This window comes from Ascidia mentula, chromosome 4, assembly GCF_947561715.1.
Source record: "Ascidia mentula chromosome 4, kaAscMent1.1, whole genome shotgun sequence".
Classification (NCBI taxonomy): domain Eukaryota; kingdom Metazoa; phylum Chordata; class Ascidiacea; order Phlebobranchia; family Ascidiidae; genus Ascidia; species Ascidia mentula.
In genome coordinates, this window is record NC_138569.1 from 7,051,411 (window position 1) to 7,194,018 (window position 142,608).

General features: G+C 37.8%; 14 protein-coding genes and 1 pseudogene across 15 annotated transcripts; 7 read left to right on the top strand and 8 right to left on the bottom strand.

Moving 5' to 3' along the window:
* The first annotated feature begins 520 nt into the window (after positions 1-520).
* Positions 521-6,893, top strand: LOC145897075 (sodium- and chloride-dependent GABA transporter 3-like). 2 transcript variants are annotated; one of them, XM_082985242.1, is made up of 14 exons: positions 521-601; positions 873-979; positions 1,194-1,324; positions 1,802-1,928; positions 2,151-2,262; positions 2,718-2,853; positions 3,417-3,551; positions 3,804-3,907; positions 4,062-4,186; positions 4,648-4,760; positions 4,911-5,048; positions 5,180-5,383; positions 5,443-5,610; positions 5,748-6,893. In XM_082985242.1, the coding sequence occupies exons 1-14, from the start codon at positions 579-581 to the stop codon at positions 5,844-5,846; spliced, it is 1,722 nt and encodes a 573-aa protein (XP_082841368.1). In that variant the 5' UTR covers positions 521-578; the 3' UTR covers positions 5,847-6,893. The 2 variants fall into 2 exon arrangements, with proteins under 2 accessions (XP_082841368.1, XP_082841369.1); XM_082985243.1 differs by having other exon boundaries at positions 570-601; positions 873-934.
* A 3,385-nt stretch (positions 6,894-10,278) lies between these two features.
* On the top strand, positions 10,279-16,453 carry LOC145897074 (sodium- and chloride-dependent creatine transporter 1-like). The gene is made up of 14 exons (XM_082985240.1): positions 10,279-10,404; positions 10,488-10,591; positions 11,008-11,138; positions 11,316-11,442; positions 11,716-11,863; positions 13,400-13,535; positions 13,592-13,726; positions 13,957-14,060; positions 14,202-14,326; positions 14,476-14,588; positions 14,655-14,792; positions 15,042-15,245; positions 15,305-15,472; positions 15,770-16,453. The coding sequence occupies exons 1-14, from the start codon at positions 10,373-10,375 to the stop codon at positions 15,881-15,883; spliced, it is 1,779 nt and encodes a 592-aa protein (XP_082841366.1). The 5' UTR covers positions 10,279-10,372; the 3' UTR covers positions 15,884-16,453.
* A 1,197-nt stretch (positions 16,454-17,650) lies between these two features.
* Positions 17,651-21,485, top strand: LOC145897256 (tyrosine-protein kinase receptor TYRO3-like). Its single transcript, XM_082985457.1, has one exon. The coding sequence runs from the start codon at positions 17,656-17,658 to the stop codon at positions 20,851-20,853; it is 3,198 nt and encodes a 1,065-aa protein (XP_082841583.1). The 5' UTR covers positions 17,651-17,655; the 3' UTR covers positions 20,854-21,485.
* A 419-nt stretch (positions 21,486-21,904) lies between these two features.
* Positions 21,905-31,845, bottom strand: LOC145897948 (MAM and LDL-receptor class A domain-containing protein 2-like). Its single transcript, XM_082986400.1, has 23 exons — positions 31,763-31,845; positions 31,324-31,485; positions 30,469-30,734; positions 30,171-30,261; positions 29,367-29,609; positions 28,773-28,979; positions 28,210-28,380; positions 27,804-27,915; positions 27,403-27,562; positions 27,189-27,276; positions 26,815-26,937; positions 26,515-26,694; positions 26,060-26,255; positions 25,502-25,639; positions 25,165-25,286; positions 25,022-25,094; positions 24,707-24,864; positions 24,167-24,391; positions 23,608-23,751; positions 23,252-23,425; positions 22,908-23,090; positions 22,476-22,685; positions 21,905-22,083 (listed from the first exon to the last, which is right to left on the bottom strand). Exons 1-23 carry the CDS (start codon positions 31,824-31,826, stop codon positions 21,905-21,907), a joined length of 3,669 nt encoding a protein of 1,222 aa, XP_082842526.1. The 5' UTR covers positions 31,827-31,845.
* Positions 31,846-32,311: 466 nt separating this feature from the next.
* Positions 32,312-35,825, bottom strand: LOC145897679 (ras suppressor protein 1-like). The gene is made up of 7 exons (XM_082986066.1): positions 35,639-35,825; positions 35,082-35,253; positions 34,764-34,882; positions 34,534-34,616; positions 34,020-34,134; positions 33,565-33,697; positions 32,312-33,441 (listed from the first exon to the last, which is right to left on the bottom strand). Exons 1-7 carry the CDS (start codon positions 35,742-35,744, stop codon positions 33,342-33,344), a joined length of 828 nt encoding a protein of 275 aa, XP_082842192.1. The 5' UTR covers positions 35,745-35,825; the 3' UTR covers positions 32,312-33,341.
* A 774-nt stretch (positions 35,826-36,599) lies between these two features.
* LOC145897736 (serine/arginine-rich splicing factor 4 pseudogene) lies at positions 36,600-37,664 on the top strand (annotated as a pseudogene).
* Positions 37,665-38,527: 863 nt separating this feature from the next.
* LOC145899097 (uncharacterized) lies at positions 38,528-40,174 on the bottom strand. Its single transcript, XM_082987814.1, has 4 exons — positions 40,003-40,174; positions 39,746-39,935; positions 39,491-39,633; positions 38,528-39,237 (listed from the first exon to the last, which is right to left on the bottom strand). Exons 1-4 carry the CDS (start codon positions 40,085-40,087, stop codon positions 39,002-39,004), a joined length of 654 nt encoding a protein of 217 aa, XP_082843940.1. The 5' UTR covers positions 40,088-40,174; the 3' UTR covers positions 38,528-39,001.
* Positions 40,175-40,973: 799 nt separating this feature from the next.
* Positions 40,974-44,200, top strand: LOC145897422 (inositol oxygenase-like). The gene is made up of 10 exons (XM_082985711.1): positions 40,974-41,028; positions 41,263-41,327; positions 41,394-41,483; positions 41,543-41,623; positions 41,685-41,777; positions 41,863-41,932; positions 41,992-42,169; positions 42,301-42,368; positions 42,619-42,781; positions 43,044-44,200. Exons 2-10 carry the CDS (start codon positions 41,322-41,324, stop codon positions 43,150-43,152), a joined length of 858 nt encoding a protein of 285 aa, XP_082841837.1. The 5' UTR covers positions 40,974-41,028; positions 41,263-41,321; the 3' UTR covers positions 43,153-44,200.
* Positions 44,201-46,061: 1,861 nt separating this feature from the next.
* Positions 46,062-47,138, bottom strand: LOC145897949 (choline/ethanolamine transporter FLVCR2-like). The gene has a single exon (XM_082986401.1). It carries the CDS (start codon positions 47,136-47,138, stop codon positions 46,062-46,064), a length of 1,077 nt encoding a protein of 358 aa, XP_082842527.1.
* A 1,688-nt stretch (positions 47,139-48,826) lies between these two features.
* LOC145897950 (choline/ethanolamine transporter FLVCR2-like) lies at positions 48,827-50,218 on the bottom strand. The gene has a single exon (XM_082986402.1). It carries the CDS (start codon positions 50,216-50,218, stop codon positions 48,827-48,829), a length of 1,392 nt encoding a protein of 463 aa, XP_082842528.1.
* A 4,345-nt stretch (positions 50,219-54,563) lies between these two features.
* LOC145897952 (uncharacterized) lies at positions 54,564-55,709 on the top strand. Its single transcript, XM_082986404.1, has 4 exons — positions 54,564-54,815; positions 55,087-55,231; positions 55,292-55,383; positions 55,464-55,709. The coding sequence occupies exons 1-4, from the start codon at positions 54,564-54,566 to the stop codon at positions 55,707-55,709; spliced, it is 735 nt and encodes a 244-aa protein (XP_082842530.1).
* Positions 55,710-56,504: 795 nt separating this feature from the next.
* On the top strand, positions 56,505-57,893 carry LOC145897953 (choline/ethanolamine transporter flvcr2b-like). Its single transcript, XM_082986405.1, has one exon. It carries the CDS (start codon positions 56,505-56,507, stop codon positions 57,891-57,893), a length of 1,389 nt encoding a protein of 462 aa, XP_082842531.1.
* A 544-nt stretch (positions 57,894-58,437) lies between these two features.
* Positions 58,438-60,159, bottom strand: LOC145898369 (uncharacterized). Its single transcript, XM_082986803.1, has 4 exons — positions 59,325-60,159; positions 59,091-59,235; positions 58,928-59,034; positions 58,438-58,864 (listed from the first exon to the last, which is right to left on the bottom strand). The coding sequence occupies exons 1-4, from the start codon at positions 59,574-59,576 to the stop codon at positions 58,631-58,633; spliced, it is 738 nt and encodes a 245-aa protein (XP_082842929.1). The 5' UTR covers positions 59,577-60,159; the 3' UTR covers positions 58,438-58,630.
* Positions 60,160-62,199: 2,040 nt separating this feature from the next.
* Positions 62,200-64,213, bottom strand: LOC145897954 (uncharacterized). The gene is made up of 4 exons (XM_082986406.1): positions 63,962-64,213; positions 63,197-63,341; positions 62,613-62,722; positions 62,200-62,454 (listed from the first exon to the last, which is right to left on the bottom strand). The coding sequence occupies exons 1-4, from the start codon at positions 64,211-64,213 to the stop codon at positions 62,200-62,202; spliced, it is 762 nt and encodes a 253-aa protein (XP_082842532.1).
* A 5,653-nt stretch (positions 64,214-69,866) lies between these two features.
* Positions 69,867-71,107, bottom strand: LOC145897955 (uncharacterized). Its single transcript, XM_082986408.1, has 5 exons — positions 70,847-71,107; positions 70,523-70,667; positions 70,317-70,423; positions 70,027-70,221; positions 69,867-69,926 (listed from the first exon to the last, which is right to left on the bottom strand). The coding sequence occupies exons 1-5, from the start codon at positions 71,105-71,107 to the stop codon at positions 69,867-69,869; spliced, it is 768 nt and encodes a 255-aa protein (XP_082842534.1).
* Positions 71,108-142,608: the final 71,501 nt, after the last annotated feature.

Below are 142,608 nucleotides of genomic sequence, written 5' to 3' on the forward strand. Positions count from 1 at the left end.
TCTGTTGTTTACCTGGAGTCTCGATGCAAAAAGATATGATTTATAAGACCTGAAGAAATATTTGGAATAAACGACTGAGAATATTATATTACAGTGGAAGGTATAAAAGGAAGCAGGATATTTGGCCCAGGGAAATGTTTAAACCCTAAAACAGACAATGAATTCTAGAGTGAGGTTCACGGGCAAACTCTACGACTAATAACTATCACATATAGTTACAATGTAGCGCCACCAACAGTGCTTTTCGTTGCAACATAGTTAGCTTATTTGACTTTTAGAAACCGACGACCTGGCAGAGGAACTTGGTTTTACCTGATTCTAGTTTTGTTTCGTTTTGTACTTCACTGCACATGGAATATAATTTATTTTATTTGATTGAATCTTGTACAAGCAGTAAAACAGGAGATGGATATGTTTATGTTTAACTTGCGATGCTAGGTTCCGCATGATCTGCCGCATCGCACGAATTAACAACCATGAAATTATAAGTTCTAAAAGCAATTGTGCTGTGCTTCACTATACCACGTTCATCTGTTCGCAGATATAGGTTCGTGATAATTACATAAGTTTGACCAGCAATGAAAATGGTAGAGGATAAAAGGTGGGGAATCTAATTGATATTGTGAAGTTGGTTTTCAATTGTTAAACTATTGCTCCATAAACTTAAAAAAATTGGGAAATATGCAATGATTTGCGACAAGAAAAAAAGAGGAAAAAAGTTTTATCATTTTAATGATATTGCTGTCTGCTAACTTGTTTTGTATTGTTTTCTATCTTCTCTGAACAAAAATATTACCATTACTTTCAAGTCATTATAAATAGCTGGTCGGGTGAAATTCCTTCTAACCAGTAAATTATTATTTTTGCCGCAGAGACAAATGGGATCGTCCGATTGAATCTGTTTTCGCGCAAATCGGTTACTGTGTTGGACTTGGTAACCTTTGGCGATTTCCATATCTGTGCCAAAAGAATGGAGGAGGCATAAGATTTGAAATTTCTTTCATAGTGACAATGTTGTTATGCCTAGCGATTTTTTTTGTTTAATTGCAGTAATGATAGTTTTTCAACTTAATTTTCATTACGCAGTTGTAATTAGTTTTTAATTTACAATGTTACGAAAAAAATTCTACGTTAGGCATTCACGTTTTTGCCATTATGATCTCCAGTGGTTAAAACGTAGGTCATTTTTTAAGGAGTATTCTTGATTCCTTACGCTCTCTCCGTCATCGTGATGTCAATTCCTTTGTACATTTTCGAGGTTGGACTTGGACAGGTTACTAGTAGAGGAAGGGTAGCTGCTTGGAACAGAATACCGCTAATGAAGGTTATTTTGTAAGAATAAATATAAGGCAAATTGGTAATTGCTTTCATTGCTACCATCGTAAAAAATACCTCTGTAAATTAATTCATATGGTACATAGGCAAACTCTACAGCACAATGCCGTGACTAAAAGATCATCCAAGAATGTCCAAACTCGCAACGGAATTCGGAACTTTAGCCGTTAATCCCCAGCGCTCTGTGCGCGATAAGGTTCATGGCGCGGAATGAGCTTATTTGTTGTGCGTTTAGACTGTAAAAAAAACGAAAAAAACAAAAAACCTCCTTGTAAAGTAGCCTAGTTATGACTGTGTTATCTTTGAACCCAAATTCAGCGGTTGTCACTAAAAGACAGATGGTCCAAATAAAAAACTGTTGTCAGTCAAACGAAAATGGTGCATCTACGCTCATTGCCCACTGTAACCAGCGAGGCGCACAAAAAACTTGATCCTGTGGTTTGTAAAAGTAATTTGTTTCAATCAGGGTGTTGGATACGCTTCGGTGGTTCTAGTTGTACTGGCTATGCTTCCCTACATGATGGTAATGGCTTGGGGAATTTTGTATTTTGGGCACTCCATTACAACTGGATCTCTGCCGTGGACAACGTGCGGTAAGATGTGGTGGTCTTTTACCAAAAATAGCAAGTTGTCAAAATAGCTTAAAACAAATCTATTCACATGGTACAGAAATCCTCATTTTGTTTTAGGTCAGATTTGTAGCAAAATTTTGCCGCATGGTGATGCTCTTGAGTGTTCCAAAAAAGTATTTTTTACAATACAAAACCTACGTCGCAAATTGGAAACATCTTATTTTACGTGAAATTTATTTGCAGATAACCCCTGGAACACTAATTCGTGCGTCACTTTCCAGACGGCTACAAACCGGTCGTCGAACGGTTCTGTCCTATACAATAAAGAGTCCTTGCCGGAAGTCCAGTTTTGGAGGTAAAAATCACGAGGGAATTCTTCCATCAGTAGAACTGACTGATTTTTTTCTTTTTATGATTTGAATACTTTACTTGTATTGTTTATTGCTATTATGTTCCAAGCGCTTTAAAACAACATGGAAGGGTTTGTGCCAATATTATACGCTTAGGATATTTGTTTCTGGACAATATTTGAACACAATTTTCCACGAACTCGTCTAACGTGATATGTTTTTGTTTCTTTTTTGCTACTGTTGGTTTTAGCGTTATTCATCAACACTTCGAACGACCAGACGACATGTGACGGCTCTGCAGCATGCAACCCAGCAAATGCCGTAATTTAAATCGCTGGCTCTATTTTGCGTAGGTTTAAATCTAGGCTATGCTGTCTTGCTAAGAACAGGGCAACAAGAGTTTAACCCTAAATGTTGTCAAAGCTATGCGATAAGATGCTGATTTTAGTGTTGTGAACAGGAATTACGTGTTGAGAATTCCCAACCCAGCAAGCGGTATAGATGGGGAGTTTAATTGGCCGATTCTTTGTTCCCTCATCGCAGCTTTTGTCACTGTGTTCTTTGTAACCGTCGGGGGAATCAAGACCAGTGGAAAGGTGATGACAAATAGTACTTTAATAACAACGCAAGGAATGTTTATTTGGAAAAACCATGAGTTTGTTGTGTTGTTTTCAAACCTTATGTGGTCACGTACCATCTGGAGGTAACTGCTCCACTCCATGTTCGGATCAATGTCAAATTAACCCAGTGTTTCCCAACATTTTGGTGGTCAAGCACCACGTTCCATTAAACGTAATTTAGGTTGGTGAAGCTGAAGAATATGCATCAAGCTACACGTAATCATGCGGATATTTTATGAGCACTATTTAGTTTTATGATGAAACACCGACCAAACCTACAATAACACCTAAAATGCAATGGTACGAGTACCATTGGTTGGGAAACATTGGATTTTCATATGTTATTCATTCATGAATGAAGGATGCAACCTGTGCAACATACGTATTTTACGTCACTTTTCATGCCTAAGGTTATATCCTCAAAATAAAACCAGTGGCATGTACATGTTACGAAAAAAAAGCAAATTTTTTGTTACTTTACGAAGATACGTCATAGAAGTTAAATTAAACAATAAGAAAGTGAAATATTTAAATTTCAGGTTGTGTACTTTACCGCAAGCTTCCCCTACGTAATTCTGGTCGCTTTGCTAGTGCGTGGCGCTACACTTGAGGGCGCAAGCAAGGGATTAAGAGCTTACCTTGTTCCTGACTTGTCCCGTCTCGCCAAAGCACAGGTAATAAGCTCCCAGTCAGTAATTCACCATAGTCTAGACCAGTGCTATGTGCAAAACTGTTGAACTCTTTGCCACCGAAAAAATCTACCATGTGACCCCACAGTGTCTCAACCACCAGATTAACAAGCACTGTAATACACCAGTAAACTGTTTGTTTGTCCCGAGGCCTGGTGTGGGCCAAAAGCAATTATAGATCTGGCGGCCAAGACCTAAATCGGATATAACTACTCTGAAGATAACTGTATGTTTTAGGTTTGGGTTGACGCAATCTCCCAAGCTATCTATACATTTGGCATCGGGTATGCTGCTTTGACCGCGTTTGGCGGTTACAATAAATACAAGAACAACTTCTACAGGTAAACCACTTTACAATGGGGAGTATGATTGCAGTCCTATCTAATTGTGCTTGGCAAGGTTAATTTAATACGGTCGTATTAGCAATTCATCCTTCTGACCTGTTTTTATTTTGTCGTTTTGTATGAAGTGAAAACATGCACTCACTTTATTTAGATCGTCTCTCATCGTGATTTGCCTTGGTTGCCTTACGTCGTTCACTATGGGTTTGGCAACGTTCAGTGTCCTCGGCCATCTTGCCCACGTCATGGATGTGAACATATCTGATGTGGTGCAGTCCGGTAAATTGCCATTACAATAGACTCCAGGAGTAAAAATTATGAACATAATATACGTATTTTTTGGCAAAAGTAACAAGACCATCACATAAAAATTGATTTTAAATTTATAAATTCATAATTCATTGGGCATTTTGAACTGTCCGAACTTTTTCAAAGAAGACAATGACACATATGAAAACCTTTCCAACTATATTCACGGATGAGTGCACATGTATTCATTGTTTTGACGTCTTGACATGACTCAAAAATCAAAAAGCTGAATTTAATGAAAAAAAATTAACTAAGATCTTTACTCACATAAATTACATTGTTTAAATCACATAATATAATTTTTTTAAATATTTTTCATTTATTACGGTTGGTTCTCCTGTATTAGACGGGTGATTTGAAAGATCATGGAAACTTTTGAGTGTGTATACAAGCACTTGGAAAAGATTTAAATGATCTATTCACTGTTCCAGGTCCAGGGCTTGTGTTTCAAGTGTTTCCCGTGGCTGTTTCTCTTATGCCCGCATCTCAATTCTGGTCCGTCATGTTCTTTCTGATGATCTACTTTGTGGCCGTCGATACTTCGGTAAAATATCTGCAATTCGCAGCAGTCAACGTATAATCTAGAACCTGACTAACGTGTTCTAAAAAGCAGATTTACATTTGCATCCAACTGTTTGGAGTTATTATTAGAAGAGATTTTAGAGTTTTTTATGTGTGGTAATACTGCTTCCAGTTTTCTGAATTCGAGGGCATGATGACTATAATTGGCGACGCTTTTCCGAAGCTTATTTCTACACCACGCAAACGAGCTTGCACGAACAGCGCTCTTGGATTAACTTTCTTCATTTTATGCCTCTCACAAGTGCCGGCCGTAAGTGTTGCTTTGCACCATGTGATAAATAGTACCATGTGACTTCTATTTCCATATAAACCGCAGACAGGTTAATAAATACGAAAAACCTACAGTTTAAGGTTTAGGAAAGAATTGGGTTTGTATTTCAGAATGGAATTTACGTGTTTGAATTGATCAACATCTACGGTTCTTCTGGCATTTCTATGATTCTACTTGGTTTGGCGGAGGCGGTCACAGCTGGATGGCTATGGGACGTAGAACGATTTGGGCGTGACGTTAAGGAAATGACCGGCAGTAACCTCGCTGGGTTCATCAAAATATGTTACAAGTTTCTGACACCACTAGTGTCGCTGGTATGACAGTTTAAAACCACAACTAAAGCTAATTAATGGTTTGTTGCTTCACTTTGCAGTTCGTCCTGTTTTTCTTCATCGTTAAATGGGAACCTTTGACGGTCGGTGACTTTATTTACCCGACGTGGGCGAACGTGATTGGTTGGGGCATGGCACTGGCTTCGATACTCTGCATTCCTGTTACAGCTGCCTATGTTATATGGAAAGGAAAGGGGAGTTTGATGAAGGTATAAACATAAACCGTTGGTAGATTGGTTTATTGCTTAGGCTTCACCAAACATCCAACACGTATTATGTTTGTGATCTGTAAGGAAAAGCTGACTAAATTAAACTCAACATATGGTTGATATTTTGTTGTTTCCAGAAATTTCAACAAAGCTTGCGCCAATCGGTGGAAACGAAGCGATCAGAGGTGGGCGACACTGTGGAAGAGAAAATGATTGAAGCAGACACCTTGATTTAAAACGACGGATGTTTTTGAACTGAATATGTAGATAAGAGCCCAGACCATACCAAGCATGAAACAATTCGGTTTACGTATTCGCCAGATTGAATGTGTACAGCTTACTCGTATTACTTGGCACCAGTAAAATAACACAGCTTTAAAACGGGAAAGGCTTTGCAATTGGTGCGATTTTACAGTTTTGTTTTGTAAATCTTCGGTGCATTCATAGCGTTGTCCCGTGTGTAACCTAATGCAACTGAACAAAAAAGTTCAAACTTGCTGTGGACAAGTCAGAAGCCCTGGACCTTTACATACGCATAAATTCAAAAGTTAAGATCCTAATATTTCAATATTTAAGGTCATTTAGTTATAAGATCTGTCCATCGCAGGATATTTGAACGTGACGATGATTTTTCACGATAGCCTAAAAGGTTAGAAGGCAAATGCATTACTTCCCCCAAAAAAGTTGTCAGACCGGGTATTGCATTATCACAGTGGAAAGATGTTGACCCCAACACAAATATCCGTACTCCGCACAAAAGGGACGATCGCTGAATGTGGGTGACATGCTTTCCAATACTCCTTCAAGCTCAAAGAAAAAGAAAGAAAACTTTTGCATTGTGCATTGATTACCCATAAAAGAATGACAGCGTGGAAAAGTTTTGTCATAGATAAAGGGGACGATCACAAAACGTCACTCAACCACACCATGTGACGCTGTTCTTCACCTGCTCGAGTGATTTCGATGTAACAGTGTTTGTAGAAACCTCAAGAAAACCGCTAGTACGTGTTGTACACCAATACGCACAGCTGGACTTGTACATATTACCCCCCGTTTCGTACAAGCTTGAATGTTGTTTCCTGATTTAGAACTTTGAACCTCACCGGAGTCACACAAACCGAATATACACCGAATGACGCGAATCCTGTTCAGGTTTTCTTCGGCGTTTGACTGATGTTACCAATCTCTCGCCCAAGGTGCTGTTACGTTGCATTGCCAGAAACGCTATTAGAATTGCTAGCCTGCCACGCAGCGAACATTTCCTGAAAATGTGAGGATAACCTTTGAACATTATCAGTATCTATTTGGCCTCTGCGTTATTTTTGTGATGAATAAAACTGGCCCGTTGCGCCATGAAATATACTGTACGTTTCAGGAGAGGTCAGTTTTGCGAGGCATTAGTTTACCAGTTGATATTAAGAGATTGAATTATTTGATTGTGTCACCATCCGCGTTGAAAGGTTTACACCAAACCATGCATATCCGTTGCTTCTTACAACTGCACATTTATTATTTTTTTTGAATTGTTTTTGTTGTGCCTTTTATTGTATGAGACAACCAGAGGCCATTTACGGTAAGTAATTGCACGTATGTGTAGTGCACAAGTCTCAAATAATACCCGAATACATTCCTATAAAATTATTATTTATGACGTACGATCTGCGATGTTGGAGCAGATGTGCGCTTGTGTTGTGTTTAGTATGTTGTAACTTGCAGTTGACTCAATTGGTTAAAAGCGATCAATGGTTTTTCGAGCGAGGGAAAATAAACATAACTTTGCTAACGTTAATTATAACGATGCTTGTTTCTAGGCCTGCTTCATACGTATAGTAGCGCACATCTGCTCAACATCGCAGGCCTGCTTCATACGTAAGTATTCAGTGCCGTTCCAAATTGCACCTCATTGCCGAAGATGGGTATCGGACAATAAAAAGATATGCTCACCAAAACAGCCAAGTTAATTATAAGTGTTGAAATTTCATTAGACTATGCAATATATATTGGCACCGCATTGGATCTCGATGCGGAATTTGTATTTGCAGCATTTCGTTGCAAGTGATGTTGTTCATAGTTTTCTTCCATGAATGTACTCAGGTATAGCCAGAATTGTGATGGCGCACGATCAGATATAACAACTTTTAGATTTGCGAAAATATCAGGGTTGGCCAAGTGCAGTTCTTTGGTAAAACTACTGTATACAATCTATCTTAACTCTTTCCTGGGCTTTAATTTTGAAACCCATCTTAAACCAGACTTGCGGACCTACACGAATGCTAAAGTGGAGAAACTTTCTTCGTGGCATACTTACGAAACAGGGCGACTCGAAACGCTGAAGCGTTGTTTTGGGGTTACTGGGTGTGGAAACGCCAAAGATAAAGGCGGCAAAGTACGTTTTTACACGGTGATGTGTTAGAAGCACGTGGGAGCCAAATTTAAACTATAGATTTACACCATACAGTGATTGGTGATAAGATATAGCAAAAGAAATGCTGCAAAAGAATTTGTAAGGGACCACACAGTACCTTTGTAGTTCGTATAAAAGTCAGAAGAGCGTTTGAATTGACTGAAGAACGTATACGAACTACAAACTGACTGAGCAATAATCCTGGCAGTCAGCAAACAGTTGCATAATTATCTTATTTCAAAGATTAATCACATTTACAAACCAAATTATAGTGTCTCATTCAGAGGAACACAAACTGTTTCCTCTACCACAATGATGACAGGTTTATATCCTTCCTGAGTTTTCAATAATCATCAGCTACATTGTGGAGTCGCTGGATAATTCGTGATTTTATTTGGCACATAGTGTTTGGTTTAGTTGGCTTAAACCAAACCAGTCTGATGTTTCGAGCAACTCACCTATACCCCGATTATGAGGAGCCAGTTCGATAAACAAACTACGTCTACGCGATTTGTAATCCTATTGGATGAGAATTTGTGGGTGTGGTATCAATGCAGGGGCGTGGGAAGTGTTTTTCAGCATTGGGTTTCAATCTGATTATTCACTCAAATTGTTGACGCGTTAGGCTGTCAGAGGATGGCCACCCTACATCGCAACCCGTTATCTAAAATATGTGCCCGAAACATGTAACTATCATTTTTGCTGCACCATGTGACAGAAGTAATTTAAGCCGAGAGATTTATCAATGTTAATGATGCTAGTATAGTTTTTACTGTTTTGCAATGAGCAGCCAAATTTGCCTGGAGAATATTTGTACATTGAAGGCAAAGAGCAGTTCTCACCTATAGAGTTGTAAACTAGTTTATTATGAGTCGAGACAACGCGCAGAACTATTGTTTTCTTTGCGTTGCTTTTGTTTCAGTGGCTTTGTTTGTTTACCTTTGATCAAAGTGCGGCATTAAGTGAATCTGTGTATCTCATTACATGTGATATGCAACATAACAAATGAAAAAAATCCACAAGATTCTTTTCTATCCACTCCATCACCTCTTGGTAAATTACAAAATTTAATTTCCTCCATCGCACACAAATACATTTGTTTTCATTCCAACCTTTCATCCGTATCACCTGGGTTAGCAAAATCTTCGGTTCATAACCTATTGGTCAGAGCAATTGTGACCCCTATCCCCAGTTGTTTTAGCACTTGAAGTTTTGCGTTTTTATCGAGGGTTTTGTGCCGCGGTTGCTGCGTCATCTGTAGCGCTTGATTCGTATTCCAAAACACGAAGCTTCAAAAACATTATATTGTGGCGTTATTTTGTTGGGGTAAGGGGAAAATCTGAACGGAAGATAATACATGTTAGGGCAGAGAAGCAGCATTTTCCAATGCGATAATATGTTTGAAAAGTCAATTTTTACAAATAATGGTTGAGTGCAGTTACAATGCTGTAATTTAAAGTAAATCGTTGCACCAAGAACACACGTCGTATACGTTGCATGGATGTAATGCATTTAAGAAGTGGGCGTTATGTACAACACTTTTAATGGTATTTTATTTGATTTTATTTAATATTTAACTGCTGCGGGTAGTATGAAATTGTTGTACATCTATATGGACAAGTTGGGCTCCGGTGTGCTGTAGACCGTGGTGAAGTCGACAGTGCTAGTGCTGAGTAAGCGAAAAAAGTAACACGCAAGAACGGCTCGACGGTATGTTTTCAGCTGAGTCACCAACAAATTTTTCGTCAATTTGTGCTGCGTTTGCATTTGCAAATCTTTCCCTTTGTCGCGGAGGTAGTGGAAAACTACCAGTAGGTAGACGACCGAAAATGCGGCGAAAAAAATGTTGCGCACTGACAAACGAGGCACGAAACAAGTCGCTTGCATTCCGTATCCATGCATCCAGAGTAAAAGTGGCATAGATTGATAGCTTGTTTTCTTTTGTCGGTAACAACGCAGAACAGATAAAAACCCAAAATTTGTAATTCGTTTTACAGAAATTTACTCGCAGAAAAATGATCTGTCAGACTCGTATACGAGACTTCATGGTTCAATGTTGTATTAGTGTGTAGTGAAGCATTTATGAAATCTCGAGTAGAAGGTTGTAAGCGAGTCCGCAAGACCCACACATTTTAACTTAACTTTGTCTGTCGTTGCGCTTTTGACGCACTGTCCTTTTACGCAACATTATAAGTTAAAATTGTGATAAGTTCCATACGATCTTTTTTCGCTTGATGTCAAACTTAAAAATAGTCGTAAATTGTAGAATGATTGCTATTCTAGACATTACAAAATTCCAATTCCGAAAATACTAAGTTGTGAAAATTGTTCATTTGGTTCAGCTGTATACATTTGATCATGGGGAAGGAAAAAGAAGAAGAAACTGACAGGTTCGTAGGTGATATAACATAGCTTTAAACTATACATTTGCATTGGCATTATTTTCAACAATTTGAACACCTATTAATTCCAGGACATGGGACAAGCCCATTGAGTCGATGTTTACTCAAGTTGGTTACCTGGTGGGACTCGGAAACCTGTGGAGATTTCCCTACTTGTGCCAGAAGAATGGAGGAGGTAGGCGATGCTTCCGGTTCAGTATTAACCACAAAACGTTGCAGTTCCATAGCCTTTTGTACAAAACGCAATCGTTTTTATGGACTACTCATTCCACTACAAATGCATTGTTTTTTGGCTCTTCAAGCGATATTCATCGATTTCACTTAAAATTTGGTGCTAAATTTAGGAAATTGCACTCAATGAACAACTGCTTGCAGTCCATGCGCTTTGGTACATAATATACGAACCACTCACATACGTATTTTATTTTGTCATGAAAAGACGGTTTTAAATCACCTCAAAACCTTTATGTTCGTTGACATTTCTAATCTAGAATGTAACTTAAATAATAAGTTATTTTAAAAGATATATAACTGCCCTTGCGCTATGCATTTTTTTGCTCACTTAGTTACTGTGTATGACGATCGTTACAGGCGTATTTCTTATTCCCTACGCCTTATCTTTGGCCGTCATTTCACTCCCTCTCTACACTTTCGAGATTGGATTGGGTCAATTTACGAGAAAGGGGCGCCTTGGCGCTTGGAACCGCGTTCCAATCATGAAGGTGGGATTTTTCAATTTACTCAACCCAATATCCAATATCCGTGAAACTTTGCAGTAAAAAAATTCTAGGACTAACCTTAGTGCAAGCAAAAACGTTTTGGCAAAAACCACATACAGTTGTCAGTGCGAGATCCATACATTTTATAAAGCTGAACTTCATGCGTTTACGCTTGCGCAGGGCATCGGCTACGCGTCAATGTTCGTCACCATATTCAGCATGATTCCCTACATGTTGATAATGGCTTGGGGAATTCTCTTCTTGGGGCATTCGTTTACATTGGGGCCTCTTCCTTGGACCACATGTGGTAAGAGTTTTAAACCATATTTATTCTAATAAACCATAATATAATAACCAATATTGGTGATTTAAATTGTGAAGTGATTCAAAAACACTCCCGCCTTAAAGCAAATGAACAAAGTATAAAGTATACATTTTACATCAGGATAACAAAAAACATAATTCCTTTAAATCAGTGAATATAGTTTTTGGCACGCCAAATCCTGTACTTTCATACTTTTGGTCAAAATATCTTGCGGATTTTAAAACCATTGGATTAATATGCCGTATGGCCACTCAGACAACCCGTGGAATACCAATTCGTGTATAACAATGGAAATGGCAACCAACCAATCAGTTTTCAAACTATCCTCGGAGGGAAGCAACACATCTTCAGACGGTCTCCTCGTCTACACCAAGGAGTCCTTACCTCAGGTTCAATTCTGGAGGTAGGAATTTGTACAGAAAAAGCGCAATGCACGAATCTTTCTCCATTGACATGTAGGGCGCCAAAGCAATAGAATTTATACGTTGATTTTGGTGAAGGTGACAATATTCTGTTGGCGGTCGCTCACAGAATATTAGTTTCGTTGCATCAAAACCGACAAATTATAATTATGCAACATTTAACGATTTATAACTTATTATACAACATAATTATGCAACATTTGACGAATTATATTATGCAACATAATTTTGCAACATTTGACGAATAATTGACGAATTATAATTATGCAACTCATGCCCGCTTTACCCAAGTTCTTTTACTGATTAGCTTTCGACACCAAACGAATAGATTTGCACGCATGGGTGATTGTAACATTACCTGAGTGCTCCTCTCCCTCTTCACTAACGTTCAACACATGCCGGATTTTGCCTTAAAAGATTCCACGAGACTGCACATAGAATGAGGAATTAGCCACACGAAAAGTTGAAAGAGATGTAAATTTTTCTCTTCAAATGTTGAAAGCACCGCTCTTTGTAAGGTGTCCTTACCTAATTTGGCCATTAGTGCTGTGATGACGTATTTCGATCGTTCGTAGCATTAATCCCTAATGTAGACGGCTTTAGATTTAATACACATCTCCGAAACAAGCATTATAGGCGACCCATTTCTGTTCACCAAACAGAAGACTTAGGTTTAGGACAAAATCATTTTCCAACAAACTTATTTCGCAGATATTTTACCTAAAACCAATGTTGACTATATTGTCTTTATTTCCACCGTAAATAACCTTAATGTGTATACGATGTTTCCCAGTCATGTTACTGGTAAATTCCCCTGCCTTTTTGCAGCCATATAACTCTGTGTGTTTCCCTCATATTTGTTGTAGTTTGAAGCCGATGCTGTGCCGCTCCGGGCCTATAGTGTGTCGCCAACACGACGACCAGCCACTGGAACGTGTGTAACATGGTTTAAGCAAGATGTTTTGGCTTAACTTCAGATATAGCTTGTAACCTTTTGTGTGTTGCCTTGCGAATAATCCACTGTGGGCAAGAATGCAAGATTTTGGTAAAAACAGATATTGGTTGGCAAAAAAGGGGTTTTGCAGATAATATATGTGCCCACACTGGCTTTTCGTTTAAATCCCTGCTTCTGTTTTGAATGGCAGCGTGGTGGAAATAACTTACTGACAAACATGCATTTACCTTTCATTGGTACAGACAAAATATAGTTTCTTACTTGATGCAAAGTAATGCAATGAAAAAGTATGTGCTTTCCACTATGGCGATCGTTTGCAATTTATGACATCGCCACTTGTCGAGCAAACAACTTGAATGATTCCGTCATATTGCCAAATGTTATGAGAAATAGCTGATGCATTTGGTAAACTTTTGCTTGGAATCAACAGCTTCGCCAATCATCTTCGTGTGCTTGTTTATTTGTTTGTTACAAGAAGTCGTGGTGGCAGTGCAACCATAGCATAATATAACATACTGTTCCTTTCGGATGCTCGAAATTACGTAGCATTTCTATTGTACAGGAATTACGTTTTGAGAATTCCCAACCCAGCAAGCGGTATAGATGGGGAGTTTAATTGGCCGATTCTATGTTCCCTCATCGGAGCTTTTGTCACTGTGTTCTTTGTGACCATAAGAGGAATCAAATCAAGTGGAAAGGTAAACATACGTTATGGTGCAACCGCAGGAATGACTACAACAAGCATCCATTTAAGGTCGTTTATTTTACCGCCACATTCCCTTACGTCATGCTCATCGCTCTATTGATTCGTGGAGTGACACTGGAGGGCGCTATGAACGGAATTAGAGCTTACCTCATTCCAGACTTCAGTCAACTTGTCAAACCACAGGTAAGGCCTGTATTCATTTACGTCATATAACGAGGGAAAACGTGCTAATTCCTGACATATGTGGTGCGCACATCTTCATATGATACTTGTAGCACAGATTTGCTCTGAAGTTTGGTTAAACCTGACTCATATAGAAATATATTTATAATATTTTTGGCGCTTTTATGATTAAGTAGACGGATAGCAAAAAGGATAGGATTACGGTATGCATAATTTTCAACTATCTTCAGGTATGGATTGAAGCTGCTTCCCAAACAGTATATTCTTTCGGGATATGCTTTTCAGCGGTTACGGCCATTGGACGATACAATCGCTACAACCAGAACTTTTACAGGTAGAGTTTGTCATTTTACATTCTTTGAATTATCAGTGCCGCACGGTAATCGTATTGGAAAAACGCTCTTTAGTTTTGCTAAATTGTGTTTGTTGGTCATAAAATTTTGTCGCTAGTAACCGACATTCTTTTTTCCTGAAGATCGTCGTTGTGGATTGTGCCGGCGGGGGCGTTCAGTTCTCTCACAATGGGTTTCGTTACGTTTAGTGTTCTTGGGCACTTGGCTCACGTACAAAACGTGAATATTTCAGAAGTCATACAGTCAGGTAATGGATCCCTTTCTCAATAAACTGAACTCAATGCATATAAACGAAAAGGGGTTAATTGGTCATGTAACTGCAGCAAGGACATTGAAAAATAAAACCAAGCAATGGATGTTTCACTGCCTTGCTACTTTAAAACTTTACGGTTGCAGGACCAGGCCTCGTATTTCAAGTTTTTCCAGTAGGTGTCTCTCTGATGCCGGCACCTCAGATTTGGTCAATCTTGTTTTTCATCATGATATATTTCGTTGCTGTCGATACCTCGGTAAGTCGCCTTTGTTAATATATTATTCTCAGAAACTGCGCAACAAAAATTTCAACTTTTTTACAGTTCACCGAATTCGAGGGACTCATGACTATGATTGGTGACGCTTTTCCAAAGCTGGTTTCCACTCCCCGCTGGCGCGCATGGTCCAACACTGCGCTAGGTGCATCCTTTTTCGTGCTCAGTCTCATGCAACTTTCGGGCGTAAGTATCAGAACCTGAAACTGCTTTCACAATCCCTTCGTTATTGTCAGATCAAATAAATTGTTTTCGTTCGTCTCCGGTTTAGGTTTACTCCCAAACAATTGCATTAAAATTGTCGGGCTTGTAGTCTCACACCAAAAAAATTATAGTTGCAAACAATGTTACCGAACTTTAAGCAAATGTTCTGTTCCACTCAATTTGGTGTGAATGCACAATCGATTTTTTTAATCAAAGTTATCGTTCTTACAGTACGGAATATATATATTTGAATTGATGAATTACTACGGAGCGTCTGGCATCTGTCTTCTGTGGGCAGCACTTTGTGAGTCTTTCACGGTCGGGTGGCTTTGGGACGCCGAACAGTTCAAGCGTGACGTGAAGGATATGACCGGCAGTAACATGGCCCTTTACTTTAAATATTGCTACAGGTTTTTCATTCCCATTGTGTCATCGGTATGTCCTAAAGCTGTGTCATTTCTATATTGTAAAATAAAACAATTGCTTTTTTTTAGTCTGTGCTACTTTTCTTCATTATCAAATGGGAACCGTTGACGGTTGGAAATTTCGAGTATCCGACATGGGCAAACCTTATTGGCTGGTGTATGTCAATGTGCTCGATTCTGTGTATTCCTATAGTCATTATCTACGTCATGTGGAATGGTCAAGGGTCAATGAGAGAGGTGAGACTTTCGATTAAGTTTTTAGTTAAATCTGTAAAAGCGAAGGTAGTAAATCCAATGATAATTCGGACTTGTATGTACTGAACTTGCAATGAACGTGTAATGTGTTTCAATGAAAATCTGAATTGTTTGCTTTTTTAATTGTATGCTTAAGCAGCAATGGTTTAGTAAACTCTTGTCAAGTAAATATCCAATCCAAACTTTGCTACACTGCTCATGTGTCTAGGTGGTACCACCAGCACCTGTGCAACGAAGGTAGACGCAATATTTCTTATGCTCGTGTGTTAATTTCCACAGAGATTTACTGACGGGTTGGCCAGCGAACTTAATACGAAGTACGTTTCGGGAATGAACGGACAATTGTCAGAGGGCGAAAAGAGAATCTTAGAGCGGGAAGACTCGTCTGTTTGATGCTAATTAATTATTATGTATTTCATGGTACCCGCAATTACCAAACCTAACATTTCCTTGTGATTCGACCGGTTGCATACCATCTGGTGACCATTTGGTTAGTTGCAGTTTCAATCACAAGTCATCATTGTTCACATACACACTGAAGACCCACCCAGGAAACCAAGGGTGGCAAAACATTCTTGGCGAATAATGTTATTCTTGGTTTCGCTGCTAACTGTTAATTAGGACAAATAAAAAAAAACTCCTTATCCTTGTTAAAGAAAAAAAAGTCACAAACAATACAGTAATACATTGTGCTTGGGTGCTACGCCGGGAAGAATGAAATGTACATTTTTCTTTAGTTTTACTTTTTTTGTGTGATATTTCTGATAAAGTGTCATGGAATTTAATGTACAATTGCCTAATCTTACAATTATCTGTGTGTTGTAAACGCTATATGTAGCCACAACAGGAAATTTTACAGCGTGAATACGTGGTCACATAGTTGCATGACAGCAAAAAAATTGGCCGTTTAATATCACAAATGAATGAAATGTTTGCGTAGCCTGGTTAATTCTGTATAGCCATCTATTATTTCACGTAGCTCAATCGTTTGAACAGTAGGCCTGATTTGCAAGTTCAAACCTCACCGGGAGCTTGACTTTTGAAATCTCTATTCGACTTGCCAGGAAAAATGACTTCGTTTCAGCTTGGCTGCGATGCCAGTGAACCGAATGGTCTTGCAGCGTACCAAATTGATTCCTGTCGGCTGTTTTGCTGTGCTAAGTCTGCTTGCGTGTTCTTGCTGTAGACTACTGAATTTAAAACTCCGTGAACAGACTTATTTATTTAATGGACACACACGTTTGCAATGCCAGGCGGCGTAAAGTTAAATTTGTTCCAAGCGCGTTTAACTAGAGTTTATCACGTGACTGAATTGCAGCGAATTACTATCAAAAGCACGTGTGAACATCACAGCGCGATGACGAGAAAATAGTAGGCTCGAGAGAGACTCTGAGAAAGAGACTGTTTTTAAGGGTTACGAAAATATAGGCTTTTTATAACGAAGTGTCAGTGGTTGTCCAGGAGAGGATCAGCAGCTTGTTTTTAGCTCTGCAGGAAGTGTTAACTCCGCCTCTGTTCTTTCCGTGTGGTGTTCCAACATGCGTGTTGCCACAGTCTAAATACGATAGCTGAGAAGCGAAAGGTTTCGCAGAAATGCGATCCTGTACAGTCATTGCAATTTTATTAAAATTTGGGATTTGACACATGTATACAAAAGGTCGATGAACCATACATTGGCATATAAGAATGCCCACCGCATTTTTCACGCTTGACCTGCAAGGCAAGCAACCGTAGAGAAGGTAGGGGAAGTACCTCACCTCGGGCAAAACCGCGAAAAAGTTGTGAGGCGTAACCTACGTCAAAAAAATTACATTCCGCGTCACTGGATTTCTCAGTTTGGTGTAGTATTAAAAGAAGAGCCTCAACACAGAAACTAGAAACGTTTAGTTTACCGTTGATCTTGGTTTGTGATTATTTGATTGGAAACATATATGTTTAGTTATTGTCATCAGTGATAGGAGTAGGACTAAACTTTTTATTATATTAAATTACTACATTATAAAAAAATGACTCGCTTGTAAAATATATATATACTGTGAGGTGTATTATGAGCAATTATTTTACATATGCAAGTTGTAAAAAACAAAAAAGGGCATTATTTTACAATTATATAGGATGTATAAATATTAAGATTAAAAAATGTTTTCATTGTTTAGCGGGTAGAAATGCATATGTATGTTTGTTTGTACATAGTTTGTTTTTATTTAATATCACCTTCACTTGGCGACCTTCAGGTCATTACTCACCCAATGAGTCAAGTGTTGAATTCTACCAAAACTGATGCCATTCTAAATTGCTCCTTTTCTGGGAGCACCAGAATTCAGATTATGTGGCTAAAGAATGGCCTAATAATTCGAAACCAAAGAAACATACGCACGTATATTAACAGAGATGGCAATGTGGAAAGTGTGTTTCAATTAAACAGACTGACCAATTTAAGCAATGGAATGTATAGCTGTGAGGCAAGATCATCATCATCAGGAAAATCGTTGAAATCTAACACAGCATCTATACAAGTCATGGAGGCACCTGTATTAGTAAAAGGTCCCAGGAATATAACCACAACCTTGTTTAACACTTCTCTGAACATCCCATGCAAGGTAAATTCATTCCCATCACCTAAAATGATCAGTTGGAAGTATACTATATATTCAAATAATACACCAAGAATCAGAGGACAATTGGATGGACATTATAATGCTGCTTTAACACAGCTACCGGAAACTAGTGTTGCTATATTGCAAAATGCTACTAAATATGTTATATCATGTGAGGTGAAGTACATTGTGGGATCAACTACATCACTAAATGCTACTATAACATTAAACAGGAAACCTCCAAAACCATTGATTTCTGGTATCTTAACGGGCATGACAATTGCTCAAATAAAATTTTCCCCTAACTTCACAGATTTAACCCATTGTCTTGTAAGTGTAAGAAACAAGACAAGGCAAAACAGGCAGCAGCAGACTGTTACATTCCATAAAGGGGAAAGAATTGATGTTATGTTTGAAAATTTGAAGCCAAATGCCGACTATTTGGCTAGGGTGAAGTGCTGTAACAACCTTCTATCGTCCAATTGGAGCAATTGGGTGCGGTTCAGAACTGCAGCAAAAAAACTTCTGGGCACTCCAGAAAATGTGAAACTTTTTTTCAACCAACAAGATGTAACTGTAACATGGTCTCCTACCATGCCAGGTCAAGGTGTTGTGGGTTACTGGGTAGATTTATTTAGTGAAGAAGGTCTAAATACTGGACCACTTGTTGCCAAAGAGGTAGTTGGGACCTCTGCAACTTTTTCAAACCTTTCTCCTAATAAGCCTTACATCCTTCATGTTTGTGCATTTACCACAAAAAACTTAGGAATGTACTCCAAAAAACGTTTCCGATTGGCATTCAAACAAGCTCCTACCCAGCCAGTGATCACGGCCAGAAGCACCACAAATGGCATAAATGTTTCCTTCAGAGTTGAAAATGGAAGCCATCCCATAAAAAGCTGCTCAACTCAAGTTAGCGAAATCAATAAAAATCAAACAATAACATACAACTGCACAATAGGGGTGTGCTGGAACAAATTCAAATTCAATGAATTTTTTGTCCCTAAAAAGAAGATGCCGCTGAGTCTGTCCGTGTTCTGCACCAATGAAATTGGAGATTCTCCGTTAAGTGCACCTCTGAACTTTACTAAAATGAACTTGGATGAAAAAACAGTTAAACAACCCACAAACGTGTCGGCTGTTCAAGTCAGCAACACTACTATTAATGTTACTTGGCACTATGATAATCCACAAAGTGTCAGGAATTTCAATATCTGCCTCACAGCTGCCGACAATGGTAAGTCGAAATGTTACAACTCCACATTTCAACTGTACATAATCATTCATGATTTTCGTGGAGGCACCAAATACAGTATAACAGTAGCAGCTCAAAATGAAAAACATGCTATTTTTTCTGAATCTGCAAGAATCATTACAGGTGGAAAGAAGGAATATCCTACCACAGCAGAAACTCCAACAGAGAATTCCAAAGCATTGGCTATTGGAATAGCTGTAACGATGGCTTTGTTAGTTATATGTGTTGTAATGGCAGTAGTGATTTTGTGCTTAAAACACCATCAGCAACTTAAACACCAACAGCAAACATTGACACCTAGGCTTAGAAACTCTATTGAAATGGATGGTGGAACATCCACTCTCAATGACTATTATACACCAATGTCTTCCCAGGTATCTCCAGTTGACACTGGGGAGCTTCAGGAAAAACTGAAGGATGTTTACATTAAACCAGAGAAAATTAAGCAAACTAAAGTGCTTGGGGAGGGAGAATTTGGATTTGTCTTCAAGGGGGAAGTGACAATTTTGGATGAAAACAATGTTGAGACCAAGATGGAAGCAGCTGTAAAGTCCATCAAGTTTGAAGATTGTTCCCGACAAGAGAAGCTGCAGTTTATTGATGAGGGTTTAAGAATGAAAGGACTTAAGCATCCGAATGTGATGCATCTAATTGGTATCTCCCTGAGCAATCCTAATCAAACTTCTGCCAGCAGCTCAAATTTTTCTCCTCTGGTAGTGCTTCCATTTATGACCAATGGTGACCTTAAAAACTATCTTTTTGCTGTCAGAAGTTCAGGAAGGACAAACCAATTCCAACTTGTGGACTTGCTCCGATTTGGGTTGGACATTGCAAAAGGAATGGAGTATTTAGCATCCAATAACTTTATCCACCGAGATTTGGCTGCCAGGAACTGTATGTTGGATAAAAATTTTAATGTGGTTGTATCTGATTTTGGTTTATCCAGGCAGATGTATGCTGAAACTTATTATCGACAAACTCACATTTCCAAAATGCCTGTCAAATGGATGGCCATTGAAAGTCTGGGAGACAACATTTTCACTTCCATGTCAGATGTGTGGTCGTTTGGCGTGACAATGTGGGAGATTCTAACCTTTTGTCAGGCACCTTACCCAGGCGTCGCCAACAATGAAATGTTCCAAATGCTAAGATATGGAACCCGACTAAATAAACCGGCAACATGTGGTCAGGATGTGTGGTGTAAGGTAGTTTGTCCTTGCTGGATAGCACAGACATCTTCCCGGATAACCTTTCCTCAGCTTGTACAACAACTTCAACTGCTCATAGAGGACCCTCCAGAAGAAGCCTTGGAGCCAATAGAAGTTAAACTGCCAGTGAAAGAGTGTTCTGGGTATGAAGAAGTGGGAAGTTTTGGCTCCAGTGGTTATGATATGGCTGTGGACAATATCAGACCTAACGTAAAAGTGACGACCCCACTTTTGCATGAAAACGACAATGGCACTCCATCAACATCTAAATCCATTTCTGCAAATGATTCTGTGTACTTGTAAATACAGAGACCCCTAGTTTGGTCTTTGGTTGCTTTTGCTTTGGTTGCTAGCATCTTAAATAAATAACATGGCATATATACACAGTTCTTGTTTCCAGTTCATTGTACCTTTCTCATACATCAACATATTTTTTTCTACCTACATTGCAGTTATTTTGTTTGTTTGCTGTTTTTTCCTTTGTGTTGGTAATGAAATTCTTGTACACATTCATATAATGCATCATAACTCATGTCTGCAACTAACTGAAAGTTAACCCTGTTAAATCATTGTTTTCTGATATTCTTTCTAATCATTGTTCCCACATTTTTTACTTGCCAGTATTATGCATTGCATCACTTTTCTGTTGTTAAATTTCATTCAAGTACGTATAGTAACTATATTGCAGTTTTGAAATTCATATGCAGTTATATGGTACAAAAGTTAGCGAACATAATTGTTACCAAATGATATTTATATGCAGTGTTGCTGGTCACAACCTAAGTGCTTTGTGATGAACAATACATGTGGTGTTTTGTTTATTTGAGGTTTATTTGTTTTATACTCTGCGATTTTAAAAATAACTTGTTAAATTTAAAGCTTTCTTTTGAACGATACAGTAAACAGGTTACAAAATAAACAATATTGTCAGTATAGCCGTTGATGCTGGTCTTATCAACATCTTATACACCCCGGTATGTGATTAAGCCAACCCGTAAACGTCAAGTCGCAAAAATGTTATGTTACTATCTGGCGATACATCTGTGGTATTTCAAATGAGGTAAATTCGGTGAAAGATTATGACGGTTTACAATGTACATTAATGTACAGAGGTTCGTGGTTGCCGCTGTACTGATTATCAGCGTAGATTCTTTTCAAATCTATTTTCAATCCGCATAAAATACAAATCACCAAAAAAATGTATGCTCAAAAGTTAAATCGTAATTTTAGCCTACCCAAAATTAAACATTAATTTAGCGAAAAAACAACACTGGTTTTGGCGATGTAAGTTGCGTTACGTAACAAAACAGCGCATATCGCGATAACAACGGCTTTGTTGGACAGATGGAGTAGATCATAAGTCACTATCTGCCGCGGGGTTGGAAAATACGGTAGGCAAAAGTTTACTGGTCTCTTCTTGCTTTCTGTACACCGTCAGGTACAAGATGCCCACGATTATAAGCGCAGCGGCTGCAAGGGACCCGAAAATTGCTCCCACAATAACTCCTACGTTTGAATTATTCCCTGAAGGTACTGCAAACAACATTGTAAAGTTTCACAATCGTAAAACTCAAAAAGCAATTCGTATCACACAGAAGTTTCTCCCAGTAGTACAACGAGGTATATGAGTCATAGGTAGGACTGTATTCTCGCTACAGAACTGTAATCCGAATCTAAACCACTTGTATTTGGAATGCTTACATCATATCATTCTAAACGCAATTACTCGCGCTTATAGCACCTGTTACACCTATCACTTTACCCGTTTAACCTACACGAGGGTGTGAAATTCACGCAGCATTTTCGGCAAATTACCTGTTATAGTCCGGAATGTATTTTCCACGGTAAGAGGTTTAAAAGTTGCGTAAAAAATGTAAAAAAAGCTCAATATGTCTCTTGTTATCAAACATATTGCAGACACTTACCGTCTCCAAGCGTGGTTGAGGTTTCTTGCACGGTTGTCGCTAACGGCGTTGTGGATTTCGTCGTAGTTGTGGTGACTGTCGTAGTGGTGGGAGGTGTTGTGGATTGGACAGTGGTGGTGGTGACGTCAATCGAAGTCGTACTTTGTGGATTTGAAGTCTGTTGTTGAGTTGTCGTCGGGTTTGTTGAAGTTGTACTCTCCACTGGCGTTGCTTCATGAAGAATAATGTATAATTCGGTTAGCATGTATGCTCATGCTGGTTATGTTATGTTATGGTTGGTTTGTTTGTTTATTTGGTAGATTTTAGAATAACTGAGTTTTTTAACGAGGCAACACAGACTGGCGCAATTGCCTGTCTTTTAAGACAGCGGTGCGTAAATTCCCAACAAGCGAAAATACCAAAAAATTCAGCCGATAGCTTTTTTGTAAATACCTTCTCTGGTTATCTTAATGTCGTCGATTGCAATGTCTCCGAGATTAAGAGCAGTGCTGATGGTCCGGTGTTCGATGATCAGCCACCAATCTTTGCTTGCGATCACGTGCTTCTCGAAGTATGTCCATTCGTTTCCGTTGGCTTCTTTTATTACAGATAAAACTGACTCCGGTTCTCCTTGTTCTAATCAACAGAAAAAGGGTAAGTAAAGAAAGACGATTGTCAAAAACCAGACACCGAACGTAATTCCCAAACCGTTTTCATAAGTTGCCTTATTTGTGATATTTATAAAGTCTTTTGTATAGACTTTTTTTAACATAGAAAAAGGCAGAGAGAATGCGTACCTTGAATGTAAACAGTGAATTCGCCTATTCCCGAGCCCACCATGTGGTAATAGAATTCGAGGTGAAACTTATGTCCAAAATCGCTCACAGTAAAATTGTCAGATCGGATCCGATACAAAGTTCCGTCTTCAGGCCAGTCCATCGACACAGGTGTGAGTATATAGGAACCAGAAGCTGCAAAATAAATTTCCATTGCCTGATCATGGTATCACCATGCGACGAAAAAGCTTCTTTCAGGGAACTTGCCAGGAACAAGGTTTAACAATATATGTATAGTGCCAAGTTGTCGCTTTAACTAATAAGTTATCATAAAAAATGTTGTCCAACATCAAGTCGTCATATTGTTAACACGTCACATGTTTGTAGTGTGTGATCGGTTCTCGGTCCAGATAGAGGGTAAAGAGGTCCAAGGCCAGTGTAAATCATCCAATTCATCTCTGACTTCTGGTCGATCGTCCAACCACAAAACGAATTTCCCTCGAAATCGCAGCTGGATGGCACTGTATGAAACCATAAATTTTTAAATGTTGCCGGTTTATATCGGACAAAAAAGTTATAATTTAAATAGCCTACACTTCTTAAGGTAATACTACCTGATGGTATTTTAAATAGGTTTTGACATGTTGAATAAAGAATGATATCACGTTGAAAATCACACAATTTGTGGTTCCTCGGTTACTCATTAATATTTGAATCAAAAGACGGGAAGATCACAAACCGGGATAATTTTCGCGCGATATTTTATCAGTTTTTTTTGCACGGCGTGCGTGGTTCGAGTGCCGTGGTCAGTGTTGTCATCGCCTTTCAAAATCACCAGTATCTCCACAGTGCCACCAAGCGGAATAAAGTCGTATTTTGATAAACCAAAGCTCATGTCTTTTTTTTACTGAAACACGGTTCACACTTTGGACTTACTAAGCTCACATTTGTCTCCGTAATATGGTTCGGCACAATTACAATCGTATCCGGCAACCCGGTCAGTGCAACTGGCTCCATTCAGACATGGTGTAGAGGCGCAATCGTCCGAATTGACGTCACATTGCTGCCCTTCATAACCTTCCACACACTGACACAGATACTGATCATTGACAGTGGCACAGGTCGCACCGTTGGCGCAAGGTTGAGGGCTGCAGCGATCCACTGTCGGATAATTGAGTCAAATAAAAAGAATTAATATAAGTGCGTAAAACATGATGTTTGTATTTTGTAAAAGATATGGTTACAATTAGTAGGAACAAATTACGAGTTATTAGTTAGGATAGTTTTAATTTTATATTTACTAGATACACTGAAAAATTTTTCACAACTGTTCAAAGCATAATCATTTTTTAAAGCAGAGCTTATATCCTATAGGCTATAATGTTTTTTTTAACCTGGTGTTATCTGAACTTAAATATTTGAACAAGCTACAAGAAAACATTTTTTCATAAAACCCTACCCTATTAATAACTCTACCTATATCGCAATACGTGCCAACCCAGCCTTGCTGACACAAACATTCAAAATGTCCGTCTCCGGCAATTGTGCATTGGCCCTGGTTCTTGCACGGGTTAGGTTCGCATTGGTTGTAAATCTCACAAGTTGTTCCAGAATAGTCGTTGTGGCAAATACACCTGCACACAGGAATTTTGCTCAAAACACTTAATCAACTGCCAGGGTAGCTTTACCCCTTCGAAAACAGAACTTAAAAATGAAATTCATTGCGCTGCTGTTTAACAAGAATAACTATTTGATGATTTTATCAACTATAGAAAAGCAACGAGAGCTTACTTGAAAGCAAATCCCCCTTCTGCGACGCATGTTCCTCCGTTTAGACAAGGCTGAACAAAACAAGCATCGTATTCTGGAAACAATTGTCATTTGTCATACACGTGATATTCCAAACGTTGAAAAGCTAATTTTAAAAATCTTACGGCATATGCCGTTTGGTCGCACAACAATATCGTCAATGGCGATATCACCCCGGTTATCGAAGTCGATTAGCGATTGTGATTCCATGATTACCTCGAAAGCAAGTCGAAAGTTCTGCGGTACACTGGAAACCAAAGTCTGCGTATTACAACTCTTTGCATTTAATATACACATTTTAAATGGACTAAAAATCATTCGCAAAAATTTCTGAAGCCATTTTTGCACAAAAAATATAAACAAGATATGAGTACTCGTAAACGAAAATACTCGTATACGTAAATACGAAAAGGTGTTATGAAAAGAAGAAGTGTATAGCACTGATTTACAATACTTGTGAACCTTATTTCAAGCACAACGTTTATCCACTCTCGCTTGCTTCCCGTTTCTGCACTCCACAGTGGTGTAGTCGTTAAGTCACCGTTGTTGAAATCAAGATATAGATCAAGTTGTCCCACAGACGCGCCATATTTGTAATACCTGGAACAGTATGTCCGTGAAAGCAAGCATGTTTATTGCCGACCTAGCAATTTCAGTTTCGGGTTGGGTAAAATATTTTTAAAAGTGCCGTATTTTAAACCTGCTGTTGTCAACATGCAGTACCTTGGCATAACTCATGTAATCCGCGAAATATTTAATTCAATTTAAATTTTTGGTAATTTAGGCTTGTTGAACCACAACTGCAAAACTTACATTTCGGCATGAAGCTTGCTTTAAATCTTAGCTCACTGTTCATTAATTATAAACGTATGAACAGTATCCAACACCTTATCGCATATTAAAGTACCAATTAAAATCAACATTCATTGGTTTTCAGCTAATGCAATGTAACATAAACGCAAATGTTTTGTGCGTGAAATAGGCAGCTGAAGCGCTAATCAAAGTGACCAAAGAGTATACCAAAAGCTTAATTCTGAGCATGTGTTTCCGCTTCCAGGAACTTCGGGACTGATAATTCTTCCCCGATCTCCGGCTACTCTCTCTGTAGCTTCAGCATACACATAATAACCCGAGCCATCACTCATGCTGTGGTCCCCACTGGGCCCGGTGGACGGGGAAGGCGTTGATCCCGTAAATCTTAGCCATGTAAAGTCTCCTGGATATATTTTTGACAATATTGTTTGTACGACATATATTTAATCAATTTAAAGCATGCTGGGTCGGCTACCGCAGCAAACCTCGACAAGCCAAACACAGTTTTAACCATTTATGCGTTAAAAAATTACTACTGTTTTGGAGTTTGAATTTGCGAGTTGAACACTAAAAAAGTTTACCTACTTATAATTCATAGGGAACGTGGTTTCACATCTGCACTGCTTACAAAATTTTAAACATAAGAAGAGCTAGTTGCTGACCTGTTAGGTCGTTCGTGTAAGAGCAAATCTCATCATCAACATCCTCGAAGTCGCAAGACCCTTTATAGTACTCACAAAATCGCCCGACAAAGTCGCCAGGACAACTGCAAGTGAACGACTGATGGCCGTCGGTACATTTACCACCGTTCTGACAGGGGTTGCTCAGACACTGGTCTATGTCTTTCAAAATAAAGACAAATTTATGGCTGGTTGCTCTATCAAAAATATAATTTTGGTTTGCAAAATTAACAATGTATGTAACTAAAGGCATAAAAGTCATCACAGAAGGCAATGGCGTACCTTGCTCACACGTGGGTCCGTCCCATTGGTCGGTACATAAACATGTAAAATCGAGACCGGCGATCGGTTCATCCAAACACGTACCACCGTTTAGACAAGGATTAACAAAGCAATGTTTGTAATCTGTTAAAATGTTATGAATCATCGGTAGAAATTAAAGAGGCTAAAAAGTGACTATGTAGAAGCGCTGCACCCGGTACAATGTACTGTTTTTGGTCTGCATTATAGCAGATAAAGGTGATTTTTGTTAGTTTTCTTGGCGTGTGTCTACATGAACACTCTCTTTATAACTAATACTTGGCGTATAACTAATTCTTAGCGTGTGTCTATATGAACACTTTTTATAACTCGTTATGTTTGCATAATATACTGACCACAAGCATTCGGTGATACGCTAACGTCATCAATAGCGATGTCACCGCGATAGGCCGCGTATGGTTCCACCAAAGCCTCAAAGATAATCTGCAAGTCAATATATTTCTTGCGTGTTAAACTTTTTAAGGTAAAACAATCTACTCCATATAGTGTTCCTCTAAAGAATGTATCTTTTTTTTATTTTCATGATTTTTGTCATTTTCAACTGCTTACCGAATATGGGGCTGGAGAGCTGACGTTGACACTGGCCTCAAACCAACTGTTGCCTTGCTCGTCGGACAAGGTCCATATGGGATTTCCATCCAGTGTTGGGACACCGGTTCCAGAGGCAAATACGTTCAGAGTGCCCACTGTGTTTCCATACATATAATACCTACAGGACCAACAATTTTAAACTAACAATCAGATCAACACTTGTTATAACACCAGCTATGTATACAAATTGTCACATACAAAGGAAAAGGTTTTCTACATGATTTCAATCTCTTTGTTTGTCTGGGACCGAAGGATGTTTATATATTTCTATGAGGTAAACGTTGTCTTATTTCGGTCTAAATCAAAGCTTTTGGCCCCGTTCGCCTACAACTAAATAAAACATACCAAATGTAACATACCAAAAATGCAAAATAGAGCAAGTTCCGACTGAAGATGTTGGCAGTTTCGGACTGTACAGAAGGCCCACCGAACCGGGGTCCGCACCAATCGCGTCAGCAAGCATGTATGTGCCTGCGCAAACGACTTTCATTCAGTATTAATTGCACGGGTCAGAAATAGACATGTCTAATTTCTACGTTTTTAATTCAAATGCAACTAGCATGTTTCGGTTTTCTGAAATCATGCAAAATATTTAAAACCCCTTTGACAGTAGAGGGAATTGTGATGCTGTGGCATATATACGGGATTGCTACGACTTATATACCTAATCGCCAGGTTCTAGCGTATTAATAATGCTATACAGGGTCCGATGTTGAACGTATTTACCTTTGAATATGATAAAACGAGACAAATCTAAAAAGTTACCTTCTCCAGATGTGTGATCACCACTTGGTCCGGTTCCAAAATTCGGTGAACTTCCTATAACTTCATTCCACGTAAATTGGCCGGGAGGTGTGATGGTGTAGTTGCATTCCTCCATTCCTGTGTCAAAGTTGCATCCCCCTGACGCCAGTTCACAGCTGTGTCCTACCCAGTCTGTTTAAATGGTATCGGATGAAAATGTGGTTTACAATGCATTTATCCTTTTGGTATAAACCGTAAAGTTTCTTCTTCGAAGCCTGTAATCGCACAGAAAAACGGATCATCGAAATATAAATAATTCAAAGCGAAAAATGTCATTTGGACAACTGGAATCATCCTGTTTGCAAGGTGTTACCGTCGGATCTGTCCTACTTTATCAGGTATCCAAAATAACACAAATTAATATTTTCGTAAAATTTATAAATGATCGCATTGACGCTGATCGTCCATCACTCTTTGTGAGTCATTTTAGATAGCTCTACAGATCGTAATTATTGGGATTGTGGTACCAAGGGTAAAGCCACCATGCGCTGGCTGTAGAACTTCAATAAATTCGCAACACAAACCTCCAGCGCACTGACAGGAATAACCGTTGAGGCGATCCGAACAAAGGCCACCATGCAAACAAGGGGCGACGGCACAGTCGTCGATGTCAGTTTCACAATTTTTTCCTGAATATCCAGCTGTGCACGTGCAGTTAAAATCTTCTCCCCACGGCACACATATTCCTTCGTGCTCGCACCGATGAACCTCCTCACTTATGCACACATCCACTAAGAACAAATTGTGTGTGAATAAAATCGCTTCAATTCAACAAGATGGTTTATAACACACTGAATACATTTTATACAAAAAATATTTCTATCACAAGTTGAGCAAATACAACAATTTTAACCATCACTATATTAATACTCTTTATAGTGGGATTTTTTCTCTGCAAACGAAAATGTTGAAAGCAGATATTTGCAGAATTTTGTGCGTTGTGTAATTTTTTCAAATATAATATAGGGCGCTGCTTTTTATTTTATTAAAAACGTTTCCTCAACAAATTTCTCCTCGCCGAATTGTCTTCTGTGAGTTGAAGACAGAAGAATTCATATTATTGGCTCCACTTTGTTCATATATATGCATATATTTCCCTTGAAAAGCACCCAACTTACGGAATTCACAACTGTCGCCATGGTAACCGAGGTCGCACACGCATAAGAATGAGTCTACTCCGTGGGAGCAGTTGCCATGGAGACAAGGGTTGCTGGCGCACTCGTCGACATCCAAATCGCAATGCTGTCCATGCCAACCTGGTGCGCATTCGCACAAGTAGCTCGACGTTGGGTCCGACCCGTTCTTGATACAAGTGCCTCCATTGAGACACCAAGTGGCAGCGTCGTCGCATGTTTGGTATGCTGAAGAGTAGAAATGTTTTTGATGCCAATGAGGGTCATGTTATTGTGGCGTTTATTTAACTGAGTTATTACATTAATTATTTTTGGAATGTTACATTGTACGTGTTTAGTTTAAAGCACGTCGCTTTTGTTTAAATTTTGCTAATGTTTGAGGTTTGGATTCACTGCGATCTTAAAGTAACAAAAATGTCTTCCACGAAGCGTTTGGTTGGGTCTTCCAAGCATCATTACAATATGCTTAACAGGTTAACAGCAGATAAACTAATTGTTAAACTAACATTAAAAATTTGCTTGAGGGTTTTATGCGAAAGAATTTGTTTTGACTCGATTACAATAATGATTAAAAAATTAGCCAACAACCGGGGCGATTTAAAATTTAAAACAAAGAAAAAATTCCTTGCAGCAACCACACAAAATAGGGTCACCAATAGGACAATGTTGAGAGATGTACCTCGCTGAAGGCTTTGGTGTGGAGCAATTAAAGCATAAACACTACACACTACACATGCAAAATGAATCATTTACCAGCAAGTCGTAAATAATAATAACTGTCACTCATACCACAAAGCCCTGTAACGATCGTAATATCATCCAACGCTATGTCGCCGTTGTTGTCAACTATTCCTCTTTTAGCAATGCCCTCGAACGCAACCTGCAAATGCCAAAGGTTGTCCAAACAGTTTTACTTGCAAAGAGAGTAAACAACTTTGCACACTTTGCTGATGATATCATTTGGTTTTATTTTCCCCTTTTTCTCCAATGTTGACAGATTGTTTTTTGTCTGATATTTTTTTAAACGTTTTTTCTTATCGCAGGTAAATTAAAATATATTAAACCATCTAGTTAGCTTTATTCCCACCTTAAAATTGACCGGATAACTGACGTTAAATTGACCCAGTCTCCACTGGTCTCCCTGGTCTCCTTCCATGCTCCACAACGGCTTGTCATACGAGTAGGGACTTGTGCTGATGACGTAAACGCTGAGGGCACCGATATCCGCTCCGTACATGTGGTAATAGAAGCTTACTGTGGAGCAGGTTTGTTCGGTACCAACAGCGGTTGCGGAATATGTAATCGCCTTTTCTCCGTTGTTAGCCCCAGTCGCATCCGAAAACCAATAAAAACCTGCAGAGCGATTATTTGATAGGAAATTAATTGCAAGAAATTTAACAAAATGATGAAATTTTACTGCAACAAAGTGAATAAAGCAGATGATTTTTTTAATAAACATAACATAACGTGGTTTTATATTTTGTTGCACTGCCACTAACAAAAACAAAAAAATACTCACGACCCCATTTTACCCATTCCATTTACACGTTATTTTTTCATTAGATTCGAATATCAGTGAAGTAAAATAGAAAAAAAGCGAATGGGATACATAATTTCCCCAGCAGCTGTATATGTTGCGATTCTTGGCATGTCGCATGCGTCAGTAACTCACCACTGACGTCTGTGTAATTAGCAAACAATCTGTCTCTGTGCATTTTTATAAATCGCGTGCCTCGATGTCGCCAACATCATACAAAATACGAGATTGTAGATGGTCCCACCTTCCGAGTGCGCAGAAAATTGGATTACGACGAACACATTATTTAACCCGTGGGCAATGAAAAGAAAAATTTACGTAAAAAAAACTTATTTTGTCAAATTGCTTTGATCTATGTAGAAAATATTAAGAATATAAAACTTAGTACAGAAATAAAATTACAACCTGAACCATCAGAAGTGGTGTGATCTCCTTGTGGGCCAGTGTCGCCAACGCTAGTGCGACCCTGGCCTCGTTCCCACCGCCTGGCACCGGCGTCCATGTCGTTACTTAAATAGCAACCATCTTCAAAATCGCAGTGGAATACCTCGGTGGAATTTGATCCCACTGAAGAAAAATTGTGATGAATTTTACGTGGAATTAAGATTCGTTTATTTTTTTCGTCATCATAGCACAGACCAACTTAAAACATGCAACTGCCGTATAAATTCCATTAACGGTGTTCAAGAAGATCATTAAATTGGTTCGTTTTCCCAAGTAATATACTGTAACATAAAAAAGCCTCTTTCGACTGGTTCCTTTAGCAATCTTTTCATATTGTATCAGGCCATTTAACAATTTAGAGTAGTAAATCTTGCATATTTATATTACATACTTTACTCACCAAACCCAACCGAACCCACACAAATGACCAAAAGCAATCGAAATAGTTCGGGGCCGACTTGCATTCTCACAAATTCTTTTGGAACAAACTGGAACGACTTGCTTACTGGCATGCGGTAGACCGAGAAAAGAGGTTCGTTGAAGTTGTGCAACTCACAATATGTGCATGCATTATGTACATATTGCGACACTGTAAATTTGCAGTGCGCTGCACAGACAAACACACAAACGGTTTATTTGCCCTTTGAATTTTCGGGAAATGGCCTGCGAACGAATGAACACCTTTGATTTTGAAATGCTTCTCGTAAACGGTCAAGGATGATCCATGATCTTAGCGACCAACAGCTATGCAGTGGATTTATTCATAAGGAAAGAAAATACCTTTTGTGGGCCTCCGACTTGATGAAGTGTCTTTATTAATATTGTTTCAACTCGGTAGATTTAAAAAATATCATAGCTTAGCAGCCTGGTGGTCTTTGACGAATTTGGAGTTGTTACATCAAGATTGAACATATGGAGTGTTTAAAGGTGCTTACAAAAAGAAAGCGGGTTGCAATATACAGTTTATTGCGATGGTTTGTGATATGCAGCGTTGTATATTTGCTAAACACGATGTCAAGAAACAGTTAAATACGCTTGTTTCAATGTCACTTTCGTTCATTCAGCAGAAGTCTAAAGAAAAATGAAAACAAAGTTGTTACACGAGACGCAATAATGACAACAGCAACAACGACATAAATTGTATATAACAAGGGGTATAGAAAATGTCGCATGTATATTTATTGCTGAAACTAATGGGTGGGACACGAATAAGGCTCAGCATACGTGTTTTCCATGGTTTTATACATCAGATGTGAGAGTCGGATACAAAGGAGAACGCAACAAGCCATCATTTGTAATACGGTGGAAGGATATTGAGTACTCGCACTATTGAACACGAACACAAACTTACATTCCTTGCAATAAACACATGAAAACCTTTAAACCTATTTCAAAGCGTTTGTAGTGGGCTAAGGCAAATTTGTGCGTACAGAATACAACACGGATTTGAGGGCAACTCATAATACTGCTAGCAACTCGGTAATGACGTAGATATTAATGACGACGGTTATTTTTAGGGGGTTAGCTACAGGGCGAAACAAAGTCGGGACGATTGTTAATACATATTTAATGGACATGGCGAGTCAAACCAAAGGGACATATTTTGAAATGTGCCTTTAACACACAGAATAGCAGCAAAGGCAATGCGACGAATGTAAATTTGTTACTTGCACTACCTATTTGCTTGCTTTAAAGGCGACATATTTACCCTTACGACAATGTAAAGTAAAAAATACATTTTGTACAGAAAAACAGCCAACATTGGGTGAGTTATGTAAGCTAAATACACAAAAAAGTGTGACCTGTAGCTATAGGTGTCGGGCGGCACGAAGAAGTGAATTTTTATTATCTGTACAAAGTAACCAAAAAATCGAGCCAGGAACTGCTAAAATGGAGAGTAAAACTTCCTAAACAAGAGTGAAAAATTCAAGCCATTGCCATGCAGCCCAATGCTGTAAGTATGTGGTTAATCGAAAACCTTATTTCTTGGAGTGCAGAGGCTTCCTGCATATTTTCTTTGCTTTGTCTGTGCTTTTGAGTGGCGGTGTTGGATCGGCATTGACATGGCGCCCATACAAACTGTGTGACAAAAAAAACATAAGTTTAAAATTTTTAGAGGGTTGTATGCTATGTTTGTGCTTAAACTAAAGTTTAAACCAACTCAAAGTAAACTGTGAACTCGTGTTAAGCTGAACAACTCACTACTTGTATGTATCCGATCTTATGTAGTCAAACACATGCGTGTTGCCAAGGATGAACTGTTCCTGGATTGGATGAACCCACGGGTTGCGGTCAGCCTTAAAGACACTCTTGGGGCCGGACAGTTCAATGTTTCCTACATTGAATTTGTATAAATTAACGAATTTTGTGAAATTAAACCCTTAAGGATGAAACACCACACTGTATTTTTATGCTACATTTACATTTAGGAAACCATTAGGTTTACAGGCTTCCCAGCACAGGCATTACAGCCTTGCTGGTTCAGTGACATTTTTCTAAAAATTCAGAGCGACATTTTGGAAACCAAAAATTTGTTTGAAAAACTGAAAAAGGTTTTCGCTAATCATGTTAGTTTTTGTTTAGCTTTGTAAAAAATAAAGAGAAATTGAACATTAAACCCAAATAACTCTAGAACGACAGCTTGTTAAATGCCTTACCTAACTCTGGGGGCAGGACTGTCAGTCTGTTTCCTTGTATGTGAAGTTCTTTTAGTTTGTGGAGCTCACCAATTTCCTTTGGCAGGGAAATGAGGTCATTATCTCGGAAAGAAAGCTAAAACGGACACAAATATTTTTTTCATTGTTAATGAAATGACCTGACTTGGCTGTATGTAGCACTGCAAGCATAACAAGGTATTGAGCATTAACCTCTATGGAGATATTTTGATTCAAATGATATGAACAAGTCAACCATTACTTTCTTTGGAGCAAAACAATTTTTCACGTTCTTAAAATTCTTGCATAATATTTAAGTCAAGTTTGTATGGAAATTCCTCGTATAAATTTATGACAAAAGAAATGTTACATTCAATGTAACAGTCAGACACTAATGAATGTCGCAATCAAATTCTAGCATGCACATTTTAGAGCAGTTTGTAAATTCATACAGAAACTTTAAAAGCATGCATTGTGCAACACCTTGATTTTTTGGGTTCTAATAAAAGAAACATACCACTTGTAATTCTTTAAGCTTTGAAATATCTGATGGAAATGTCTCAAAGTCATTGTCAGACAGGTACAAAGTACGGATAGTGTCTAAGAAAATTATTTTGTTGTGTTAGTTGAGAAAAAATTTGCAATTTATGCAAAAAAAATATTGCAGGTTAAAGATGTGCAGGTTTTGTCCACATTTAAAAAAAACTTCTTGCTTTTTTCTTTACACCAAACATAAAAATAACGTACTGACAAAAAAGAAGTTAGATGGCAGTGATTGTTCACTCAAGTTGTTATATGATAAATCCAACATTTCCAATGCTGGGAAAGAACCAAACCCCCTGGGAAGGTGGCTAAGGCGGTTCATCCTGTTGCAAAATAACAAAAAGGTACGTTATTTTGTTGCTCTCTATGCACTACATGTAGAACACACAGAAAAATTGCTTACAAAGTGATGATAATTTTGCAAAATGTTCATTTATGCTCAATTTTATTTTTATCAAACAGCTTAAATACCAAATTATCTTTTATACCTGTTCTACTGTAACTTGTTGTTTATATTCTTACCCTAGATTAAGAATCTTCAGCTTTTGCATGCCACTTAGTGAAGTTGGGAGCTCTTCGATGATGTTGTTGAAAAGATTTAATAGCTGTAAGTTGACTAACTCACCAATACTTGGTGGAACAGCAGCTAGTTTGTTGTGGCTCATGGTAAGGTGAGTTAGATGTTCCAACATTGCTAAAATAATAACTGCCACTGCAAATCTTATTCAATTTCACAGAAACATTTTATGACAGACCAGATTGGAAAGTTTGTTTTCTGCGCGGAGGATTTCGTTTCGGCGATCGTTAATTGCGCGGACGATCGCAACGTTTTTTGTATGGTAATGCATTAGCTAATTAATGTTGCGCGGATTATCGCGAGTTTTCGCACGACATTTTTTCCAGTCTGGATGACAGATTATTGTTTTCACACATGATAAATTGTTACAAATTGTTTTCAATTGACGTTTTAATGTTTTTATTTTTAAAATGATGTTTAATCTACTGCAGGGGAAATCATACTAAGTTATCTTCATTGGCTAAAAACAACCATAATGTTGGAAAAAAAACAAAATACATACTGAGTCCTGGAACTTCGTTAATGTTTTGTATCCCTCGGTCGCTCAGGTCAATTTCCTTTGTTTTACGTTCGCGGGATTCATCTACGATTTTCTTCAACTTAGACATATTTTGCAGTACGATTTGTATCTGAATTTGCCAAACAAACAAAAGCAAACTTTTCTTTGGAGCAAAAACAAGCAATTTACTATTTATGGGTAACTCCCTGAACTTCTGTCAAAGGTCACGGAAATGAATTTATAATTTTTATGTTTTCCTTAATTTAAAAAATTACACCCATCATAAACCTTTTTATTTTAATATGCCTCTTACGTTTAATTAAATTTAGTCCTATTTTGAAACTTAGTTTTAAAAAAATAAAATGGTTAATGTACATACCTAAAAATTTTTTGGAACAATATTTTTTTAGCTTTTACAATAATGCTTTCTATTTACTGTTCGGAAGCATGTTAGTCAGTACTGTTTATTGCTTTTGTGCATATTTATCAAATCCACCGTTTGAAAAGATTCTTTTATAATTAAAATGCATATTTTCCCGCCTTTGGCTGCAACGAGACTAATCAAGAAAAACAAGTAGGGGAAGCCACGCACGTTAGTTTCGGTTTGTGTGGGGGGAAAAGGAACTAACGGCTAACGAGGAAGTACTGAAATAAACCTTCTATGCTAACTGCTTTGTGCATAATTAATGACATATTATATTAGTTAATGCGTTTTGAAATGTTGACGCACTTTACTGAAAACTGTTGAGGTTGATACGGGATTCATTTTTGTTGTTGATTAACAACCATCATTATCATATAACATAGTTTTAACTGTTGCTCACTCACATATATAGCTGTCAGACTTACTCAACCCAGAAAAGGCTGTGCATCATCACTGGGTTTTAAAACAATCAACAACAAGTTTCTGATCTGTTACACCACTCCTATAGTTCTTGGGGCAATTTCAAGATCAGGAATCTATTTTAAGGTAATTATGTCATATGGTCCCCGTGTTTATGTTGGCCGTCTTAGTCACCGGGCTAGAGAGAATGATGTTGAAAAGTTTTTTCGTGGATATGGCAAAGTAAGGGACATAATGTTGAAGAATGGCTTTGGTTTTGTTGAATTTGATGAATTGCGAGATGCTGAAGATGCCATACATGATCTCAATGGAAGAGACTTATGCGGGGAAAGAGTCTTGCTAGAAATTGCTAAAGGAATACCAAGAGGTGCTGGCGGGGCTTTTGTGTCGGACTATGTTCCTCCAAATTCAGGTCGTGGCCGCAGAAGCTCATATCAGTCAAGTAACAGAGATGAGGGTCGCGGTTATGGACGACGAAGTGAGCGTGGCTTTCGTCTAATTGTTGAAAACCTATCAACCAGAGTTTCTTGGCAAGATCTTAAAGATCTGTTTCGCCCTTGTGGTGAAGTTATGTTTGCTGATGCTCACCATTACAGGAAAAATGAAGGCGTCGTCGAGTTCAGTTCCAAAAAAGATGTAAAGCGTGCTGTGGAAAAGTTGGAAGGTAAAGAAATCAATGGAAGGAAAATTCACCTGGTTCCTGATTTCCCGAAGTCTCGTTCCCCGAGTCGAAGTGTAAGCCCTCGTTACAGCAGAAGCAAGTCTCGTTCACAAAGCGTTAGTCCCAACAGAAATGTGAAGCGGTCAAGAAGTCGCTCAATTACTCCTGACCAAAATGGAAGATATGATTCAAGTCCTTCAAGAAAGAGGCCCTCCATGTCAGCTGAAGACAAAGAACATTCTCCTACTCCAAACAGTGGCTCAGAATCTCCTGCTTAAAAACTTGACTGTCTACGTATACATTTTTAAATCACACTTTTTTCAAGCGTGAAGTTGTATGAACAAAATATATGCCAAAAACTTAACCTAAAGTTGTGCTTGTTAAATGGAAAGTTTCAAGATTTTGTGCACACTGCATTAAATGAAGTTGTGCATCTATTTTTTAACAACTGTATATGTGTAAAGCATTTGATGTTTATTCTAGTTCTAAAATACCCTGTCCTTGTTTTTACATAAATAGAACTACACCTGCTTGTGTGTCTGGCATCCCCAACAAGCCAATCAATCAATCAATCAATGAATCAATCAATCAATCAATGATCAAATATGGACCCACATTTCCATAACAACCAATGAATGATGTCTCAATCGACAGCATGACATCTCACAACCAGGCCATTTACTTCTCAATAATATCAAATGCCTGATGTAGGCATTGCATTTGCCACAAAAGGAAAGCAACTTCCCTTTTTTGTTTTTACATCCTAATGGCAAGACTTAAGTGAATCAAGATTTCTGCACGTCATCTTTACCGTGTAGGTATTTCTTTCATGTGCCTGGCTAATGTTTATCATTTATTTCAAATGTTGTTGTTTCTGTAAATAAACTTTGGTTTTGTTCTGTAAATTTGCTTTTGCTTCTTGGAACACGTTTTTATGAATGGAAGGTATACTATGGAAATGCTCCCAAGTCTATAGCAGAAACAACTGTGTCCCAATACAAACCAAAAGCAATGACAGGAAAACGTTGATAGATAACAAGTTTGATGTACTTTATGCAGCAACAAATCTATCTGACAAAATAAAGTGGAGCATATGCTGTTGCACAATGATTGATAAATAATAGGATAATATTATTGAAGAATAACAGAAACACCAGAAATAATATTGCTGTTTGGAAACTCACAAGACTATTGAATAATTTTTGCTCCACTTTTTATTGTCTTTGGATAGACTTGCGGCTATTTAATTTTTTAATCTTTACTCTTTCACAGATGTAGGTTGCTCCAGTCACACTGGGTTGCACATTGCTCATTTGAAACGTATTTAGCTGTTTACCACAAATCTGAATGATCCATATGTAAAATATTTTCAAATAAAACAAAGAGTTTTTCAGGTGTATTTAGTCCAAGCACATTCAATGTAAATTGCAATGGCGTTTGTGGGCTTGGCGAACCAAAATAGTTTTTTAACAAAAAAGTGGATTATTAAAATATAGGAAAACATGATGAACAGCAAACAGAAATCGGCATAGTAGAAACTAGCACCATTATAATAAAAAGCAAGAAGAAATATATTTCCTGACTTAAATCAGTTATTAATGAAACACAAAAACAACATTGTATAAAAGTGTGGTCGTCCTGTCATTTACATACATGTTAGCTAAATAGAAAGGAAAAACTTCAATGTGTAAAAAGAGGAGATAAAAACAATTGCACTAATACACACACTACCACATCACTTGCTTTCAAACATACCCAATAGGGACATTTTTAACACATATGTCAGACCAAAATGTGAAACAAGTTATAAAAAGAAACAAGCCTACATTACAAATCACAGGCATCTGATGTTCCAATTTCGTTATGACATACCTTGGTTTCCAACTACAGAAGAATACGATGGCAACTCCTGGCTTGTCAGTGTTTGATTTGCTGCATGAAGTGGTACAGACACTTTTGGCACATCTTCATATTTGGGAGGTTCATCAAAGGCCTCTACCTCCTGTGCTGAGTGAAATCGTAGATTTATGGAGATGTCAACATGCGAATCATGCCGATCTGGGTCAAGTGGTATGGATAGCACATGCGAGTTTCTTCCTGAAAACCAAAGTACTGAAGTTTTTTTTAACATGATCTTAAATGAACTTATTTTAATAGAAAAACATATATGCATCCTAAATACAGATATGTGATTCAAACTTTTGTGTTTATTCTGGACACATGCCAGTCAGTATAACAATTTGGCATGAGATCCCCAGTCAGGGCTATAACAGCCATAAATTATGTTATGTCCAATGCCCGCATATCCAATTTCATTAATATTGTTTCCTACTACTACTACGACACAAACCTCTTAAGCCAGATTGTCTGTATGTGATGGTAGGATACTGGTAACCAGATGGAATTGGGTTTAAACAGCAATAATGAAATGCAACAGCACATCCAATGAACAACATGATAAAACCAATAATAACCCCAATAGTAGCACCAATCCTTTAAAGTACAAATAGTGTCATTATGTGCGTTTTGAATGTAATTCAAAGCAAGAATTGAAGTTCTACAAAAACAAAAAAAAACTTATCAATGTTTCCACAAAAAATTTTACCCAAATGAAACAGTAGAAAGTCGATCAGTAGATTTGGTGTCAACAACATCAGGTATTGTTTTGTCAATATATTTAATTTTGTTGTTATCATAATCATTGCAGCACCCAATTTGACCATTGTTTTGACAGCATGTTATCATCATACTCTTTATTGCAAAACATCTATGTTCTCCACAGGGAAAGGAATGCACTGTGTTACAAATATCAGGAGAATAAAAAACCACAATGATTACAATTATTAAAAAAATTTTTCTTACCATAACTGGTGTTTTTCTGTGGTATTGACGTACAGCATTTTTGAAAACACAAGGAACACATGATTAATCCAAGAATCACCCACATTTTGCATGGTTTGGTTTTTAATACCAAGACCCCGCTGGCAATTACGTTTTAGTCGATCAGGACATATTAAAAGATGACCTGCAAAACAAGACAAACTGTAATATTATTACAATTAATTAGGTGCAGCAAGATTTAATAGTGTAAGACTACAATGGTTTTAGGGGGAACTCCACTGTAGGGTGAGCTGGACCTATGTGAGCAATCAGCGCATTATCTAGTCCAGAATCTGAACAAACTGCCAAACAATACAATAACCACCATGCAACTTGTGCGAAAATCATCGAGATCTATTAAGAAACGGCAAAGTTATGAGCGTTCAAAGTTTTGTCGACTGGAAAAAAAATTTTGTCGACTAGCGTCTTGTTGGTCAATAACCCCTTGCATTGCAAAAAAGAAACATATGCCACAACTTGATCGCATTAAAATTTTTTAACGAAACTATGCCAGTCTGTACAAGTTTATTAAATTAATCACTGTGCTAGCTTTTACACTAGCGGGCTCACTGATTTCCACTAAAGTTGTGGCACCTTTCGGCCAACGTACACCTCGTCTACAGCTCTCTCAATTATTATGGCTTGAGTAAGATTTCGTTAAAAAAACTGCGGATAATTTACGCATTGTAATCAATTTAAATTGTTTATATGGACAGACAGAAGTTTCTTGTCGCAACAACATTTTTTTAATTTTGAAACTTACACATTTACAAATGAAGGAAAAATGTCATTCCTTTTTTTTGCCGAACTGCAATCAAACAGCTTGGGCTTTTATTTTGGAATTAGATGAAATTCCATAAGTATGTTTCTATTTCTACGCATTAGTAAATATGCGTTATCACAACAATAGTGACTCAGCGATATACTAACATCATTGGCCTCGCCCCCCTCATCAACCAATAAAATCCAGCTAAATTGGCGGAATTGCAGTCACATTCGCAACAACGGGTTTGCAGAGTCAGTGTTTACAATATGTGTAGTAAGATGTAAAACTAAAACATACTCCGTGTAAGGGTTTATTGCATAGTTGTAAATTAGGTAAAGGACCTAATTTTATCATAAACACTTTTTGGGGGGTTTGCATGGGAACCATTGCATTGACTAGTTGCAAGAAGAATATAAACAAAAATTTACCATAGGGATCCGAGTTGAATTCTGTGATAAATTTATCTAGCATTGCAGGTTATACCTCTATCTTTTTTACCCTTAATTTTTCATATTCTGTTGAAGAGCATTTGGGAATGGCTGTGAGTATGGTTGAGAGAACTCTATTCTTGTACATTGTTTGTGTAAGTACAAAATATATTTTACAGACTGCAGCTGTGGAACGAGTTTCAGTTGAGGAAGATGTTTCAATTTACAAAAATGATTGTGACAAACCTGGATTTAGAAACTTTTCAAGGGTAAATTGTTTGTTGTTTATGCATTGTTATGATAATGTAAAAAAATCTGTTTTTCTCAGGAGTCTGAAAAGTTTGACATGGTTTACAAAACATACACAGAAATGCACACTCACCAATGCGTGGATTTTGTGAAAAGAAAAGTATGTTTATCAACTGCAACTTCTCTGCAGCACAATTATATTGAATCCTGATGTGTTTCAGCATGAAGAATGGTTGCATTTTGATCATGGTGAATATACTATAATGGAAGCTGTTGAGTTGCTAAATGGTCTTATTGATGAAAGTGACCCTGATGTAGGTGGTGGTCTTTTGTTTGTTGTTTGCACATGTGCATTCATGTCTAACAAGATTCTTAACCTTGAGTTTCAATTATGTCAAGGTTACGTTTCCTAATTCTTTTCATGCATTTCAAACTGCAGAAGGGATAAGAAAGATGTACCCTGACAAAGGTATGGGTAAACATGTTAATAAGGTTTTGTGATTTGAGACGAAAGTTTTTTCTCTACAGATTGGTTTCACCTGGTTGGACTCATACACGACCTGGGCAAAGTGATGGCAATTTGGGGTGAACAACAATTTGCAACTGTGGGTGACACATTTATTGTGGGTGCACAATTTGCTCCGTCAATAGTCTACCGACACAGCACTTTCTCCAACAATCCAGACCTCAACAATCCAAGATACAAGTTAGTATCTCTGCTTTTGTTTGTTTTCTGACATTAGTAAGTTTCCAAACACTAGCATAAATCATCAGATATAGCAAACAACATAGGTTTGACCCATTCAATGCTTTAGTATCTTTCTTGTTATATTTCAGTACCAAGTATGGAATGTACAAGCCTAACTGTGGTCTTGAAAACGTGTTTATGTCATGGGGCCACGATGGTAAGCTAAAACTAGTTGTATGTAGAACATATGCTATTAACCTTAAAAACAAATTCATTTGCTCTGGAAATGCGTGACCTCTTTGGGCATGTAGTATGATGTAAAACTTTGCCTTTACTTGGGACAGTTGTGTATTTTCGACTCTCCGTTTTTTGCATGGGATTGTACAGGAATCCTTGTTGTAATAGACCACAATACATAACATATAAAAGAAGCCCTGCTGTAAGAGACCATTCATAATTGTACTCAGAATACATGTACCATGTTCTGCGCCACAATGGCTGCAAGCTGCCTGAAGAAGGTTTTTATTGTGTGCGGTTTCACTCATTTTATCCCTGGCACACTGGTAAAGACTACGACCACCTTTGCAATGACAAGGACCGGATGATGATGGAGTGGTTGCTTAGGTTCAAGTAAGCCATATATGGGTTCTTTCATAATGCCAAGGGTTTACATTACACACTTTTTACAAGCCTTATAGCTAAAATATCTAAGTTATTTCAATCACTTTGCTTATCTATTGGGTTTTGAACCCGAAGGTTTTAGGCTACAGGTCCAAGCTTTTCCATGATACCCAAGCAATTCTTTTTGAATATAAATGCAGCTATAAAAATTGTTTTTGGACTTGCCTGGTTAATGGGTTTAACCCATAAAGCCATGTTTTTGCCTTTGCAGTGAACACGACCTGTATACCAAGTCCATCAGCTTACCGGACGTGGAAGAGCTAAAACCTTACTATCAGTCCCTTATCGACAAGTACATTCCTGGAAAGTTGAAGTTTTAATCATTGAAGAGTGTCATTTGGAAACCAACGTTATATAAGCTAGCTCATAACTTGTACATTACATACACGTTAGTTGCCATGTTTTTCTTGTAAAACACCTCAAAATGCAGCTGTTTGTCTGTTAAAGTTCATGCATTGTAATATTTCTTCTTTTTTTCAGTAGCTGCTCTTTTGATACTATATATCACCTCCAATTATGTGGGTTAAAAGTTCATTTAATATTTACCGTGTGTTTGGTTTGTCGCCACTCCTGTGTCTGAGTTTGTGTTCTGTCGCTCCTATTATTATTATATTTCCCACTTGTTTGTAAGTTTTGATTGTCTGAGCTGTCAATTGGTTCCCTTACGTTCTGCCAGACTTAAATTCCATTCATTTTCCAATCGCAAATAATGCATGTACGGCAATCAGTCGAAAATTAGATTCCGCCTCGTTTGCTGCAACTTTTCCATCAACTCTTCCCACCAATATTTTACGTTGTTAGTTTCCTGTCATCGATGCTTTCGACGCCACAACTTTCAACAAATTCGCATGCCCCTCCTTCTTTCTCAAACGCTTTGCAATAGTTAGCCGTTGTACTGAAGAATTTTTGTATATTTGGTTAAACTTTTGTTATGAATCACTAGTTTGTAAAATGTATGGATTTAAAAACAACTGACCGACTACCTGGCGACCCGTCACCTCAACTAGCTACTACCTTTTGGGTATTCTCCTTCTTTCTCAAACTTAGCGAAATTGTATAGTTTTGCGTTCTGGTGATTTGTTTTGTAGGGAATTAGATTCAAAACATGTTAATATTTTGTTTAAACTTGGTCTTTTGAAACCGATTTTTACTTTTTTTTACATTTACCCCGTCTTTCTGACGCATTCGCTAGTTATCTCGCTTGCTTTTCGTCTTTCAACTTGCGCTACTTCTGACTTTGGCGCGTAATCGCAGCAATTATCTCTTTGTTTCTGCCTCATCTTTTATATCTCCCAAAATATTAGCGACTCTTTCCACTAATAAACAGATCATGGTTTTTGGTTTAACAGACCACAATGTGATCTCACAGATCTTGGCTTTTGGTTTCATAGATCATAACTGGTGGTCTTACAGATTAGTCCAGATCTCGGTTTGGGTCTCAGACCGAACTTAGGTCCAAGAACAGACCATCGGTAATGGGTCCTGCAGCTATTGTGGTGTACAGACTGATAATTTCTTGACAGTGTTGATGTTCTTCGGATATGCGAGTTCGCCCGTCCGGGTGACAGACAGGTAATCTGTCAGATTCGAATAAAACCGCGCCGAACCGGGGTCAAAAGATTGCGGTCGGGCGAGGACACTATTAGGGCCCCTCTGGGTATAAAATAGAAGAAACCCAGGTCTAAAACCCTTCCCAAAAAAGAAGTCGGGGAGCCGATTACCCAAAGAGGGCAGACGGGGAACCGGCGTGGGGGGTTAATTCCGGTAAATACAGGGATGAGTGGGATGATCGCTCATGCACCGACCGGAATCAGAGCCCTACAGGAACCACGGCATGCCCGGGAAGCCAACCCTTTCTTCGCTCTAGAGAGCCGAGTGTTGCAAAAGAATCAATTTTTTTTCACAGCGACATCTGGCGTCTCAGACTCTTTTTTTGTTGCAGATAGAAATCCTCCCCTTAGTTTTGCGCTAGTAGCTTATATTGCTGCATAGAAATTCATGGGACGCGTCTTCACAGTCCATTCTACGTTCACAATGCTTCATAATTATATGTTCATTTAACAGCAAACTCATTGTGACGCCTAACAGAAGCCTTTCGTCACAAAAGAGCTATTCATGCGTTAGACAGAGTACGCTAGTGAACAAAAATCGATGTGAAGGTTGCAGTCTTTCCGTCAAAATAAGTTTCACAGGACGACAATGCCCACCCTGCATTTTATGCTCTGTCAAAATAATATTCTTTGCTCTGTCACTGTCTAAGACTGATGTAAGTCAATTTTATGGTTGATTGAGCACGGATGCACGTGCTTGCAAGGAAGAATTTGAGCGTGTTTGGGGCAGTTTTAGTGGATTTTGGGCGTTTTTCATCAAATGGTGACTTCGTTGTTGAAAATTAGGTTAAAAAGCGGCATAAAATTCAGGCTGTGTTTACAGAAAATAGAATGTCATCTGTTTTTTTTTTAAGGTACTCACTCCTGCGCAATGACGTTAAAGTTAGTTTCTGATTACTTGTCCAAAGTTAGGCATTTTTCTGAGACACTAGCTTTAAAAAAAATGTTTTACTGCGCATCTGCTAAGAGTTTGATGGTAATCACGTAGCCTATACGTTCCAATAATGACACAAATATTTGCACCATTGCATTTGCTGTTTTATTGCACAAACAACGACGCATTTTCCCCAGAACATTCGTTAACGCACACACGTAGTTGAGAGAAAATGTTGGAAAGATTTTATACGATGAGGCAAAAGTTATTTGAGGTAAAATCCCAGAAGCAAATCAATTACAGTGAGAAATTTGCCGGGAGATGAAAACCACTGCTGACATATGAAAATACGATTTGATCACAAAAATATTTCTGTTGGACACTTTAAAGTACCCGTTGATAATCCAGTATGGCGGTACATGTCATCTGTAAGCAGGTTACTCCAGCAAACTTATCTCCCCATTTTCCACTCTCGCTCTTTTCAGCTCAATCTTTGCCGTCCAAACGATAATAATTCCAATCAACATCATTGTGCTCTGCAACATCAGTACAGCGAAACCACCCAGCTTGTTGTAAATAAGTCGTCCGAACTCGACTACAAGAACTCCGAAAATTCCGTCCAGAAAAACTTTCCACAGATTTACGAAGCTCTCATCTGTAGGATAGGTGTGTTGTGTAACAACTTCCATCAACGCTACGATACAAATCTGGGCTGCAATGCCGTAAAATACGTTGCCTAATATAATTAACCAGTATAGTAGTTGACAGCGACACCTATAGCAATCAATGCAGAAAAGAGCAGGGCGCACATGCTTGCGACCCTCAGTATTATAACGTAATTCTTATATTTGTCCAAAGTTTTTCCACCAATAACAGCTCCTGCCACACCCCCGGTGAAGTAGGCGATAATGATGTTGCTTGATCTCTTATAGGGATTATCGATTCCAAGATCACGTATTATTTCGCCCATGAAAACTAATTCTATCTGGTCTGTTTGGTAAAAGATCAGCCAAGAAAACGCCAAAAGAATATACGTGCCGTTGGTTAAAAGGTGTTTTGTTTCCTTCAGAAACTCTTGGAAACTCTCCCGAAAAGGTTTTCGAGTTTCAACTTTTTCTTCGATGTTGCGCTTTAAAGACTGCGTCGGTGGTGTAGGTGGGACATCAGTTACAAATAAAAAAGATAACACCAGAATACAAAACGCAACGCTGGCGCAAGTACAGTTGTAAATAAGAAGCGACTTGGCGCTGTCTGCCACAGCTTGCACAATTGAAATATTTCCGCCTACAGCAGAACTGTTGCTCAAAAATCTCTTGGGACTGACTACGTAACCCATTGTAAGGGCACTTAAAATTTCACCCATTGCATTTCCGAACATGATCATTCCAAGCACAGTTCCTACTTGATGGTCAGGAAACCACAACACAGCGAAAGTGGATGGTATTGATTTTCCAATTAAACCCGAAACACCACTGATAAGCCTGGCTGCGACTATAAGTCCATACAGAGTAGGATTAAGAAAAGCACAACCAATCAGTAGAAGATACAACGTTAAGCATCCGGTGGCAAGCAGTGTGAGTTTTCGCAATTTAAAATTTGAAACGAAATGCAGCAAAGCCAACGTAGCCGCCAATAGCGTTGTTGCAGCAGAGTTTGCTGTACTCATGAGATCGACATCGGCGTAAGCTACGTGGAAAAACTTTACGTAAACGTCGTTAACAACACCAAACGAAGTGTTTGCTAAAATTAAAACCTGATAAACCATCATGGAAATTGCAATGAACCAACGGATCTTGTACTGCTTAAAATCTTGTTCCGCCATCTTCCTGTCTTGAGACCCTACTTCTGCAGACATAAAATCCAAAACTATTTAGGTGCACATTTCAAAAACATGCGGATGGTCCTGCTTACCTCAGGGCACTGTGCTTCGTTTGACACTGGACCGGTTTTAAGTTCTCGCACTTTTCATGGTTTAACTCAACTTCCTGTGACTTGTTCGCGTTTTATCATTCCTACGCCTCTTGTTGTTCTCGCTATTTCCTGTGGGAAAGCGGACAGGGCTGCTTTTGCAGTGGAAAATGACTGACGAATTTTGTACAATTTGAATCCTTGTTGGTTTACGTTCATTTATTTTAATCGTCTACGTGTTTTAGTTTAGTCATTTATTACTTTTAGGTTTTGTTGGTTGACGAATGCAGTGATGGACACGCGAAATACGGTTATTAACTTACTTCGTCAGCAATATTTTCAATAGTTAACTAAAATACAACCAGCGTTATTTGTGTGTCTATCTATAATCTCAACAACCAAGAAAACGTTAAAGTTACAACGCATTTGAATGCGCCTTAAACGATGTTTTACACAAACGTAGGATAAAACAAATTTAAAATATAGCCTGTCGGGGGGAAATGTCACAAAGACTAATCAGCCAGTTCTGTCTGGTGGTAGAGACGTATTTGTCTTCACTGGACGTTTTATTTAAATAAGTACAGACACTGACGATGCGGTTTATGGGAAAAATAAATATTTTTGTATATACTTTATAACAAAAGATTGCACTAACGCTAATCGTCTTCCAATCTTTGTGAGTAATTTGGGGTATATTTAAGGGAACGTCTATTTTAAGGTATCTGGGTCACTCAACCCAAAGATTAATTGTGTCTTAATTTTTCTTTAAAGGTTTGATGCGTGATATTTCCCAGCAAGCACCTGTCTACGCCTGTCTTAGCACTGTATTCCACCGCAAAATGTATGGTGTGTACTTTAACTAACCGTATATATTCTGTCGAACGCCTACCTCGAACAACTACGGACTTCCAACGCATTATTTACACGTCAACCGTTTTGGTTATTTTTTTCCTAAAAATAGGTCGTGATAAACTGTAACATAATTTTTTCTTCATCAACCATCGGTAATTTGGTTACGTCAATAGTGAACTGTTTTCCTAGTAATAAGTTCACGCTGGCCAATTTTACCCAAGTTTAAATGACTTTACTTCATTAAACACTCTATACACTGGAAGTTAAAAGAGTCCCGGATGTACTCTTATAGGGGACCTGACTCTTCGGATTTCCTTTACATGTTGAATATATGTGGCATCGGTAAACATAATCGATAATGCGTCTTGTGATTAAGGCTATTAACTTTAATAACACTTCTCTGGGTTAAACATGAAGTGACAACATCCGTGCCGGACGTTTAAAATCGACATATCGACAAAATGTGCCAGTTTAACCTTATAATAAAGGAAGCGGGTTGGGACAAAGCAATTTGTCGTAAAATGAAAATGGTCACTATATGTCCTTTTTTTTATTTGTTATTTCAGCTGTGTTTGTTTATTATAATTGAGAATTTGTTTCATGATTAATAATATAACACCGCGATTGATATTGCACTTAATAGAACAGAGCCATACACAATTCCATGTAGGTGCTGTTAAATTTGACAATATGTTTTGATACAGTTATTGTTGAAACGATATTCACTCAAGCGTGTGTCCAAACTGTTGTTCAATTTAGTAATTTTATATTCTCGTCGCTTTCCACTCTTGCTCTTTTCAATTCGATCTTTGCCGCCCAAACGATAATGGTTCCAACTAACATCAATGCGCTCTGTAACATCATCAAAGCAATGCCACCTAGGTTGTTGTAAATAAGTCGTCCAAGCTCGATTATAAGAATTGCGTAGATTCCGTCCAGAAACACTTTCCATAGATTCACGAAGCTCTCATTTGTAGGATAGGTGTGCTGTGTAATAACTTCCATTAGAGCAACAACACATGTTTGGGTCACAAGACCATAAATAAAGTTGCTTATTATAATAAGCCAGTAGCTGTTAACGGCCACACCCACAGCAAGCAGTGCAGTAAAAATTGTGGCGCACAGACTCGCCACCCTCAATATAATTACGGAATTTTTATACATGTCCAACATTTTTCCGCCAACCACAGCTCCCGCTAAACAACCAGTAAAGTAAGCGATAATGATATTGCTTGATTTTTTATACGGATCATCGATTCCAAGGTCACGGATAACTTCGCCCATAAAGGATAATTCAATCCGATCTGTTTGATAGAAAACTATCCATGAAAACGCCAAAAGAATGTACGTTCCGTTGGTTAGAAGGTGTTTTGTTTCTTTAAGAAACTCTTGGAAATTCACCCGGAAAGGTTTTCGTTTGTCAACTTTATCCTCCATGTTAAACTTTAAAGACTGGGCGCGCGTCGGTGGTGTAGGTGGGACATCAGTTACAAATACGCAAGAAAACATCAGAACACAAAACGCAACGCAAGCACACGTAATGTTATAAAGAAAAAGCGACCTTACGCTGTTTGTCAAAGGCTCTGTCATTGTAAAATTACCATCAGGTATAAAACTGACGCTTAAAGACCTCTTGGGACTGACTACGTAACCCATTGTAAGGGCACTTAAAATTTCACCCATTGCATTTCCGAACATAATCATTCCAAGCACAGTTCCTACTTGATGATCGGGAAACCACAACACAGCGAAAGTGGATGGTATTGATTTTCCAATTAAACCAGCAACTCCGCCAAAAGTTCTTGCCAAAACGGCCACTCCATAAATTCTAGGGTTGAGAAAAGCGCAAGCAAGGAGGAGAAGGAACAACGTTAAGCATCCGGTAGCAAACAGGGTAAGTTTTCGCAATTTAAAATTTGAAACAAAATGAAGCAAAGCCAACAATACGGACAGGGGAACTGTCACAATGGAGTTTGCTGTACCCATAAGATCGACTTGCGCGTAGGTGATGTTGAAAAACTCCACGTATACGTCGTTCACTATGCCATAAGAAGTGTTTGACAAGTTTAAAATTTGATAGAGCATCATGGAAATTACTATAAACCATCGAACTTTGTACAGTTTAAACCCTTGTTCTGTCATGACCAAGTATGTGCTGCAAGTCCTACTTCTGCAAATATTAATTCAACTCAGTTTTACCAATATACCATAATTTCATATTCGCTTTTGCCTGTGTACTTCGGTTCACTGCTATCTTTATTTGAAGCAAAAACTTTACGGTCGCAACTAAAAACCTAACGATGTGCCCTACTAAGGTCCTGTGTTTTTGCGAAATAGCAAAATGCCTTTTGTTAGGATGTGCTTCAGACTTTTTTTTTCTTTTTTTTTTCTTTTACGGTGGCAGGATGCCGTAACTTTCAATCCCACACTAGTTTCCTGTATGGTTTTGTTTGAACGCGCAGCCACAACGTGCTTTTTTTTCTTTTCCTATGTGCAGTAACATCCATGGAAGTCAATATAACGTTGCCAACGTAGCTAAGTAAGGTTTTAATGTAACCTGTTTCATCGTTAACAATGGGAAAGTAACGCTTTCTAAAACCAGAATCTGATAAATCATTCCCTTATATAACAATAAATATATTTTACCAACCACTTCACGCATCATGTGATATCGTTTCCCTGGCTGAAAGTCAGGATCATAACAAAACTTATATGATATGATATGCCTATTTGCTAGCATATCTTGTAATTTATCATGCTGTTGCATCACGCGTTTAGGGCCTGCACCAGCTGCTGTTGCAGTAGCAGGATGCTCCAACACTGATCTGTTGTTTCCTGCCCGATTCAGTTTCCTGCCCGAAACTGATCTGTTGTTTCCTGCCCGATTCAGTTTGAATGAATTTGCCCAAAAGGTTATATAATCCTACGTTGTCCTATATATATTTGTATCATATATTTTGAAAATCGTAATTGCTTTCGGTGGGAAAGACCAAAACGTGTAACATTGCACGTGTAATAAAGCGAAACACCACACTCCCATGAGGCAAAGTTATTGAGGAAAACAAACACAACGCAAGTCAAATTAAAAACGTAGGCACAGTCATGACACTATAGCCTGGATTCGAATACGATTCCCCACCATAATAACATGCATTGCATAATGTCAACAACGCAATAAACCAAATTTGATTTGTTAAGTGGTATAATGTACGCCTGTGTCTGGATTTAGGCCATAAAGCAATGTTTCTTGCTCTACGTAAACCATGCAATTTGCAATGTATCAAGATCGGCATTCGACACTCTCTCACAAATAAAAATAAGCAAGGGAGTTAATTCAGCAATCTGGTAGCTTCCTCATTCTCCACCTTGACTCTTTTCAATTCAATATTCGCCATCCAAGAAATAATTGCCCCGATCAACATCATTTCGCTTTGCAACAACAATACAGCGAAACCTCCAAAAGTGTTGTAGACCAGCCGTCCGATTGCGAGGATTACAAACGCGTATAGCCCATCAATGAAAACCATCCAAAGATTCACGAAGCCTTCGTCGAGCGGATAGGTTTGCTGTGTGACGATCTCGAACAATACAACAGCGCACATCAATATAGAAGCGCCATATATCGTATTACTCACAATCACAAGCCAATACAGATTAAGGTAAATCCCAATAGCAACCAATGCACTGGAAAACAACGCACTCGAACTTCCAGCTTTCAAAACTAAGCTGTAGTTTTTGTACTTATCAACTAATTTCCCACCAAATAAGGCTCCGAATAAACCTCCTACTGAGTAAGCGATTAGTGCATAACTAGTCAAAGCGTATGGATCACGAAACTTCGCATCGCGCACAATTTCACCCAAGAACGCGTGTTCAATCCAGACCGTTTGATAATAAGTGGTCCACGAATACGCCATTAGTAAGTAAGTACCATTGCCAAGTAGACTCCGCGTTGCTTTGAGGAACTTACGAAAGTTCTCGGCAAAGTTTGTTTCGATACGTCCATCAACCTCTTCTTTTTCGCGCTTCAAGGCCTGAGCATGGGTCGGAGGAGTCGGTGGGACGTCAGTGACGAAAAAAAATACAAACAGTAAAACCATAAAAGCAAGAGATGCGCAAGTGATGTTGTAGAAGAAAAGAGACTTTGCACTGTTTTCATAACATTTGCGTGGCAACTCCGCCTTGATAGTTGTGTTTGTTCGAGTACACTCCGTCGCAACATCCCGAGAATATCTTGACGCTGAAGGATGTGTCGGCGTGATTATGTAGCCCATAAGCAGCGCACTGAATATCTTCATGAAAGCACCCCCTAACATGCTCATCCCAAGTACTGTTCCCACCTGTTCATCCGGGAACCACAGGACACTGAATGTGCCGAGAATTGCTTTTCCAGACAAACTTGCAATTTGATTTAAAACCTGTCCAGTTACAGCCAATCCAAATAATGAGACGTGAAGAAACGAACAGGCCGAAAACACAAGTCCACAAGTCAAGCATATATTAGCTATGAGTGCTAGTTTTCGTAGTCTTACAGTCCACGTAAAATGAAGAACGGCAAGTAATACTGATAATATGGTTTGAACAAGATACCCTGCTGTGACACGAAAGTCGGCTTGTGCGTATGTAATGCTGAAGTATTCCATATAAACGTCGTTTACTACTCCGTACGATATGTTTGTAAACAGCAATATCTGAAATAAAACTAGGGAAAACGCAATAAACCAACGTATTTTGTAGAGTTGAAATCCACTTTGCAGCAATGCTCTATTTTCCATAGTGTTTAAAATACGTCTATTTTGTCTGTAAAATAAATGAGCAGTTTTCGTCAAAGTACAAGGAATACCAAGGAGACATTATCCGAGTGAGAATGAATGTTTACTGATCTTCCACTATTTGTCCATGTGGATTTGTCCCAAATGCATCTAAGTATATTTACATCGTTTCAATCGCTTCAAACACTTGCTTAAAGTACTTTTGTCGTTCATTCTACTTTTAAATACTAAACATTGATAAACCAATGAGGTATAGCGCACACACATCTATTCAATCTGTTTTTCTGTGACAGCAGTACTAAACTTATTCAGCAAACCAAGCGTCAATGGAAATAAATAATGTCCTGCTGACAAAATCATTTTTCTTCACTTTTATTTCCTTTATAATGAGACAAATCAGTATTGCTTGATTTGTAGTAATGCATTATGTTATACGATTCTATTTTTTTCCGTTCAACACAAAACTGCTGCGCGTAATCTGGGCACTGTATGTTTTAAACAAAATTGGAAACCGTCGATGTGAAACAGGAAGGGTGTTTATGAAAACAAGGCAACCATTTACAAAGAAAATCAGTGATTATCACTCCTGTTACAAAAATTATGTCAACAAACAATACTAGTAATTTATTTGTTGGTTATATTAACTTGCTGCGTATGTGTAGTTTATAAGCAAAAACCGAATCTTCATGTTTTGCTGTGGTTTTTTTTAGTAAAAGAGTAAAAGTTAGTTGGTCTACACAAAAAGGTTTGTTGTGTGTTGTGTGCAATGTCAAGAACACGAAGCGTTTCCACACAAAACGAATGAAATATCAAAACATCCATTACTTCACATTCGCGTGTACAAACATATATTAACTTGATAATCTGTTCTTCTGGCACATATAAAAAACGTAACTTTGTTAGCGTTATCCCCTTTTTCGTGTTGGCACGTTTTTTGGCGTTAGTTGTGTGCTGTACCTGTCTCATTACCCTGAGGAAACCTTGTTGTATAACAGGCGAAACGTCGGAATAAAATTACGTTTTTTATATGTTCCATAGAAGAACAGATTATTAAGTTATAATATGCCTGGCAGCAACAAAAACATTATAAACATATATTAGCCTACACAGTTAAACACATTAGTTGAAAATGGTCGTGCATCAATGATTTAATCGCCTTTATCTCGCTCCCTATATTTACTAACTTCCCTGTTCAAATTTGTTTAAACTGTGCCCTTATTAACGCACACAACGACAATGTCACTACGGACAGAACAGACAGTCTGTTTTTAAGGTTGTTGGTGCACGTTCAACTACAACATATTACATGGGCAGAAGAAGCAAGCTTTATTGGTTTGGGCATACATTTGGTCAATAGTTAGCAACTTAGCATATTATGTTAAAGATATAGTTTGGCAAACCCGGCTTGTTTAGGGAATAAAATCCTCTCAAATGAGATTGGTCGGAGATCAGAAATGTAATAGGAATGATTGTAATCTTACTTAGTGAACAATCCCGTGATATATAACATCAGGTTCCGGATTTTACTTTTCTCCAAAGCTAGCCCGCAAAAATGCATGCGATAAGGCTTTGACCGTAAAAGCCCCATTAATTGTACAGATGTTTGTATTATTTCAATTTTCATCGTTTAGTTTTCTATCTGGAATCAGGTAGGTTAGTACATAAAAGTCTGAAGCAAAACAATTATAAAATCAGTTGATCCGCTTGCCAAAGCTATGAAGGTAATTGTGACCGGATTGCCTAAAACAGGCACAAAATCTATGAACGCAGCATTAGGGATTTTGGGCTACACCGTTTATGATTTTCTGGAGCATGCCTACTACCATTATGAAGAGTGGAAGGAGATAATGAAAACGGATGGAAGCCCCCGGCCGTTCGCGGACATGTACAAAAATGTGGATGCAGTCGTTGACCTTCCAGTAAATTATTTCTGGGAGCAAATACACCAGAATTACCCAGATTCCAAGGTAAGACCGGTGATCAGCAACCGAATAGTTATACTTTAAACAGCAAAGCACATCAACACCTACTTGATTACTGGCTTCATAGTTAATGTATCTGTGGGCTATCTTGTCAAATGTTTGAAAACGACGAGCAGCCACTTATTTAAAAGTAAACCGTCGATAAGGTCTCCGTGGATTTTATAAATACGCAAAGTGTAACAGTGGCTTATTAGCTGACGTCAGTTACCTCCTGATAAAGCAAAATAACGTAATTGTATAATACTGATGTCATTAGATAATTCATATGATCCGTGACGAAGATGATTGGCACAGAAGTCTCCTTGGACAACTCCGTGCAAACAGCAGATGGTCGCTTTTTAAACTTGCCACCATCCTCACGCCCACAGGGAGAATGCATCGTCATCACATAAATAAGTGCAGTGAGTTTTGTGTTTGTTCAAATCGAGTAGTAGCGTTTGAATAAGGCACATTTTCGGCAGTGATGGTGGTCTTTGGTATGTCGGGCTTTACAGACCCGAATGAAACAGTTTTGCGGCTCAAGTTTCGACAACATAACAGCTACGTTTTACACGTAAGCCAAAATGATACTGAAATTTCATCAAAAGTTGTTCTATGACCAATCTGTAAACAAGTTTCGTTATGTTGTTTCAGCAAGCACCTGCGGACAAGCTGCTCGTTATGAATATAAGTGACGGCTGGGAACCACTGTGCAAATTCCTAGATGTAGAAGTACCCGATGAGCCGTTTCCCCACAAAAACAAGGGGGCCACAGCAGTTAAGGAGGCGGCAGTCAACCCAGTGATGCAAAAAATTTTACGTGAACTAAGCCTTGTCTTTGTAGTGCTGATTCTCCTTTTGGCGCTCTTACTGTTTAAGATTTGGGGAACCATGGCGTAACGTTCAATTGAATGCAGTAAATAATGTTTCACACTAACATTTAAAAACATATATTTTGTATTAATTTGCCTCTCTGTTTTTAAAAAGACTACGCATACTCCATCCAGAAATTACACACGTTGGTTGAAAGATTTAAAATTATATAAGTAGCCAAAAACTTTTCAAATCTCATTTAGTTACCAAGAAAGTTGTTGCAGCTTTTTCACGAGCTGATTTTGAAACAAAAGACACACCTCGTTGATAAATATTGTTAAACATTTAGTTATTCCTTGTTGGAGTTACAAATCAGGTGGTTATTGTACACAACAGACAGCAATGGTGTAGTAAAGCATTTGTTGGAATATATCATGCAACACATCTTGATCAAAGTCGCAAAATAGAAGACTAAATAAAACTGTAGGTCGGTTCAACAAGTTGCCCAAAACTAAATGTCCGCGAATCTGATCGGAAATTTCGTTTTCGAAAAAATTAAAAAAAAAAGATCCGAACAAATTTAGCTTCACGCAGAAATTGACAGCAACGACATCAATATATTGTTGTGGTTCGAACGCTGATTTGCAGCACGTTTTGGTCGATGTCTTCTTAACAAACCAATTCAGACAGGAAACAGCAGCACAACTTTACCTCGCATCGAAAAATCCTACTGCTGTTGCTGTATGTTTGTGTTCCAAGTAGTTCACCATGGCTACATTTAGCAAGTGGTCCATCAAAAGCGGATATATAAGTCTGTGAAATGGTTGTGGAAACTATGTTCTCATATTGTTAGTTGGTAGGACAAGCAACATAGAATTGGTTATGGCTGAACAAGAAATCAAACTGTACAAGATTCGATGGCTCATAGCAATTTCCTTGATGCTTTACCAAGTGTTAAACTTAGCAAACACGTCGTATGGCGTAGTAAACGATGTGTACGTCAAGTTTTTCGGCATCACCTACGCCCAAGTAGATCTTATGGGTACAACAAATTCCATTGTTGCAGTTGTTCTGTCCGTTTTGTTGGCTTTGCTACATTTTGTTTCAAGTTTCAAGTTGCGAAGATTCACTCTGTTTGCTACAGGATGCTTAGCGTTGAACCTTCTGCTTCTGGGCTGCGCTTTTCTCAAACGTAACCTGTACGGAGTGGCAATCTTTGCAAGAGCTTTGGGTGGAGTAACAAGTTTGGTTGGAAAATCACTATTACCTACTTTCGCTGTGTTGTGGTTTCCTGATCATCAAGTAGGAACTGTGCTTGGAATGATAGTGTTTGGAAATGCATTGGGGGAAATTTTAAGTGCCGTTACAATGGGTTACGTAGTTAGTCCCGAAGCTTCTTTAAACCACAGTTCCATTTCTGATGGTAATGTTTCAATGACAAAGCCTTTGACAAACAGCGTAAGGTCGCTTTTTCTTTATAACCTTACTTGTGCTAGCGTTGCATTTTGTATTCTGGTGTTTTCCTGCGTGTTTGTGACCGACGTCCCTCCCACACCACCGACGCACGCCCAGTCGTTAAAACGACGTAACGACAAAGTCAACGACAAACATAGATCTTTTTGTGCGGGTCTTCAAGAGTTTATGATCGAAACAAAACAACTTTTAACCAACGTCACATACATTCTTTCGGCGTTATCCTGGACATTTTTCTATCAAACAGATTGGATTGTAGTTTTCATGGGCGAAATAATCCGGGATCTTGGAATCGATGATCCGTATATGAAATCAAGCAATATCATTATCGCTTATTTTGTCGGTTGTTTAGCGGGAGCTGTCATTGGTGGAAAAATAGTGGACAGATACAAAAACTACGTAATACTATGGCGGACAGCAGGTTTGCTTGCAACGTTATTTGCTGCACTGATTGCCGTGGGTGTCGCTGTCAACTGCTACTGGATGATAATAATAAGCAACTTTATGTACGGTATTGTGACCCCAACGTGCATTGTTGCATTAATGGAAGTTATTACACAGCACACCTATCCTACAGATGAGAGCTTTGTAAATCTTTGGAAAAGTTTTTTTGACGGAATTTATACTGTTCTAATAGTCGAGTTCGGACGGCTCGTTTACAACAATTTCGGTGGTTTCTCTGTACTGATGTTGCAGAGCACAATGATGTTGGTAGGAACCATCATCGCTTGGACGGCAAAGATTGAGCTGAAAAGAGCGAGCGTGGAAAACCAAGAGAGAACAACATTGTTAAACTAAACTGAATATGGCAACCACTCTGTAGTGATGATTGTGTCTTCCACTTCTCGAACTATTGCATCAACATACTTGGTCGACAATAATGAATGTATAATTTTTGTATTATTTGTGTATTGCAATTGACCAAAGCAAGATTAATAAAACAATAGAGCAGGATGTTGTTGCATTAGGTTTTGTTGGGGTCAACGACGATAAAAAAAGTTTTTCTGGACTGCGCAGTTCTGCATTGATTTCGGCAACAGAAGCACCATGCGCGTTCAAACACATCTCAGAGACAAAAACTCAACTAAATTCGCTTGTTAAAAATAACTATAAATTTTTATCAAACGCACTAACTCACAGTGTAGAAGACAGCCTAATTCAGGGTTACCACACTTGTGCATTACTTTTATGCCACTGTCTAAAAATTAAAGAAAGATCATTTCCAGGTAACATAGGCTACCTTTTTTTGTTCAAAGCACAATTTATAAATACCATTTAGGTTTCGTAAAAAAAGTTTGAACAGTCTGCCGCACCTAAGGCTTACAGTTAATGGCTGTTTTTCCCATAGTACCTGCGACCACTTACGTTGCATTGCTTTTACAATTTATATGGGGTCGATTCCATTCTACTCTAGCATATTCCAATACCGGTCGGCTTGTTCACTTTCCGAGTAAAACATTTTTTTGTGCTTGTCGACCTTTGAATGTGTCTTTAAAATATTTTAAATTAACATCCCCAGCAAATCTACGCCAGGGCTACCTGCAAAACATCAGTATAGCAAAGACGACGACAACCATACACAAGATGACAAACAACTCCCGATAAATCTTCCGCATTATTGGATTTGAAGCTGCGGCTTCCTTCAGAGCACTACCTTCCTTGTTCTTATGAGGAAAAAGAATATTGGGGACTTCGACATCCAAGAATTTGCACAAGGGTCCCCAGCCTTGCTGTATATTCATCACAAGTAGCCTATCTTTGGGCGCACTCTGAAAAAAAAACAAGCAAGCAAGTTATGTTAAAGTGTCCAAAGCGCCTGTTTGCATATTTACGTGTAAAACGTAGCAGTTGTGATGCCTGTACTTTAATCGAGCAATCGTTTCGTTTGGCCTGAAGCTCATCCATGGTTTAGACCTTGCCATCCCGAAGACGACGGTGGCTGTTTCAAAACAGAAATTACAATAAAAAATAATATCGAAAACACACAAATCTTACATGCTTTTTTTATGTGAGTGCGATACATTATCCCCGTAGGTGTGACAAACATGGCAAGCTTAAACATCGACCACTCGTTATTTTCACGTGCTTGATGGCAATAACTCCTGTACCAAGCATCTTCATCACGAGTGAGGAGGATTATCTAAAAATCAACGCAATGACATTTGCTTGCTACAGCATTATTTAAAGTGAAACAATTGGGAATGTTTGATCGTTCAGCAGATCACCAACTTTAGAATCTGGAAATGCTTCGTGTATTTGCTCCCAGAAAAAGTTGGCCGGCATATCAACTACTGCGTCTACGTCACTGTACATTTTTCGAAACAACTGCGGATCTGCCCCGGACTCCAAAATCCGCTTCCATTCATTGTGATGATAACACGCGTGCTCAAGAAAGTCGTATACGGTGAAGCCAAGCATGGTCAGCGCGGCATGCATGGACTTTGTGCCAGTTTTTGGCATTCCAGCCACAATTATCTTCATTGTTCAGGACGATTTGTGCAAGTTTGTTTTATTGAATGTAGCCGTACCCCGTCCAACACTACTGGTAATTTTTACAATACCTTACGACATAAAAAATGGTAATTTATAGAAAAAAGTTTGTCATAAACATGCCAACCACAATTTGGTCTTTCCAAAAAATTACCTCAAAAGGTATCATACATCCGAGATGAGTTTCAGGAAACATAATAAAATACAAAAAGAAAAATGTCCATCAGGTAAAAATAGTCAAATGTAATTTTTTAGAAACAAACACCAAAGTTATGTGTGAAACTGTAGTTAAAAATAAAATAATAAACACTGGCACACCCCTATAACCCATTTATTTCAAAACAACTTTGTTTTTCATTAGCCTACATGCAATGCTCATAATAAAAATATTAGTAGGGTTCTCATTCCATCCCCAATTCCACCTTTTAGACTTTGTGGAATGCAAAAGAAATAGACCTGTGTTTAGGCTAAGTGAGCAAATTCAACATTTTACCTTCTTATTTATTGGTAAATTAGACACATCTGAGTAATCATGACTCATACCAACAGAAGAATTATTTGTATTTAGTTGTACTAAACAGTACGTATGCATAATATTAAAATTTTAACTTGTCTAAAAAAAAAGAGCTTTAAAAATTCAATGTCAGTAAATTGAACAAAAGCAGCTTTTTTGCATGAGCAAAAAACATGTCCTGAACTAGAAAAGTGCTAAATATTATAGTTATGCAAATGCATTGAACATTAGCTGCATTCATTGATTAGTATTTGTGTTTCTGTTAAATTTAAAAAAAAACAAATATCTGAGGAAGAAAGAAAAAGATAAAAATTTTTTCGACTTAGTTTATGATTTTTTCAACCACAGGTAATGTAAAACATGTGAACAATGTTGTCCAATTCGTAATTATGTATTATGAACTATGTTATTGTTGAAAGTCCTCCAAAACAGAGCTCTGAAGTTAATAACAAACAATATTACTTTGTTGCAGTGTGCAATAATCTACCTCAAAATATCAAAAATTTTAGTATCAATGGGTTCCAACAAGCTGTGAAAGAATAACTTCTTACCAAGTAATACCACATGCTTATGTGTAAGCATTTATTGAGGTCTGTTTATGCTATGCTGCACCATCACCTCATCGACTAATGAAATTGCAGCCAGGGGCACTTGCATACATGCCTTCATTTCCTTCACAATGATTGGATTGTAAAAGTTACAATGTGTTTTCATGTTTATCTTGTGTCTGATTATTCAAATGTGTGTTGCTCTTAATATGTTAATAACTTCACCTTTTCCGGGCATTTGCTTGACAAGCGCCTACGATTCAAAGCTGTTCGATTCTCGTCATTTTATTGTACTATACTTTCCAATACGTCAGGAAAAATAAAATTATTAATTGATAAGGTCAATATGTGTTATTCAAAGTCTAAAAATTAATCACTGTAATTTTAGGACCAGATTTCTTTTTAGTTAGGCTACCAATAATTATGGCCACTATTGTTACCTAAAAACAAGTCAATCTAATAATCTACTGTTAACCAATGAAAGAGCAGTAATCGACAAAAATATCCAATCATTACTAATTATTTATGTAAAATAATCAGAGCACAATTAAAAAAACAACTAACACAGTTTCTGGCAACTGTGGTTGCCTATTTAAAACGCACACAACTTCGCCGTTCTTGCGCGCGATCTGTAATATATTTCAAGAATTAGCATGGACTTTAAAAGAAAACGACATTTAAAAACACAAAATTGTTGGGACCCTTGGAATAAAGATTCAACAGTAAAACAATGAATCTATTGGATGCCAAGGGCCCAACGGCTGAAATGCCATGCAACACCCTTTAGAGACCCAGGGGTCACCAGTGACCCCATGATCCTAAAAGGCAAATTTTTAAATGACCTGCATTAGTGAAGGAATGTAGGTTAGTTTTATTAGCCATTTATAACAGCGAAGGTTAAGTCGTCTATGTTTATTCCCGCCACTTGCTTAGTGACGCTTGGCGTCTGTGACGGAACATTGCAACATACTCTGGCCACGCTTTTAATGCCAGTAGTGAATGTGTTTGTGCTGTACTTTCTAATTCAGCATGAATTTATTTTGTTTGTCTATTTGAATGACCTATTTAATGAGATTATAGGGCTGTTAATATTTGAATAAGTAGTAATTTGGACCTGGACCCCAAAAGTTGGTATGTAGCGCTATTGATAATGTTGGTAGTTAGGCTATTTGCTGTATTGAGTGAATGTTCGTTTTAACAGAGAACCGACGTTGAGTCAATCACCGGTTGCGTTCACTAAGGGAAAATTGTAATGTGGTAACTGGCACTATCCAGGCCGTGCAAATTCTACAGGGCGAATCGCAGCTGTTACACAATTGGAACAATAAAAATACATGATAAATGCTGCAATAGTAGTAAAGCCTCGTCTCAAACTAACTTTTTCTATTTTGGGTATTTGGAGTAGACAGACTAGATAGTGCTGAGCTTTGCAAAGAAACCCGTTTCACGCAAAACATCATGATTTATGCCTCGTTAGAGTGCGCATCATATTCTTTTTTATAACTTCGCAGCTTGACATTTTATTTTCTCTCAACAATTTTTAAACAAATTGTTATAGGCCCGTTTCTAAGGTGATCACCCAACTAATAAGAATTGTGGCAAATAACACCATTACACACAAAATAAGTTTAGTCTCAAACTGAATTTTCTTCTTTATGTGGTTTTCCTCTGCGGCCTCCTTTAGCAATGAGCAGTTGATGTTTTTGCAAGGAAACGGGGTAGGTGGTACTGGGACTTGAAGAAACTTGCAAAGAGGTCCCCATCCTTCTTTTACACGAAAAATCAAGAGTTTGTCCTCGGGAGCATTCTGCAATAATCCGAGAATATTTGAAATATGTAAAGAGGCGTTGTGGGAAGAAGTTTAATGTTCTACTGTGTGATTAGGAATTTGTTTGCAAAACTGACAATTGAATGTTTCAATGCAGCAACAGGTTTCTAATAACACTAATTGATTTCGTATACCACCTGCAACACATCGGTGTTATGTTGTCTGTATTTGATCCGAAACATCGTTTTACTGCCGGGATACGGTTGGCTCCAGTTAAAGGGTGCATTGCCTCCGTATGCCATACTATCTTTAATTACAATTTCAGTGATTTAGCGTTTTCCTTTTTTTTCAATTAAAGATTTCAATAATAGTTAGGCCTGCATTAGACCATGAAATCAATATTCACAGTAAATAAAGTCGAAAAAGAAAAAAGTATCATAAGGATACGATTTTCCACAAACTATTGGTACAATGAACATTCCAAAACAAGTGTAACACAATACGAAGATATAATTATTTTGCTAAACTTACGAGATCGTAACAAAATATCCCTGTAGCCACTTTGTCAAGCAGAAAAGGAGCGTATAATTTGATTAACCCAAAACAAAGTATGTGCAGATGTGTCTGCCTTTACCGTTTATTTGGTTAAAAACCGAAAAGTTAGGGCAAAACAATCGCAAGCATATAACCCGCTATTTAGCCATACAAAGTTAATACGTTAACATAACGTGCGTTTTACAGCTAATGCTGCTTCTGGCCAGAGCGAAATTAATAGGATTACCTTCCAGCTTTGCTACTTTCGCACATCGTCGACCAGTCGGTGAAATCAACCTTTCTACGAAATACATCCATGAGTCGTTTAGACTACGCACGTGACGCATGCAGCTTTTAAGCCATTCTTCCTCGTCTCGCATTGTCAAAACGATCTGCAAAAAACACTTTTCTAGAAGAATTTCAAAGTCTTATGCATCATACGTTTTATATCATTCGCAATTCACCAAAACTGTAAAAACATGAGCACTCGCGAGATCCTCTTGCTCCATCAGGTGTAAATAAACCAACACCAGGCAATGCAGAAGCAAGCGCAAAAAAGAAAAAAGACACGTAGAAATTATAAGCTGTCAGTTCGGTCCTGCGGCATCATGGTGAGCATACGAAAAATTGAAACTTGCAAGGGAAACGGCCGAGCAACATCACATCAACCGCTTTAACACCTCAACGGTTAATGTGATGTTGCTTAGCCGTTTACCCTGATGGTCTCAAGAGAGACTGGGGTTTCATGAGTTATTACGCACACTATGATGCGGCAGGACCGAGCTGAACGACAGTTTGTCGTTTTGCATGCCTTTTTCTGTGTTTTTCGCGTTTTTTCGTATTGCATGGTGTTACACTTACACCTAAAAGCTCATGCTTTTGAGAATATAAAAGTCGGTCCTATTAAACATTGCTAAACCATGCAGATAAGTACAGTTCAGTTTCACAAGACTGATAAGGCTTACTATATAATTCCCAAAAGGTATATTGCAAATTTGCCTGTAGTCATTACCTTAGCATCTGGAAAAGCTTGATGTATTTCTTTCCAGAAGCAAAATACTGGTCTGCCAACAACAGCATCCACATTCTCGTACATCTTTCTGAATAGTTCGGTACTGCCACCAGTGGTTAAGATTTCCATCCATTCCTTATTGTGATAATACTCGTGATCCAAATAACCATACGTTTTAAAGCCGAGCTCTGTGAGAGCAGCACGCATCGAAATAGTTCCAGTTTTACTAAAACCAGCCAAAATTACTTTCATGTTGTAGTTTGGAATTGTGTTTGTCGTTTATTAAAACACGAATTTCTACCTAGGTTCTGCAAAATATACAGCAAAACAATAAACAACAATAAAAAAACACATTTGATCAATAGGAAATGTCCAGTTCTCATGCAAGTTCTGACTCACTTACTGGAGCAATAAATGTTATATGTTGGTTGTGAATTTCAATCCTTTTCGATAAAAAGATAATATACTACTTTGCAAAATAACCCGATATGTTGGTCTTTGATTTGATTGTCAGCACACAAAAGACTGTGGTTTTAGAACAAGAATTAAGTATACCGAACTTATTATCAATAAACAAGATAAAACTACAGTGAATAAGGTCCCACTCTTTCAAAATGTGATACCACCTCCACTAAAAAGTGCTCAAAATCTGAAATACTGATGTCAAAAGCCTATCTTTTCAAAAGACAACGCGCTTGCGGTTGCCGCATCACTTCGCACATCACTAAAGCACACGTAATGTTATAAAGAAAACGCGGCCTTACGCTGTTTGTCAAAGGCTCTGTCATTGTAAAATTACCATCAGGTATAAAACTGACGCTTAAAGACTTCTTGGGACTAACTACGTAACCCATTGTAAGGGCACTCAAAATTTCACCCATTGCATTTCCGAACATGATCATTCCAAGCACAGTTCCTACTTGATGATCAGGAAACCACAACACAGAGAAAGTGGATGGTATTGATTTTCCAATCAAACCAGCAACTCCGCCAAAAGTTCTTGCTAAAACGGCCACTCCATAAATTCTGGGGTTGAGAAAAGCGCAAGCAAGGAGGAGAAGGAACAACGTTAAGCATCCGGTAGCAAACAGGGTAAGTTTTCGCAACTTAAAATTTGAAACAAAATGAAGCAAAGCCAACAATACGGACAGGGGAACTGTCACAATGGAGTTTGCTGTACCCATAAGATCGACTTGCGCGTAGGTGATGTTGAAAAACTCCACGTACACGTCGTTCACAGAGCATCACGGAAATTGCTATAAACCATCGAACTTTGTACAGTTTAAACCCTTGTTCTGTCATGACCAAGTATGTGTTGCAAGTCCTACTTCTGCAAATATTAATTCAACTCAATTTTACAACTATACCATAATTTCATATTCGCTTTTGCCTGTGTACTTCGGCTCACTGCTATTTTTATTTGAAGCAAAAACTTTACGGTTGCAATTACAAACGTAACGATGTGCCCTACTAAGGTCCTGTGTTTTTGCGAAATAGCAAAATGCCTTTTGTTAGGATGTGCTTCAGACTTTTTTTTCTTTTTTCTACGGTGGCAGGATGCCGTAACATTCAATCCCACACTAGTTTCCTGTATAGTTTTGTTTGAACGCGCAGCCACAACGTGCTTTTTCTTCTTTCCTAAGTGCAGTAACATCCATGGAAGTCAATATAACGTTGCCAACGTAGCTAAGTAAGGTTTTAATGTCACCCGTTTCATCGTTAACAATGGGAAAGTAACGCTTTCTGAAACCAAAATCTGAAAAATCATTCCCCTATCTAACAATAAATATCAATTTTATCAATCATTTCACGCATCATGTGATATCGTTTCCCTGGCTGAAAGTCAGGATCACAACAAAACTTAGAATATGCCTATTTGCTAGCATATCTTGTAATTTTTCATGCTGTTGCATCACGCGTTTAGGGCTTGCACCAGCTGCTGCTGCAGTAGCAGGATGCTCCAACACTTAGCAAAACTGATCTGTTGTTTCCTGCCCGATTCAGTTTGAATGAATTTGCCCAAAAGGTTATATAATCTATGCGTTCGTTGTCCTATGCGTTCTGCTTGTTTTATGGATCTGTTATATCAATTTTCATATATTTCGAAAATCGTAATTCTTTTCGGTGCGAAAGCCCAAAACGTGTAACATCGCACGTGTAATAAAGCGAAACATCACACTCCCATGAGGCAAAGTTACTGAGGAAAACAAACACAACGCAAGTCAAATTAAAAACGTAGGCACAGTCATGACACTATAGCCTGGATTCGAATACGATTCCCCACCATAATAACATGCATTGCATGATGTAAACAACGCAATAAAGCAAGTTTGATTTGTTAAGTGGTATATAGTACGTCTGTGTCTGGATTCAAGCATAAAACAATGTTTCTGGCAATACGTAAACCATGCAATTTGCAATGTATCAAGATCGGCATTCAACACACTCGCACAAATAAAATTTAGCAAGGGAGTTAATTCAGCAATCTGGTAGCTTCCTCATTCTCCACCTTGACTCTTTTCAATTCAATATTCGCCATCCAAGAAATAATTGCTCCGATCAACATCATTTCGCTTTGCAACAACAATACAGCGAAACCTCCAAAAGTGTTGTAGACCAGCGGTCCGATTGCGAGGATTACAAACGCGTACAACCCATCAATGAAAACCATCCAAAGATTAACGAAGCCTTCGTCGAGCGGATAGGTTTGCTGTGTGACGATCTCGAACAACACAACAGAGCACATCAATAGCGAAGCGCCGTATATCGTATTACTCACAATCACAAGCCAATACAGATTAAGGTAAATCCCAATAGCAACCAATGCACTGGAAAACAACGCACTCGAACTTCCAGCTTTCAAAACTAAGCTGTAGTTTTTGTACTTATCAACTGATTTCCCACCAAAATCACGAAACTTCGCATCGCGCATAATTTCACCCAAGAACGCGTGTTCAATCCAGACTGTTTGATAATAAGTAGTCCACGAATACGCCATTAGTAAGTAAGTACCATTGCCAAGTAGACTCCGCGTTGCTTTGAGGAACTTACGAAAGTTCTCGGCAAAGTTTGTTTCGATACGTCCATCAACCTCTTCTTTTTCGCGCTTCAAGGCCTGAGCATGGGTCGGAGGAGTCGGTGGGACGTCAGTGACGAAAAAAAATACAAACAGTAAAACCATAAAAGCAAGAGATGCGCAAGTGATGTTGTAGAAGAAAAGAGACTTTGCACTGTTTTCATGACATTTGCGTGGCAACTCCGCCTTGATAGTTGTGTTTGTTCGAGTACACTCCGTCGCAACATCCCGAGAATATCTTGACGCTGAAGGATGTGTCGGCGTGATTATGTAGCCCATAAGCAGCGCACTGAATATCTTCACTGATTATCACTCCTGTTACAAAAATTATGTCAACAAACAATACTAGTAATTTATTTGTTGGTTATATTTACTTGCTGCATATGTGAAGTTTATCAGCAAAAACCGAATCTTCATGTTTTGCTGTGTTTTTTTTTAGTAAAAGAGTAAAAGTTAGTTGGTCTACACAAAAAGGTTTGTTGTGTGTTGTGTGCAATGTCAAGAACGCGAAGCGTTTCCACACAAAACGAATGAAATATCAAAACATCCATTACTTCACATTCGCGTGTACAAACATATATTAGCCTACACAGTTAAACACATTAGTTGAAAATGGTCGTGCATCAAAGATTTTCTCGCCTTTTTCTCGCTCCCTATATTTACTAACTTCCCTGTTCAAATTTGTTTAAACTGTGCCCTTATTAACGCACACAACGACAATGTCACTACGGACAGAACAGAGAGTCCGGTTTTTGAGTTATTGGTGCACGTTCAACTACAACATATTACATGGGCAGAAGAGGCAGGCTTTATTGGTATGGGCATACATTTGGTCAATAGTCAACAACTTAGCATATTATGTTAAAGTTTGGCAAACCTGGCCTGTTCAGGGAATAAAATCCTATGTGAGATATCTCAAATGAGATTGGTCGGAGACGGAACTTGGTTGGGCATCAGAAATGTAATAGGAATGATTGTAATCTTACTTGGTGAACAATCCCGTGATATATTATCTGGGAAAGACGTCGACGTTGTGATATCTTAGCTTTGATGTTAATATATAGGTGTTTGGAAGTTTGGGTTTGTATGTTAAATATAATATATGTACCTAAATAACATGTAAAAGTACCACTTTTAATAATATCCGTTTGTAGGACCTGTAACATTTTGATGGTGTGTGTTGAAGATGTATGTTAATTTTTGTGACCTTTGCGGCTCCAACGTAAGTAAATCAAAACCATTACCAAGAACAACTGAAGTATGTTTGGCTGGTTTTGCACGAATTTTGGCAGTAAGAAAAAGCCCCAAAGATAAAAAATCGTTTGTTGACCCGAAAATCTATAATATCCGTGCTGTCGTTTAAAAGTACACGAGTCACCCAAAGCATGAACGTGTGGAAGGGTCGAAACGATAAGTGGCCACGCCCCGATTAATGAAAGCTTGAATGATATTTTTTGCGCTAATGCCCCAATGCTGATATTGCGCCAAGTTTGATTTCAGTTATTTGTTAAATAACCGAAAAATCGTCTGTTTAAAACTTGCTGTCCGAGATATCCCCAGTCACGTCCGATGTTACCCCGGTACCGGGGTGACTTTGGACATTTGAGACCTGTTTAAAAAATTGGCTGAATGAACATTTTTAGTGAGCTGAAACGAACCAAAACCCTTTTGTTTTTTGAGTAATGCTTTACTACTTACTGTAGTGTGTTTCGCCTGAATGATTGCACAACGTGGTGGTGTCACGTGACCACCTCATATATAAGTGTTCCTCTGTGCCGTCAAGGGCATTCTATTGCAACCTATGTTACTGTGCACTGCTGTTTCGTTCCGTTTATGTTGTGTAACAAACTACAACAATACATGGTGTCAGAAGCTGGACCTCAAGATATTTGCCTTGTCCACTACCTAAGTGACAGAAGAGTATGGCTTTCCAGATATCGCCGCCGGAATGCTTTGCTTTTTAACAAGCCGGAAAGCTGGAGGTCATGGATTCGCAGGTTTGATCGCTACAGATCAGCGTCTAAATTGTCTGACGAATCAAAGAAGCGACATCGGGTACGGTCTCTACCTAAACTTTCCCCGGAAACGTACGCTTGGATCGGTGGAGAGGAAGGCATTGTACGTTCTCAAACTTCACTTCCACGCTCTTACATCGTCGATACCCCAAACCGGTCATTGCGACGTAACCGTCGACACATACGGCCGATTCCAGAACAATGTGAACTACGTACGCGTTCCGGTCGGTTGGTAAAATCACCCGTTCGTCTGGACTTGTAATTCCGGTAATTCCGATTCCGAATTCGCATTTTGAGGAAAGGGGGATGTAGTGTGTTTCGCCTGAATGATTGCACAACGTGGTGGTGTCACGTGACCACCTCATATATAAGTGTTCCTCTGTGCCGTCAAGGGCATTCTATTGCAACCTATGTTACTGTGCACTGCTGTTTCGTTCCGTTTATGTTGTGTAACAAACTACAACAATACACTTACAACAAAATAAAATTTAAGAATGTGGTTCATAATTTTAAAAAAATATGAGCAATTTTCCCAGAACCGTCCGAGCTATCCCCGGTCTACCCTATGATTTTTTTGTTAGATTCGCGAAATAAGCACAATGAATAATCACGTGCTACCAAAAACCCTCATTTGAGTTTCTCCTTATATTTGGTGTTTCACGCATACTTTTATCCAAAAATATTGCTGTTTACCGTTAAATAAGTTGACTTCTAGTTATTGATTTTTTATTTATTTTTCAACTAAGAAGGACAAAAAATACTTTACGTTGCCATATTGTTGCAATGAAAATAATATGCTATGCCGCAATATGCTCTACGAAACTAAAAATCCAGCAACGTTTACCCCATGCGCAGGTTGGTCTTGGTTTTTAGCCTATACCAAAAAAGATAAGAATTAACGTGTTGAATAACTAATTTGTTTATTACAGCATAAAGATGAACAGGGAGCACATCAAAATTAGTATCATAGTTACTATGTTCAGCATTATTTTTAACTCTCTGTTCATTTGCTTCATAATGGGATTTCCACGGCTTAGTTCAGCTATCAAGTTACCGCTCTTGTTTTTATAGGGAAAATCAATTAATGGCACTTCTTCTTTCAGAAAATCACACAATGGACCCCAGCCATCCGTTACTTGATAAACCAACAGCTTTTCTGGTGGAGCATTCTGCGACATAAACACTTAACATATCTCTCAAAACATATCACAAGATAATGAGGTTTGCATTTGAAGAGCATTAAAAAGTGAAACTGTGGTCTTACGTTTGCTACATCCGATTGGTGTTGTCTAAACTTAATCCTTAAAGCCGTCTCGTTTGTTGGAAGTGAAGTCCACTTGTATGCAGTCTTATAACCGAAAGTGATTGGTTCTGATAAATACGGGCAAAAGATGAGTTCACAATTGTGGCAAAAGGTTTTGTTAAAAAAAGCTGATTTGTGACCAGAATATTATACTCTAGTAGGTTTACCTGACTTCATGGTGACGTCGCTAACTTTTCGACCAGTAGGTGTCACTATGCGCATCAGGCGATACCACCAATCGTTGTTTATATCGTAAATCTGCTTTTGTGCGCTGTGGAAGAAGCCGTCCTCGTTGCGAACGGACAAAATTATCTGAATAACAACGGCAAATGTGTAACTTTTTTAGAAATTTCAGATAAACGTATCAATGCTAAATGTTACTATATTTGCATTGTAAAATCCACAGACCTGAATCACAATTAAAGTGGCATAATTTGTTCCTGAACAAACATTGCAATAAAGTCGTGTACGAAAAAAAGGAATGTTCGTACTTTTGATTCCGGAAAGGCTTCGTGGATTTCCTTCCAGTACGTGAACGCCGGCATATCTAATACTGCGTCAACGTCTCTGTACATTTGTTTAAAGAGTTCGATGGCCCTTGCTTTGTTTCCCTTTTCAAGTATCTCGTTCCACTCGCTGTTGTGATAAACTGCGTGTTCCATGAAATCGTAAACTTTATAACCGAGAATAGTAAGAGCTGCGTTTATCGATTTGGTTCCAGTTTTTGAAAAACTTGCAACGATGACTTTCATGATTTCTAATTTTCATATAATTATACTACATGTGTGTAGGTCTGTATCATAAAAAAATAGTTATTCTCGCTCGCATTTCTATACATATAAACACACAATCTCTCTTACCAGTAGCACAGCTGTGGTTTATGTCATGTGCCACCCACAAGTTTTTTTTTTTATTGGTGTCCATCAAATACGCTGTTAAACTGTTTGTATCATTGTTTTCAAAAAAACTTATTGTTTTAATAAGTCATCTAAATCTTTAGGTCCAGCAGAGTAGTATGAAATTAAGGCACCGCTCTATTAACTAGTATCTTGGATACTGAATAATATATTCGATGCTGAACAGCAACAGCGATTTCTTCTGATATGATTCATTAACTTGTAGCAAAAATAACCAAGAATTGCTTGGAAATCGCTCCACATAAACTGAACGACTACCAAATAAGATATGCGAATTGACAAAACATTCGTTTCTATAATTTGTTAAAATTATTTTCATCGGCCTGTTTGAATGAATGGTTGGCAGGCACAGCAACCAAATTAGACGTGCCTGTTTTCCAGCTTTCAAATCAACCGCACACCGCAATACAAGCCACAGGAAACGCAACACATGCAAGCGCTGCACATACATGCATGCCAGTAAAGCCATTTTGTGCTTTGGCGGGACACTTCTTACAGCTTTAAATTACTTGAATGGCTTGTTCCACCGACACGTCCGCATGGCACTTTATATTAGTGCCTTGAATGATGCTTGTACTACAAAAAATACCAAAACTTTCATGCGGCATTTAAGTAAGCACTGCGTACGCTTTTGAACTAAACTTACTACTTACTTTCTGCTGTATGGAGGTCGGGTACACAAAAGCATGTTAGCACAGTAAGGTTCAAGTCCACGCTTTCTCGTGCATTCATTTGTTTGCACTGCACACAAGTGCTATCCTGGTTCAGTGTGCCAACATTAAAGCAACGCAACGAATGTATTTAGAAAATCAAATCAGGCCAAATCTACCTTGCAACAATAAACGTATCAAACATATGATAGCAATAAACGCATCAGGTCACCTTCTGTCGCAAGATCGCACTCAGTTGCATTGGTAGGTTATGGGTTTCGACAGACTGCATATTACAAAAGCAAAACTCATTAAAACGAAAACGCCAACGCGGTTTGAAAAACGTTTCCTTTGGTCCTTAACGACACACTCAGAAACCGAGGGAGCCAGATATAAAGGTAAATCATGATTGCGCAAAACAAGATCTACCAGTTAATGTTGTATAACCAAAGCGATATACCCTTATAATAGTTTACTGTTGCTTAATGTGAAATTACTAAAGAAGGAAGAAGAAACAGTACTGATAAAACACATAAAACACTGAGCAGAGAAAAAGGCCTCACAATTTTACAAACACGAATTTAAGGGCAAGCCAAGAAATGCATTTTTTTTTAAATATTTTTTGGTTGTATGCGCAAAAGAGCCATAATAATCAACGAGAGCTGCAGACAGGGTGTATACAAGCACTGTTTCGACCTGTAAGGTCTCATCAGTGCAGCTGTTGATGTGGCACTGTGCTAGCTGGTAGACTAGCAGGCACACAGATTTTTACTTAGTGGTACCTTTTGGTACCAGCGCTATTGGATCCCAAACAGTTGTTTTGGCCATAATGCGCTCCACGTGGTTCGTCTGTGTTGATTGGTACCTAGTTTGGTACCCAACATATCGACGATTGACCGAAAGGTACCACAAAGTGAAGACTAGTGTGCCTGCTAGTGTAAAAGCTAGCACAGTGCCACATCAACAGCTGCACTGATGAGACCTTACAGGTCGAAACAGTGCGTGTATACACCCTGTCTGCAGCTCTCATTTTTTGGTTGAATTATTACAGGTGTCAGTTTAGGCAGTTGGGCAAAGATTACATTTTACCATCCATGGTTTCGTCTATTGGACTTCCTGACACATTGGTAGGCTACTGGGACATTCAAAACTATGTCGTCACGGATCTTGACAGGATATAAAACAGGTTCGCTGTCTAAACGTTTCTTTAAAATTTTGTTCCTTCTGCCAAGTTTGTAGCAGTACTTTTCCCCGATCGCCAACGCAATCCTCCGGTCCGCATTTTCGCAAGTCAGTATTCCATAGCGCCATCTAGCGAATCCTTTGTCATTGACGTGATTTGAGAAGGTCTTTACTTGGCAGCCTGCAATGAAGCTACGAAACACAATTTATGATTTAAATGGTGGCGAGATCAAACTGCATGTCATACTGTAAATGAATTAAACAAGGTTGCAGCTGTGGTTAGTGTTAATACTCCAGCAATTGTTTCAGGCTTTAAATGTTTCGAGAAAGACGAACTGTGCAATCAATGTAGGATAAAACGTTTACCGCTTTAGCGACTTTTCATTATTTTGCATTATCATTCTGACTACTTTTGTTTCTTTCATAAATGTTGCTGAGCAGAGAACAACCATGGAACAAAGAACTACGCAGATCTGAAAAATATATTTTGTCATAAACAAACTATGAATCTTTTACAAATTGGACATAGTTACATAAACATCAAGCTAAGGATTAAGGCTGAAAAACAAATCTCCCAAGCAAACAAGAAGCACCTGTATGGGCACAGAACGCAGGGCAAATGATACTGCACTCCTAAAATTTATTAAACACGTTTTTCCATATCATACCTCAGTAAAATTGTTATCGTTATGTAAGTTAAACATATTCAGATTGTAAAAATTGTTATGCAAGCATAACTTCTATACTGGAGGGACTTTATAATTTCTATTGTGTGAAAGTACAAGCAAAACAACTTACTTTCATGACCAGCACTGACACACGAATCTACCCGAAGACAGATGGAATTTTTGGTACTCCGACGTAGGGTTTTCCTAACCAGGTCCTACCTCTAGCTACAAACACGCATTTATGCGACAGCTGTTCGGATTAATTGAATATTAAAGTCAATGATTAACCTTTATGGTATTCGCAGTGTACGAAGCTTTGTTGAAATTGCTCTATTTACTTAGGTTAAACATTGCCGTGTGCTCTTGTTGGTCGTTTCGCAAAGGACAATGGTAATTTTGTAATTCGTGTACAGCAGTATTAAGAAAAGCAGGTGATAAGGGTTTGTAAATTAAAACGCGCTGTTTGGAAAAATAGTTCTCTTATTTCTGCAACTAAGAGATTAATACATAAAACAAAAAAATTACACAACTATTATAGAATGTTGAAAGAAAGCCAGAACAGTCCGCAAGGCCGTTCCGGCAAGAATTCAACAGCTAATGTGTCCCAAATGGTTACGGGAAACTCAAATTCAGTAAATTTAATCGTTGTCTTGATAAATCCCATGTGGTATACAAAAACACAATGGTTTATATTTTTCCCTCTAAATTCAATTGTTCCCGCAAGAATTGTATTACTTTCAACTCTATATATATGTTAAACACTTTCCAAAGTGCGACAAAAAAGTAATTTAGACTTATGTCAAAGACAATATGATGTATTTTTCAGGTAAAGCAAGCCCGAGGTACATTGAAGCTAGAGTTAAAGTGCATATGATACGTAAAAATAAAACATGTTAATAATCAAACAAAGAGATATTCATAACTTTAGAACATTTTTGGCGAAAAAAGTAGCTTGATACGACGACTGGTTTCTGAGATACAGCTGATCAAAGTCGCACTTTTGCCGCTACGAACGAAATCGTGCGAAAGCGAGGTATTGTTGCGTGACGTCATAGAAGGCGCTTCGGTCGTGCGCGAGTGCTGGCAGCAAGCCTTATGCGTAGGAGTGAAAAACATTGTAAAACATAAACAGGGGACAAAAAGTGAACAAGTGCAATAAACGGATTTTGATGTTAATTTAAGCTGAAGACAGATGGCCGCTTTTCGACCTATTATGTATTATTTAGTTGTGTAATAATAAAACAGTTACTGGGACAGGGTGTTCTTGTTGTTACAGCATTTATGATCGCTAACGTGATACATGAACTTTTGAAAACACGACAGAGACAAACCGTTAGTTTAGCATTGCCGTTTTGTCCACTCACAGTTATGTCGTTTCTGCTATACCCTATGGTCTTCCGCTAATTAGGGACAAATAAGCCTTTGATTCGTGACGTCACAATGACAAATTTTGTGTGATGCAAAACCCTGTCCTGACCTTTAAGGTAACGTAATCTGTGGATTCTCCTATGTTTAAAACTATTCGATATCTGCAAAAACAGGCGCCTTCTCCTATCTAAACAATGCATTTTTTCGACGCAAGTGCCTTATGTGATGTCCTTTTCTCCTCAGCGCAAAAGGTTTACGATTTTGGTCGCCGTTACTTTTCGTGCAGTTTTCTACATTTTTTAGTTGACGTAGAAGCGTAAAACTTTGGATATATGTTTGTTGTAGATGTACCTTTAGTTTTACGCAAAGTTGTCATGGCCGTGTCATATGCACTTTAACACCGAATACAAACAAAAATACTTTTGCCACATTCTGCGAAAGTGACAACGCTGTGAAACAAGTTTGCATATACAGACGACTCTACAAACAATGAACAATGTTTTCATGTATAACGCATGGAATATGGGCTCAGATTTTCCACTTCTACCAAGACATGGCATCAAAATATACATGCACTTGATCTAAAACCACGCGACAGCGCACGACAGCACAACGCGCAGGAAATGAAATGATGTCTATACACATGAATAGTAACGTCACCCACACTGTTCTACACTTTAAATTAAACTGTCGTTGCATTGAGTTCACTTCTCAAAACAGCGATTCAGCAATTATTAACGTTTAAGTCAAACAGAATTTAAACCTCATGAGCTATTGGATTTACCCGGATACAAAATATTGACAGACAGTAAATATTAAAATCTATTAGCAGAATGAAATAACCTCTGCTTACACGACGCTACTGCGAAACAGGCAGCTTGTTATGGCAACAGGTTGCAAACGTGTCGTGTCAATGGTAACGGGTTGCGCAACAGACAAAATAAGATACCACGGTTACGCTCGGGTGCTTTGCCTTCATATAAATTAAAGATTTATCACAAACCCATTTTGTATATTTGTAATTCACATTCCGTCCGTCGTTTTATCTTTAGTAAACATGAATGTGGCATGGGGTATAAACCTTTTGTAACAAGACCTTTCTCCGACAGTCTTTGCTTGTAAGTTCACAGCAAATGAGGTCATGAAAACTTGTGAAATAAGAAACATGTTTCGTACAATCGCATGATTGGCAATTTACTTCGCAATTACAGCTATCGTGTAGATATATACCACGTAAACAGCTGAGATCTCGTAGCTCAATCGGAACAATCGTTGGGCCTGGGTAAGCTTACGGTCGTGAGTTTTAAACCACAACGGGAGCTTAATTGCCAGGTCTCGGTCTGACTTATTGGAAACAGGGGGCTGATCCAGCTAGGCTGCAATGCCTGGGGTGTGAAGCCTGTAAGCGTAACTAAACGACATAAGAATGTAAAGTTTTTAAGGATAGGTTGCACATTTTATGTTAAGGATTTAAAAAAACAATACGTTATAAATACATTTCCTCGGCAATGAACGTTATAGCTGCCCACGTATGTGGAAGGCCAAACCAGTCAAGAAAAAATAACGTCGCAATACATACAATATCACAATACTTTGACTACATCAAAAATAACGTTGACATACATAACAACTTACAAATACATGAATAAATCACTTTGGAAAGTAAAACGCGTACAACAACATGCGTGTTTTTGTTTTTCTATGTCATGATTTCACCGTAAATGTTACCGTCATGCAAGAAAGTAAGAAAACTTTTGTCGTTACGTTTAGTAAACGAGTAGTAGTAAATACAAACTTTTTTGCAGCATAATAAATAACTGTATAGTCGTCGGGTAAGACAGGTTTGTGTGTATTTTCTGCGACCGTCGTCTTTTTCTAGAACTTCCAGACGCATTGGTAAGCCACTGGAACGTTTAAAATTACATCATGACGCAGTTTAACAGGATAGAAAACAGGTTCGCTTTTTAAATGCTTCCCGAACAACGTATTTTCTGTGCCATGTTTATAGCAGTGCTTTTCTCCGATTGCCAACGCGACAGAAGTCGGGTCGGAGTCTCTACAGTCAAGTCTTCCATACTGCCACCTAGCGAATCCATCGTCATTCATCTCGTCATCATACACGTTCACGTTGCAACCGGCAATGAAGCTACGACAAAACATGTAATCATGAACAAAAAATAATTTTTTGTAAAATCTAACAGTTCAGTTTCAAGGCACAGTCGTAGTTAAATTTGATGGATTTTGCATTGTCATGAAGTTTTTACAAGATCAGTCAGAAAGATTAACAAACACCTTCTTAAACCATGGTCATTGTTCTGCCTGATTAACTCCACCATGTCGGATTCGACCAGAAATTTTCCCGAACAAAAGGTAACAACCGAACAGAGAACTAAAAGTTTCTACAAACATAAATCAACAATTTAAACTAACATGGTTATTCAACCAATACATTCGTTTCAAAATTACCAACTGTAAAGAATAGTATACTAAAGGCTTCGCAGTAGAGCGATCCTAAATTTACTTACGAAAGACGGCATTGTTTCTGAATTTGCGAAGCAATTTTACTGAACTTGGGTAGAAATAGGTTTAGCTTATGCTTATCTGCACAGTACGGTTTCTTTATCCAAAAGAGAAATAACTTACCTTGATCATCAGCATCATACAAACTTCCCCAATAAAGTTTTTGTTTAAAGTTTTAGATACGTTTTTGTAACAGCAGATTGTAGCTAAATTCGTTGGATATGTGATTGCCCCTGGCGAATAATGCTACTTTTATAGCATTATTCTTAACGGGAACCTTTTTGGGACTTTATTATGCCTCTAATCCCCAGACACAAGCAATAATTTTTATGTCAGCTTTACGGTTGGAACGTCTATTCTGGGGGAAGGCCCGCGTTTGGAGTCTGTGCGTAAAAGACAAAACGTTGTAGACAAACCATTTTTATTGGATGTCTTGCGGTTGGGGCGCTTGCTTACCAGCATTGATGATAAATTCAATTTCATTTTCATTCGCGTGGGGACGTGTTTTAGATTTTTCCGACGGTTTGTGTGTTATTTTTTTCATGAAATTGTTATTTCAGATTTATTGGTTCGCATTCTTCAAAAACAACTTTTCCGCTTGATGAAATTCCGGGTTAGGTATGTCGATCGCACTTGTTACTATTTTACCTACGTACAAGTCTGTCATTATGGTCAAGAAAAGTTCAACAACAAATGGTTTATTTTATGTTTTTTTATTTTTTGACCACACCGGGGTTTGAACCCAGTACATTCTGGCCATGAATCACGATCATTTTTTTTTCCAAGTATATGGGTCTTGCGCTTGACCGTTGTTGCCCATTTTTGTGTTTTTTTGTAATTTTTGTAATATGCCTTTTTGTGGGGTTTTACCTGATTTGAATAAAACCACTTCTATCTGTTTGTATAATCGCTGGGATTCACAAACCTGATCGATTTTTTTGTAATCGACAATACATACGTGTATGTTTCGTTTTGTTATTTGTTAGACCAAACACAATTAAGTGCCACGTCACTTTCTGATGCAACTCAAACTACTTCTAATTCGACATTTTTTAAAATTTCGCCTACCTTTTTTAAATTTCGCCTTGTAAAAGTGTAAATATAAAAAAATCTCATTTATTGTGCAAATCAGTGCTAATTATGTAGTATTCATTTACAGTTCGGCTTTTCTATTTTTTATTTTGATCTTATCCTAATAATGAACACTTGTTCTCAAATTGATTTAGTCACTAGATGGCAACGACGTACTACATTTTATCAACACCTAACAGTCAAACGAATTTGTTAATCTACCTTGTTTAACCTTGTTCAACAATGCAGTGAGCCGCAAACGACACTACAAACACAGCTGTGGAATCAAGTCTATGGTGACACTATTAGCATGATTAAAACGTAAAGGCAACTATTAAAAATAAACAAAGATGCATCGTTTGGTATGACGTAGATAGCGCTTGACAAAACTATATGAACATAACATATTTTTAACAGAATACGAAGCGAAAGTTGCCTATAAGTGCAGTCACGACACAATCGTGTTCTTGGCCTATTGCGTTTAGGGGACATTGATACAAATTGTAGCTAAGAGCAAAGCGTAAAATGCTGGTAGACGAAACGCATGCACAAAGTCTTTTTTCAATAAAAAACTCTTTTGAAGATTATTTATACCAAATGGATGAACACCCACATTACGAGAGGTTCTGTTCTTTGGAGAGATACCTTATTTGAAGTGACACTCGTAAACGCTTTGATAGTTGAGTGTATGTGGGAGGGGCATCAATAGACCGGTTCTGCGGGCTGTGATTGGTCAGAAAAAGGGGCGTTAATAGTTTTAGGACTATAAATAACATAACCCACTGCAAAAATAACGTTAGCTGTCTACACAAAGTAGCAGTTTCATGAAATGCAACGTGTTTTACACAAACATATTTGTACAGTCAATGTACAATGTTTTGCAGACTTGATCACCACGTCTAACTCGAAATAAACATCACAGAAATAAATTAAATTATATGTGTATTTGTTAAAACCTAGGTAAAGTTGTCAAAGTTCTTATACCGTTGACAAAGCAAAGCTAACAAAGTAAGATACGTCCTCGTTTTCCGTGTTTACCTACGGTAAACAGTACCACGTGCTTAAACCATGTGGAAATTTACGGTTTCTTTTCCGCACGCGGTAGCAGCAGGTCTGACGTAATCTCTGTTGCTGTTGACGTCACGTCAAAGGCAACTAAAGAGAATTCCCCAGCAAAACTCGACAAGTTTACAATTCGTATGATGTATAATTGTAGGAACCTAACGATGTGCGGGTCGCGACTGATTTTGATTCCGAAAATGCGTTGATCTCTTCAAAAGGACATAAACCAAACGGTTGACATGCCTATATGTTTATCCGAAATATATACCTGCACCAATGGACTATAGTTTGTAGATATTGGTATAAACAGTAGTGAAAGCACGAAAAATGCAACATGTGTTCGTATTAACACGCGAAGTATTATGTCGATAGACGAAAAACTGCGCACATATATAGAAAATCTTATCTTTTGCTACGAATGCAATACTTTGAGAGTAATTTGCTTTTAGACTTACCATGCAGTCTTACTGTTTCAGAAAGTCAAAAACGGTGTTGGATAATTGATTGCAAGAATTACCCTGAAGGGTAATCAATTGATTCCACTTTGGTTGTGTAAATATTAGCAATATTTGCCTGTTGCTCTGGCATTTCTCCTTGCTGTGGAAAGTTAGAATGAGGAACGTTGCTCGCGAACGTATTTTACAACTACCTACACTTTTCTATGGTTTGCTTGTCGGTATTTCGACATCTTTTCAGAAATCTAGTTACAGAAAGCACCACAAAACTTGTACCGCATTCACGGGGAATCTTGGGCTCGAGGGCCCTTTATATATCTCTTTGCAATGGGTTTTAGGAAACCACAGTTTGAGTTATAGCAACATTGTTTACGAAAATCAAGTGTATGTTCTTCCTTTTATTTCGATACATGGAAATGCAATACAACAAGCATAATGGAAAATATTACAAGATTTTGTTGTCATTGAGACAAAAGTTTCGATGTTACCAACCTTGAAATAAGAAAAACTCTTTAACGAACCTGAATTGGGCTCGTCAACAATAAAGACAAAATCCAGCAAGAACTCTTTGTTCTTGGCGTACGTGAGGAAATAGCCTAAAAATATCGTGTGGGCGTAAAGAGGTGGAATTCACCAGTTTAAAATAAACATTTGATTATCTTGTGTGGGGCCCGCTGAAAAATGGGAACTAAAAGGAGTTCCGGTTTAATGGGTATATAAGTGACCCAATCTTAGTTATGTCTTCATACACAAGTTAGAACTTGAATTGGAAAATTAGCGAAAAAACCTGTTACCAGAACGGACCAGAAGAAACTTGTTTCTGCACGAAACTTTATTTGGTTGAAATTGGAGGTTGAAATGAATATTGCGAAGGTTAGTCACTGAATTAACATGAGTATGAGTACCTTGTCCTTGTTTCTGCACAACGTATTTATATTCAACCAAAATGAGAAAAAAAATTGTTTGAAAAGTTGATAAATTAACAAATACGTTTCTAAACGCTTATTGTCTGATCATTTCTACTAATATTACGAAACACATTATTAATCGATGTATACAATCTATACAAAAGAAACAACAGCAACAGTAAAGGTAACCGAACCGTCATTAAATAAAAACCATTGAATAAGAACGCTTCTCTATATGCCGAGGTCCTTTCCCTCGGGGACATACCATATGCGCTGTGACACTCGTAAATATTCAAAAGGTTTGCTGTAAGTGGGCGGAGTTTTATCGAGCCGTAACCGCTAGCTGTGATTGGATAGAAAAAGGGGGTTTGTACATTTACGAGCATTAAGCTTTGGACTGAGGGATCAGTCTAAAATACAAGCGTTGGGTTGTGTACACAACGGGAAGATATTATCAGGTTCTCTACAGTCAGTGAACTGTGAACAAATCTCTGACAATTAGAATCCAAAAACATTTAGAATTGATAATGCTTTTGTTTGCAGTCGCTTATGGTTGTTTGTTCGTTGATTGCGCTTTCGTCTGGCAAATTCAGAAAGATTGACGTGAAAAGGATAATCAAGAAGGAAAACGAGAAAGCGACTTCCACAAAGTAAGAAAATTTAATATGTCTGGCAGTCCAATTTTGCCACGTGTGTCAAATGACTTTTTAAACAAAAATCAATAGTATGGTGGAAAAGTCTAACCAGAGCTATTGGGGATACGCACATAACGTTTCAACCAGTTTATATTAAGTTTTTGTTTTTCTCCATCCCTTTATCAATGTTTGTATCGTGATCCAGATTTTCCGGATGTTCATTAAAGATATTCGAAAACAAGACAAACTACCAAGGGTTTGCAAGATGGCAATACGGAAGACTAAATTGCCACAATGTGGACCCTTCGTCTATTCCGTTGGCAGTTGGAGAAAAGTATTGTTACAAGCTGGGCACGGAGAAAAGATTGTCGAAGAAAAAGTTTAGGAGTCAACCGGTCTTCTATCCAGTTCAAATTATTTCAAGAAACGGAACCAAAATTAAGTTAAAAGTGCCTGTGTCATATCAATGCGTTCGAAAATTATCTAGGCCTAGATTACGCTTGAACAAAAGCTAAAACATTACGTGATTATATTTGACGAAGACGAACAAGTCTGTTTCCACATTGTACAGAAGTTTTGTGTTGACCTTTTGATGTAATCAGACAAGTTTACCTTGTCCTCTTTGCCCTAATAACTTGTTTCACAAACAACGTAGATGTATTACCGATGTTTCGCTTAGCTTTTGTTTTGAGTTGGGATCAATCATCCTCTGTACATTACATTCCCTTTTCTGAGATGTTGCAACGGTGCCGGAACAAAATGGCCTGAATGTGTCATCTAATGTGTATATTGCTTCTGCTCTACTTGCCTTAATAAAACAGTACCTTTTTTGAACGGAAACAAGCAGAACAAACATCATGTCAATCCACTGCGTTCAATTGTTAAGCTGAAAAAGAAATCATCAATCCTCGCCCTGACTCAGCTTATGGGTGGAGGTCTGCGATCGTCAAAACGCAGCAGCTGCACTAAAGAGCGGCAAATTCCTCGCAAACATACCGATAGAAAACATTCATCTTAGTTACATGGAAAAATTTGACAAACAGCACCATTTGCACCTTGGATGTTTAAATATTTCCTGAGTTGCGTTTGAAAGACATCAAAAAATCTTTAAATATTGCATATACAAAACGCATCGGCTTGTTAAAAATTTATTGAAACGTTCTCTTGCAAGCTGCAGTTAAAACAACCTTTGAACTGCCGTGTTTGCTATTGTCAAACATCGTGCTGGTGGCCCTTGTGCAAACGTCAATGGAAAAATACGGTTTCTTTTCCGGACGCAGTGCTGCTGTTTTTTTATACGTAATGGTCCTTACGTAATGGTCAAAGGCATTTGACGGGAATCCTCACCAAAATCCCCTTAGATGAGAAGTCGTATGTCGTAATAATGTGAGAAAAGGAAACCATTGTCTTTGGTTATACATGTGTGAACAAAAAGGTTCTGCATAGCAAAGTAGTTCTGGCAAAAATAAGAACTTTCCTGATGTTAGCACCAACCTCTGGCAACAAAAATAGCTTATGGCATGCCCAGAATAAAACTTGGCTCACTAAGCATATAAATAACATGTGTGCTATTATCGCAGGCACATTGTATTTGAATTTCAACTTTCATTAGTTAGTAGAAAGTATTTTAATGAATTCGTCGTAATGTCAGTGCAAATAGATATAATACTGGTCACATTTTTACGAAAATTGCATGAATGCAAATATATTATATAAATAATTGAAAAATGGTAATTTCTGCAAATAGAATTGAAGGCAAGGAAACCTCACATGCAAACATAAAGATCAAAGGCAAATAAAATACTATGATATAAATATTAGAATCATCGTTTGTGTTTTCGGACTTTCTTCACGCACTGATAGGCAACCGGCACTTCTAGGCCAATAGTTGAATTACTTTTTCGCAGACGAATTGAAACAAGATAGAAAACAGGCTGACTCTGAAGCTTCTTCTTTGAAAATATTTTTTCTGTTCCGTGTTTGTAGCAGTACTTTTCCCCAATGGCCAACGGTACGGAAGTCGGATCCGTGTTTTTACATTCAAGTCTGCCAGACTGCCATCTGGCGAAACCTTCGTAGTTGTTGTGGTTTCCAAACGCCTTTACGGTGCAGTCCTTTAAAGTTCTGCGAAAAGTCATGATTTGTCTTTGTTTTGGTCAAAACATTTATTGGCTCCACATTGCTTATCATATGATTATTGTGACACGGGGCCTGACGGCACTATTGGTTAAGCTTGCTTGGCCGTAGTGTTTCCACCTTGTTTGCTCCGTAAGGTTGCACCTAGTTTGGTGCCCAACGGATGACGGTGATTGTATCGTCACCACAAAGTGGAAGTCTTTGCTTGGCCGTTTGGTCTGCAAAGTTCGTCTTATAGTCACACCAGCTGCACTGATGAGACCTTTTAGGTCGAAACAGTGGCCATCTGTCTGCAGCTTATACACAAATTCATATTATTGGCTCCACATTGCTTATCAAAACATTTATGTTTAGGAATTGCGATATTTCGGTAATTTTTTTGCACGGCCGGTGACCCCAGTAGACAAGGTATATTTTTGAAGCTTGCAGTTAACCTATATTAATATCAAGTTTGCAAAACTTTCTCACCCTTTCAGCTTTCCATTTTGTTTCACGATTAAACTCATCATTTTTTTGCTCTTTATAAATTTGCCGGAACAAACAACAACCACAGACAAGAGAAGCAATAAGATCTGCAATGATAAAATCAAAGATCTTGTTTGCAACTATTTCACAAATGCAAACTCGTATGTAAAAATTGTTCTGTAACGGAACGTTCAGTTTTAGTTTAGTTAAGGAATGTTTTAAAATAGTCGAGCCTGTTGTAAGCACCCTATTCAACGAGCACGGAAAGCTATATATTCGTAATATATTTTATAAAGGAAACATCTATAACTGTTGACAAACTAATGACAAATTTTCGTGACCGTATAACTTTCAACGCTTGTTGATCGTTAACTTCGTCCCATTCACAAATTAACAAACCTTTGTCGAGGACATTCTTGAAGTTTTTCTTCACGTCTTTAAGAGGTTTAAAATATGGCCGATAAATAAAACTTTGATGTAGTGGAAACGAGACTATAATATCAGCTCCAACTCGTTGGTGGATAACACTGACCCATGGTGTGTCGTTTATATACCCACATTCTCGAAACGGAACTCATGTGGGTCCCCTTAAACGGACAAATCCTAACGTATGCGACTAATTAAAAATCCCCACAGGGACTTTCCACGGGGAAACCCCGAAGTCCTTGCGTCGATCTAGGGGGAAACAAACAACGATCGAAACTACAATGTATATTCGATGTAGACCACTTGCGTCGCGTGATAATACATTCAGAAGAAACGGTCGGGGTAAAATATAATATGGGAATCTAAAGTGTTTCCTCCACGCAAATTTAAATTTTATTAAGAAGTGCCCACAAACCTAACACTTTCTATTAGATTCTTACATTAATATTTTCCTTAAATTACCACAGATTTAATACTTTACAGAAAGAAGGGCAAGACCGTAAACTAAATAAAATTTATTTTGAAGCAATCATCAAACACTTAAACCTATTTTAACGAATCCTTCCGTTTATGAGGTCATTGCGTCACGTGAGAAATGAATTGCTTTGTCATTTAATTTGATCAGTTTCCTTTCAAACAAAAACACGAAATTTCATTCCATGAAAATTCCCGCCGATATGATTAGCATCAATTTGGTTACAAACTGGGATTGTGAAAACCTTTCCCCGCCTACGCATCGTAATTTTGTTCCCCTATAAATTATACAACCGCATATAAAATTTATTTAGAAATATCTTTCAGAATTATCGACGAGGTTTTTGCTCTGGTAAGTTAGTAATCAATGTAATCGATTGGATTTCAGTAATAGTTTTTATTGTCAATTAACTTAGTTTTAAATTTTGTTTTGTGAAAGTGAAATATGTTGGAACAAAACAGTACAAAATAGCAAGCCATGTTTCATATGATTTCTATACTGCATGACCGAAAATATATATATATGTTAACACCTAAAAAGTTTCTACAGTGCTGTATAGAATTGTCGTGGTTTAAAAATCTACCGTTTTAAATCTTAATAGTTGCTTCGTTATGTTTGTAGTGTGGCTGGGTTTGCTCATTGTAAAGTCCCGAAAAACATTCCATCATCTGGAAAAAACATCCTTGAAAAATCCGACGCTCGCTTGAATGCGAAATAAATTTTCCGTCAAAAAGGAATGGATTGCTGATATGATATTATTTAAAAAGGTGTTTGACGTCAAAGCTATAAGAGGAGGCGCAAAATGTTGGCAAACCCCCTCTGCAGCGTGAGAAAGTATGCGAAAGTTTAAAAATAAATGCTCAAATATCGAACGACGTTCCGCTTTCTAATATTGCTCCTCGCTTACGTGATACACGTGTTGAGAAAGAACTCATCGCTCACGCACAGGAATAATATTTACACAACTTTAAGTCAATGTATGTTGTAATCTGTTGGTCAGTGGCAAGTCTGAAAGCCTTATACATCAAAGTCCAAAGCCTTACCATTGACATCAAAATACAATTGAAATATTGTAAACGATTGTAGTATTTCGTTTGGAAAAAAGTTGCCCATAGTTTTGCCGCACCAACAGATTTTTTGATTTAGGCTCTCTGTCTTAAATTGTCACCAAAAGTAATATTATCAATACTGCAACAAACGCCATTTGTTCCTGTTTCTTTTGGGTAAGTACATCACCAATTACTTTTTCAAAAGTTTGATTTAGTAAGAAAATTTAAATTAAAATCAATGAGCTTTATTTTTCGATTACATGGTTGCAAAAACGTAGAATTTTTTAAATTTAGTTATCTGCGCTTTCAATTTCGTGGTTGGTTACATAACAATGTAAAATTTGAAATGATTTTCTAAAGTTTCTAACAGATACAAATGTCGTATGTTTATGGCTTAATTGGACGATTAAGCAGAATTTCCACCTGACATAGCTCTGGTTTTATATCATGGGAGGCGAAACGTCGTTAAAATAAAATGTACGTTTATTTGTATCAGCAAGTCAGTTCCTCAGAAATTGCAATAGAAACAGTAACACAATATTAGATATATTATTATGCATTCGCTAAAATTTACTTATATTATATTGCAACGGTTCACTTTCCAACAGCGGGTAAGATACAAACGACATACGTCGTAAAATGCCGTGTTTGCTGTTGTTAAACATTGGCACCTTACACAAACAAGAGAGGAAATAAATTGTTACTGATGCTGCCAGGCATATTTTATTGCTTAATACTGCTCTTCTGGCAAACTTTATTGTATTTACGTTTCTCGACGTTTCGGCTATAATGCAACAGCCTTCATCAGGAGGAAGTATCTAAGTTTAGCACAGTGGACAATTTGAGGCACATAAACCTCAAGAGCAGTATTAAGCAACAAGAGAGGAAAAGTTAATTTTCTTTGGATACTGTGGCTGCCGCACTCTCTGTTGCCGTCAGGTATTAGGTTTACTTTTGGGATTCCATCAGTTGCCATAGTTCATTACGTAACAGCAACCTACACGGAATTCTCAACAATAGACGATTACTTTACAAATCACATGACCTAATATTCTGATGAAAGTAAACTTAAAACATATGTCATGCGTGTGTGAACCATAAAGTTCCGCTTAAAATTGCCACAAATGAGGATTTCCCTCATATACAGCTGAGGTTTTTTTCCACGAACTCGATTTTTCCCATTTTTGAAACACATATCTTCAGTTTTGACAAGATAGTCTTTTTGCACCCGACATTTAACATAAGATTCACAAAAGGCTCATAACGCGGTACTCGTTTTAAAAAATATAACAATTAATTGATCAACAAAAACAGTGTACAACAACTTGTTGTAACTGTTTCGCCTAGCGTAGTGTTTCCTGTTTTGCCTCCGCCACATGATCTGACAAGCGGTGTCAACGTCCCTTATTCTTTTTTGTGCCCCAAAATGTTTCAGTGTGGTTTGCGTTGAAATTGCGATACCAAATCTTAATGAAGTTCCGCTGATTGGCAGACGAAACGACGTAACAATACAGTACCTTAATTTCATGCCAGAAGTGCAGTGTATTTTAAATTGCAATAAGCCTAACAGTAACAGGAGTCTCAGAATTGATCAAAGACTAAATGCTAATTGAGCAACGCGCTCCTCTATGAAATAATTAGCTTTCAAGAAGTGCGCGCACGTCTATTGACTCTGGTACTCTCCCAGTGGGGACGTACCCTTTTCGCTGCCGTAAAAATTCGGGCAATTGGGCGGGGCTGTGTCTGACCACTACTACTGACTGTGATTGGACAGAAAAGGGGCGTGGACACTCGTACGATTATTAAACTTTGGACTTACCCATCAGTTTGAGAAACTACCGACAGGAAGTTGTCCTCCTTGTACTATTTTACTGTTCTCGGGTCTGTTCCCGCCAGAAAAAAGCTACAACTTCGGAATGCAGTTTTCGTATTTTTGAGGGTTCGCAAGTCCATTATTTACATGAGCGTTAAACTTCATAGCAGAACCAAGTAAGGTAGGAGTGTGAATCCATAGTAAACACAGAAACTGTAAGTTAGGATAAACAATGCAACTGCAAATACATTGTATACATTGTATATATATTGTATTCTCATTAAGAGGTAATAACAATAATAAGTTATCTCGAGTTACAAGATCGTCTCAAATTGACTTGCGTGAAAACAGCACAAGAATAAATAAAGAAAAAAACAAAATCATGAAAAGCAATCAAATTTCACACATCAACTTAAAGATCGAAAACAAATTAAACGTAGGACATAAATTTAAGATCGTCGATTGTGCCTTCGAGCCTTTTGTACACATTGATAGGCTACGGGCACTTTCAAATCGATAGTTGAATTTTCTATTCGAAGACGAAGTGGAACAGCGTAGAAAACTGGTTGACTCCGAAGACTTTTTTTCGAAAACTTTTTTTCAGTACCGTGCTTGTAGCAGAACTTCTCTCCAATTGCCAAAGGAATTGACGTTGGATCCGTGTTTTTGCACTCCAGTCTTCCATGCTGCCATCTAGCGAAACCCTTGTAGTTGGTCTCGTTTGCAAACGTCGTTACGGTACAGTCGGACAAAATTCTGTGACATATTATGAAATTATATTTTTTCTGTGCGTTGTTTCATGTTTATTAAAATGTAACTTCTAAGTTGTTTCGTAAAGATTTCTTGTACTTACGGTTGCTTAAATATGTGACTTGTAAATACAAAATGACATATTTGGCAACACAGCCAAGCATTCTTTGAAAAGTTTTAAACTTACTCACCTTTTAAACTTCCCATTTTGTTTATTAATTACTTTCATCATTTTATTATTCTTGAGGAATTTGCCAGAACAAAGCACAACCACAGAAAAGAGAATCAATAAGATCTGCAATTAAAAGTCAAAGATATTTTTTGTCGCACATACAATGTTCAAAGGCATATAAAAATTCCAAAGCCACGCTCATATTATCTTTGTTTGTAATTAAACAACGTACAAAAACTTCATTCAATGCTAAATATACAAACCTTTGCCGAGATCATCCTTTAAGGTTTTCTGTGACTTCTTTAAGATGATTAAAAGATAGCAGGTAAAGAACACTTTTTGCCGTTTTGAAAATGTGGTGAACGATACCAGCTACAAACAATGTATTAACCCAACTCTTTAGTGGATAACACTGACCCATGTCGGGTCGTTTATATACCCACATTTTCAAAACGGAACTCATGTTGGTGTCATTAACCTTTTTGGAAATCCTCACGTTCTTAAAGCGTTCAAAAAACTCCCTGCAGGGACTTAAATGGGGAATCCCGATTTTTAGGTTGAAGCAAGCAATGACCGAAACTACAATATGCGCACGTGATTTGCCTGGTATTTTTGCTTTAGAAACAAAACCGTTGCGTAGGAATAGTTAAAATACTTATTTTTAACTAAAAGCGAATTGCAATTTATTAAATTTTGCGGGATTGCTACTAATGTAAGGTCTTTGTAAAGTCTAATTGTAGGTCACAATACAAAAAAAACGAACTGTGTTAAACAACACGTTTAACCCAAAACTTTCATCAGCTTTTTTTTGTATTAAAAGGGTGAAATAGATTAAGTAAGGTTTGTTTGTTTAAGTAAAATTTGTTTGTTTAAAGTGGATATAAGCGTACAACGCCAAAGCAAATAGCATTTCTTATGTACCATCAACAAACACTTAAACCAATTTTAACGACACCTTCTGTATATGACGTCATTGCGTTACGTGAGAAATGGATTGCTTTGCCAATCTATTTGATCAGTTTCCTTTCAAACAATAACGCGAGATTTCATTTTACGAAAATACCAGCCAATATGATTAGCATCAATTTGGATACAATCTGGGGATTGTTAGGTGATTCATGCCCAGGTGAACTATAAAACCACATATGCAAAGTAAGCTGTATCTCCGCAAACTATTGATTATACGAATATTTGTCTACATTGCAGTGATAGGTTGTCAATGAAATCAGCTTTAGTGTTTAAAATAAAGTATATTGGAATTAAAGCTAAAAATACAAAACAGCATGTTCAAGGTATATCGCAACATTATTTCTTGTGATTTCAAAACTGTGTGAACGAAACAATAATTTAACACAGGAGATGTTTCCTCGATGTCCTATTGACGGGTTTATAAAATCTCTATAGTTGGAACGCCATGTTTGTTGTGTGTCCAGGTTTGTTTTTTTGTGTCAAGGAACTCAAATCCATTGGCTTGCCCTTAAATGTTCCCTACCAACTCAAACACTCACTAGATTGGAGGAGAACTAAATGTTGGCTAACAGCGTGAGAAAGTTCCTGATCAGCATGGGAAAGTTCCTGGTCAGCGTGGAAAGGTTCCTGGTTAGCGTGAGAAAGTATGAAAGTTTAAATAAAAACCCGGGAAATAGCGAACAAAGCTCCGCTTTCTAATTGATGCGCCCCGCTTACGTGATACACGTGTTGAGAAAGAACTCATCGCTCACGCACAGGATTAATATTTACACAACTTTATGTCAATGTATGAATAAATTGTGGGTTAATGCGGTTGAGAGTTGTTGGTCGGTAGCAAATAGACCAAAGTCCAAAGCTCTATAATATCCGCCCTTACGTCCGTTAAAGTTCCAAATCAAAGAATAGTCGATAATGTGCGGAGGATTTCTGTATGTTGTGTACTAAACTTGGTCAGAAAAAGTGTACATTGGTAGTTTAGGTGTTTAAGCTTTGCGGAAAGCAATATTATTGGTATGAGCAATTTTTCAAATATAATTCACTTTAAATCAGTTTGGTTGCCAAGGTCACACATATTAACACTTTCTCCATATTTAACACAGTTATTAGCAGTGCAATGCATTTTCGTGAATCCGCAGGTGCTGTTGAATTCTGTTATTTATATCATATTATTTATACGCTATGGACCTCCTGGATGACATGAACAAATTTCTATTTGTAACACCAACAAATGTTTTTTTTACCTTGATATGCTATGGGAACATGTTGCCAAATGGTGAAGTTGTATTTTTGAAGACGATTTGGAACAGCGAAGACAAAAAAAATGCCTGCGAAGATTTTTCTAGCTGACAAATTTCAATATCTTCCCCCGATTGCCGGGAGAGATTCCGGATTTTACAACCAGGCTGCCATCTAGCAAAACCCTCGTAGATGGTTTTGTTTGCAAAATTCCTTCACAGTACATTTTTTTAAAGTTCTGTGAATCAGTTGCCCAAATAAAGCATACAACTTTTAAACCATTACGTATCTTGTAAAACAGCTCAATTAACATTTTAATCGACGTTTGAATTCGTTTGTTAAATTGGGTTCATTATTTCAACACTGTAAAAAAATGTAACAAAAGAAAGAATAATCACACAAACAGGAGAAACAATATAGTCTGTAAAGACCAACTACCAAGGGTTTGCAAGATGGTAATACAGAAGACTAAACTGCCACAATGTAGATCCTTCGTCTATTTCGTTGGCAGTTGGAGAAAAGTATTGTTACACGCTGGGCACGGAGAAAAGGTTGTCGAAGAAAAAGTTTAGGAGTCAACCGGTCTTCTATCCGGTTCAATTTATTTCCAAAAACGGATCCAAAATTAAGTTAAAAGTGCCTGTGTCATATCAATGCGTTCGAAAATTATCTAGGCCTAGATTACGCTTGAACAAAAGCTACGTGATGAAATTTGACGAAGAGGTACAAGTCTGTTTCCACATTGTACAGAAGTTTTGTATTGACTTTTTGATGCAATCAGACAAGTTTACCTTATCCTCATTGCCCTAATAACTTGTTTCACAAACAACGTAGATGTATTACCGATGTTTCGCTTAGCTTTTGTTTTGAGTTGGGATCAATCATCCTATGTACATTCCATTCCCTTTTCTGAGATGTTGTAACGGTGCCGGAACAAAATGGCCTGAATGTGTCATCTAATATGTATAATGCTTGTGCTCTACTTGTCTTAATAAAACAGTACCGCAACATTTTTAAACGGTAAACAAACAGTAAAAAAGAGAGTTTGTTTGTTTGTCGCAGTATGACCAGAAACTTCATTTACAAACATCATGTCAAACCAATGCGTTTGAAAGAATAGACATCAAAAAATCTTTAAATATTACGTATATACAAAACGCGTCGGTTTGTTAAAAATTATTGAAACATTCTCTTGCAAGCTGCAGTAAAAACAACCCGTGAACTGCCGTGTTTGCTATTGTCAAACATCGTGCTGGTGACCCTTGTGTAAACTTCAATGGAAAAATACGGTTTCTTTTCCGAACACAGTGCTGCTGTTTTTTATACGTAATGGTCCTCACGTAATGGCCAAAGGCATTTGACGGAATCCTCACCAAAAGCCCCTTACATTAGAAATCGTATGTCGTAATAATTTGAGAAAAGGAAACCAATGACGTTGGTTATACGTTTGTGAATGAAACGGTTCCGCTTAGTAAAGTAGTTTTGTAGTTGTAATGGGTTGGTCAGTGGCATCAAAGTCCAAAGCTTTACTATTGACATCAAAATATAATGGAAATATTGCAAACGACTGTAGTAACTGACAGATATTTTTCGTTTGGAAAAAAATTCCCTATAGTTTTGTCGAACCAACAGATTTGGTGATTTGGGCTCTCTGTCTTAAATTGTCACTAAAAGTAGTATTATCAATACCGCAACAAACGCCATCTGTTCCTGTTTGTTTTGGGTAAATACATCATCAATTACTTTTTCAAAAGTTTGAGTTAGTAAGAAAACTTAAATGAAATTCAATGGGCTTGTAGCTAACAAAGTTATTTTTTGATTACTAGTTTGCAAAAAAGTAGCTTTTTTAAAATTTAGTTATCTGCGCTTGTAATTTCGTGGTTTGCGTTCTTCTAACAATGTTCAACGACCCCTGGTTCAACGGACCGCTTGTTGTACATATGTCAAACAGCTAGGAATGGGACAGCATAAGACAATGAACCTTCAATGGTCCACAATAACATCGTCATGTCATGAAAAAATTAAAGCTCCGTTTATCTGCATTTAGTTGCATTCATTGAAATATCATTGACTTAAACTATTGTTTCAACACTTTTGCGCTTTTCATACTATGGTTGACATACATTGCTTTCATTTGAATAATTACATCTTTCATTTATTGTTGTCACATTTCTGTTTGAATATTTTACTAATGGTTAAACTTCATTCTTTAATGTTTCTTTCGTTCCTGAATTCTTTTGATACTTAATTTCAAACCTCATTACGCATGTTTATACATCAGTATGGCCACAGCAAAAGGGCTATGAGAATTGTAAAAATGTTCAACCACATTTTTACATGAACTCAACTTTCTGATTTGCAATTGTGTTTTTTATTTTCAAAATACGTGACTTCTTATTCTCTTGTGTATGTGAATACATTTGGTAATTTTCTTGTTTGTTTTTAGCAGCTACGATATATTTTGAGATGAAAAACTCAAAGATAAGTTCCAAACACGCTTGGGCAAGATATATCATAGGAGGCGAAACGCAGCTAAAGTAAAATCTACGTTTATTTGTATCGGAAGGTCAGTTCCTTACAATATTATATATATTATTGTGCATTCGCTAAAATTTACTAAAATGCTGCAATGGTTTACTTTCCAACAGTGGATAAAATATCTAGGTTATACGTCATAAAATGCCTTGTTTGCTGTTGTTAAACATTGGCACCTTACACAAACAGTAGAGGAAAAGTACAGTTTCTTCGGATACCGTGGCTGCCGCACTCTCTGTTGCCGTCAGGTTTTAGGTTTACTTTTAGGATTCCATCAGTTGCCTTAGTTCATTACGTAACAGCAACCCACATGGAATCCCCAACAATGGACGATTACTTCATAAATCACATGACGTAATATTCTGATGAAAGTAAACTTAAAACATTTGTCATGCGTGTGTGAACGACAAAGTTCCGCTCAAAATTGCACCAAAAGAGGATTTCCCTTATTTACAGCAGAAAGTTTTATTCCACGAACACGATTTTTCCAATTGTTGAAACATATATCTTTGATTTTGACAAGATAGTCTTTTTGCACCCGACAATTAACATAAGATTTACAAAAGGCTCATAACGCAGTACTCGTTTCAAAAAATATAATAATTAATTGATCAAGAGAAACAGTGGATGTGTCAATGACAAAGAACAATGTGTATACTTTCCGGCAGTTTACAACAACTTGTTGTAACTGTTTCGCCTCCCGCAGTGTTTCCTGTTTTGCCTCCGCCACGTGATCTCACAAGCGGTGTCAACGTGCCCCTTACTCTTTTTTGTACCCCAAACTGTTTCAGTGTGGTTGACGTTGAAATTGCGTTACCAAACCGTGATAAAGTCCCGCTGATTGGCAGACGAAACGACGTTACAATACAGTACCTTAATTTCATGCCAGAAGAGCAGTATATTTTAAATTGCAATAAGCCTGACAGCAACAGGAGATTCAAAATTGATCAAAGACTAAATGCTAATTGAGCAACGCGCTCCTCCATGAAATAATTAGCTTTCAAGAAGTGCGCGCACGTCTATTGACTCTGGTACTCCCCCAGTGGGGACGTTCCCTTTTCGCTGCCGTAAATATTTGGGCAGTTGGGCGGGGCCTTATCTGTCCAGTAATGCTGACTATGATTGGACAAAAAAGGGGCGTGGACACTCGTACGATTGTGAAACTTTGGACTTATCCAACAGTTTGAGAAACTACCGAATGGAAGATGTCCTCTTTGTAGTATGTTACTGTTCTTGGGCCTGTTCTTGGCAGAAAAAAGTTATAACTTGGGAATGCAATTGTCGTATTTATTAAAGGGTTCGCAAGTCCATTATTTACATGAGCGTTAAAATTCACAGCAGAACCAAGTAAGGTAGGAGTGCGAATCCATAGTAAACACAGAAACTGTAATTCAGGAAAAATAGGGCAACTGCAAATACATTGTATTTGATTTTGAATTCAGAATTAACTTTGATTGACTTAAAACGAATTCGTCTCATTAAGAGGTAATAACAATAATAAGTTATCTCGAAGTACAAGATCGTCTCAAATTGACTTTCGTGAAAACAGCATATGAATAAATAAAGAAAAACAAAATCATGAAAAGCAATCAAATTTCACACATCAACTTAGTGATCAAGAACAAATTAAACGTAGGACATAAATTTAAGATCGTCGATTGTGCTTACGAGCCTTTTGTACACATTGATAGGCTACGGGCACTTTCAAATCGATAGTTGAATTTTCTATTCGAAGACGAAGTGGAACAGCGTAGAAAACTGGTTGACTCCGAAGACTTTTTTTCGAAAACCTTTTTTCAGTACCGTGCTTGTAGCAGAACTTCTCTCCAATTGCCAAAGGGATTGACGTTGGATCCGTGTTCTTGCACTTAAGTCTTCCATGCTGCCATCTAGCGAAACCCTTGTAGTTGGTCTCGTTTGCAAACGTCGTTGCGGTACAGTCGCTCAAAATTCTGTGACATATTATGAAATTATATTTTTTCTGTGCGTTGTTTAATGTTCATAAAAAATGTAACTTCTAAGTTGTTTCTTAAAGATTTCTTTTACTTACGGTTGCTTAAATATGTGACTTGTAATTGTAAAATGACATATTTGGTAACACAGCCAAGCACTCTAAGAAAAGTTAATGTCATTTAACTTACTCACCTTTTAAACTTTCCATTTTGTTTAATAATTACTTTCATCATTTTATTATTCTTGAGGAATTTGCCAGAACAAAGCACAACCACAGAAAAGAGAATCAAAAAGATCTGCAATTAAAAGTCACAGATATTCTTTGTCGCACATACAAGGTATTCAAAGGCATATAAAAATTCCAAAGCCACGCTCATATTATCTTTGTGTGTAACTAAACAACGTACAATTTGATTGTAGAACGGCAATGTTTACCCATTTGTAAGTAAAACTGTCCAATACTTCAAACTTCATTCAATGCTAAATTAACAAACCTTTGCCGAGATCATCCTTTAAGTTTTCCGTGACGTCTTTAAGATGATTAAAAGATAGCAGGTAAAGAACACTTTTTTGCAGTTTAAATGATGCCAGCAACAAACAATGTATTAACCCCAACTCTTCGGTGGATAACACTGACCCATGTCGGGTCGTTTATATACCTACGTTTTTAAAACGGATTTTATGTGGGTGTCATTAACGTTTTTGGAAATCCTAACATCCTTAAAGCGTTTCATAAAAATCCCTACAGGAACATTTTATGGTGAATCCCGAATTTTTGGTTGAAGCAAACAATGACCGAAACAATAATATGCGCACGTGATTTGCGTGGTATTTGCTACAGAAATAAAACCGTTGCGGAGAAATAGTTGAAATACTTATTTTTACTAAACGCGAAGTGCAATTTATTAAATTTTGCAGGATTGCTATTAATGTAAGGTTTTGTAAAGTTTAATTGTAGGTTACAATACAAAAAAAACGAATTGTGATACATTACTTACATTAACTAGGTGAAATAGAATACGTAAGATTTGCTAGTTTAAAGTGGATATAAGCCTACAACGTTAAACAAATAGCATTTCAAATGTACCATCAACAAACACATAAACCAATTTTTTACGACTCTTACCGTTTATGACGTCATTGCGTTGCGTGCTTTGCTAATCTATTTGATCAGTTTCCTTTCAAACAAAAATGCGAGCATCAATTTGGATACAATCTGGGGATTGTTAGGTGTTTCATGCCCAGGTGAATTACAAATCCACATATGCAAATTGAGCTGTATCTCCGCAAACTATTGATTACACGAATATTTCCAGGTTTGTTTTTTGTGTCAAGGAACTTAAACCATTGCCTTGCCCTCTTAAATGTTCCCTACCAACTCAAACACTCGCAAGATTGGGGGAGTATTAAATGTTGGGTGACAGCGAGAAAGTTCCTGGTCAGCGTGGGAAAGTTCCTGGTCAGCGTGGGAAAGTACCTGGTCAGCGTGAGAAAGTATGAAAGTTTAAATACAAATCCGGGAAATAGCGAACGACCTTCCGCTTTCTAATTTTGCGCCCCGCTTACGTGATACACGTGATGAGAAAGAACTCGTCGCTCACGCACAGGATTAATATTCACAGAACTTTATGTCAATGTATGAATAAATTGTGGGTCAATGCAGTTGAGAGTTGTTGTTAGGTAGCAAATAGACCAAAGTCCAAAGCTCTATAATATCCGCCCTTACGTCCGTGAAAGTTCCAAATCAAAGAATATTCGATAACATACGGAGGTTTTCTGTATGTTGTGTACTAAAGTTAATCATTGCTGTTACAGCGAGAATTCACGCTTGGCTGATTTCACCCTTAACCAGTAAAGTGTTCGTATTCATCCGCGCATGCGTCTTTAGGGCGACATGTTGTAGGGTGTAAGGATAAAGTTGTACTGCTGTTAAACTTTTGTTATGTCAAGAGACAACTAATTAATCCTGTTTCTTTGAATAAGTTGAATAAGACACCAGTAAGACGTGTGTTGTTGCATTTGAATTTTCCAACGTTGATCGAGCCGCTAGCCGCAGGCTAGTAAGGACCTGGATTACCCCACAGTTGGTATGTTCAGTTTTTAATTGCGTTTTGATCTTGTGATGTGCCTTGACTCGCGACGTAGTTTGCGAGTCTTAAATATTTTAAAGGTTAATGATTATCGCAGATGCAATTTGGAAACTGTGGTGGGAAGCGTATTTTTTTAGTTGTGCATTGTTTCACTACTTATATTGCGACGTAGCAATCTGCTATTATGAATGTTGTGGTTGCAGAAAAATCGCTACGCTCAGAATACACAAGACACATTCGCTACTGACATTCCACGACTTAACCTTCTTGGTCGTGACGGCATCCGGCGACTGAAGATTTCTCTTGACCGTCTTCTCTATGGGAGAGATATGGCATCAAGCCCCGTTAACACCATTCACGATGATAACCAGCAGAATACATGTCGAACACTTTGTGAAGAGTTTCCACAGTTGTTTAAATCTGAATTGGGTTCTCTCAAGGATTATGAGTTCGACATCCAGTTTAAGTCTGATGCACTTCCAACATATTGCAAGCCAAGAGCTGTTCCCATTGCCTTGCAAGAAGATCTAAGCCAAGCTTACGATGCAGGGATTGCGAGAGGGATATGGACCCCGGTCAAGTTCAATAAATGGGGAACACCAGTTGTACCGCTTCGTAAAGCTTTGTTACCTGGTCAAACCAGGGCAAAAATACGAGTTTGTGGTGACTATTCTGTCACGGTGAATCACCAACTAGAAGCCCATCGACACCCCTTGCCGCTCCCCGAGCTGATGAGGAGATTAGGAGTTGGACACTGTTTCACGAAAATTTATCTGGCAGACGCCTACAGCCAGATCCGACTGACTCCTGAAAGCAGTAAAAGACTAGCTCTCAGCACGCACCGAGGAGTTCTGCTGCAGAATGTCTTGCGTTTTGGAATTTTTTCGGCACCTGGATATTTCCAGAACGTTATGGATGATTTTACAAGTGACCTATCCGGAGTTGCCGTGTATCTGGAAGACATTTTGGTCAGTGGCTTCACATTTGAAGAGCATCTGCGAAATCTTCGACATTTGCTCCAGCGTCTGAGGGAGAAGGGTCTGCGGTGTCGATTGCAAAAATGCCAGTTTGCCCGAGAAAAATCGGAATACTTGAGACACACCCTTTACCGAAATGGGGTGGAGAAAGGGAAAAAGTTGATGTGATAAAGATGCATCCTCCAAAAGACGTCTCTTCACTACGATCGTTTCTCGGTGCAGCACAGTTTTATGGGAAATTTATGCCACCATATTTTTCGAAGATTACTGAGCCTCTTCATCAATTAATGAGGAAAGGAAGTCATTGGAGTTGGGGAGCTGAAGAACAGGAGGCCTTCAACCAACTGAAGAAGCTCCTTTCAAGCAATAATGTTTTAGCTCACTTCGACTCCAAGCTTCCTGTTGGTCTATCTTGTGACGCCTCAAATGTCGGAATTGGAGCTGTCCTATTTCACCGGTACCCAGACGGAAGCCAGTGTCCTATTGCAAATGCTTCAAAAACGCATACCGAGAGTCAAAGAAACCAGATTTACAGCCAGATTTTAAAGGAGGCCCTGGCCAATATTTGTGCACTGAAAAAGTTCTGGTGACGGATCACAAACCATTGCTGAATCTTTTTGGTCCGAATAAAGCCGTGCCAAGCTTGGCAGCAAATCGATTGGCTCGACGGGCTTTATTCCTTAACCCATTTGAGTACACACTTGAGTATCGCAAAACAACGGAACACAAAAACGCCGATGTTTTGAGTCGATTACCAGCTGCGCCGGACAATGCTTTTGACGAGGAAGAGATGTGTCATGACGTGGATACAGTTTGCACGATTCGGTCAATTAGTCTTCAAGTGAAACCAGCGGATTCATGGGCTCTGAAAAGAGAGTCTGCAAAAGATCGTGTGTTATCGACGATCATGCGATACACTAAGGATGGTTGGCCCAGAAGTATTACAGACTTGGCTCTTAAACCATTTCAGAAGATTTCGCAATCACTCAGTACTTGTCACGGGTGTTTGTTGTACGGTTCTCGCGTTGTCAATCCTGAGGTACTGCGACCTAAGGTTCTGGGATTACTTCACCAGGGACACATTGGTATGCAGAAAACGAAGCAGGTAGCACGAACCGCGTTTTATTGGCCGAACATTGACAGCGACATTGTTGATTTATGTCGTAAATGAGTCATGTGCAACACATGAGAATGTTGAAAGACTTGTTCAGAAAGTCTTGTTCAATCAGAAAAGACTTGTTCAAACTTTTAAACAGTCATTGAAGAAGTCTTTAAAACCACCAAAAAACATGCTTAACAAGAGTTCCTAATGCAGTACAGAAGAACTCCTATGGCGAACAGCTGTTCACCAAGTGAATTGTGAAGCGGTCGTCAAATCCGCACAAAGTTGGTCATCCTCTAGCCATTGCCTGTACACGTGGCGCAAGATCTGAAAACGAGACTTGTTTCGAAGTCCGAAGAAACTCGAAGGAACCGCAAGAAAATCTCGTATCAAGTCGGATATCCATGCTATGCTTTGCATTTCGGTACAAAAGATCGACGTCAAGCACGATGGGTGCCTGCAACAGTCGTTAAACGTCACGGATCACGCAGTGTGTTCGGAACAACTCCGTACACGATACACAGATCATGATGAACCCGATGATGTAAATCATGATGAGCCCGAGGTAATAGTTCCAGAGAGAGCTACTCTTCCGGTACTACCGGACCTTTGAACCTTCGGTCAATCGCATGGAGGAAGGTGGTCGAAGAAAAAGTTTAGGAGTCAACCGGTCTTCTATCCAGTGTAACTTATTTCAAGAAACGGAACCAAAAATAAGTTAAGAGTGCCTGTATCATATCAATGCGTTCGAAGGTTATGTAGGCCTACATTGCGCTTGAACAAAAGCCAAAACATTACGTGATGAAATTTGACGAAGAGGAAAGTGTTTCCACATTGTACAGAAGTTTTGTGTTAACTTTTTGATGTAATCAGACAAGTTTATCTTATCCTCTCTACCCCAATAATTTGTTTCACAAATAACGTAGATGTATTACCGATGTTTTGCTCAGCTTGTTTTAAGTTGGGATCAATCATCCTATGTGCATTACATTACTGAAAAAAAAGCATCAAATCCTCGCTCTGACTCTGCTTATGTGTGGAGGTCTGCGATCGTCAAAACGCAGCAGCTGGGCTAAACCGCGCCAAATCCCTCGCAACAAACCGATAGAAAACATTCATCTTATTTACACGGAAAACTTTGACAAACTGCACCATTTGCACCTTGGATGATTAAATTTTTTCTGTCGTGCGTTTTAAAAGAATAGACATCAGAAAATATTCAAATATTGCTCACACAAAAATCGTCGGTTTGTTAAAAATTTATTGAAACGTTCTCTTGCAAGCTGCAGTTAAAACAACCCTTGAACTGCCGTGTTTGCTATTGTCAAACATCGTGCTGGTGGCCCTTGTGCAAACTTTAGTGGAAAAATACGGTTTCTTTTCCGGACGCAATGCTGCCGTTTTTATACGTAATGGTCCTTACGTAATGGTCAAAGGCATTTGACGGAAATCCTCACAAAAAGCCCCTTACATCAGAAATCGTATGCCGTAATAATGTGAGAAAAGGAAACCAATGACGTTGGTTATACGTTTGTGAACGAAAAGGTTCTGCATAGCAAAGTAGTTCCAGCAAATGAGAGCTTTCCTGATGCAAGTATCACCAGCTGGCAACGAAAATATGGGCTCACTAAGCATAAAAACAACAAGTGTGGTTTTGTCCCAGGCACATTGCACATTGTATTTGAATTTCAACTTTCATTAGTTAGTAGAAAGTATTTTAATGAATTCGTCGTAATGTCAGTGCAAATAAAAAATAATACTGGTCACATTTTTACGAAAATTGCATGAACTCTATGCATGAATGCAAATATATTATTATATATTATATAAATAATTGAAAACTGGTAATTTCTGCAAATAGAATTAAAGGCACGGAAACCTCGCATGCAATCATAAAGATCAATGACAAATACAAAAGTATGATATCAATATTAGGATCGTCGTTTGTGCTTTCGGACATTTTTCCCGCATTGATAGGCGACCGGCACTTCTAGGCCAATAGTTGAATTACTTTTTCGCAGACGAATTGAAACAAGATAGAAAACAGGCTGACTCTGAAGCTTCTTCTTTGAAAATATTTTTTCTGTTCCATGTTTGTAGCAGTACTTTTCCCCAATGGCCAACGGCACAGAAGTCGGATCCGTGTTTTTACATTCAAGTCTGCCGGACTGCCATCTGGCGAAACCTTCGTAGTTGTTGTGGTTTCCAAACGTCTTTACGGTGCAGTCCTTTAAGGTTCTGCGAAAAATCATGATTTGTTTTGTTTTAGTCAAAACATTTCTGTTTAGGAAATGCGATATTTTGGTAAATTTTTTTGCACGGCCGGTGACCCCAGTAGACAAGGAATATTATTGAAGCTATATTATATATTTGCAGCTAACCTATATTAATATCAAGTTTGCTAAACTTGCTCACCCTTTCAGCTTTCCATTTTGTTTCACGATTAAACTCATCATTTTTTTGCTCTTTATAAATTTGCCGGAGCAAAGAACAACCACAGACAAGAGAACCAATAAGATCTGCAATGATAAAATCAAAGATCTCGTTTGCAACTATTTCACAAATGCAAACTCGTGTGTTAAAATTCTTCTGTAACGCAACGTTTAGTTTTAGTTTAGTTAGTAAACGAATATTTTAAAATAGTCGAGCCTGTTGTAAGCCCCCTTTTCAAGGAGCACCGAAAGCTATATGTTTGTAACATATTTTTTAAAGAAATCGTCTATAAATGCGGACACACAATTTACACGACATTAAATGACAAATTTTCGTGACCGTATAACTTTCAACGCTCGTTGATCGTTAACTTCGTCCCATTCACAAATTAACAAACCTTTGTCGAGGACATTCTTGAAGTTTTTCGTACCGTCTTTAAGAGGTTTAAAATATAGCCGGTAAATAAAACTTTGATGTAGTGGAAACGAGACTACAATATCAGCTCCAACTCATTGGTGGATAACACTGACCCATGGTGTGTCGTTTATATACCCACATATTTGAAACGGAACTGATGTGGGTAAACAGACAAATCTTAACGTTCTTAACGCGATTACTTAAAAATCCCCACAGGGACTTTCCACGGGGAAACCCCGAAGTCCTTGCGTCGATCTAGGGTGAAGCAAACAATGATCGAAACTACAATGTTTATTCAATACAGAGCACTTGCGTCGCGTGATCATTCCGAAGAAGCGAGGTTTTTGCTCTGGTAAGTTAATAATCAATGTAATCGATTGGATTTCAGTAATAGTTTTTATTGTCAACTAACTCAGTTTTAAATTTGAAATGAAATATGTTGGAATTTAAACAAAACAACACAAAATAGCAAGGCATGTTCCATATGATTTCTGTACTGCACGACCGAAAATATTTACATTTAAACACAGAAAAAATCTCTTCAGTGCTATATTGAATTGTCATGGTTTAAAATTCTACCGTTTCAAATCTTTATAGTTGCTGCGTTATGTTTGTAGTGTGGCTGGGATTGCTCATTGCAAAGTCCCGAAAAACATTCCCTCATCTGGAAAAAAACATTCTTATAAAATCAAACTCTCGCTTGAATGCGAAATAAATTTTCCGTCAAAAAACGAATGGATTGCTGATATGATATTGTTTAAAATGGTGTTTAACGTCAAAGCTACAGGAGGGGGCGCAAAATGTTGGCAAACCCCCTCTGCAGCGTGAGAAAGTGTGTGAAAGTTTAAAAATAAATGCGCAAATAGCGAAAGACGTTCCGCTTTCTAATGTTGCTCCCCGCTTACGTGATACACGTGTTGAGAAAGAACTCGTCACTTACGCACAGGAGCAATATTTACACAACTGTATGTCAATGTATGTGGTTGTAATGTGTTGGTCAGTGGCATCAAAGTCCAAAAGCCTTACAATCGATATCAAAACACAATGGAAATATTGTAAACGACTGTAGTAAATGACCGATATTTTTCGTTTGGAAGAAAGTTGCCGAACCAACAGATTTGGTGATTTAGGCTCTCTGTCTTACATAGTCACTGAAAGTAGTGTTGTTAATACTGCAACAAACGCCATTTGTTCCTGTTTCTTTTGGGTAAATATATCATCAATTACTTTTTCAAAAGTTTGATTTAGTAAGAAAACTTAAATGAAATTCAATGGGCTTGTAGCTAACAAAGTTATTTTTCGATTAGATGGTTGCAAAAAAGTAAAGTTTTTCAAATTTAGTTATCTGCGCTTGTAATTTCGTGGTCGGTTACATAACAATGCAAAATTCAAAATGATTTTCTAAAGTTTCTGACAGATACAAATGTCGTATGTTTATGGCTTAATTGGACGATTATGCACAATTTCCAACTGATGTTAACGTGAAGGCTACCGATCAGCGCGCCATAGCTCTTGGTTTGTAACATGGGAGGCGAAACGTCGTAAAAATAAATCTACGTTTATTTTTATTATGAGGTCAGTTCCTTAGAAATAGCAATAGCAACAGCAACACAACATTACATATATGACTATGCATTCGCTAAAATATTACTAACATGCTGCAACGGTTCACTTTCCACACAGTTGGTAAGATACACTTGATATACGCCGTAAAATGCCGTGTTTGCTGTTGTTAAACATTGGCAACTAGCACACACAAACAAGAGAGGAAAAGTTAAGTTTCTTCGGATACTGTGGCTGCCGCACTCTCTGTTACCGTCACGTTTTTAGGTTTACTTTTGGGATTCCATCAGTTGCCTTAGTTCATTACGTAACAGCAACCTATATGGAATTAGACGATTTGCTTCATGAATGACATGACGTAATATTCTGAAGAAAGTAAACTTAAAACTTTTGTCATGCATTTGTGAACGACAAAGTTCCGCTCAAAATTGCACCAAATGAGGTATTCCCTGATATACAGCCGAGGTTTTTTTTCCAGCAACACGATCTGTTCCAATTGTTGAAACATATATCTTCTGTTATGACAAGACAGTATTTGTACATCCCACAAATAAGATGACACAAAAGGCTCATATTGTTGCACACATTTTTAGGAAATATAATTTTTTTTTGACCACACCGGGGTTTGAACCCAGGATATCCTAAGCTCGAATCCCAAATAGGTTTTCTTCTTGGTATACGGGTCTGGCGCTTGATCAACACTGCTATTACGAAGCGCACGCAGGTCTATTGAGTCCCAGTGGAGACGTACCTTTTCCGCTGTGACCCCCGTAAATATTCGGGCAGTTGTGCGGGGCAGTATCTGACCAGTACTACTGACTGTGATTGGACAGAAAAGGGGCGTTCACACTCGTACGATTATTACACTTTGGACTTACCCATCAGTTTGAGAAACTACCGACAGAAAGATGTCCTCCTTGTGTTGTGTTACTGTTCTTGGGCCTGTTCCTGGCAGGAAAAGTTATAACTTGGGAATGCAGTTGTAGTATTTATTAAAGGGTTCGCAAGTCCATTATTTACATGAGCGTTAAAATTCACAGCAGAACCAAGTAAGGCAGAAGTGCAAATTCACAGTAAACACAGAAACTGTAATTCAGGAAAAACAGTGAAACTGCAAATACATTGTATTTGATTTTTAATTCGGCAATAACAATAATAAGTTATCTCGAGTTACAAGATCGTCTCAAATAGACTTGCGTGAAAACAGCATATGAATAAATAAAGAAAAACAAAATCATGTAAAGCAATCAAATTTCACACACCAACATTAAACGTAGGATATAAATTTAAGATTGTCGATTGTGCTTACGAGCCTTTTGTACACATTGATAAGCTACGGGCACTTTCAAATCGATAGTTGAATTTTCTATTCGAAGACGAAGTGGAACAGCGTAGAAAACTGGTTGACTCCGAAGACTTTTTTTCGAAAACTTTTTTTCAGTACCGTGCTTGTGGCAGAACTTCTCTCCAATTGCCAAAGGGATTGACGTTGGATCCGTGTTCTTGCACTTAAGTCTTCCATGCTCCCATCTAGCGAAACCCTTGTAGTTGGTCTCGTTTGCAAACGTCGTTACGGTACAGTCAGACAAAATTCTGTGACATATTATGAATTTATATTTTTTTCTGTGCGTTTTTTCATGTTTATTAAAATGTAACTTCTAAGTTGTTTCTTAAAGATTTCATTTCTTGTACTTACGGTTGCTTAAATATGTGAGTTGTAATTACAAAATTACATATTTGGCAAGAGAGCCAAGCATTCTTTGAAAAGTTTTAAACTTATTCACCTTTTAAACTTCCCATTTTGTTTGATGATTACTTTCATCATTTTATTATTCTTGAGGAATTTGCCAGAACAAAGCACAACCACAGAAAAGAGAATCAATAAGATCTGCAATTAAAAGTCAAAGATATTCTTTGTCGCACATACAAGGTATTCAAAGGCATACAAAAATTCCAAAGCCACGCTCATATTATCTTTGTTTGTAACTAAACAACGTACAATTTGATTGTAGAACGGCAATGTTTACCCATTTGTAAGTAAAACTGTCTAACACTTCAAGCTTCATTCAATGCTAAATTAACAAACCTTTGCCGAGATCATCCTTTAAGTTTTCCGTGACGTCTTTAAGATGATTAAAAGATAGCACGTAAAGAACACTTTTTTGCAGTTTAAATGATGCCAACAACAAACAATGTATTAACCCAACAATTTGGTGGATAACACTGACCCATGTCGGGTCGTTTATATACCTACGTTTTTAAAACGGATTTTATGTGGGTGTCATTAACGTTTTTGGAAATCCTCACATCCTTAAAGCGTTTCATAAAACTCCCTACAGGAACATTTAATGGTGAATCCCGAATTTTTGGGTGAAGCAAACAATGAGCGAAACAATAATATGCGCACGTGATTTGCGTGGTATTTGCTATGGAAATAAAACCGTTGCGGAGAAATAGTTGAAATACTTATTTTTACCAAACGCGAAGTGCAATTTATTAAATTTTGCAGGATTGCTATTAATGTAAGGTTTTGTAAAGTTTAATTGTGGGTTACAATACAAAAAAAACGAAATGTGATACATTACTTACATTAACTAGGTGAAATAGAATACGTAAGATTTGCTAGTTTAAAGTGGATATTAGCCTACAACGTTAAACAAATAGCATTTCAAATGTACCATCAACAAACACATAAACCAATTTTTTACGACTCTTACCGTTTATGACGTCATTGCGTTGCGTGAGAAATGGATTGCTTTGCTAATCTATTTGATCAGTTTCCTTTCAAACAAAAACGCGAGCATCAATTTGGATACAATCTGGGGATTGTTAGGTGTTTCATGCCCAGGTGAATTACAAATCCACATATGCAAATTGAGCTGTATCTCCGCAAACTATTGATTACACGAATATTTCCAGGTTTGTTTTTTGTGTCAAGGAACTCAAACCATTGGCTTGCCCTCTTAAATGTTCCCTACCAACTCAAACACTCGCTGGATTGGGGGAGTACGAAATGTTGGCTGACAGCGAGAAAGTTCCTGGTCAGCGTGGGAAAGTTCCTGGTCAGCGTGGGAAAGTACCTGGTCAGCGTGGGAAAGTTCCTGGTCAGCGTGAGAAAGTTCCTGGTCAGCGTGGGAAAGTTCCTGGTCAGCGTGGGAAAGTACCTGGTCAGCGTGAGAAATTGTGAAAGTTTAAACAAAAATCCGGGAAATAGCGAACGACGTTCCGCTTTCTCATTTTGCGCCCCGCTTACGTGATACACTTGATGAGAAAGAACTTGTCGCTCACGCACAGGATTAATATTCACAGAACTTTATGTCAATGTATGAATAAATTGTGGGTCAATGCGGTTGAGAGTTGTTGTTAGGTAGCAAATAGACCAAAGTCCAAAGCTCTATAATATCCGCCCTTACGTCCGTGAAAGTTCCAAATCAAAGAATATTCGATAATATACGGAGGTTTTCTGTATGTTGTGTACTAAAGTTAATCATTGCTGTTACAGCGAGAATTCACGCTTGGCTGATTTCACCCTTAACCAGTTAAGTGTTCGTATTCATCCGCGCATGCGTCTTTAGGGCGACATGTTGTAGTGTGTAAAGATAAAGTTGTACTGCTGTTAAACTTTTGTTATGTCAAGAGACAACTAATTAATCCTGTTTCTATTTGAATAAGTTGAATAAGACACCAGAAGCTTAGCATGCGGCGCAAGAAGCACAAGAACGACGCCATCAAGAGCAGATGGAAGCTATGATGACGTTTATACGCAAAGGTGAAGGTATTTCTGCCACCCATCGATTTGGATGAACAGTATGACCTGTTCATGGATGAACAGTATGACCCCAAGTTGTGAGGGAAAGATTTAAGTTTTGGAGCGAAATGAAGCGAAAGCCGGGAGAATCGATCCAGGAACTTGCAGCACGCATTCGTCAAGATGCCAGTACCTTTCCTTCTATTTCCGACCCATTGAACGAAGCATTAAGGACTCGTTTCATGTGCTCTGTTGGCAATGAAGCTGTATTCAAGGTGAAGAGCGATGAATTGTCGTTTTCGCTGGCTGTTCAGATTGCCACGGAGACCGAAGATGCTGCTAGTATTGCCAAGGAAACAGTTTTTGGTTCGCAGCCCGGATTCGTGAACAAGTCGGGCAAGTTTCGCAAGAATTACAGTAAGCCTTCATATTCCAAAGATGCTGTGAAGAATGAAAGAGTTGCATGCTGCCGAAGGGGAAAGAAGAATCACCTTGCTGACGAATGCCGTTTCAAGCAAGCTATCTGCAAATTTTGCATATCTATTAACAGCGTGTTCAGAAACGTAGATGCACCAGAAACACCGAAGTTGGAGGTACCGGTCCTTATCAACACAAAGTCCTGCTTGCTGGAAGTGGATACAGCTGCGGGAGCCAAATTTGTATCCAAGACTGTGTGGAAATTCTTAGGCTGCCCACAACTTCGAAAACCGGATTTGCGCTACCAGTCCGCAACAGCTCATCCTATGCCAATTCTCTATTTTACTGTGGATGCAGAATATAACTCTGAGAAAACGAAGGTAACATTTCTTGTTACTGACATTCTACGACTTAACCTTCTTGGTCGTGACGGCATCCGGCGACTGAAGATTTCTCTTGACCGTGAGAGATATGGCATCAAGATCCGTTAACACCATTCACGATGATAACCTGCAAAATACATGTCGAACACTTTGTGAAGAGTTTCCACAGTTGTTTAAATCTGAATTGGGTTCTCTCAAGGATTATGAGTTCGACGTACAGTTTAAGTCTAATGCACTTCCAACATATTGCAAGCCAAGAGCTGTGCCCATTGCCTTGCAAGAGGATCTAAGCCAAGCTTACGATGCAGGGATTGCGAGAGGGATATGGACCCCGGTCAAGTTCAGCGAATGGGGAACACCAGTTGTACCGGTTCGTAAAACTTTGTTACCTGGTCAAACCAGGGCAAAAATACGAGTTTGTGGTGACTATTCTGTCACGGTGAATCACTATAACTAGAAGCCCATCGACACCCCTTGCCGCTCCCCGAGCTGATGAGGAGATTGGGAGGTGGACACTGTTTCACGAAAATATATCTGGCAGACGCCTACAGCCAGATCCGACTGAATCCTGAAAGCAGTAAAAGACTAACTCTCAGCACGCACCGAGGAGTTCTGCTGCAGAATGTCTTGCGTTTTGGAATTTTTTCGGCACCTGGATATTTCCAGAACATTATGGATGATTTTACAAGTGACCTATCCGGAGTTGCCGTGTATCTGGAAGACATTTTGGTCAGTGGCTTCACATTTGAAGAGCATCTGCGAAATCTTCGACATTTGCTCCAGCGTCTGAGGGAGAAGGGTCTGCGGTGTCGATTGAAAAAATGCCAGTTTGCCCGAGAAAAATCGGAATACTTGGGACACACCCTTTCCCGAAATAGGGTGGAGAAAGGGAAAAAGGTGATGTGATAAAGATGCATCCTCCAAAAGACGTCTCTTCACTACGATCGTTTCTTCACTACGATCGTTTCTCGGTGCAGTACAGTTTTATGGAAAATTTATGCCACCAAATTTTTCGAAGATTACTGAGCCTCTTCATCAAATAATGAGGAAAGGAAGACAATGGAGTTGGGGAACTGAAGAACAGGAGGCCTTCAACCAACTGAAGAAGCTCCTTTCAAGCCAGTGTCCTATTGCAAATGCTTCAAAAACGCATACCGAGAGTCAAAGAAACTACAACCAGATTATAAAGGAGGCCCTGGCCAATATTTTTGCACTGAAAAAGTTCTGGTGACGGATCACAAACCATTGCTGAATCTTTTTGGTCCGAATAAAGCCGTGCCAAGCTTCGCAGCAAATCGATTGGCTCGATGGGCTTTATTCCTTAACAAATTTGAGTACACACTTGAGTATCGCAAAACAACGGAACACAAAAACGCCGATGTTTTGAGTCGATTACCAGCTGCGCCGGACAATGCTTTTGACGAGGAAGAGATGTGTCATGACGTGGATACAGTTTGCACGATTCGGTCAATTAGTCTTCAAGTGAAACCAGCGGATTCATGGGCTCTGAAAAGAGAGTCTGCAAAAGATCGTGTGTTATCGACGATCATGCGATACACTAAGGATGGTTGGCCCAGAAGTATTACAGACTTGGCTCTTAAACCATTTCAGAAGATTTCGCAATCACTCAGTACTTGTCACGGGTGTTTGTTGTACGGTTCTCGCGTTGTCAATCCTGAGATACTGCGACCTAAGGTTCTGGGATTACTTCACCAGGGACACTTTGGTATTCAGAAAATGAAGCAGGTAGCACGAACCGCGGTAAATTGGCCGAACATTGACAGCGACATTGTTGATTTATGTCGTAAATGAGTCATGTGCAACACATTAGAATGTTGGCCAGAAGTGCGCTCTTCATCCCTGGGCACTCCCATAGAAGCCGTGGAGCAGAATTCATAAGGTCCACGCAATCAACTTTATGGGTCATAATTGGTTGGTCTTGATTGACAGCTACTCGAAGTATCCTGTGATTCACCCCACACAGTGAATTACTGCAAACGCCACTATCATCTTTTTGGAAATGGATTTTGTGCATTTTGGATATCCTTACACCATAGTGACGGATAATGCACCAACATTTCTTTCAGAAGAACTCCAGGAATTCTGCAACTCCAGAGGAATCGTGCACCTAAGTGGTGCCCTTATCATCCTGCAACAAATGGTGCGGCAGAAAGAAAAACTTTTAAACAGTCATTGAAGAAGTCTTTAAAACCACTAAAACATGCTTTACAAGAGTTTCTAATGCAGTACAGAAGAACTCCTATGGCGAACAGCTATTCACCAAGTGAATTGTGAAACGGTCGTCAAATCCGCACAAAGTTGGACATCCTCTTGCCATCGCCTGTACACGTGGCGCAAGATCTGCAAACGAGACTTGCTTCGAAGTCCGAAGAAACTCGAAGGAACCGCAAGAAAATCTCGTATCAAGTCGGATATCCATGCTATACTTTGCATTTCGGTACAAAAGATCGACGTCAAGCACGATGGGTGCCTGCAACAGTCGTTATAAACGTCTCGGATCACGCAGTGTGTGTGGAACAACTCCATCCACGATACACTTCCACAGAAGACGAGGAGCCTGGCGGTGAACCAGATGAGTACCAGGTGTCGTCTCCACCGAGTAACATTACTGACACACCGGTTTATGATCATGTTTCAGATCATGATGAACCCGATGATGTAATTCATGATGAGCCCGAGGTAGTAGTTCCAGAGAGAGCTACTCTTCCGGTACTACCGGAGTATAGACCTTTGAACCTTCCCAATCGCATGGAGAAAGGTTGCCGAAGAAAAAGTTTAGGAGTCAACCGGTTCTTCTATCCAGTTCAACTTATTTCCAGAAACGGAACCAAAATTAAGTTAAGAGTGCCTGTATCATATCAATGCGTTCGAAGGTTATGTAGGCCTACATTGCGCTTGAACAAAAGCCAAAACATTACGCGATGAAATTTGACGAAGAGGAACAAGTGTTTCCACATTGTACAGAAGTTTTGTGTTAACTTTTTGATGTAATCAGACAAGTTTATCTTATCCTCTCTACCCCAATAATTTGTTTCACAAATAACGTAGATGTGTTACCGATGTTTTGCTCAGCTTGTTTTGAGTTGGGATCAATCATCCTATATACACTACATTACTGAAAAAAAAAGCATCAAATCCTCGCTCTGACTCTGCTTATGTGTGGAGGTCTGCGATCGTCAAAACGCAGCAGCTGGGCTAAACCGCGCCAAATCCCTCGCAACATACCGATAGAAAACATTCATCTTAGTTACATGGAAAAATTTGACAAACAGCACCATTTGCACCTTGGATGTTTAAATTTTTTCTGTCGTGCGTTTTAAAAGAATAGACATCAGAAAATATTCAAATATTGCACATACAAAAATCGTCGGTTTGTTAAAAATTTATTGAAACGTTCTCTTGCAAGCTGCGGTTAAAACAACCCTTGAACTGCCGTGTTTGCTATTGTCAAACAACGTGCTGGTGGCCCTTGTGCAAACTTTAATGGAAAAATACGGTTTCTTTTCCGGACGCAGTGCTGCCGTTTTTATACGTAATGGTCCTTACGTAATGGCCAAAGGCATTTGACGGAAATCCTCACAAAAAGCCCCTTACATCAGAAATCGTAAGCCGTAATAATGTGAGAAAAGGAAACCAATGACGTTGGTTATACGTTTGTGAACGAAAAGGTTCTGCATAGCAAAGTAGTTCCAGCAAATGAGAGCTTTCCTGATGCAAGTATCACCAGCTGGCAACGAAAATATGGGCTCACTAAGCATTAAAACAACAAGTGTGGTTTTGTCCCAGGCACATTGCACATTGTATTTAAATTTCAACTTTCATTACTTAGTAGAAAGTATTTTAATGAATTCGTCGAAATGTCAGTGCAAATAAAAAATAATACTGGTCACATTTTTACGAAAATTACATGAACTCTATGCATGAATGCAAATATATTATAATATATTATATAAATAATTGAAAACTGGTAATTTCTGCAAATAGAATTAAAGGCACGGAAAGCTCACATGCAATCATAAAGATCAATGACAAATACAAAAGTATGATATCAATATTAGGATCGTCGTTGGTGCTTTTGGACTTTTTTCACGCACTGATAGGCGACCGGCACTTCTAGGCCAATAGTTGAATTGCTTTTTCGTAGACGAATTGAAACAAGATAGAAAACAGGCTGACTCTGAAGCTTCTTCTTTGAAAATATTTTTTCTGTTCCATGTTTGTAGCAGTACTTTTCCCCAATGGCCAACGGCACAGAAGTCGGATCCGTGTTTTTACATTCAAGTCTGCCGGACTGCCATCTGGCGAAACCTTCGTAGTTGTTGTGGTTTCCAAACGTCTTTACGGTGCAGTCCTTTAAGGTTCTGCGAAAAATCATGATTTGTTTTGTTTTAGTCAAAACAGTTCTGTTTAGGAAATGCGATATTTCGGTAAATTTTTTTGCACGACCGGTGACCCCAGTAGACAAGGAATATTATTGAAGCTATATTATATATTTGCAGCTAACCTATATTAATATCAAGTTTGCTAAACTTGCTCACCCTTTCAGCTTTCCATTTTGTTTCACGATTAAACTCATCATTTTTTTGCTCTTTATAAATTTGCCGGAGCATAGAACAACCACAGACAAGAGAACCAATATGATCTGCAATGATAAAATCAAAGATCTTGTTTGCAACTATTTCACAAATGCAAACTCGTGTGTTAAAATTCTTCTGTAACGCAACGTTTAGTTTTAGTTTAGTCAGTAAACGAATATTTTAAAATAGTCGAGCCTGTTGTAAGCCCCCTTTTCAAGGAGCACCGAAAGCTATATGTTTGTAACATATTTTTTTAAGGGATCGTCTATAAATGCGGACAAACAATTTACACGACATTAAATGACAAATTTTCGTGACCGTATAACTTTCAACGCTTGTTGATCGTTAACTTCGTCCCATTCACAAATTAACAAACCTTTGTCGAGGACATTCTTGAAGTTTTTCGTACCGTCTTTAAGAGGTTTAAAATATAGCCGGTAAATAAAACTTTGATGTAGTGGAAACGAGACTACAATATCAGCTCCAACTCATTGGTGGATAACACTGACCCATGGTGTGTCGTTTATATACCCACATATTTGAAACGGAACTGATGTGGGTAAACAGACAAATCCTAACGTTCTTAACGCGATTACTTAAAAATCCCCACAGGGACTTTCCACGGGGAAACCCCGAAGTCCTTGCGTCGATCTAGGGTGAAGCAAACAATGATCGAAACTACAATGTTTATTCAATACAGAGCACTTGCGTCGCGTGATCATTCCGAAGAAACGGTAGGGGTAAAATATAATATGGAAATCTAAAGTGTTTCCTCCACACCATTTTATCTCTTTCATAAAAGTGCCCACAAACCCAACACTTTCCATTAGATTCTAACATTAACATTTTCCTTAAATTACCACAGATTTATTACTTAATAGAAAAAAATGCAAGACCGTAAACTAAATAACATTTATTTCGTACCATTCATCAAACAATTAAACAGATTTTAACGACAACTTCCGTTCATGACGTCATTGTGTTACGTGAGAAATGGATTCTTTGACATTTAACTTGATCAGTTTCCTTTCAAACAAAAACACGAGATTTCATTTCATGAAAATTCCCGACGATATGATTAGCATCAATTTGGATACAAACTAAGATTTTGGAAACCTTTCCCCGCGTACGCATCGTAATTTTATTCCCATATAATTTATACAACCGCATATAAAATTTAAGAATATATTTGCGAATTATCGACCACGCGAGGTTTTTGCTCTGCTAAGTTAATAATCAATGTAATCGATTGGATTTCAGTAATAGTTTTTATTGTCAACTAACTCAGTTTTAAATTTGAAATGAAATATGTTGGAATTTAAACAAAACAACACAAAATAGCAAGGCATGTTCCATATGATTTCTGTACTGCACGACCGAAAATATTTACATTTAAACACAGAAAAAATCTCTTCAGTGCTATATTGAATTGTCATGGTTTAAAATTCTACCGTTTTAAATCTTTATAGTTGCTGCGTTATGTTTGTAATGTGGCTGGGATTGCTCATTGCAAAGTCTCGAAAAACATTCCCTCATCTGGAAAAAAACATTCTTATAAAATCAAACTCTCGCTTGAATGCGAAATAAATTTTCCGTCAAAAAACGAATGGATTGCTGATATGATATTGTTTAAAATGGTGTTTAACGTCAAAGCTACAGGAGGGGGCGCAAAATGTTGGCAAACCCCCTCTGCAGCGTGAGAAAGTGTGTGAAAGTTTAAAAATAAATGCGCAAATAGCGAACGACGTTCCGCTTTCTAATGTTGCTCCCCGCTTACGTGATACACGTGTTGAGAAAGAACTCGTCACTTACGCACAGGAGCAATATTTACACAACTGTATGTCAATGTGTTGGTCAGTGGCATCAAAGTCCAAAAGCCTTACAATCGATATCAAAACACAATGGAAATATTGTAAACGACTGTAGTAAATGACCGATATTTTTCTTTTGGAAGAAAGTTGCCGAACCAACAGATTTGGTGATTTAGGCTCTCTGTCTTAAATTGTCACTAAAAGTAATATTATCAATACTGCAACAACGCCATTTGTTCCTGTTTCTTTTGGGTAAATATATCATCAATTACTTTTTCAAAAGTTTGATATAGTAAGAAAACTTAAATGAAATTCAATGGGCTTGTAGATAACAAAGTTATTTTTCGATTAGTAGTTTGCAAAAAAGTAAAGTTTTTCAAATTTAGTTATCTGCGCTTGTAATTTCGTGGTCGGTTACATGACAATGCAAAATTCAAAATGATTTTCTAAAGTTTCTGACAGATACAAATGTCGTATGTTTATGGCTTAATTGGACGATTATGCACAATTTCCAACTGATGTTAACGTGAAGGCTACCGATCAGCGCGCCATAGCTCTTGGTTTGTAACATGGGAGGCGAAACGTCGCAAAACTAAATCTACGTTTATTTTTATTATGAGGTCAGTTCCTTAGAAATAGCAATAGCAACCGCAACACAACATTACATATATGAATATGCATTCGCTATAATATTACTAACATGCTGCAACGGTTCACTTTCCACACAGTTGGTAAGATACACTTGATATACGCCGTAAAATGCCGTGTTTGCTGTTGATAAACATTGGCAACTAGCACACACAAACAAGAGAGGAAAAGTTAAGTTTCTTCGGATACTGTGGCTGCCGCACTCTCTGTTACCGTCACGTTTTTAGGTTTACTTTTGGGATTCCATCAGTTGCCTTAGTTCATTACGTAACAGCAACCTATATGGAATTAGACGATTTGCTTCATGAATGACATGACGTAATATTCTGAAGAAAGCAAACTTAAAACTTTTGTCATGCATTTGTGAACGACAAAGTTCCGCTTAAAATTGCACCAAATGAGGATTTCCCTGATTTACAGCCGGGGTTTTTTTCCAGCAACACGATCTGTTCCAATTGTTGAAACATATATCTTCTGTTATGACAAGACAGTCTTTGTACATCCCACAAATAAGATGACACAAAAGGCTCGTATCGTGGTACACATTTTTAGGAAATATAATTTTTTTTGACCACACCGGGGTTTGAACCCAGGATATCCTAAGCTCGAATCCCAAATAGGTTTTCTTCTTGGTATACGGGTCTGGCGCTTGATCAACACTGCTATTACGAAGCGCACGCAGGTCTATTGAGTGCCAGGGGAGACGTACCTTTTCCGCTGTGACCCCCGTAAATATTCGGGCAGTTGTGCGGGGCAGTATCTGACCAGTACTACTGACTGTGATTGGACAGAAAAGGGGCGTTCACACTCGTACGATTATTAAACTTTGGACTTACCCATCAGTTTGAGAAACTACCGACGGAAAGATGTCCTCCTTGTGTTGTGTTACTGTTCTTGGGCCTGTTCCTGGCAGGAAAAGTTATAACTTGGGAATGCAGTTGTAGTATTTATTAAAGGGTTCGCAAGTCCATTATTTACATGAGCGTTAAAATTCACAGCAGAACCAAGTAAGGTAGGAGTGCGAATCCATAGTAAACACAGAAACTGTAATTCAGGAAAAACAGTGAAACTGCAAATACATTGTATTTGATTTTTAATTCGGCAATAACAATAATAAGTTATCTCGAGTTACAAGATCGTCTCAAATAGACTTGCGTGAAACAGCATATGAATAAATAAAGAAAAACAAAATCATGAAAAGCAATCAAATTTCACACATCAACCTTAAACGTAGGACATAAATTTAAGATTATCGATTGTGCTTACGAGCCTTTTGTACACATTGATAAGCTACGGGCACTTTCAAATCGATAGTTGAATTTTCTATTCGAAGACGAAGTGGAACAGCGTAGAAAACTGGTTGACTCCGAAGACTTTTTTTCGAAAACTTTTTTTCAGTACCGTGCTTGTAGCAGAACTTCTCTCCAATTGCCAAAGGGATTGACGTTGGATCCGTGTTCTTGCACTTAAGTCTTCCATGCTCCCATCTAGCGAAACCCTTGTAGTTGGTCTCGTTTGCAAACGTCGTTACGGTACAGTCGGACAAAATTCTGTGACATATTATGAATTTATATTTTTTTCTGTGCGTTGTTTCATGTTTATTAAAATGTAACTTCTAAGTTGTTTCTTAAAGATTTCATTTCTTGTACTTACGGTTGCTTAAATATGTGAGTTGTAATTACAAAATTACATATTTGGCAAGAGAGCCAAGCATTCTTTGAAAAGTTTTAAACTTACTCACCTTTTAAACTTCCCATTTTGTTTAATGATTACTTTCATCATTTTATTATTCTTGAGGAATTTGCCAGAACAAAGCACAACCACAGAAAAGAGAATCAATAAGATCTGCAATTAAAAGTCAAAGATATTCTTTGTCGCACATACAAGGTATTCAAAGGCATACAAAAATTCCAAAGGCACGCTCATATTATCTTTGTTTGTAACTAAATAACGTACAATTTGATTGTAGAACGGCAATGTTTACCCATTTGTAAGTAAAACTGTCTAACATTTCAAACTTCATTCAATGCAAAATTAACAAACCTTTGCCGAGATCATCATTTAAGTTTTCCGTGACGTCTTTAAGATGATTAAAAGATAGCACGTAAAGAACTCTTTTTTGCAGTTTAAATGATGCCAACAACAAACAATGTATTAACCCAACAATTTGGTGGATAACACTGACCCATGTCGGGTCGTTTATATACCCACTTTTTAAAAACTGAAATTATGTGGGTGTCATTAACGTTTTTGGAAATCCTCACATCCTTAAAGCGTTTCATAAAAATCCCTACAGGAACATTTAATGGTGAATCCCGAATTTTAGGGTGAACCAAGCAATGACCGAAACTATAATATGCGCACGTGATTTTCGTGGTATTCGCTGTAGAAATGATACCGTTGCGTAGGAATAGTTGAAACACACTTGTTTTTACTAATCGCGAATTGCAAATTTCATAAATTTTGCAGGATTGCTATTAATGTAAGGTCTTTGTAAAGTCTAATTGTAGTTCACAATACAAAAAAAACAAACTGTGTTAAACCACACGGTTAATCAATACTTTCATCAGTTTTTTTTTTTTATTAACAGGGTGAAATAGATTAAGTAAGGTTTGTTTGTTTAAAGTGGATATAAGCGTACAACCCTAAAACAAATACCATTTCCTATGTACCATCAACAAACACATAAACCAATTTTAACGACACCTTCTGTATGTGACGTCATTGCGTTACGTGAGGAATGGATTGCTTTGCCAATCTATTTGATCAGTTTCCTTTCAAACAAAAACTCGAGTTATGTACTTTCATTCCACGAAAATACCCGCCAATATGTTTAGCATCAATTTGGATACAATATGGGGATTGTTAGGTGTTTCATGCCCAGGTGAACTATAAAACCACATATGCAAATTATTGATTACACGAATATTTCCAGGTTTGTTTTTGTGTCAAAAACCACTGCCTTGCCCTCGTAAATGTTCCCTACCAACTCAAACACTCGCTGGAGTTCGGAGTAGTATGAAATGTTGGCTGTCAGTTTGAGAAAGTTCCAGGTCAGCGTAAGAAAGTTCCTGGTCAGCGTGGGAAAGTTCCCGTTCAGCGTGGGAAAGTATGAAAGTTTAAATACAAATCCGGAAAATAGCGAACGACGTTCCGCTTTCTAATTGATGCTCCCCGCTTACGTGATACACGTGTTGAGAAAGAACTCCTCGCTCACGCACAGGATAATATTTACACAACTTTATGTCAATGTATGAATAAATTGTGGGTCAATGCGGTTGAGATATGTTGTTCGGTAGCTAATAGACCAAAGTCCAAAGCTCTATAATATCCGCCCTTACGTCCGTGAAAGTTCCAAATCAAAGAATAGTCGATAATGTACGGAGGTTTTCTGTATGTTGTGTACTGAACTTAGTCATGGTTATGGTTTTAATTTGTTCGGTAAGCTGTTTGTTTTATTTGTAAACCTATTTTGAAGGCCTTTGTTGGTTTCAAACTGTTTATGGCGCTTAACACAAACCAAACCACCTTTAACTTCAATAATTGACTCAGAACAAACTATAAATTTATGAACATAACTTGAGATTTTGTAAATCTTGAGGGTAAACAATATACATTGAGAATGATATTGTTGAGAATATAGATACGATCGAAACGCTTGCTAATGAATTTTACGTTGGCTATATGGACTATATTGTTGGTTCTGAAGAAAACTGTACATTAACAGTTTAGGTGTTTAAGATTTGCGGAAAGCGATATTATTGGTATGAGCAATTTCTCAAATATAATTTACTTTAAATCAGTTTGGTTGCCAAGGTCACACACATTGACACTTTTTCCATATTTAACACAGTTATTTGCAGTGCAATGCGTTTTTTTGCTTTCGAAACTGCTGTTGAATTCTGTTATTTGTATCATATTATTTATACGATATAGACCTCCTGGATGGCATGAACAAATTTACTACCATATGAGAACTATAACGTCATTGCAATTGTAACACCAACAAATGCTTTTTTTACATTGATATGCTACGGAAACATGTTGACCAATGGTGAAATTGTATTTTTGAAGACGATTTGGAACAGCGTAGAAAAAAATGCCTGCGAAGATTTTCTAGATGACAAATTTCAATATCTTCCCCCGATTGCCGGGAGAGATTTCGGAATTTTACAACCAAGTCTCCCAGGCTATACCATCTTGCAAAACGCTCGTAGATGGTTTTGATTTCAACACACGTAACGTTTCAACCAGTTTATGTTAATTTTTTTGTTGTGCTCCATCCGTTTATCAATGTTTTTATCGTGATCCAGATTTTCCGGATGTTCATAGATTGCGCTTGAACAAAAGCTAAAACATTACATTATGAAATTTGACGAAGAGGAACAAGTCTTATATGTGCAAAAAAAGCCATAATATTTCAAAGCTGCAGACAGGGTGTGTACACGCACTGTTTCGACCTGCAAGGTCTCTTCAGTGCAGCTGTTCAGTGGCACTGTGCTAGCTTTTACACTAGCAGGCACACTAGTCTCCAGTTTGTGGTACCTTTCGGTCAACGTCGATCTGCAGGGTACCCTATACTAGGTACCGAACAACAGAGACGACGAACCACTGTGGAGAGCACTATGGCCAAACGGAACTGCTTGGTAACCGATAGTGCAAAAGGCAAAAAACACCAAGGTAATATATGTGCAAAAAAGCCATAATATTGCAAAGTTGCAGACAGGGTGTGTACACGCACTGTTTCGACCTGCAAGGTCTCATCAGTGCAGCTGTTGAGTGGCACTGTGCTAGCTTTCACACTAACAGGCACACTAGTCTCCACTTTGTGTTACCTTTTGGTCAACAACGATCTGCAGGGTACCCTATACTAGGTACCGAACAACAGAGAACAAGTCTGTTTCCACATTGTACAGAAGTTTTGTGTTGACTTTTTGATGTAATCAGACAAGTTTACCTTATCCTCTTTGCCCCACTAATCTGTTTCACAAATAACGTAGATGTATTACTGATGTTTTGCTCAGCTCTTGCTTTGAGTTGCGATCAATCATCCTATGTACATTACCTTCCCTTTTCTGGGATGTTGTAACGGTGCAGGAACAAAATGGCCTGAATGTGTCACCTAATGTGTATAATGCTTGTGCTCTACTTGTCTTAATAAAACAGTACAGCAACATTTTTGAACGATGTAGTTTAAACGAGACTACAATATCAGTTTCCAACTCGTTGGTGGATAACACTGACCCGTGGTGTGTCGTTTATATACCCACAAGGAACTGATGTGGACACCCTTAAACAGACAAATCCAAATGTTCTTAATGATCAAAAATCCCCACAGGGACTTTCCAAGGGGAAACCCCGAAGTCCTTACGTCGATCTAGGGTGAAGCAAACAATGATCGAAACTACAATGTATACTCGATGTAGACCACTTGCGTCGCGTGATAATACATTCAGAAGAAACGGTCGGGGTAAAATATAATATGGGAATCTAAAGTGTTTCCTCCACGCAAATTTAAATTTTATTAAGAAGTGCCCACAAACCTAACACTTTCCATTGACATTAACATTTTCTTTGAATTACCACAGATTTAATACTTCATAGAAAAAAGTGCAAGACCGTAAACTAAATAACATTTATTTTGAACGAATCATCAAACACTTAGACCTATTTTAACGACACCTTCCGTTTATGGCGTCATTGTGTTACGTGAGAAATGGATTCTTTGACATTTAAATTGATCAGCTTCCTTTCAAACAAAAACACGAGATTTCATTTCATGAAAATTCCCGACGATATGATTAGCATCAATTTGGATACAAACTAAGATTGTGGAAACCTTTCCCCGCCTACGCACCGTAATTTTATTCCCATATAATTTATGCAACCGCATATAAAATTTAAGAATATATTTGCGAATTATCGACCACGCGAGGTTTTCGCTCTGGTAAGTTAATAATCAATGTAATCGATTGGATTTTAGTAATAGTTTTCATTGTCAACTACATCAGTTTTAAATTTGAATATGTTGGAATTTAAACAAAACAATACAAAAAAGCATGGCATGTTTCTTATGGTTTCTATACTGCATGACCGAAAATATTTATTTTAACACAGAAAAAATCTCTTCAGTGTTTTATTGAATTGTCTGCATCGTTTAAAAATCGAAAAATGTTGGCAAACCCTCTCTGCAGCGTGAGAAAGTGTGTGATAGTTTAAAAATAAATGCTCAAATAGCGAACAAAAATCAGGTTTTCTTCTTGGTATACTGGTCAGGGGCTGATCAATACTGCCACTACGAAGCGCACGCACATCTATTGGCTCTGGTACTCTCCCAGTGGGGACGTACCTTTTTCGCTGTGACTCCCGTAAATATTCGGACAGTTGGGCGGGGCAGTATCTGACCAGTACTACTGACTGTGATTGGGCAGAAAAGAGGCGTTCACACTCGTACGATTATTAAACTTTGGACTTACCCATCATTTTGAGAAACTACCGACAGGAAGATGTCCTCTTTGTACTATGTTACTTTTCTTGGGCCCAAGTCCATTGTTTACGTGAGCGTTAAAATTCACAGCAGAACCAAGTAAGGCAGAAGTGCGAATTCCTGGTAAACACAGAAACTGTAATGTAGGATAAACAGTGCAACTGCAAATACATTGTATTTCATTTTGAATTCGGAAGTAACTTTGATTGACTTAAAACGAATTCGTCTCAATAACAAGAGGTAATAACAATAATAAGTTATCTCGAGTTACAAGATCGCCCCAAATTTACTTGCGTGAAAACAGCATATGAATAAATAAAGAAAAACAAAATCATGAAAAGCAATCAACTTCAAAGATCGAAAACAAATTAAACGTAGGACATAAATTTAAGATCGTCGATTGTGCCTTCGAGCCTTTTGTACACATTGATAAGCTATGGGCACTTTAAAATCGATAGTTGAATTTTCTTTTCGAAGACGAAGTGGGACAGCGTAGAAAACTGGTTGACTCCGAAGACTTTTTTTCGAAAACTTTTTTTCAGTACCGTGCTTGTAGCAGAACTTCTCTCCAATTGCCAAAGGGACTGACGTTGGATCCGTGTTCTTGCACTTAAGTCTTCCATGCTGCCATCTAGCGAAACCCTTGTAGTTGGTCTCGTTTGCAAACGTCGTTACGGTACAGTCGCTCAAAATTCTGTGACATATTGTTAATTTATATTTTTTCTGTGCGTTGTCTCATGTTTATTAAAATGTAACTTCTAAGTTGTTTCTTAAAGATTTCTTGTACTTACGGTTGCTTAAATATGTGACTTATAATTGTAAAATGACATATCTGGTTACACCGTTAAGCCTTCTTAGAAAAGTTAAAGTCATTAAACTTACTCACCTTTTAAACTTCCCATTTTGTTTTATAATTACTTTCATCATTTTATTATTCTTGAGGAATTTGCCAGAACAAAGCACAACCACAGAAAAGAGAATCAATAAGATCTGCAATTAAAAGTCAAAGATTTTCTTTGTCGCACATACAAGGTATTTAAAGGCATGTACAAATTCCAAACCACGCTCATATTATCTTTGTGTGTAACTAAACAATGTACAATTTGATTGTAGAACGGCGATGTTTACCCATTTGTAAGTAAAACTACAACACTTTAAATCTCATTCAATGCTAAATTAACAAACCTTTGCCGAGATCATCCTTTAAGTTTTCCGTGACGTCTTTAAGATTTTTAAAAGATAGCAGGCAAAGAACACTTTTTTGCAGTTTGAACGATGCCAACAACAAACAATGTATTAACCCCCAACTTTGGTGGATAATACTGACCCATGTCGGGTCGTTTATATACCCACGTTTTTGAAACGGAACTTATGTGGGTGTCATCAACCTTTTTGGAAATCCCCACGTTCTTAAAGCGTTTATTAAACTCGCTACAGGAACATTTATTGGTGAATCCCGTATTTTAGGGTGAAGCAAACAAAGACCGAAAAACATAATGTGCGTACGTGATTTGCGTGGTATTTGTTTTAGAAATGAAACCGTTGCGGACGAATAGTTAAAATACTTCTTTTTACTTTACGCGAATTGCAATTTATCAAATTTTGCAGGATTGCTATTAATGTAAGATCTTTGCAAAGTCTAATTCTAGGTTACAACACAAAAAAAACGAACTGTGATAATTTACTTACATTAACAAGGTGAAATAGATTAAGTAAGGTTTGTTTGTTTGTTTAAGTAAGATTTGCTAGTTTAAAGTGGATATTAGCGTACAACGCTAAAACAAACTGCATTTCATATGTACCATCAACAAACACATAAAAAAAAAAACAATTTTTTACGACTCTTTCCGTTTATGACGTCATTGCGTTACGTGAGGAATGGATTGCTTTGCCAATCTATTTGATCAGTTTCCTTTCAAACAAAAACTCGAGTTATGTACTTTCATTCCACGAAAATACCCGCCAATATGATTAGCATCAATTTGGATAGAATCTGGGGATTGTTAGGTGTTTTATGCTCAGGTGAACTATAAAACCACATATGCAAATTAAGCTGTATCTCCGCAAACTATTGATTACACGAATATTCGTCTACATTTCAATGATAGGTTGTCAATGAAATCAGCTTTAAAGTTTAAAATAAAGTATATTGGAGTTAAAACTAAAAATACGAAACAGCATGTTCAATGTATATCACAACAATATTTCCTGTGGTTTCAAAACTGTGTGAACGAAACAATATTTTGACACAGGAGATGTCCCGTCGATGTCCTATTGACGGGTTTATAACATCTCTATAGTAGCAACGCCATGTTTGTTGTGTGTCCCGGTTTGTTTTTTTGTGTCAAGGAACTCAAACCATTGGCTTGCTCCCTACCAACTCAAACACTCGCTAGATTGGGGGAGTACGAAATGTTGGCTGACAGCGAGAAAGTTCCTCGTCAGCGTGAGAAAGTTCCTGATCAGCGTGGGAAAGTTCCTGGTCAGCGTGGGAAAGTTCCTGGTCAGCATGGGAAAGTACCTGGTCAGCGTGGGAAAGTATGAAAGTTTAAATGTAAATCCGGGAAATAGCGAAGGACGTTCCGCTTTCCAATTTTGCGCCGCGCTTACGTGATACACATGTTGAGAAAGAACTCGTGAGCACAGGATAATATTTACACAACTGTATGTCAATGTATGAATAAATTGTGGGTCAATGCGGTTAAGATATGTTGTTCGGTAGCAAATACACCAAAGTCCAAAGCTCTATAATATCCGCCCTTACGTCCGTGAAAGTTCCAAATCAAAGAATAGTCGATAATGTATGGAGGTTTTCTGTATGTTGTGTACTAAATTTAGTCATTGCTATGGTTTTTAATATATTAGGTAAATGGCGTTGTTTGTTTGTAAGGATTGACCCATTGTGAAGGCCTTTGTTGTTTTCAAACTGTTTATGCCGCTTAACACAAACCAAACCAACTTTAACTTCTGTAATTGACTCCGAACAAACTATACATTTACGAAAATAACTTGTTGCCAAGGTTGCCTATGGTTGTCAAGGTCACGCACATTGACACTTTCTCCATATTTAACACAGTTATTTGCAGTGCAATGCATTTTGTTGCTTCCGAAACTGCTGTTGAATTATGTTGTTTATATCATATTATTTATACTCTATGGACATCCTGGATGACATGAACAAATTTACTATCATATGAGCACTATAACTTAGGAAATGGTATTTGTTTTAGGGTTGTACGCTTATATCCACTTTAAACAAACAAACCTTACTTAATCTATTTCACCCTGTTAATAAAAAAAAAACTGATGAAAGTATTGATTAAACGTGTGGTTTAACACAGTTCGTTTTTTTTTTGTATTGTAAACTACAATTAGACTTTACAAAGACCTTACATTAATAGCAATCCTGCAAAATTTATGAAATTTGCAATTCGCGATTAGTAAAAACAAGTGTGTTTCAACTATTCCTACGCAACGGTATCATTTCTACAGCGAATACCACGAAAATCACGTGCGCATATTATAGTTTCGGTCATTGCTTGCTTCACCCTAAAATTCGGGATTCACCATTAAATGTTCCTGTAGGGAGTTTTATGAAACGCTTTAAGGATGTGAGGATTTCCAAAAACGTTAATGACACCCACATAAGTTCCGTTTTAAAAAGTAGGTATATAAACGACCCGACAGTGTTATCCACCAAAGAGTTGGGTTAATACATTGTTTGTTGTTGACATCATTTAAACTGCAAAAAAGTGTTCTTTACGTGCTATCTTTTAATCATCTTAAAGACGTCACGGAAAACTTATAGGATGATCTCGGCAAAGGTTTGTTAATTTTGCATTGAATGAAGTTTGAAGTGTTAGACAGTTTTACTTACAAATGGGTAAACATTGCCGTTCTACAATCAAATTGTACGTTGTTTAGTTACAAACAAAGATAATATGAGCGTGGCTTTGGAATTTTTGTATGCCTTTGAACCTAGTATGTGCGACAAAGAAAATCTTTGACTTTAATTGCAGATCTTATTGATTCTCTTTTCTGTGGTTGTGCTTTGTTCTGGCAAATTCCTCAAGAATAATAAAATGATGAAAGTAATCATTAAACAAAATGGGAAGTTTAAAAGGTGAGTAAGTTTAAAACTTTTCAAAGAATGCTTGGCTCTCTTGCCAAATATGCCATTTTGTAATTACAACTCACATATTTAAGCAACCGTAAGTACAAGAAATCTTTAAGAAACAACTTAGAAGTTACATCATCATGAAACAACGTTAAACATCATGAAACAACGTGAAACATCATTACATCATGAAACAACGCAAAGAAAAAATATAAATTCATAATATGTCACAGAATTTTGTGCGACTGTACCGTGACGACGTTTGCAAACGAGACAAACTACAAGGGTTTCGCTAGATGGCAGCATGGAAGACTTGAGTGCAAGAACACGGATCCAACGTCAATCCCTTTGGCAATTGGAGAGAAGTTCTGCTACAAGCACGGTACTGAAAAAAAGTTTTCGAAAAAAAGTCTTCGGAGTCAACCAGTTTTCTATGCTGTCCCACTTCGTCTTCGAAAAGAAAATTCAACTATTGATTTGAAAGTGCCCGTAGCTTATCAATGTGCACAAAAGGCTCGTAGGCACAATCGACGATCTTAAATTTTGTCCTACGTTTAATTTGTTTTCGATCTTTGAAGTTGATGTGTGAAATTTGATTGCTTTTCATGATTTTGTTTTTCTTTATTTATTCATATGCTGTTTTCACGCATATCAATTTGAGACGATCTTGTAACTCGAGATAACTTATTATTGTTATTGCCGAATTAAAAATCAAATACAATGTATTTGCAGTTTCACTGTTTTTCCTGAATTACAGTTTCTGTGTTTACTATGGATTCGCACTTCTGCCTTACTTGGTTCTGTTGTGAATTTTAACGCTCACGTAAATAATGGACTTGGGAACCCTTTAATAAATACGACAACTGCATTCTTAAGTTGTAAGTTTTTTCTGCCAGGAAGGCCCAAAAAAAGTAACATAGTACAAAGAGGACATCTTCCTGTCGGTAGTTTCTCAAAATGATGGGTAAGTCCAAAGTTTAATAATCGTACGAGTGTGAACGCCTTTTTTCTGTCCAATCACGGTCAGTAGTACTGGTCAGATACGGCCCCGCCCAACTGTCCGAATACTTACGGGAGTCACAGCGAAAAGGGTACGTCCCCACTGGGAGAGTACCAGAGTCAATAGACGTGAGTGCGCTTCGTAATAGCAGTGTTGATCAAGCGCCAGACCCGTATACCAAGAAGAAAACCTGTTTGGGATTCGAGCTTAGGATATCCTGGGTTCAAACCCCGGTGTGGTCAAAAAAAAGATTATATTTCCTAAAAACGTGTACCACGTTATGAGCCTTTTGTGTATCTCATGTTAATTGTGGGATGCAAAAAGACTGTCTTGTCAAAACTGAAGATATATGTTTCAACAATTGGAAAAGATCGTGTTCGTGGAAAAAAACCTCAGCTGTATATACGGGAAATCCTCATTTGGTGCAATTTTAAGCGGAACTTTGTCGTTCACAAATGCATGACAAATGTTTAAGTTTACTTTCTTCAGAAAATTACGCCATGTTATTTGTGAAGTAATCGTCTATTGTTGGGTTTTCCATGTGGGTTTCTGTTACGTAATGAACTAAGGCTACTGATAGAATCCCAAAAGTAAACCAAAAACCTGACGGCAACAGAGAGTGCGGCAGCCACGGTATCCAAAGAAACTGTATTCTTTTCTCTTGTTTGTGTGTGTGAGGTGGCAATGTTTAACAATAACAAACACGGTACTCTACGACGTATATTATGTGTGTCTTACCCACTGTTGAAAAGTAAACCGATGCTAGTAAGTATATTTTAGCGAATGAATAATAATATATCTAATATTGTGTTGCTGATGCTATTTCTAAGGAATTGACCTTCTGACAAAAATAAACGTAGATTTTATTTTAGCGACGTTTCGCCTCCCATGTTATAAATTAAGAGCTGTGGCGCGATAATCGGTAGCTTCACGTTAACTGCAGTTGGAAATTCTGCATCATCGTCCAATTAGGCCATAAACATACGACATTTGTATCTGTCAGAAACTTTAGAAAAACATTTTGAATTTTACATTGTTATGTAACTAACCACGAAATTGAAAGTGCAGATAACTAAATTTGAAAAACTTTACTTTTTTGCAAACATTCAAGCCCATTGAATTAAATTTAAGTTTTCTCAATACATCAAACTTTTGAATAAGTAATTGGTGATGTACTTACCCAAAAGAAACGGGAACAGATGGTGTTTGTTGCAGTATTGATAACACTACTTTTAGTGACAATTTAAGACAGAATCTGTTGGTTCGACAAAACTATAGGCAACTTTTTTGTAAATGAAAAATACCCTTTAATTACTAGAATCGTTTAAAATAATTTGTTAGTATTTTGAAGTCAATAGTAAGGCTTTTAGACTTTTATGCCACTGACCAACACATTACAGCCACATACATTGACATAAAGTTGTGTAAATATTAATCCTGTGCGTGAGCGACGAGTTCTTTCTCATCACGTGTATCACGTAAGCGGGGAGCAAAATTAGAAAGCGGAACGTTGTTCGCTATTGGAGCATTTATTTTCAAACTTTCTCGCACTTTCCTGCGCTGCAGAGGGGGTTTGCCAACATTTTGCGATTTTTAAACGAGACAATTCAATAAAACACTGAAGAGATTTTTTCTGTGTTAAAATACAAATATTTTCGGTCATGCAGTACAGAAATCATATGAAACATGCCATGCTTTTTTTGTATTGTTTTGTTTAAATTCCAACATATTCAAATTTAAAACTGAGTTAGTTGACAGTAAAAACTATTACTGAAATCCAAACGATGTAAACGTACCAGAGCAAAAACCTCGTGTGGGCGATAATTCGCAAATATATTTCTAATTTTTGTATGCGGTTGTATAATTTATAGAGGAATAACATTACGATGCGTGGGCGGGGAAAGGTTTCCACAATCCTAGTTTGTATCCAAATTGATGCTAATCATATCGTCGGGAATTTTCATGGAATGAAATCTCGTGTTTTTGTTTGAAAGGAAACTGTTCAAATTAAATGTCAAAGCAATCCATTTCTTTCGTAACACAATGACGTCATAAACGGAAGGTGTCGTTAAAATAGGTTTAGGTGTTTGATGATTGGTTCAAAACAAATGCTATTAACGACCGTTTCTTCTGAAAGTATTATCACGCGACGCAAGTGGTCTGTATTGAATAAACATTGTAGTTTCGATCGTTGTTTACTTCACCCTAGATCGACGCAAGGACTTTGGGGTTTCCCCGTGGAAAGTCCCTGTGGGGATTTTTAAGTAATCGCGTTAAGAACGTTAGGATTTGTTTGTTTACCCACATCAGTTCCGTTTCAAATATGTGGGTATATAAACGACGCACCATGGGTCAGTGTTATCCACCAACGAGTTGGAGCTGATATTATAGTCTCCTTTCCACTACATCAAAGTTTTATTTACCGGCTATATTTTAAACCTCTTAAAGACGGTACGAAAAACTTCAAGAATGTCCTCGACAAAGGTTTGTTAATTTGTGAATGGGACGAAGTTAACGATCAACGAGCGTTGAAAGTTATACAGTCACGAAAATTTGTCATTTAATGTCGTGTAAATTGTTTGTCCGCATTTATAGACGATCCCTTAAAAAAATATGTTACAAACATATAGCTTTCGGTGCTCCTTGAAAAGGGGGCTTACAACAGGCTCGACTATTTTAAAATATTCGTTTACTAAACTAAAACTAAACGTTGCGTTACAGAAGACTTTTAACACACGAGTTTGCATTTGTGAACTAGTTGCAAACAAGATCTTTGATTTTATCATTGCAGATCTTATTGCTTTTCTTATCTGTGGTTGTTCTTTGCTCCGGCAAATTTATAAAGAGCAAAAAAATGATGAGTTTCATCGTGAAACAAAATGGAAAGCGGAAAGGGTGAGCAAGTTTAGCAAACTTGATATTAATATAGGTTAGCTGCAAATATATAACATAGCTTCAATAATATATTCCTTGCCTACTGGGGTCACCGGCCGTGCAAAAATTTTTACCGAAATATTGCAATTCCTAAGCAGAACTGCTTTGACCAACACAAAACAAATCATGATTTTTCGCAGAACCTTAAAGGATTGCACCGTAAAGACGTTTGGAAACCACAACAACTACGAAGGTTTCGCCAGATGGCAGTCTGGCAGACTTGAATGTAAAAACACGGATCCGACTTCTGTACCGTTGGCCATTGGGGAAAAGTACTGCTACAAACACGGAACCGAAAAAATATTTTCAAAGAAGAAGCTTCAGAGTCAGCCTGTTTTCTATCGTGTTTCAATTCGTCTACGAAAAAGTAATTCAACTATTGGCCTAGAAGTGCCGGTCGCCTATCAGTGCGTGAAAAAAGTCCGAAAGCCCAAACGACGATCCTAATATTTATATCAAACCATGTTTATTTTGCGAAAAACAAGCAACTACGCAAAGAACAATCTAAAAGGAAATGAAATGGCATGGGCACCGATAAAATCATAAAGGTTATCGAGTCAGGCGCCCATGTAAAGGTGATTTCCTCACGGAGAATCACCGTCTGTCGTAGGATCGCAGCCAGTCGCACTGGGAGGTGATGGGTTGCGACAAGTTGCATGTGACGAAAGGTGGCCACCCGGCCGTGCTGGCCAAAGCAAAACCCATCGAAACGCAAACGCCAACTCGGTTCTCAGAACGTTCCCTTTGATCCACATCGACAGACCTTAACGTCCCGAGTACAGTCCAAACGTGGTGGATTTGGTTGGAGATGGTCGGGATCGCATGGAGGTTGCGCTTGTTGAATCATCGTAGGTCTTGCTGATAGTCAATCGCACGTTGTGATGTTGGCGTGCAGCGCTAATAGGTCTGAAACTTTATATCATACTTTTGTATTTCTATTTGATCTTTATTTTTGCATGTGAGGTTTCCGTGCCTTTAATCCTATTTGCAGAAATTACCAGTTTTCAATTATTTATATAATATATTTAATATATTTGCATTCATGCAATTTTCGTAAAAATGTGACCAGTATTATTTCTATTTGCACTGACATTGCGACGAATTTATCAAAATATTTTCTACTAACTAATGAAAGTTCAAATTAAAATACAAGGTGCCTGCGATAATAGCACACATGTTATTTTTATGCTTAGTGAGCCAAGTTTCATTCTGGGCATGCCATAAGCTATTTTCGTTGCCAGCAAGGGTTGATACATATACCAGGAAAGTTCTCATTTGCCGGAACTACTTTGCTATGCAGAACCTTTTCGTTCACACACGTTTAACCAACGTCATTGGTTTCCTTTTCTCACATTTTCAACACATACGATTTCTCATCTCAGGGGCTTTTGGTGAGGATTCCGTCAAATGCCTTTGACCATTACGTAAGGACCATTACGTACAAAAAAACAGAAACATTGCGTCCGGAAAAGAAACCTTATTTTTCACTTGACGTTTGCACAAGTGTCACAAGCACGATGTTTGACAATAGCAAACACGGCAGTTCAAGGGTTGTTTTAACTGCAGCTTGCAAGAGAACGTTTCAATAATTTTTTAACAAGCCGATGTGTTTTGTATATGCAATATTTAAAGATTTTGTGATGTCTTTCAAACGCAAGGCAGGAAATATTTAAACAACCAAGGTGCAAATGGTGCAGTATGTCAAAGTTTTCCGTGTAACTAAGATGATTGTTTTCTATCGGTATGTTGCGAGGAATTTGCCGCCGTTTGGCCGGGCTGCTGCGTTTCGACGATCGCAGACCTCCAACATAAGCAGAGTCAGAGCTTCGAATTTTGACTTTCACAGCTTAACAATCAAACGCAGTAGTTTGTCATGATGTTTGTGAATGAGGTTTCTGGTCATACTGCGACAAACAAACTATACTCTCTTTTGTTCTGCTTGTTTTCCGTTTGAAGAAGTTGCCATACCTTTTTATTAAGACAAGTAGAGCACAAGCGATATACACATTAGATAACACATTCAGCCCATTTTGTTCCGGCACCGTTACAACATGTCAGGAAAGGGAATGTAATGTACAAGGATGATTGATCCCAACTCAAAACAAAAGCTGAGCGAAACATCAGTAATACATCTACGTTATTTGTAAAACAAATTAGTGGGGCAAACAGGATAAAGTAAACTTGTCGATTACATCAAAAAGTCAACACAAAACCTCAGACTTGCTCCCCTTTGTCAAATTTCATCACGTCATATTTTAGCTTTTGTTCAAGCCTAATCTGTAGGCCTAGATAATTTTCGAACGCATTGATATGACTCAGGCACTTTTAACTTAATTTTGCTTCCGTTTCTGAAAATAAATTGAACCGGATAGAAGACTGGTTGACTCCTAAACTTTTTCTTTGACAACCTTTTCTCCGTGCCCAGCTTGTAACAATACTTTTCTCCAACTGCCAACGAAATAGACAAAGGATCTACATTGTGGCAATTTAGTCTTCTGTATTACCATCTTGCAAACCCTTGGTAGTTGGTCTTTACAGATTATATTGTTTCTCCTTTTTCTGTGATTATTCTTTCTTCTGTCACATTTTTTTTACAGTGTTGAAATACTGAACGCAATTTAACAAACGAATTCAAACGTCAAATGTTAATCGAGCTGTTTTACAAGATACGTAACGGTTTAAAATGTACTAATGTCAATAAAAATAAGTTGTATGCTTAACTTGGTTGTAAAAATTCGAAATCTCTCCCGGCAATCGGGGGAAGATATTAAAATTTGTGATCTAGAAAAATCTTCGCAGGCATTTTTTTTCTACGCTGTTCCAAATCGTCTTCGAGTGCTCATATGATAGTAAATTTGTTCATGTCATCCAGTAGGTCCATATCGTATAAATAATATGATATAAATAACATAATTCAACAGCAGTTTCGAAAGCACAAAAATGCATTGCACTGCAAATAACTGTGTTAAATATGGAGAAAGTGTCAATGTGTGTGACCTTGGCAACCAAACTGATTTAAAGTAAATTTATTTTTGAGAAATTGCCCATACGAAAAATATCGCTTTCCGCAAATCTTAAACAACTAAACTGTTAATGTACAGTTTTCTTCAGAACCAACAATATAGCCCATATAGCCAACGTAAAATTCATTTGCAAGCGTTTCGATCGTATCTACAATCATTCTCAATGTATATTGTTTACCCTCAAGATTTACAAAATCTCAAGTTATGTTCATAAATGTATAGTTTGTTCTGAGTCAATTATTGAAGTTAAAGGTGGTTTGGTTTGTGTTAAGCGCCATAAACAGTTTGAAACCAACAAAGGCCTTCAAAATAGGTTTACAAATAAAACAAACAGCTTACCGAACAAATTAAAACCATAACCAGGACTAAGTTCAGTACACAACATACAGAAAACCTCCGTACATTATCGACTGTTCTTTGATTTGGAACTTTCACGGACGTAAGGGCGGATATTATAGAGCTTTGGACTTTGCATGGTCTATTTGCTACCTAACAACAACTCTCAACCGCATGTACCCACAATTTATTCATACATTGACATAAAGTTGTGTAAATATTAATCATGCGCGTGAGCGACGGGTTCTTTCTCAACACGTGTATCACGTAAGCGCGGCGCAAAATGAGAAAGCGGAACGTCGTTCGCTATTTCCCGGATTTGTATTTAAACTTTCATACTTTCCCACGCTGACCAGGAACTTTCTTACGCTGACCTGGAACTTTCTCAAAGTGACAGCCAACATTTCATACTACTCCGAAATCCAGCGAGTGTTTGAGTTGGTAGGGAACATTTACGAGGGCAAGGCAGTGGTTTTTGACACAAAAACAAACCTGGAAATATTCGTGTAATCAATAGTTTACGGAGATACAGCTCAATTTGCATATGTGGTTTTTATAGTTCTCCTGGGCATGAAACACCTAACAATCCCCAGATTGTATCCAAATTGATGCTAATCATATTGGCGGGTATTTTCGTGGAATGAAAGTACATAACTCGAGTTTTTGTTTGAAAGGAAACTGATCAAATAGATTGGCAAAGCAATTCATTCCTCACGTAACGCAATGACGTCATATACAGAAGGTGTCGTTAAAATTGGTTTAAGTGTTTGTTGATGGTACATAGGAATAAATTTACAATCCTTATTATGATGGAGCTACACCAATCGCGTCATTCAAACTGATGATGGCATAAGTTTTTGCCGAAACGTCTTCTTTTAAACATGACAGTGTTAATAGCAATATGGGCCAGTCTCTTTATACTCAGCTCTATAACGTTTTGTATTTGTAATACCAACAAATGTTTTTTTGCACATTGATATCCTATGTAAACATGTTAGCCAATAGCGAAATTGTAATTTCGAAGACGATTTGGAACAGCATAAAAAACAAATTGACTGCGGAGATTCTAGAGGACAAATTTCAATATCTTCCCCCGATTGCCGGGAGAGATTTCGGATTTTTACAACCAAGTCTGCCAGGCTGCCATCTAGCAAAACCCTCGTAGATGGTTTTGTTTGCCAAATTCCTTCACAGTAAATTTTTTCAAGTTCTGTGAATCAGGTGCGCAAATCAAACAAAAAACATTTTTTTATTGACATTAGTACATTTCAAACCGATACGTATCTTTCTAACAACTCGATTAACATTTGACGTTTTGTTCGTTTGTTAAACTGGGTTCATTATTTAAATATTGTAAAAAATGTGACAGAAGAAAGAATAATCACAGAAAAGGGAGAAACAATATAATCTCTAAAGAATAAACAAAAAATGTATACAAATAAATAACAACCCCAAATGGACTACATGTTATGGGGATGTCCCGAATTCCATACTTATTAAAACAAACAACAAACTAAGCTACAAAGTAAACCAGATACCACATATGTGTTTTTGGAGTCGTATTGCATAGAAAACAGATATTGGAAGAAATTGACAACATACAGTATCGTTTAAAGAAATGTACAATCACGAAACACATTGTTCTTCAACAAATAAGTAGAGCAGTTGCAGACGATGGAGCGCACCAGTGCCGAGTCTAAGAAGAATGTTTGTTTTAATTAACTGAGATTTCTACAGCCCAAAAGCTTGGTATCCTCTACAAACGTGAGTTGCTATCGACAAGATTTCGCACCAGCAAGATTTTTTTATCGCAAAGGCCCTGCAACAAATTATTTTGTTGAATTTCTGAACTATGACAGGCGTGAAGGGTTGGTCAAATTGTTTGCCATGTTTTAATACAAGAAAATTCGTCATAGAAGTTGTTACTTCCCTTTGATTTTTTTCCGTGAGCAAACATCGATTTTTCGTAAAAGAAATAACCTACCTCATAAATTACAAAAAATCCATTCTGACACTCCTTCCGTTCCGCCGTTAACGGTGAGATCAATTTTATTCCTCTTTAATTTTCGTCTTTTAGCAAACATACAAAATGAGGTAGAGTAGAATGCACACAAGGCCTTTCACCAAATATACTTTCATTCTAAAAATATTAGTCAAATAAGATTAGCATAAATTTGGATACAACCTGAATGTGTCTTTTTTAACAAATATTTTTGTTGAAAAAAGGAATTGTTAATGAAGGCAGGTTCCTCCCCGCCTTTACAATGTTCATCTTAGAAATGCCAGAAGTTTAAAGACCATGTACCATCAAATTTATTAGTTTTATTTGCAATGATTTTTGGCCAGAATGACATTGGTATTTTAATTATAACTTTAGGTATTTAATTGCAAATGTATAAGATCTGAATATTTGGGAGCAACAATTCGTGTGTTTTTATTGAACCGCATCATCGTGTATTTTTTCGTTAAATCACCCATGATCAATTAGACCAAAGGATACGCTAAAAAATACATCTTTTCATCTTAAAAATACAAAAATACATCTGAGGGTGATGTCCTTTTTTCAAGCGATATACCATTAATACACGCAGTCTTGTGCTATTTGTCCGTTATTTTTCATGAAGGTTTTTGTTTTTGAAACCGAGTAATTTTCTAGAACACGATTTTACTTCTTTTTGCTCATGAACTTGACTATCCAAGCATGTGCATGAAAAACTTGGAATGTATTAAGAAAATCATCTAAATTTACTATTTTGTGAATCCTAACGCCAAACCCTCTTGATTCCATTCCCCTTTTTTGTTTCCAACCCAACTTAAAAAATTTTAAATATCTTTGTAAAATCGCTTTACGTAGCAAGATAATGTCATGTTACCTTTTTGACTTTTTTAAGTTTTGGGCTTGGCTTGTGCTGTATTTAGGTTTGACTATGACCTTTATATTCCTTAGTATTGAGAATGTAATACTGACAAAATGCATCTCCTAAAATGTTTAATATGCCTTCTGTCGCCCACTCTGTAGACAAGTATGCTAAACAGTATGTTGCCGCTTTTATTTAAAATACTTTCCTTAGATTACATGTAATAAAGTCAAAATTCAATTCGAATAATATCGAAGTTCATCTCAAAAGGTGGCAGACAACTTATCATGAATGTAATAGCTCCTTGGTGTTTTGTATCGCTGAATGCTCGTGTAACTTTAAAAGCGTATTTTCAACTGAATTTATAGAATAATAGTTTTAATGTGAAGAAATAAATTAAAAAACAAACAAAAGTAGAATGGTAATAAAATCCTATAACTGTACAGAATCACAATAGAATAATAAAAAGTCAGATTCCGCTGGTCGATTTTGGAGAATCAATTCATAATAGACTTCCAAAACAATCATCACGAGGTGTTTTTTGTTCATCCTAGGATCGACTTTTGGCCTTTCTACTTTTTATCACGCATTGGTAGGCGACCGGGAGTTTAATGCCGACAGTGAAGTTGCTTCCACGTGGACCAATCGCTACAGGATAGAAAATGGGTTGACTCCTAAGACTTTTCTTTGAAAACTTCTTCTCTGTGCCGTGCTTATAGCAGTGCTTTTCACCAATTGCCAACGGGTATTTGGTGGAGTCGGTGTTTTTGCAGGAAAGGCTTCCGTGCTGCCACCTAGCGAAACCTTTCTTGTTTTCGATCGCGTCAAACTCAACGGTGCAGTCCCTCAGAAAACTATGTAAAGATAATGAGGTCATTTAGCAACAACTCCTTTACATTTTTACAATATTACAAAATGGTGTTGACAACTCGATTGTAGGAATTAAAAATTTGACATACACACACAAGTACATGAGACTATGTGACACACTTAGACCTTTACCTGTCTTGTTTTTTGTTTTCCTTTTTAATTAGCCGCATCACTTGTTTCTTGTTAAGGAACTTGCCCGAAGAAAAAGCAATCAGCACCCACAAGAGGACCAATAAGATCTGTTGAGATAAAATCTAAAATCTTGTATGTCGCTAAATATTGGCATCAAAGCACCAAACGAAATCTTCCCATGATAACACAATCAAAACAAATCTTCTAATTTTTATGAGGAAAATATATCAGATTTACTGCCACGAGTTTGTAAACGCCACCTTTGTTTACATCAGCACTCACGCATACCAGCAGTAAAGACATTTTGTTTTAGCCTAACTTTTTGCAGGAAAAATCTCAAGAAATTCATTACATTTCAGAGCAAACAAACCTTTGTCGCGAACATGTCTAATCTTTTCTTCAAAAGTCAAATCTTCACATGTGTATGTGCTTTGAATCGTTAATGATTATAACCCTGTTCTATGCCGCTACACTTATATACCCACGAATGGTATTTAAATTAGGTGCCTGTGAAAAAAAGACAAACATCCAAAGGGTCTAGGTGATTTCTTTCATTAAAATCCCTAAAGGGATCTTGGTTGGAAAAACCACGAAGTCCGTGCGTCAGTCGAGGGCTAAAATGCAAACCGTGGAAGAAACGAAATTACAATGCAAATGTTAGGCCTCAGAGTATTCTGTGCCCAGTGATTTTTGCGTGAATTTGTGAGCAAATTTTAAAAAATGCGAAATATACAAAATTTTGATTATTTTTTACAGGTGGAACTTTGGTTTGAAAGTGATTGTTGATTGTCAACAGCAGCACTAATGTGATCTTACAAGTTTGACTGCAGCTCTCAATGATTTCTAAGCATGCCAAAAGTTGGGTAGCCGAGCAGTTCAAAAAAGAAACACTAAGTTGTGTTTGACCAAAATTACCTTTCAGCTTTAAACTTTTTCTGTAGATTTAACGTTTCCTTTGCAAAAGGTTAGTTAGTTTGTAGTCAATTAGGACTTTTTATAATGCCATACAAGTCTTTTTTTGTCTAAACTTCAGTTTCCTTCCAAATAGGTACAGACAGTAAAAATGTGTTTAATGACTTTTACCTCCTTGCTGATGTTATGATGCCGACTACTTTCATTTAACAAATGTTCCCGCGAATATAATTAGCATAAATTTGGAAACAAACCAATTAAATAATAATGAGACTTTATAGGTCGAAACAGTGGCCATCTGTATGCAGCTTACACAATTCATATTATTGGCCCCACTTTGCTTGTTAAATGATTATTGTGACACGGGGCCTGACGGCACTATTGATTGAGCTTTGCTTGACCATAGTGTTTCCACCTTGTTTTCTCCGTAAGGTTGCACCTAGTTTGGTGCCCAACGGATGACGGTGATTGTATAGTCACCACAAAGTGGAAGTCTTTGCTTGGCCGCTTGGTCAGCAAAGTCGTCTGAAATTCACACCAGCTGCACTGATGAGACCTTTTAGGTCGAAACAGTGGCCATCTGTCTGCAGCTTACACAATTAATTATCGTTTGAACAATTACGCGATCAATACAAATGTAAAAACAAGAAAAATGGTTAGTAACTCTTCAGTTATTTCGTTGTGTAATTTTGACAAGGCCTCTTCTGAAAATTTTAACCAAATCACGTATTTTACTAAAAAGTACAAAATCTCCCGCATCCCCTAAATCTCCCACCCTTATTGCAACCCCGCTAAAAATTTCCCAAAGTAATGTGGTACGAAATGATGATGACATCATCTCAGTAGGTACCGGGGGAACATATGATTGGTTCATATATACGTGTGGGAATCGTGATGACGTTCCGCATTTATATTTCGTGATGCCTACGCGGCGAGGGCATTGAAAAACCCCCTCCCACTAGCAAGGATCAATATTTCTATAATTTCAATAAACTACCTGTTGAATTATTGCTACAGGGTTGACGTTATGACAAAATCATATTGTAACAGCTTACAAAGAACAAAACAAATGTGAAAATTAATTTAGGAATTTGTTCGAATCTTTATACTTTAAGACCGCACTTTTATTCGAACAAGCGCAGTCATTTTTTATTTTTAATAAGAAATCATATTTGAATTTAAGAAATCTGTCAAAGACAATAACAAAGTTACGAGTTGTTCCAAACAGGGGATTTTAAACAAGGGAGGGGGCATGGAAGGTTGGCAAGGGGGGCTCAAAAGCGACCAATCGGTAATCTATCCATGTTTAGTATGAAGTAACTATTGACGCGATAATTGTCATTATGTTGACGAAAGTAGTTTTGGCTTACTGATGGCTGTTCCGCACTATAGTGGCGTGAGTGTGAAGACAAAAGCACGCAACAAACTGCAGTACTTTTTCATCTACCAAAACGCATATTAAACACGTGGTTTAAAGAACAGCCCTCTTTCCTCTCATCGATGAATGACATTGAAAATAAGTTAAATAAAATGCTCCTTTTGAATTTGTTAATGACGCGAGATTTAATAAATAAAGTCAGGGGGCACGACCATAAAAGATTAAGAAACAATGTTTTAGAATAATATGAGTAGATTAATCGAAACCAATTAGCAACCCGAAGGTCGGGTAAGAACTTCCTTTGTTGATCATACAGATTTTGGTACTTCAAGTGATGAAATTGTTTTATTACTTGTATTATAACACAGTATAAAATAAATACAGGGAAATAACAGAAAAAAGTTTCCGATAGTCAATAGCATACAAAGGATCGCACATCAGGATGAGAAGGTTTGAGCATTTATGCTCTGCAATTTATTGTAAAAATATACATGTCTGGCATTGGAAATCATTCATTTTTTGTAAAAATATCATATCCGCCAGGTAAGGTTTTACAAATAAACTTGTGTAAGGTCAAGTTCGGTCAGATCACCGCACGACAAATACATGATTGAACTTACAGTGATAAAACTGGACGTAAAAAACGACAGTGGACTGTGCAAAAAAAATGCAAATTCAGTTCCACAAACAAAACAGCAAACGATTGTGTACTTGAATGCATGAAATAATAAATAAAAACTTTAAAAATTCATCGACTGAAAATCAATGAACAGCTCATTTGCATTTACGCATGTGCATAATTTGGAGAATAGTTCTCAGACTGATACTTTTGCAAGTAATATAATTTATAAATGAAAACCAAATAGTCAGTAAAAGGTTTAAACGCGTTCACGTTTTCCCTTTCCACCCTTTTTCGTGCATTGGTAGGCGACAGGAACTTGCAATACGATATAGGAGTTTTCCTCTCGAAGATGAATTTTTAATGGATAGAAAACAGGTAGACTCCGAAAAGTTTTCTTCGAGTACTTTTTTTCGGTACCGTGCTTGTAGCAGAACTTTTCCCCGATGGCCAAAGGGACTGATGACGGGTTTGTATTTTTACATTCGAGACGTCCATGCTGCCACCTGGCGAACCCGTTTTTGTTGAACTCTCGTTTATACGTCGACACTGTGCAGTCTTTCAATACTCTGCGTAACATACATACAAAATAATTGTTTTTTACTGCTCAAGATTAGCAACCCATTGTATGCAGTTTTGAGTATGTTATAGTTTGTGGTAATTCCAGTAACCCCACCACGCACGGTACGTAATTCATGTCAGTACATATATAAAAAGGTTTATTTTGTTTGTTTATTTTAAACTTTGCAAAATATTCAGGGAAATAACTTACTCTCTAACTGCCTGTTCTTTATTTTGGTTTTTAATAAGCTTCATCATTTTGTTGTTCTTCAAAAACTTGCCGGAAGAAATGACGAACAATGAGAAGACGACCAGCAAGATCTGTGAAGATTAAATACAGTTAAAGCAGATGGATAAACAGAGGCAATTAGATAGGTTTGCTTTGACCAGTTTACAATTACAATTTTAGACTGAAGAGCCAAGCCTAACAAACACGACAAAGCAAAGGGAAATACCCTATGGGGAATAACCTCATAAATCGGGAGACGTGCTCAACGTCGCTTAGTGTTTATTATTTTAACCACCTTTGTCATATCTGGGAAAGCACAACTTTAATTTACAACGTTTAACTTGATTTATTTGAGCATGAAATTTGGGATACGTAACTTAATCCTATTTTGAGCTGAAGACAGTGCTAATGTTTCGATCTTACAGGTCTTCAGTTAAACTCATGACTGCAAAACATGTGGTCGGACAACTGCATAGTCAAACAAAGACAATTTAACTTCGCGGTGTGTTTGCATTCACAGTAAATTGGCACCAAATTAAGTAGGGGCACCAGGATATAAACTACGGGGGAACACACCACCTACTTTGGAATCCGATAGCGATTTTTTGGGCGCCATTATTTTGTTATTGTTCTTATAAACCGATATAACAACCAATTATTTAGTACTGCTTGTCTAAATCACTAAGCTACGCAGTATTCCGCTAAAATATGTTCGTGGATGGCACTGACGCAATCGAAGTGCAAACAAAATGATTCCACAAACATGACTAAAACAAAAAACGGTTTAAAATACTAAAATGGATAAATGTGTACAAGATTTTTATCACAAAACTTACCTTTGTTGAAACCATGGTATATTTTACTGCAGATGTTTTCAAAATTAACAAGGGGATATGTCTATGTCTTTTCTGTCTTTCGTAACTTGGCTTTTCAGCATCCGATAACAGACAAAAAATCATATATGACTCAAAGCGAGGTTCACCCGTTTATATATACCCGCGGTTTAATAAGGGAACTATTTGCAGTCCCTATTTTTAATATTATACTCCACGGTGGCCATTCAGTAAAGACTATCTTTTGGACTAGAGCAAAATTCCCGTGTCCTGTAGTGGGGATTTTTGCTCTCCGGGTTTTGGGTGACGGGGGGAGAGCAAACGATACAACGAAACCGTAGTGGTTCAATCGCCAATGCACG

What these genes read in the sequence shown, in the direction of transcription:
- LOC145897256 (XM_082985457.1), top strand. Translation starts at nt 17,656, where the DNA reads ATGCATATGTATGTTTGTTTGTACATAGTTTGTTTTTATTTAATATCA.
- LOC145897679 (XM_082986066.1), bottom strand. Translation starts at nt 35,744, where the DNA reads ATGTCTAAGTTGAAGAAAATCGTAGATGAATCCCGCGAACGTAAAACA. An exon ending in TAACGAAGTTCCAGGACTCA is followed by an intron (nt 35,254 to 35,638) that starts GTATGTATTTTG and finishes TTATTATTTTAG; the next exon opens with CAATGTTGGAACATCTAACT. An exon ending in ATCTAACTTCTTTTTTGTCA is followed by an intron (nt 34,617 to 34,763) that starts GTACGTTATTTT and finishes TAATTTTCTTAG; the next exon opens with ACACTATCCGTACTTTGTAC.
- LOC145897948 (XM_082986400.1), bottom strand. Translation starts at nt 31,826, where the DNA reads ATGCAAGTCGGCCCCGAACTATTTCGATTGCTTTTGGTCATTTGTGTG. An exon ending in TGTGGGTTCGGTTGGGTTTG is followed by an intron (nt 31,486 to 31,762) that starts GTGAGTAAAGTA and finishes ATTTTTCTTCAG; the next exon opens with TGGGATCAAATTCCACCGAG. An exon ending in CGATCACACACTACAAACAT is followed by an intron (nt 23,426 to 23,607) that starts GTGACGTGTTAA and finishes TTTATTTTGCAG; the next exon opens with CTTCTGGTTCCTATATACTC.
- LOC145897075 (XM_082985242.1), top strand. Translation starts at nt 579, where the DNA reads ATGAAAATGGTAGAGGATAAAAG. An exon ending in CCGGAAGTCCAGTTTTGGAG is followed by an intron (nt 2,263 to 2,717) that starts GTAAAAATCACG and finishes TGTTGTGAACAG; the next exon opens with GAATTACGTGTTGAGAATTC. An exon ending in GAAAGGGGAGTTTGATGAAG is followed by an intron (nt 5,611 to 5,747) that starts GTATAAACATAA and finishes TGTTGTTTCCAG; the next exon opens with AAATTTCAACAAAGCTTGCG.
- LOC145897422 (XM_082985711.1), top strand. An exon ending in AAAGATGTACCCTGACAAAG is followed by an intron (nt 41,933 to 41,991) that starts GTATGGGTAAAC and finishes TTTTCTCTACAG; the next exon opens with ATTGGTTTCACCTGGTTGGA. An exon ending in TATGTCATGGGGCCACGATG is followed by an intron (nt 42,369 to 42,618) that starts GTAAGCTAAAAC and finishes AATTGTACTCAG; the next exon opens with AATACATGTACCATGTTCTG.
- LOC145899097 (XM_082987814.1), bottom strand. Translation starts at nt 40,087, where the DNA reads ATGTGGGTGATTCTTGGATTAATCATGTGTTCCTTGTGTTTTCAAAAA. An exon ending in ACAGAAAAACACCAGTTATG is followed by an intron (nt 39,936 to 40,002) that starts GTAAGAAAAATT and finishes TTTGTAACACAG; the next exon opens with TGCATTCCTTTCCCTGTGGA. An exon ending in CTTTCTACTGTTTCATTTGG is followed by an intron (nt 39,634 to 39,745) that starts GTAAAATTTTTT and finishes TGTACTTTAAAG; the next exon opens with GATTGGTGCTACTATTGGGG.
- LOC145897955 (XM_082986408.1), bottom strand. Translation starts at nt 71,107, where the DNA reads ATGAAAGTCATCGTTGCAAGTTTTTCAAAAACTGGAACCAAATCGATA. An exon ending in ACCAATCGGATGTAGCAAAC is followed by an intron (nt 70,222 to 70,316) that starts GTAAGACCACAG and finishes TTTATGTCGCAG; the next exon opens with AATGCTCCACCAGAAAAGCT. An exon ending in TAAAAATAATGCTGAACATA is followed by an intron (nt 69,927 to 70,026) that starts GTAACTATGATA and finishes TTTTTGGTATAG; the next exon opens with GCTAAAAACCAAGACCAACC.
- LOC145897954 (XM_082986406.1), bottom strand. Translation starts at nt 64,213, where the DNA reads ATGAAAGTAATTTTGGCTGGTTTTAGTAAAACTGGAACTATTTCGATG. An exon ending in AAGCTTTTCCAGATGCTAAG is followed by an intron (nt 63,342 to 63,961) that starts GTAATGACTACA and finishes TGTTTTTTGCAG; the next exon opens with ATCGTTTTGACAATGCGAGA. An exon ending in ATAACACCGATGTGTTGCAG is followed by an intron (nt 62,455 to 62,612) that starts GTGGTATACGAA and finishes GGATTATTGCAG; the next exon opens with AATGCTCCCGAGGACAAACT.
- LOC145897949 (XM_082986401.1), bottom strand. Translation starts at nt 47,138, where the DNA reads ATGGCGGAACAAGATTTTAAGCAGTACAAGATCCGTTGGTTCATTGCA.
- LOC145897953 (XM_082986405.1), top strand. Translation starts at nt 56,505, where the DNA reads ATGGCTGAACAAGAAATCAAACTGTACAAGATTCGATGGCTCATAGCA.
- LOC145897952 (XM_082986404.1), top strand. Translation starts at nt 54,564, where the DNA reads ATGAAGGTAATTGTGACCGGATTGCCTAAAACAGGCACAAAATCTATG. An exon ending in AGAATTACCCAGATTCCAAG is followed by an intron (nt 54,816 to 55,086) that starts GTAAGACCGGTG and finishes TGATGTCATTAG; the next exon opens with ATAATTCATATGATCCGTGA. An exon ending in ATAACAGCTACGTTTTACAC is followed by an intron (nt 55,384 to 55,463) that starts GTAAGCCAAAAT and finishes ATGTTGTTTCAG; the next exon opens with CAAGCACCTGCGGACAAGCT.
- LOC145897074 (XM_082985240.1), top strand. Translation starts at nt 10,373, where the DNA reads ATGGGGAAGGAAAAAGAAGAAGAAACTGACAG. An exon ending in CCTCAGGTTCAATTCTGGAG is followed by an intron (nt 11,864 to 13,399) that starts GTAGGAATTTGT and finishes TCTATTGTACAG; the next exon opens with GAATTACGTTTTGAGAATTC. An exon ending in TCGTTGCTGTCGATACCTCG is followed by an intron (nt 14,589 to 14,654) that starts GTAAGTCGCCTT and finishes ACTTTTTTACAG; the next exon opens with TTCACCGAATTCGAGGGACT.
- LOC145898369 (XM_082986803.1), bottom strand. Translation starts at nt 59,576, where the DNA reads ATGAAGATAATTGTGGCTGGAATGCCAAAAACTGGCACAAAGTCCATG. An exon ending in AAGCATTTCCAGATTCTAAA is followed by an intron (nt 59,236 to 59,324) that starts GTTGGTGATCTG and finishes GTTGATTTTTAG; the next exon opens with ATAATCCTCCTCACTCGTGA. An exon ending in CACTCACATAAAAAAAGCAT is followed by an intron (nt 59,035 to 59,090) that starts GTAAGATTTGTG and finishes GTTTTGAAACAG; the next exon opens with CCACCGTCGTCTTCGGGATG.
- LOC145897950 (XM_082986402.1), bottom strand. Translation starts at nt 50,218, where the DNA reads ATGACAGAACAAGGGTTTAAACTGTACAAAGTTCGATGGTTTATAGTA.